This window comes from Amia ocellicauda, chromosome 7 (assembly GCF_036373705.1).
Source record: "Amia ocellicauda isolate fAmiCal2 chromosome 7, fAmiCal2.hap1, whole genome shotgun sequence".
Lineage (NCBI taxonomy): Eukaryota > Metazoa > Chordata > Actinopteri > Amiiformes > Amiidae > Amia > Amia ocellicauda.
The window spans coordinates 17,061,271-17,205,449 of record NC_089856.1 but is presented as its reverse complement, the minus strand read 5'-3'; the positions used below and the strand labels follow the sequence as shown (position 1 = coordinate 17,205,449).

General features: G+C 43.4%; 3 protein-coding genes and 1 pseudogene across 3 annotated transcripts; 1 reads left to right on the top strand and 3 right to left on the bottom strand.

Annotated features, from left to right (window-relative positions):
* Nucleotides 1–27,398: 27,398 nt before the first annotated feature.
* Nucleotides 27,399–60,089, bottom strand: LOC136753840 (SH3 and multiple ankyrin repeat domains protein 1). Its single transcript, XM_066710226.1, has 18 exons — nt 60,032–60,089; nt 59,480–59,646; nt 59,363–59,378; nt 55,296–55,482; nt 53,524–53,685; nt 50,648–50,826; nt 50,252–50,365; nt 49,757–49,832; nt 44,705–44,787; nt 44,405–44,529; nt 43,881–44,016; nt 40,511–40,591; nt 39,056–39,082; nt 38,788–38,844; nt 38,408–38,529; nt 35,442–35,565; nt 29,791–33,595; nt 27,399–28,440 (listed from the first exon to the last, which is right to left on the bottom strand). The coding sequence occupies exons 1-18, from the start codon at nt 60,087–60,089 to the stop codon at nt 27,399–27,401; spliced, it is 6,561 nt and encodes a 2,186-aa protein (XP_066566323.1).
* On the bottom strand, nt 59,256–108,390 carry LOC136753003 (SH3 and multiple ankyrin repeat domains protein 1). The gene is made up of 13 exons (XM_066708771.1): nt 107,656–108,390; nt 103,702–104,403; nt 101,403–101,606; nt 100,967–101,038; nt 100,585–100,693; nt 98,606–98,757; nt 97,968–98,135; nt 96,815–96,951; nt 61,660–61,776; nt 60,270–60,347; nt 60,032–60,098; nt 59,480–59,646; nt 59,256–59,378 (listed from the first exon to the last, which is right to left on the bottom strand). The coding sequence occupies exons 2-11, from the start codon at nt 104,338–104,340 to the stop codon at nt 60,089–60,091; spliced, it is 1,686 nt and encodes a 561-aa protein (XP_066564868.1). The 5' UTR covers nt 104,341–104,403; nt 107,656–108,390; the 3' UTR covers nt 59,256–59,378; nt 59,480–59,646; nt 60,032–60,088.
* Nucleotides 64,780–87,538, top strand: LOC136753225 (putative nuclease HARBI1; annotated as a pseudogene).
* A 5,320-nt stretch (nt 108,391–113,710) lies between the features above and the next one.
* On the bottom strand, nt 113,711–125,989 carry LOC136753839 (uncharacterized). Its single transcript, XM_066710225.1, has 9 exons — nt 125,865–125,989; nt 125,356–125,515; nt 124,948–125,057; nt 116,844–117,007; nt 116,644–116,663; nt 116,383–116,519; nt 116,084–116,265; nt 114,381–115,963; nt 113,711–113,908 (listed from the first exon to the last, which is right to left on the bottom strand). The coding sequence occupies exons 1-9, from the start codon at nt 125,957–125,959 to the stop codon at nt 113,711–113,713; spliced, it is 2,649 nt and encodes an 882-aa protein (XP_066566322.1). The 5' UTR covers nt 125,960–125,989.
* Nucleotides 125,990–144,179: the final 18,190 nt, after the last annotated feature.

Sequence of the window (144,179 nt, the reverse complement as noted above, 5' to 3'; positions counted from 1 at the left end):
ATGAACATTAACATTAACTGTCAGAGGGCCAGAATAATGGTGAACACTGTTACGATCACTGCGAGGGCATGGGTAGTAGTGTGGACAAAGAGGATATCACAGCACTAAAGGAGGGACTGGTTTGTCTGGGGTGTAGCAGCTGCTTTCACATTTATACTGATAATCAATATAGGCATGTGTTTCTGTTTAGGACAAGCATTTGAAAACTACACTTCATGGTTTACATGCACACATTTACTTATATTCTGTAGCTGCCAGCTCCCGGTTCCCTACTGAAGGGGTGAAAGAGATTGTTGTTATCTCCAAGGATAAGCAAAGGTGCCTTGCTCCTTCTGTAAGAGAGATCTAAATTTAGTAGGGGTTTAGATTTGTTTTGGCTCTTTCATTACTAAGAAGTGCCCAGAATTATTGTTTGAAATGTTACTAGGTGTTTGAGTATGCTCTGTGTATGTTCTGTATTTTTCATAGTGCTCCGGCAGTAATATTATCTGCCTTTCCTCTCTTTTCTTCCTTCCTCTATCTCACTGAGTTTGTTTTTGTACACAGGGTACTCTGCTAATTAGGCTTTGTGTCCTTCAGGACTTTCCAGTCTGCCATGTTTTTAATTTCTTTACTGATGTTTTTATTTCTTGAGATAACTAGCTTTGCTCGACCAAATGAAAACCCACTTAATTTCTTTTTAGGTTTTCGGAAACCAAATTAGGATTTGACTGTTGCATTACCATAGACACTTAGCACTCCGTTTTCTTATTTTGCAACTATGATGTTATTGAATGCTGTAATCAATTACGTGTTTGGAAAGACTGGCCTATGGCCTCTGTTGGAAGGGTCTGTTGGAGGGCTTCCTCAGTAACACTCTCCTGGGTGTGTTCACCTGAGGCCTCTTGATTATGGTTAATATGACATGCGAATATTTGTATGAGAACTCCTCCCTTCTTTATCTCTGCTGATGCTTCATTGCGTTTCCATTCCACTGATGATCATTTATGATTTCTCCCCAAACCTTTCCAATGCTTTAGGTGTAAACCCACAGGAGCAGTACACAATGGCTGTGTATTGCTTTGAAACTCCTAGCTACATTTTGTCATTTTCCAGACAGCCTTTATGACTACAACAACTGAGTGTTGCACTAAACTGTCTTTCATGTCTTTCCACTCTCCGAGGGCAACACACCCTTTTTCTTCATCACTGCCCTTTATCCACAGGATGTCAAGGAGGTTAAACAGGTGTCTACTACACAAATTATGATTCTGGACTTTATTGCTTGCATACAGGTTCGGCCCACTGATGTGCCCAACAAAACACAAACAGTGTGATTTCCGGTGAATGACACTCTGCTCATTGGAGACCCAGGAGCATCCTGGACGGTCTGGTGACCTCACCTCAGTGGCATGGGCCATTAGACCAACATTACACGTTGCCCTGGTGCATACACTGCTTGCTGACAAATTACAGACTCTTCCTGATTCCTTGCTTAACACCTGGATGGAAATATAGCATGGACAATACTAGGTCCAGCTGGGATCTACACAGGTCAAAGATCTTCAATCAGTTGGAGCACTGTTTTCATGTTCTTCTGCTCTTTGTCTCTTCTAGAGTTTCTGCTTTCTGTTAATATTGTTATTTCCAATGTCTAATTTTCTCTGTACCAAGAATCCGGACAGTTATACCAGACTGTCACAAATACAGATATGACCACACCCTATTATAACACTTAAACACACACATTTTCCATTATTATATGATGGCATTTAATCACCACCAATCAATCACCTGCTTACACTTTGCCGACCATATCAGGTAACTGCGTACACATAGCCTTACTGATATACACCCTATGGCTACAGGGATAGAGATAGACGATACACAGAATTGGGGGGACTTTTCGGTTTTCACTCATTGCTTTTGCTGTACCGACATGAGGGACTGATGAACTGCATTTCTTTCCTTGCGTGTCTGTGTAAACAAGGTCAGTGTCTCGCGGCCTTGGTGTGCTACGGTACTGTGCCATAGTGCATCACTGATACCCAGAGGAACAGAATCTGATAAGAACCAGTTTTCTCAAGCAATTTGGGCTTACATCGTACAAACCCCTCTTATATTAAACATTACGTATGCTTTACTTTTCCCTGGTTTAACCATATATGGGTTTTCCTAATGAGTTGTCAGGCAGAAACCAAACTTGCACTCATCACGGGGCAGACATGTAGGTCCTGTTATCTTTCTCTCCTGTCTGGTCTGCATAAAAGTGCCTGTAGTTTGTAACTTCTCTAAGACTGTTCTTGAGATTGCCTCTTGAACCTCTTCCTTGCAGCTGCTTATAATAAAAACCTTTTGATTGGAGGTACATCTCTCTCTGGATTTCTGCGATTCTTCATATGTAACAGGGGTACTACACTTAACAACCTTATTCAAATGGGGGGGAAATAAAACCAGAGTGTGATTGTAGCTGCCTACGCCACTAGAGGAGTTCCACCCCTAAAGATAGTTTTAGTGATTTAATCAATCAATTTATACTAAGCCACCAATTAACAAACAAGTTACTTTGTAATCAAGTTTGGAGAAGTATGTAGCGTGAGGACAAAACTGGGATAAAGCAGAAATAGTTTTATTAAACCAAGGTCAAGATTAAAAGTATTAAAACAAATTTACCAATATAAACTAAAACACTATCCAGACTAGCAAACCACAACTGTTCAGTTATAAAAGAGTTAAGACTCAATAAAAACTTCCAAGGAATTACCACACCTTCAAAATACCTTAATCAAATCACACCATAAAAAGATAAAAACATACCAAAGGGAGTAAAAATATCAAACTGATCTTCATAAAATTAGAAAACAAAAATAAACACTGCAACCCACACCAAAACAATTTAAACTTGTCAATATCCCCAAACAATCAAATCACAATTATATAGCTAGGTGCAGTATTACAACGTTAGTCAAAGAGACAATAGCATTTTGAAGCAATATGGTACATTACCACAATAAATACAGTCAATAAATTAAAAATCATGTCCTGTATTTAAAACATCACATTTTTAAATTGTGAAAGTTCTTTATACAGTTATATTAGGGCTGTCACGATTAATCGAGTAAATCGAGAAATTTGATTACAAAAAATCCTCGATTACAATTTAATGCCTCGAGGCTTCGTTCTATTAACCTTCAGAGCACTGAGTTCACAGCGACCGCTTACCCTTCAGGACTACAGCGCTGTCACACAAATCATAGCTCTTGGTATAGCACAGCAAATTACTTAATTTTACATAAATATCATCATATGATACCTACACTCACCTAAAGGATTATTAGGAACACCTGTTCAATTTCTCATTAATGCAATTATCTAACCAACCAATCACATGGCAGTTGCTTCAATGCATTTAGGGGTGTGGTCCTGGTCAAGACAATCTCCTGAACTCCAAACTGAATGTCTGAATGGGAAAGAAAGGTGATTTAAGCAATTTTGAGTGTGGCATGGTTGTTGGTGCCAGACGGGCCAGTCTGAGTATTTCACAATCTGCTCAGTTACTGGGATTTTCACGCACAACCATTTCTAGGGTTCACAAAGAATGGTGTGAAAAGGGAAAAACATCCAGTATGCGGCAGTCCTGTGGGCGAAAATGCCTTGTTGATGCTAGAGGTCAGAGGAGAATGGGCCGACTGATTCAAGCTGATAGAAGAGCAACTTTGACTGAAATAACCACTCGTTACAACCGAGGTATGCAGCAAAGCATTTGTGAAACCACAACATGTACAACCTTGAGGCGGATGGGCTACAACAGCAGAAGACCCCACCGGGTACCACTCATCTCCACTACAAATAGGAAAAAGAGGCTACAATTTGCACAAGCTCACCAAAATTGGACAGTTGAAGACTGGAAAAATGTTGCCTGGTCTCATGAGTCTCAATTTCTGTTGAGACATTCAGATGGTAGAGTCAGAATATGGCGTAAACAGAATGAGAACATGGATCCATCATGCCTTGTTACCACTGTGCAGGCTGGTGGTGGTGGTGTAATGGTGTGGGGGATGTTTTCTTGGCACACTTTAGGCCCCTTAGTGCCAATTGGGCATCGTTTAAATGCCACAGCCTACCTGAGCATTGTTTCTGACCATGTCCATCCCTTTATGACCACCATGTACACATCCTCTGATGGCTACTTCCAGCAGGATAATGCACCATGTCACAAAGGTCAAATCATTTCAAATTGGTTTCTTGAACATGACAATGAGTTCACTGTACTAAACTGGCCCCCACAGTCACCAGATCTCAACCCAATAGAGCATCTTTGGGATGTGGTGGAACGGGAGCTTCGTGCCCTGGATGTGCATCCCACAAATCTCCATCAACTGCAAGATGCTATCCTATCAATATGGGCCAACATTTCTAAAGAATGCTTTCAGCACCTTGTTGAATCAATGCCACGTAGAATTAAGGCAGTTCTGAAGGCGAAAGGGGGTCAAACACAGTATTAGTATGGTGTTCCTAATAATCCTTTAGGTGAGTGTATATATCACAAGAAACGCAAGACATTTAAGTTTTTCATTCTTTCTGTATTTCGTTTATTTTGGGAATTAATACAGAAATGCGCATTAGTATGAGGCGCCGTTAGGGACATAATTCACCCCGTGGAACATACACTATACTGAGATGCATACACTATATACAGAGAAGCGCATACATACACTACATACTGAGACGCATACACTACATACTGAAATGTATACACTACATACTGAGACGTATACACTACATACTGAAATGCATGCACTACATACTAAGATGCGCGTACACTACATACTGAGATGCGCATACACTGTATACTGAGATGCATACACTACATACTGAGATGCGCATACACTGTATACTGAGATGCATACACTATACTGAAATGCATACACTACATACTGAGACATATACACTACATACTGAAATACATACACTACATACTGAGATGCATACACTACATACTGAAATGTATACACTACATACTGAGACATATACACTACATACTGAAATACATACACTACATACTGAGACGCATACACTACATGGGTCATTCCTGTTATGCAGTGACTTTTCTGTCCCCATGAATTACTTCTTTATATTTTCTGTAAAATGTGTCAAATATTTATAACAATTGGTTTAAATTACAGATTTAGGTCTTCTTTATCACATAAACACAGAATAATGACAAAAAAAAGACTACAATTCCATTGAGACCATTTTCAGGAAGTGACATCATTATTTTGAAGAGAATTCAAAGGAGCAAAGTGAGGTGAGCATAAACTTTCACTCATATTTTTTATTTTCTACTTTTATGATGTTAACCTGCTTGTCATACTCATAATGTTACACCCTGTTAGGCTAAGTTATGAAGAAAGTTGGTCCGATATATATATTTTTTAAACATATTAGATATAGTTATTAAAGTTCTGTTAATGTGTAGAAGGTTAGCTAGCTAAATCTGGATCACTCACAGAGCTGTGGTCATTTTAGCACAAAAGTTTCCACCCTGTTAGGTTCCACCCTGTTAGGTCTATAAACATAACAGGGTGGAATATGAACCTAACAGGGTGGAAATTCTAATAGAAAATGTAGGAAATAAATTATTTACAATGAGATGCATTTATATTTTGATATATATTTATTTGTGATTTAAACTATCAATATAATTTCAGTAACATCTGGCTATGTGGTCACTATCACAAAATAAGCCCAGACCATTTGAAGACCCGTGAAGTGGAGGGGTCTTGTATCACTCTGAAGGGTTTAGCAAAGTTGAATTTGTAATGATTGATGCCTTGTACTTCTCTGTATTTTTGCACTTATGTTGTAAGTTGCCCTGGATAAGGGCGTCTGCCAAGAAATAAAAATAATAATAATAAAAAGGGCTTATTTCACGATAGTGACCGCATGGCCATACATTATCTCGCTTATTCCACGGCTACTTACCAACACCATGGAATAAGTACATTTATGCAAATTGTACTGATGAAAAATTAAATCATTATAGATATTTCTTAGGAAATGGCTCCACTAAGTGCTGCTGAGATGCAGCGTCGCTACAGGGCAAAGAGAGATGCAGACCCTGAGAGGAGAGCAAAATATCTGCAGAAAGAGAGAGAGAAATGGCAGCGAGACAGAGAGACAGGGAAAAAGAAAAGAATAGAAGACCTCTGTGAGTGTAGAAAGCATGCCCAACGAAAGCAATGGAGAGAAAGGAAAAGAGAGGTGAAAGCCAAAGAAAAGGCCAGGACAACTATACCCTCTCCCCCAGCAACCCCACCCTTACCCCCTGAACTGGAACCAGTGGCAGGGCCTTCAAGGTTAGGACAAGTCTATAGTAGGATTGAGTTATTTGGTAACAGTTTACAGTAAGTTGAATTGTTCCATGCATAACTGTGCAACTGGACCTCTCAACATGGAGATACATTGAAGAACAGATGTAGCCTAATCACTTGAGGAAATGCAGGACATGGATTTAGGCGGTTGGGGCAGGAGTGCTGCAGAGCTGTGTTTGTTGAGGGAAGGACATCACTGTGCATCACTGTTCAATGGTTTATGTTTATATGTTAATATTTGTGGTAACACTTTAGAACAGGGACCGTCTATTAGCTGCTAATATATAATTAATAATATCTAGTTCTATTCCTCCCATAGTGTAATTATAGTGGACATTTTTGTTACCTGCGTGTATTACCTTTCACTTGTCCACATTGAATTTCATCTGCCAGGTGTCGGCCCACAACTGAATATTATCTAAGTCCCTTTGAATACTGCTGAGCTACCTATTTTAGTATCATCGGCAAATTTGACAAGTTTGCTAACTATCCCAGAGTCCAGATCATTAATATAGATTAGAAAAAGCAAAGGCCCTAGTACTGATCCCTGTGGAACTCCACTAACAAACTCACTCCAGTTAGAAGCAACTCCTCTAATCGACACCCTCTGTTTCCTATACATCAACCAGTTCATAATCCATCTACTTACATTACCCTGAATGCCTACAGCTTCCAATTTGAGGACCAGTCTTTGGTGTGGAACCTTATCAAAAGCTTTCTGAAAATCTAAGTATATCATATCATATGCTTTCACATGATCTACAGCTGCAGTTGCATGTTCAAAAAATTCTAATAAATTAGTAAAACATGATCTGCCTTGTCTAAACCCATGTTGACTATCTCCAAGAATATGGTTTTCCTTAAGATGCTCCTCTATTTTCTGTCTAATCATTTTTTCCAACATTTTACAGGTCATTTAACAAGTCATTTGTTGGTGGTAGTTCCACCTTGTTATGCTCAATTCCACCCTGTTAGACAGGTCATTTTAAATAATAATATGACAACAATGTTAAATCTTTTCCATGTTTTTGTGTTAATTTGAAGAGATGGAGAGGATTAACAGCACACATATTTGTTTGTTCAAAATTCTGTTATTATTTACCATTTTGGGGGGGAAATGGGTGCAAAAAAGTGCCGGTTCTAAATAAACAAGATCTATAATAAGATCTATCTATAATCTATAATTGTTTTGTTATTATTTGAAGAATAAAAAAAAATATGATGGAATAAGGGACACATAATATCTAAGAAAATCTTAATATTGTTAAACATTTACATTATTAACATTCTGTGATAACTATGTACAGTGCATCCGGAAAGTATTCACAGCGCTTAACTTTTTCCACATTTTGTTATGTTACAGCTTTATGGTCTTAAATTAAACGTATCACACTCAGAGTATTCACAGAAAAAACTAACTTTTATATCGACTCTCTTGTATACATGTGTTCTCTCAATAACATTCAGGCAGGAACTGGGTACAAATGTAAGTCGCCCTGGATAAGAGCGTCTGCTAAATGACAAATAATGTAATGTAAAAATAATGCAAACTGCCATACACATCATACAGACAGGTGTATTAACCAATGACATTAAACCAAGCATTGACTCTGGGAGATGATTGGCTATCAGCATATTATTTCAGAATATTTTATCCCCTTTCTTTTGAAAACAAAGCACTGTTTATATATTCAGAGAAAACAAAAGTGTGTTTCAGACATTGCTACATAAACTTATATTTCAATGTACATATCTATATGCTGTGAGATATTGACATATACTTGAACTGAATACTCATTCAAATCTTAAGTAGCATGAAACATTGACACTGTGTTTACATTGTTTCGTTTTACTAATAAGGGCAGCGATACGCCTACACCCTTGTACATTTACAGGTCTAGAATCACTCTAGGTTTTATCTGATGACCATACCTGGATGTGTTTAATCAGTGTGATCATGTGTGTGTGTGATATTATTGTGTGTTGCATTAAGTGAGGCTGTGCAGGATTCTTCATCATCATGTCTCAGGACCTTGCTAGTACTGGTGCTGCTATGTTCGTTAGTGTCCAACAGATGGTGTCTGTTTCTCCGATATTCCTGTCCATCAGCAGTACGCAAATGATAAGATCTCTCTGTGTTTGCTGGTTGGATGACAACAGCAGGTTTCCAATAGCCTCGCTCCTGTATTCTAACTGTCTGTTCATCATGTAGCTGTGATAATGGCCTAGCCAACCTGTCATAATAACCCCTTTGATGATGTTGTTTTTGCAGCCTTTTTGCTTTGACATCTTGTGGCAGACAACTTTTGGCAAAAGCTGTTGGTTGGTGTTGGGTAGTACTGACCGTAAGCGGCGACTCATCAGCAGCTGTGCTGGAGATTTGAAATCATCGACAGGACTGTTGCGATACTCAAAGAGACTGAGGTACAGGTCTCTTTTATCAGCCTTGGCTTTTCCCAACAGTAACTTAGCAGTTTGCACAGATTTCTCTGCTAACTCATTGCTCTGTGGGTAGTGTGGACTTGAGGTGGTATGGGTAAATTCCCATGTGTTAGCAAATGTCTCAAACTTTGAGCTGTACTGAGCCCCGTTATCTGAAATAACTGTTTCTGGAATGCCATGTCTTGCAAAAATGGCTTTTAGCTTGTTTATTATGGCAGTGGATGTTGTGCTGTGCAACTTGTCCAGCTCAAAGTATCTGCTATAGTAGTCAACGGCTAGAAGATACTCTTCATTGTTCCAGGTGAACAAATCTGTAGCCACGACTTGCCATGGTCTATCTGAAACTTTGTGACAGATCATCCGTTCTTTGGTGTTAGAGGGACGATATGAGAGGCATGTAGTGCACTTGCTAACGATCTCTTCTATTTCTTTCCCCATCCCAGGCCAGAACATGATATCACGGGCTCTCTGTTTACATTTCTCAATGCTGAGGTGACTGGCATGTATGCGTAAGAGCATGTCTGCGCGAAGTCTGGTAGGAATGACAATTTTCTCACCTTTGAATATGATTCCATTTATGTGCGAGAGTTCATCACGGTGGTTCCAGAATTCTGACACGCTCAGTGGACATTTTCTTTTTTCTTCAGGCCAACCTCTTAAGATGACTCCTTTTAATGCTTGGAATTGCGGATCATTTTCATTTTGAGTTTTTATTTCCTCCAACTTTGAGTCACTGACAGGAGGCTGCTGTACATCATGTGCACTTGGATGTCCATACCTTCACTTATGCTCACATCCTGGTCCGATAGCGACTTTCTGGACAGCGTGTCTGCAACGGGGATGTCCTTGCCTGGATGATGTGTAATGGTGAAGTTATACTTCTGGAGCTGCAGTATCATTCGCTGTAGCCTTGGAGGAACTGCTGCCAGGGGTTATCTTATTATGGACTCCAGGGGCTTGTGGTCGCTTTCAATGATGACATGACATCCATAAATGTACTGATGGAAACGCTTGCAACCGAACACTATGGCAAAAAGCTCCTTCTCGATTTGCGCATAATTTATCTCACTTCCAGTGAGAGATTTGGATGCATATGCAATGGGTCTTTCATCCTGTAACAGTACTGCTCTTTGTGCGGATCAAAGTAGGCAAATACAGGACCTGGTTCACATGTGAGCAGTTATTTTATTTTCTTGAAAGCCTTGTCATGTTGGGCATCCCAGACAAACTCACTGGATTCCTTCAGGAGCTGACGTAGTGGTGCATTTATATCCGAGAGGCTGGGTGCAAATTTGGAGAGGTAATTTATCATACCTAACACTGTCTCGAGTTCTCCCTTGTCTTTGGGTGGCTCCATGTCTTTTACATCAGTGATTTTTGCAGGGTCTGTTTTTTCTCCTTCAGCAGTGAGGAGATGTCCAAAATAGCTCACTTCTGTTACACAGATGGTGTTCTTGTCTGGGTTGAGCTTGACTCCGCTCTCTCTCTGGAACGCTGTAGCATGGCAGTGAGGTTTTTATCATGCTCAGCTTTAGTTTTTCCATACACAAGAATGTCATCGACTATGGCTGTGACCCCATTCAGACCTTCATAAGTCTCATCGATTTTCCGCTGAAACTCGTCTTGGGCTGAAATCAGTCAGAAGTGGAGTCGTTTGAAACGATAGCGACCAAAAGCTGTGTTGAAGGTGGTCAGTCTTGACAAGTCTTCAGTGAGCTTAATGGCCCAATAACCTGATCTAGTGTCTAGAACACTGAAGTACTTACCTCCAGCTAGCTTAGATGTGATATCTTCAAGAGTAGGTCATGGGTAGTGAGGTCGCTTTATGGCTTTGTTAAGGTCTCTCGGGTCTAAATATACCCTTAACTTACCGGTGCGTGGTTTTTCAGCCACGACCATGGAGTTAACCCATTCGGTTGGCTCTGTGACCTTAACGATGACGTCTTGTCTTTCCATGTTTTCAAGCTCCTCTTTCAAACGACTGCATAGCGCGAGAGGGATGCGTCTTGGCGGGTGGACTACCGGGGTTGCATGTAGGTCTAGTTGTATGTTACACTCACCAGGAAACAGTCCAATCCCTTTGCAAGGTAATACATGCAGGTAACAAAAATGTCCACTATAATTACACTATGGGAGGTACAGATCTAGATGAAGTAATGCATGAGAAAGATCTAGGAGTCTATGTGGACTCCTCACTTTCTCCATCCAAGCAATGTGGGGAAGCAATAAAAAAGGCAAACAGAATGCTAGGGTATATTGTCAAAAGTGTAGAATTTAAAACAAGGGAAGTAATGTTAAGACTGTACAATGCGCTAGTTAGACCTCATCTGGAATACTGTGTGCAGTTCTGGGCACCACACTTCAAGAAGGATATTGCTGCTCTAGAGGCAGTTCAGAGGAGAGCAACCAGACTTATTTCAGGTATGAAGGGAATGTCCTACTCGGAGAGACTGAGGGAACTGAACCTTTTCATCCTGGAACAGAGGAGACTATGTGGGGACTTGATCCAAGTCTTCAAAATCATGAAAGGCATCGACCACATCAAACCAGAGGATCTTTTCCAGATCAACAAGGACACATGCACCCGGGGACACAAATGGAAATTGGGCTTCAAGGCAGGAGACACTTCTTTACACAGAGAGTAGTCACAATCTAGAACAAACTCCCCAGTGATGTGGTAGAAGCTGAAAGTTTGGGAACATTTAAAAATAGACTGGATAGGATCCTTGGATCACTTAGATATTAATGGACACCAAACGAGCACGATGGGTCGAATGGCCTCCTCTTGTTTGTAAACTTTCTTATGTTCTTATGTTCTTTGAAAACATCTGCGAACTCCTACATAGCTTGTACTTCTGTCTGTGTTTCTGTAATTGATAATACAAGTTTAATGAGGCCAAAGTCTATGCAGCCCTTTAGACTTATGACTGGTGGTGCATTTGTGTCGACTACATAAAATTTCATGACCATCTCAATGTCTTTGTGCTTGCATTGCAGGTTACATTTGCCTTTTACTGCCAGGCATTCACCACTGTAGCCAAACAGAGGATGATATGTTGGCTGTAAAGTGCCCTGAGTGCTCAGTTTAGTGTACTCGTACAGGGGAATGACGTTAGCTGAGGATCCTGTATCCAGCTTGAACCTTACTTCACTTTGTTTTGAGCCGACTTTAATATTGACAAAAGCTTGTTCTGTGTCTGAGTTCTGCCCATCCTGTGTCACTGAGTCAATAAACAGCTCCTCACATTCTTTCGTGTGGTCTGTGCTTTATCTGTGCCTGAGCCAGCTCATGAGATCTAGCCACGTCTATCACTTTTTCCAGCGTTAACTCAGAGCCCACATTTAAAGGTTTCTCCCTCACCATGAAATGTTTATAGTCTTAAATGAAACATATCACACTCCGAGTATTCACAGAAAAAACAAACTTTTATATCGACTCTTGTATACATGTGTTCTCTCAATAACAGTCAGGCAGGAACTGCCATACACGTCATACAGACAGGTGTATCAACCAATGACATTAATCCAAGCATTGACTCTGGGAGATGATTGGTTATCAACTAACAGCATATTATTTCAGAATATTACAACAGCCTTATTCCAAAATGGATTAAATTCATTATTTTCCTCAAAATTCTACAAACAATAACCCATAATGACAACGTGAAAGAAGTTTGTTTGAAATCTTTGTAAATTTATTAAAAATAAAAACAAAAAAAGCACATGTACATAAGTATTCACAGCCTTTGCCATGACACTCAAAATTGAGCTCAGGTGCATCCTGTTTCCACTGATCATGCTTGAGATGTTTCTACAACTTGATTGGAGTCCACCTGTGTTAAATTCAGTTGATTGGACATGATATGGAAAGGCACACACCTGTCTATATAAGGTCCCACAGTTAACAATGCATGTCAGAGCACAAACCAAGCCATGAAGTCCAAGGAATTGTCTGTAGACCTCCAAGACAGGATTGTATCGAGGCACAGATCTGGGGAAGGGTACAGAAAAATGTCTGCAGCATTGAAGGTCCCAATGAGCACAGTGGCCTCCATCATCCGTAAATGGAAGAAGTTTGGAACCACCAGGACTCATCCTAGAGCTGGCCGCCTGGCCAAACTGAGCGATCGGGGGAGAAGGGCCTTAGTCAGGGAGGTGACCAAGAACCTGATGGTCACTCTGACAGAGCTCCAGCGTGTCTCTGTGGAGAGGGGAGGAACCTTCCAGAAGAACAACCATCTCTGCAGCACTCCACCAATCAGGCCTGTATGGTAGAGTGGCCAGACGGAAGCCACTCCTCAGTAAAAGGCACATGACAGCCCGTCTGGAGTTTGCCAAAAGGCACCTGAAGGACTCTCAGACCATGAGAAACAAAATTGTCTGGTCTGATGAAAGAAAGATTGAACTCATGTCTGGAGGAAACCAGACACCGCTCATCACCTGGCCAATACCATCCCTACAGTGAAGCATGGTGGTGGCAGCATCATGCTGTAGGGATGTTTTTCAGCGGCAGGAACTGGGAGAGTAGTCAGGATCGAGGGAAAGATGAATGCAGTAATGTACAGAAACATCCTTGATGAAAACCTGCTCCAGAGCGCTCTGGACCTCAGACTGGGGCGAAGGTTCATCTTCGAACAGGACAACGACCCTAAGCACACAGCCAAGATAACAAAGGAGTGGCTACAGGACAACTCTGTGAATGTCCTTGAGTGGCCCAGCTAGAGCCCCGACTTGAACCCGATTGAAAATCTCTGGAGAGATCTGAAAATGGCTGTGCACCGACACCCCCCATCACCTGATGGAGCTTGAGAGGTCCTGCAAAGAAGAATGAGATAAACTGCCCAAAAATAGGTGTGCCAAGCTTGTAGCACCATACTCAAAAAGACTTGAGGCTGTAATTGGTGCCAAAGGTGCTTCAACAAAGTATTGAGCAAAGGCTGTGAATACTTATGTACATGATTTCAAACAAACTTCTTTCACGTTGTCATTGTTTGCAGAATTATTAGGAAAATAATTAATTTAATCCATTTTGGAGTAAGGCTGTAACATAACAAAATGTGGAAAAAGTGAAGCGCTGTGAATACTTTCTGCATGCACTGTATATGTCCCTAACAGGGTGGAATACCTTCACAGTCTATATCTGAAAAATCCAACCATAATTATTATTATTTGAGTGCCTGAGCTTGACCAATATCTTTTCCTGACAGTTAAACATGTCACTATTCTGATATAATACTAAAAACATGAAAAATCTTGCCGGATAACAGGAATGACCCACATACTGAAATGCATACACTACATACTGAGATGCATACACTACATACGGAGACGCATACAATATATACTGAAATGCATACACTACATACTGAAATGCATCCAGTGAGATACTTCCGTATACAGTGAGATTTCACATCCGTTTACACTGAGATTTGACTTCCGCATTTCGGTCATCAGTGACGTGTCCGCTCAGCTCCACCCTTTAGCCACACAAACGCCATTTTTAAGATATAGCGAGAGGTGTATTAGCCAGGTCAGGGGTTTATTTCTTTAACAATCCATTCTTTTCTGGCAATACGTCCCACTAGAATTAGCCCTGTCTGAATAAAACAGCTGTCTCCCGCAACGAGTGTATGCATAATTACGATAATATTTCGCTATATAAGTGTATTAGTGCAGTCCAATACAATATCATGTTTTTTATATTGATCGCCCCTATGTCCTTCCCCTGAGCTCTAACTGTGAGCTCACAAGGACGTACCTGGATTTACTGTATTTTTTCTTATGCACGTATGTCAGTTTGAACTTGTACTATGTTTTGATCTGTAATTGTATACTGTATTGCACTTTTATAATGCTCTTATGTTTTGCAAGTTGCCCTGGATAAGGGCATCTGCTAATACATAAATAATAGTAATATATAATAATAATGAAATGTAATCATGTTCCACTAGAACCCCCGAGATTTCTGGCTAAATACAGCTGTCACACCCGCAACATGTGCGGCTCGATCCTTCATAAAACACCTTTGAAACGAAAATCAAAAGCCATATTATCACACTTTGAAAGATCTCTAGCAAGGACTCGAACCAGGACCCCCTACACCGCATTGCGGTGACCTCACTACCTCACCTAACTGTTTAATACTGCTTAATGCGTAGTAATATAACCAATCTGTACTTTTACAGCTGACATTTTCTAGTGCTACAAATAAAATAATAATACACCGAAAACTCGAAAGTGTTACATTGTTTTTATCCAGCTGTTTTTAAATTTTCGTTTCATAGGTGTTTTATGTCCAGTAACTGACACCTAAAATAGGCAGTCAAAAAGTTTGGATTTTCAAAGCATCCAATAATGACATAGGCTACGTAAACAGCACATAACAGAAAATGTAATAGCATTCGTTGTGAAAGATCAGATGTGTGTCCAGTTTCAGTAATTCATGCACAGCAATTTCAGGATCTTATCAATTTTTTTGAACCCGAGTATACAATTCCATCCAGCGTTAGCGTCTGGAAACAAATTTTTAAGTTGCACTCCTGGCAAGGAAATCCATAATAATACATACAAAAATGTTTTACATGTATATTTCTTTCAAATCACACATTTAATGTAGATTCAAAACCAGTGTAAATGTAATATTGTACAAACAAAAGTAATGTATTTGATCTGTATGAGTATTTAACATTTAAGTGTCCCAACAATGAGGGTCGTAAAGCTACTTAATCTGATAAGAACTGATTTAATGGCCTGTAAAGTATGAAGCTGATGAAGCACGAAGGGAACTTCGATCGCATTAACTTCTTCTGTGACTAGGACTGCATTCTCTCAACACCGACTCCATGTTTGTTCTGGTCCAGACTACAGTTCCAATGCCAAAGCTGTCCACGCTCCGTCTTGCGCAGATCGTGACGTCACGCACAGACTCCCGTCTGCAATCAAGCCGGCAGAAAAGTGTTGTGAACGCAGCCAAGGACATGCAAGGCAGGCAACTGCCTGGGGCCCCCAATATTCTAGGGGGTCCCCGAGGAACAACCAAATCGAATCCGCAGCACTGACAGCAACGTCTAAATAAAAATTAATAGATTCGCCGCCCTCTCCTAACTATTGTTGCAAATGGAACGACCACATCTCGCAAACCTCCCTAAAGGGGCCCCATGATTGTGGCGCGAGTTTGTTTTGAAGCGAACACATGTATCCACAATGAAGAGGACGCATCTCTCCGGTAGCGAAAAAAAGAGGACGAAGAGAAAAGAAAACACGACCGTGGTAAGTGAGTGTGCACCGGACATTACTATCTGGGTAACGTTTAATGTGAAGAAGGAGAAACGATGACAGACCCCCCAACACACACATTGCACCACTCAGTCTATGGGTCAGTCAGTGGTGAAGTCAGATGTGTTGACTGTCAGACCAGTCCACCCTGCTCACTGATTGGGTTAGGAAGTACTGTCACTCAAACCTGCTGGACCAATGGAGACCCATGATCCACGCCTCCCTCACGGCCAAACAGTACCAAAACTCGTAAAGGAAATAAAATTAAAATAAAATCGAAAGCAAAGAAACTGGCGGCGAAAGCAAAAATTGCAGCATCGCAAGCAAAGACAGGGACTGCAGGCGAGCGCGTCAGAGTTTTGCTCTCAATTTAACATTTTTTGTTTTCAAGTTTTTTTTGTTTTTTTTTAACTGTTAACCAATGTGAAAATAAAACTGATTCTGTAAATGCTTTTTGACGTTTGATTATTTAATGGGGGTTTTGGGAATAATGGGTGTGATTTTCTGTCTAGGGCCCCTTAAACTCTAGAATTGCCTCTGCATATAATGTAACTGCACACTGTGGCACTGATGTTTTGTGTGTGGTTTATGACAATCCAGCAATATAATATTGTGTTTCTTATACAGGCTTTTTTTTTTACCCAAGCAAAAAATAACTTACCCTGGTATTGTTTGTAATGTATTTTATTTTCCGTGGCCAGCTATGCAATTGCACATGCACATTAGTTGTTTTATGTAAGGCATGAGCGGATTGTTTGCACTAATGACAATAATGACTTTTGTAAGGTAAATCAGTAACGTGAATATTAATAAATAATTATAACCATAGGCTAAATAATTCTAAAGACCAAGGTTTAACAGCAACGTTTGATTTTCTTTTTACGTATTGTATTTGTATTTGCTTTTCTCTACGTTCATGCGGTAGGCTAATTCAGCCGGTTGGTTATACTAAAGCAGAAATGTATTTGTTATCCGTTTTCTCCTCTTCATGATAACAATGGAAGTAATTGTTGTTGTTTCAAAGAAATACTTAATACAAAATAAAATGGTGAAATTATGTGTTTTATTTTTAATATCTTTTTGTGCTACAATCCGGACTAGTCGACTAGTTCAACTACTTTACCTTTAACTATTTGACTACATAAAGTTAGAAGTTGTTCCACCCTATTATAAAGATATTCCACCATGTGACAAGCTGCAAGAGTCACCGATTGGGTTTTTCCCTTCCTGGCACCCTTATGGCACAGTTACAACCAGAACAATGGAATTATGAACAAAAAAATATAATTAAAAACCTACAAAATCTTAAATCTGCAATTAAAAACAATCAAATACAAGTAACAGACCAATTACTCAGTGGGAGCTCACACAGAAACTTGAAACACTTAAACACCGTAATGCCTGTGGCCCTTACAGCATCAGAACAAAGATGTTTAAAAACCACAAACCTGACTTGCTTAAACGGTTTAAAGTGCTTATATTGATTAATTTAGTACTCCATTCCAGCTGTTTCCCTGACACCTGGAACCAAGGACTTATATCCCCAATGTATAAAAGTGGAGACAAATTGGACCACAATAACTCCTGTTTGTGTGAGCAGTAACCTGGGGAAGGTGTTCTGCAGTACCCTGAATGCTCAAATACTGGATTTTTTTACTGAGCACAGCGTACTGAAAGAGTCAAATTGGCTCCCTCATAAATAAACATGTCCACCAGACAAAAGAGGGAACACGTTGCTTGTTTTATAGACTTTAAAGAAGCAATTGATTCTATTTGGCACAAAGGACTATATTACAGACTACTCCAAAGTGGTATGGGAGTTATGGATATGGTATAATTAATCAACGTATTCAGAAAATAAATGCGGTATAAAAATTGGCAACAAACAAACTTAATTCTTCACTCTGGGGTGTGGCGTGAGACAGGGCTGCAGTCTGAGTCCAGCACTGTTCAATATTTAAATTAATGAACTAGCAGTGTTGTTGGAGCAGCCTCACTCTACACCATACTGAGATCAAGTTCCTGCTCTGTGCTGATAACCTGGTGCTGCTGTCGTGCACAGAGCAGGGGCTGCAGGAGAACTGTACTGGGCCCTGGCAGTAAACCAGAAAAATACCAAAATAATGATCTTTCAAAAAAAGCCCAGATCTCAGCAAAGCAGATCTCACTTTCACTCTAGAGTACAGCACACACTACATTTACCTGGGCCTGAGGGAGCATCAGGGAGATTTAACCTGGCAGTAAATGCATTAAAAGGAAATGCACAAAGAGCTTTTACACAATAAAAAGGAAGCTACATAGAATAAGTACACTTGTCAAAATCTGGCTAAAAATACTAGACTATTATCGAGCCCATCACACTTTATGGGTGTGAGGTATGGGGTCCAGTCAGTCAACAGGATTACAGAAAATGGGACAAACACCCAATAGAAACCCTGCATCCTGAATTCTACAAAAGAATATTACAACCCCGGACCAGGCCTGCAGGGCAGAATCAGGCCGCCCCACTGCTCATCCATAGACAGAGAAGAGCACTAAAATTCTGGAAACATCTGAAGAAGAGTGACCCAGACTTGCTCCGTTGCAAGGCCCTGCAAACTGTAAGATGATGTTTATTAGAATATGGTAATAAAATAATCTAGAGGAACAGGTGACAGAGACAAAGAGGATCCCTGGCTCCAAGCCCCAAAAATAGGTGCAATCATTTATAGGTCAAGATCTCAAGACGGAGCAAAGAAAAAGTCCATATATGGGAGTAATTTGAAGAATCAATGAATATTAATTCGACCACACTGTGCCAAGTTACCTTCAGACACTCGTCTCTCCATACATCCCCTCCAGACCACTGTGGTCTTCCAGTGCCAGAAGACTAACTCTGCCTCCTCTCCACTCTCCTTCCTCCAGAGCCTGGTCCTTCTCATCCCTGGCCCCTAAATGGTGGAACGACCTTCCCAATGAAGTCAAAACAGCAGAGTCCTTGACCTCCTTCCGGCGCTTACTCAAGACACATCTTTTCAGACAGTACTTGTAATATTAGTCCTTTTAATCCCCATTAGATAACACTTCATAGAGTTTTATCATGCTTCTTGCGTTTTTTATTGATTTCCTCCTTGCTTTTTCAAGTCTAACAGAATGTATTCTCTACTGAACAATCAAGAACGTAGCTAATGTGTAAATACCATGCCCTCTTTCAGGCCCTGTGGTACAACTCCACCTCACCACTGCTGTGACCCTGTGCACTACTCAAAGGTTTGTTGTGAATATAACTGTGTTTACCTCATCCCGTGAAAGTGTCAAGTATCAAGGCAGGGAAATCAATTGTTTTGAGAACAGTGTCTCTGTCTGCTACAGACATCTCAAGAGGTGGATACACACAGGCCGTGTATATGCCAAAATGAATTTAAAAAATGCACAAAAAGTGCTCAGTCCAGTAAAGAGTCTCTTCTGTCAGCTGGCCCTGAAGCTCATGACACTAACCCCTAACAATCAGACCAGCACTGCTCTCCAACCACAGTCAGAGTCAAATAAATTATAGAGCAAACCAAAACCCCAAAGTAAATTGGTAAATAAATAGTAAATAATATAAATTGGAATTGGTATCAGGCCTAACCAGAGAATTCACCTGGCAGGGTAACTCTTCACTTTCAGAGATACAAAGCAGGAACAGATACTGGCCAAGTATGCCTCCGTTCCACTGGCTTAAGCGTCCGTGCTGTGCCATGCCGTGTCAGACGCGTCCCAGAGCTTTTTTTGAAAAACCAGTCCGTTGTGAAGTCCGTCCCTCTTATGGGAGGAGCAGCGACTCTGGGTTTGGTTTGTGTTTGTGTTAAAAATAGAGACAGAGAACAACACTACAAGCGATATAGTCTGACGTGGAAAGGACTTGTGTGTCTATTTTATTCTTTGTGATTTACATGATTGTAAACAGCGTAATAAATACACGTTTCTGTTAAGAGATATTAGAAAGAGCTAAACGTGTAGACAACATTATATTCAGACAAGCACGTCCTCATAAGAATAAATTTCCATGTGCAACAATAAAATAAATAGCAAATATGTATGGTTATTATTATCGTCATCATTTGTGCTAGTATATATTAATTTTTAAACGGCACAGCGTGACTCCCTTAATTTATTACTCTTACTTCAGATTTGTTACCGCAAACAATACTTTTTGCAGTATTATTTATAATTTACTTGTCAGACGTCCTTAACCAGGGCAAGTTAAAGTTGAAACAAAATACACACGTTTCACGATGAATCATCCAGATACAATATAGTAGGTTATAATTGAACTAAAGTGTGCACGTCTCAGTCATGGAGTTTATGGACGCATTTATTAAACCAGTCCTTAATGTTTTAGAGTGAAACCCAGATCTGCTGTATTTATTTATTTATTTATTTATTTATTTAACTTGTAAATGGGCACACGTTAACTTAATGGTGTTCGCCTTCATACTGATTGTCTCTGCGGATTGTCCTGCACACCATTCACAGAACACAGCCTGAAACACGTCCAGCTGTTCAAAAGATATTAATAACATCGGCTGCTACCGATCTGATTATTATCTTTCAGTTTATTTTAACTAATCACGGCACTGCACCGGTCCTATTAAATCCAAGTTTTTAATACACTTGGATATTAACTGTACGCAGTCATTGTTTCTGTATGTGGATTTCACTCCACGCTGCTAATAAAACTGTAATTTCTTGTGATCACACACGGATCTTCCGACACAATGTATCTGATCTCTTCCCTGTGTCTACAAGTCAAACGCACACCTCCGCTTCTGAAAGCGAATCATGTCCTCAGTGGGCGGGACGGACACTAACGGACACGTCTAGCACCAGCAAGTTAACCGGCCACAAAACACACGCTTAGCCAGTGGAAACACCCGTTTAAGCGTCCGGGGCCGGACGCGTCCTGTGGAAACGGGGCAGTACAGACTCAGTGACCACAGCCTGGTCATAGAAACAGGCAGACCTTACTGTCCAGAAAGGACAGCCACTGTGGTCACTGTGAAACGGCAGAGGTGGAGACAGAGATGCACTCTCTTCTGCACTGCAATAAATATTCTCAAACTAGGGAAAGATTCTTTAATAAAACAATAAATGCCCATCAATTTGTTGTGAAAATGGAAAAAGCAGAAAAACTGGCAGTCCTCCTAGGGGAGGGACACACAGCCTCACTGGCTGCCCAATACGTAGCTGCCTGTCACAGCCTGTGAAACACACTGTGACACTCTTTACAAGAGCACAGCCTGAGAAACACACTGTGACACTCTGCACAAGAGAACAGCGCGAGGATGCACTGTGACAATTTGTGCAAGAGCACAGCCTGAGGGTGCATTGTGACAATCTGGGCAAGAGCACACAGCCTGGGAAACACACTGTGACACTCTGCACAAGAGCACAGCCTGGGAGGAAAGGAAATGTGCTGATTGTAGTACTGTGATGTGCTGTACTACTGATCTGATGTATTTTCTTTTCACTTCTGTGTTTGATATTGGAAAAAAATGTATGTTTATGTATATTATGGTTATTTTATTTTATTTTATTATATTGTATTTTTTTGTTATTTAATATATTTTATTTTATAATAGTTATAATGGTTATTTTGATAAGAGCATTTTAGCTCTGAGCTGAAGCACTGATCCAAAGAAGACCTCTCCCCCCAAAGTTATCAGATTTCCTTATAGCGTGGGACTGGTTTACATCAAAGTGACAGTCTGAGAGGATGGAACCGAGAATAGGCCAAATAGTTTGGAATCCTGCTGTGAGATGTCTGGGGAAGGGGGCCTGTAGGTAATAAAAGCTCTTTGAAATGGACGAGAGCCAAAATCCCGACACAGAGCTACGAACCCGGGCCAACCGGCATTTCCAAAAGATGGCATGGATTGACATCAGTCATAAATCAAGCCCCCCTCCAATAGGACACTGGGGGCTGAAACTGAAATCCAATCTCAAAAAATCAAGAACCAATCACCTATTGATATGACAGGCGTATAAAGAACAGCGCACGGTCTCTCTCTCTCTCTCTCTCTCTCACCTGAACCAGAAACTCGCTGCCACAGCTCAACCTGTAGCTCTGTTGCCTGAACCGGAACCAGAAACCAACCAAGTCTTTGCCAGCAACAGAAGAGTTAAACTGGGAGAAGGAGATTGAGCCGTACAAAGAATTCTTTTAAAGGACTTTATTAAATAAATAACTTTACAGACTGCGCATGCCCACCTGTGCCCACCTGATCAGTGGAGTTTTACAGCTGGACAATTGACTAAGTTGACTGAATACGAAAGTGTCAGTCATTTAAATAGCTATTGAGTCTTAAGAAACTCGACCCTTGGAACCAAACAGGGCCCTGCTTTCCTCAAAGACTTTGTCTTCAAATAAGTACGGTGAGAGACCCTGCTTGCCAAGAAGATTTTGTGCACAACCTTGGAGCCTTCAAACCAGTGGAAAATCTGTTTGGAAAAGACTCTACTTTCGCGAAACCCCAACTTCCAGGTGCATCGACTGAGTGGAAGTTCTTGGACAAAGCCGAACCGGACTGCCTTTGTTCCAAACCACACGGACCTCGTGCCGTGTGCTGTTATCTGAGCCCGAAGCCAGAGAGGCCTCTCTGCGACGAAGTTCAGATAAGTTTAACAGTTTGAAGTTTGTGATTCATAACATTTGAGAAATCAATTAGAAATGTTAATCTGTGATTCATAACTCTAGAATGTGTAATATCATTTAGTTTTCTTAAATATAAATGTGTGTTGCATTAAACTGTTTTGTTGATAATTTTAGAAATAAAATCTGTCAACGCCGAGAAATATCTTCTCATTCCTGTTTAACTGTTTCGTCTGAAATTGACACATGTTAATAGACACCAGATTATACGTGGCCCTGCCTATCCTTAATCATTGAATAATAATCAGTTAATGGAAATTGTGGTAACAAGTAATGATAGGATCTTTCTCGGCACCTAAACGTAAATGAGACTGATATATATATATAACGAGAAGTTACCTGACATAAATACTAACCTGCGTAGTTATTTAATGTCCGACTAACAATACTAATGAGAGACTCACCTTCGTCTTACTAACCGGTATTGTAGTCAATGTGTTTATAACCTTTTTTGTTTAACGATTTGTGTGTTATCATATGCGATCCCATGGTCTTTGATTTGGTCACGGAAGTGATTTGTCTTTGATTTGTTGATCTAGAGTTGAATTTTAATTAGTTTTTCCCTTTTGTATAATTAGTGTAGTGCTACATTTAGTCTTTGTTTTTGAATAAATTTGACAATTTATATCTTTGGAATTGGTGTCTGCGTCCAATTATTACAGAAATTGAGTTCTACAAGATTCCAGGATTCGTGATAAGGTGATACTATAAATTCACTTCTTTAATTGAAATTTATAAGTGTACCTTACGCTACATATGTATGTAATGTTTAAAAGCTTTGTCAACACTAAGAATTTGTTAGTCATGCCAATAAAACACCTTAAAATGAAATAGAAAAATTGAGAGAGAGAGAATAGACACTCACAGAGAGAATGAGAGTGACTCAGATAGAGAATGCTGCTGTCAGAGAGAGAGCGAGAGAGAGGGAGACACAGACACTAATCCAGAATATTACTGTTTATTTCTGAGAACATCAGCTAGAATTATGATGCAGTTTAAATCCCCATTCATGTACCTCAGCTGAAAACAGTTATCCTACAATATACATACATACATATACGTACATACCCTTCTATATATTGAAATTCAAATCATATGTGTAACATCTGAAATTATTTTTTTTTATCTCATTAAATATATTTGTTCAAAGTCTTCATGTATTATATCATAGTATATTTATTTATTCATTTTTAAAAGAAATAAATTATTGATTCTAACAATTATTCTGCATCTCTGTCTCTACTCTCACTCTTCTTTCTCTCCCCCTTCTCTCTTGCTCCCTGTTTCTCCCCCTACTTTCTCCCCCTATTCACTCTCTCTTCCCCTATTCTCTCTCCTGCCACACTGAGACAGAGAGATTGACAGAGAGAGGGAGAGAGAGGCAAAGACGCAGTGATACAGCACATCGTTTTAGAATCAAATTTGTTCATGAATTGTAATATTTTTTATCTTTTTGTAAATATTTTTTTAAATAACAAACATTAATATTTTATCATTATTATTTTAATTCTTTATAACATCATGTTTGGAAGACAAAGATTCTGCAGAACTTTGAAAATATTACACCTCTATCTTCACCATCATCTTTATCATCATCATCATCATCATTATTATGATTATTATTATTATGTAGCTCTATATACAAATACATTCATCAAAATTATAATCCAATAATCTTGTGTATGTGTCTGCCTGCGTGTGTGTGTGTGTGTGTCATTGTGTGTGAGAGTGTGAGTGTGTATGTCTGTCCCGTATGTATTATAGATAAAGTATACATTGACACTCAGGCAGACAGACAGATAAACTCACTTACTCCATTTCTTTGTTAAAGAGCGAGAGAGAGGGGGAAAGGGGGAGAGAGATTGAGTAGACCTTGTTATCAGCCAAAGAGGTAGATAGATCTATAGATAGATAGATAGATAGATAGATAGATAGATAGATAGATAGATAGATAGATAGATAGATAGATAGATATATAGATAGATTGACAGATATACAGATATAGAGAAAGCCCTTTATTATACAATTACTGCAAAAGAGACAGAGAGAGCAAAATAGAGGGAGAGGGAGATGGGGGGCAGTGTTGAGTTCCAGATACCGTTCTCTGTCTGTCTTTCTCTCTTTCTCCATCTATCTATCCCTCAGTTTCTCTGTCTCATTCTGTCTGTCATGATCATATTTGTAGCTGTGAACTACAGAATAAAGCTACATAATTAAACTCTCTCACTCTCACTCTCTCTCAGATCTGTATAGCATCTGTCTGTCTTGCATGCTCAGTTTATATTGCAATACATTGTTTCAAAGTGTAATTGCTATCTTGTTAAAGCCTGTCAGGTCTACCCTTTTGGGGTCCAAACATCACAGAAAATATCCCAAATTATGCATATATACACACACGCAGGCGCACACACATCAACTATATACATATATGTACACTACATTGACTTAAAATAAGAATCTGATTCATAGTAATGATGATTAAGTGAGAGAAACAGCGCCCACAGCTATATTCAGGCACACATGAGAACTGCAGCTCACTCAATAATAATAATAATAATAATAATAATAATAATAATAATAATACAGTGGTAAACAGCGCCCCTTATCTCTGTTCAGGCACACATAGGAACTGTAGCTCACTGTCACTAATAATAATATTGGTCATAATAATGATGATGATAATAATAATAATAATAATAATAATACAGTGGGAAACAGCGCCCCTCTCTCTGTTCAGGCACACAGGAGAACTGTAGCTCACAGTTGTAGTATTAATAATATTCTTCATCATTGTTAATAGCTGTAAGAGCATCACAGCCGACCCACTTCTGTCCAAGCTGAAAATCCAGTCTTAATGTTAATGAGCGTCCGCTAATAAGGAAGGGCAGTGTTAGTTAATTGTCTATCCATCCCTCCACTGCACTCCCTCTGCTTCCTCATTCCCCTCTTCCAGAAGCTTGGGGATGGAGTGATGATGAGGAGGAGAGTATGTCAGCTGGGATGTCGGGATGGGGGCGTGGGGGGGAGCATAAGGTTAATATCCCATTGTTCATCCTTGTGAGACAGTCCTCCTCTCTCTCCATCTCTCCCTTCCTCTCTTTTTTTCTCTGTTGGTAGAGTCTGTTGCAGGTGCAGTATTTTGCCAAGTTACAGTGTTGTACTGCTGCGCATAGGGGGCTTGCGTGTTAGGACGTCTCTCCAAACAACCCCCCCGCCACCAAAAGTTGGCCATCTTGGTAGAGTACTGTGTCCATCTTCCTCCTACCCCGAATTCTCTCTGCTGGAGTAAAGGGGGAGCTGGGGAAAGGGGCAGTGATATTATATGAATACTGATGAGTGGTTTCCATGCAGACGGGGGTCAGTTGCATGGGGGAAATTTCACTGTGGCGACGGGGTTCCACAACTCAACTGAGAGTTCTGTAGGTGTCTATCAAAATATTGTCCCTCCCTCCCTCTCTCCCTACCTCTCTCTCTCTCTGTCTCTCCCTATCTCTCAGTCAATCTGTCTGTAAAAGAGGAAGGGAGGTGTGCAGAAATTTGTCTGTCTAACTGTGTGTGTGTAAGTGTGTGTCTGTGTGAGTATGTCTTTGTGTGTGTGTGTGTGCGTGAGTATGTTTGTGTGAGAGTATGTGTCTCTCTCTCACTCCTCAGCTATGAGTGCCCTCATCCCTCCTTCTCTCCATCCGTCCCTCCCGAGGAGAAAGGGCAGACACTGGGAATGGAGTTGACAGCCTGAAAAAGAAGGGGGGGGTTAATCGAGACACACTGACTGACTGACTGGACACTACAGTACAGTAATCACTGAGAGAGAGAGAAATTCAGATCCCGCCCTGCTTTTCACTCTCCCTCTCTCCCTCCCTCCATTCCCAAGGGTCCCTCTTCCCTCGTTAGTCTCGTTTTTCTCATCCAGAAGAGTGGGATGGTGACAAAAAGTGGAGGAGGAAAGAAGAGATGCTTTGTATCGCTAAACAAAGTCCTTTCTCTCCCTCTCTCCCTCTCTCTATCTCTCTATTGTCCCTCCCTCCCTCAAAACCAATCCAGTCCTTCTGTATGGCAATTAAGTCTGGGGTCCCATTATGAACCACAACTATAAAAAGTGGGATGAATGACCAACTGAAAAATTCAATTTTGAGTTTTGCCAACACCTCCAACCTCCACCTCCAATAGCAACTGCAGGTCCGAATTGGTACGCTAGCCCTTACTCCACTCCATACAGAAGCTGCACTGAACTACTGGGTCCACCCACAGCAGGCTAATCTGCAGGCACACCACCACACAGCACTGCGCAGCTGCACACAGCCTGCAGGAGAGAGCCCTCTCAGTAGCATGATGCTGGAGCTCAGCCAATAGATCCAAATTAACACCAGTGAGCTTCAGAGCACCATCAGCAGAAAATCCCAGCAAACAAAATTAAAACCATTTGGCCCTAAAGAAAGAGTTCACCCTGGCAGAATATCTGCTAAGGGTCAGAAACACAAAACACAGGAGATCCTGAGTGTTAATACAATCAGGCTCAAATGCTGTCCTGGCATTACAATCTCCACAGAGAAGTACATTCCCCTGTACCTGGAACTAGCTGACCTCTGTGTGGACCTCTCTGTCTTACTTCCCTTCACTCATCTATTCATCACTCATTTCAGAGGCCTCCCTCTCTCTCACCTGTCCATCACTCGCCTGAGGGCCCTTTCTATGTTCATGCGATGGCCCACACGGGTCACTCCCAGGTCCAGGTAGTCCTCCTTGGTCAGGGAGGGCAGGTGAGTGCCGTCAATCTCATTGTCGAGGAAACGGTCACGGTGCTCGCCCAGGTTCAAGTAGCTCAGCCAATCAGCAACGTCAAATTTGGTCCAGTAGGGGAGGGGCTTGGAGGCAAAGGGCTTGGAAGGGGGTGGGGCCTGGGGCAAATGGGGGTAGCTGAGGCAGGAGGGGGGGGGCAGGGGTGGGGAAGAGGTGCCCGACAAGAAGTGAGTGGGAGAAAGCGAGCGGGAAGACATGAGGGACGGAGGGGCGGCACCAGAGGGAGCGAAGAGGGGGGGGGAGGGGGAGAAGTAGGGGTCACCCAGGGGGTTACCAGGGGAGGGGGGCGTGGGGCAGCTGCGCAGCTCAAAGAGGCTGCCATACAGGGCAGAGGCAGAGGAGGAGGGGAGGAGAGGTGCGGCTGGTGAGGGGGAGGGGTTGGGGGAGGAGGGGGAGGAGGAAGAGGGCAGGAGGGGCAGGGAGGAGGGCCGGGTGGGGGCGGTCAGCTTCGGGTGATCAGAGGGGCAGATGAGGGGGCTGGGGGCACGTCGGCGGTGCAGGATAATGCCTCCCCCTCCTCCTCTTTCTACCCCGCCCCCTCCCCTATCCCTCTGCAGGAAGGGGAACTCCAGTGCTTTCCTGTAGTGGTGGTGGGAGTGGTGGTGGTGGTGCCGCTTGGGGGAGGAGTGGGGGGGGTAGGAAGGGGAGAGGGGGGAGGTGTGCAGCTGGGCTGGGGGCAGTTGGGAGGGCTGGGAGGGGGAGGGGGAGGGTGAGGAGATCTGGGGCAGTTGGGGAGAAGGGGAGCGGGCCCAGCTGGGGTAGGGGGAGGAGGGGGATGGGGAAGAGGGAGGAGGGTGGTGGGGGAGGGGCAGGGGGAGGGCAGGGGGCTGCGGGGATGAGGGGGAGGGGGAGCGATGTAGGGGTGGGCTCAGGGCCGAGGGGGAGGTGTCATCCGAGAACCTGTGGGAGAGAGACGGTTGGGGGTGGGAGGGGGAGAGGACATTTTTAGATGTATCTTGTGACAGGAAATAATAACATTATAATATACACTCACCTAAAGGATTATTAGGAACACCTGTTCAATTTCTCATTAATGCAATTATCTAACCAACCAATCACATGGCAGTTGCTTCAATGCATTTAGGGGTGTGGTCCTGGTCAAGACAATCTCCTGAACTCCAAACTGAATGTCTGAATGGGAAAGAAAGGTGATTTAAGCAATTTTTAGCGTGGCATGGTTGTTGGTGCCAGACGGGCCGGTCTGAGTATTTCACAATCTGCTCAGTTACTGGGATTGTCACGCACAACCATTTCTAGGGTTTACAAAGAATGGTGTGAAAAGGGAAAAACATCCAGTATGCGGCAGTCCTGTGGGCGAAAATGCCTTGTTGATGCTAGAGGTCAGAGGAGAATGGGCCGACTGATTCAAGCTGATAGAAGAGCAACTTTGACTGAAATAACCACTCGTTACAACCGAGGTATGCAGCAAAGCATTTGTGAAGCCACAACACGTACAACCTTGAGGCGGATGGGCTACAACAGCAGAAGACCCCACCGGGTACCACTCATCTCCACTACAAATAGGAAAAAGAGGCTACAATTTGCACAAGCTCACCAAAATTGGACAGTTGAAGACTGGAAAAATGTTGCCTGGTCTGATGAGTCTCGATTTCTGTTGAGACATTCAGATGGTAGAGTCAGAATTTGGCGTAAACAGAATGAGAACATGGATCCATCATGCCTTGTTACCACTGTGCAGGCTGGTGGTGGTGGTGTAATGGTGTGGGGGATGTTTTCTTGGCACACTTTAGGCCCCTTAGTGCCAATTGGGCATCGTTTAAATGCCACGGCCTACCTGAGCATTGTTTCTGACCATGTCCATCCCTTTATGACCACCATGTACCCATCCTCTGATGGCTACTTCCAGCAGGATAATGCACCATGTCACTGTACTAAACTGGCCCCCACAGTCACCAGATCTCAACCCAATAGAGCATCTTTGGGATGTGGTGGAACGGGAGCTTCGTGCCCTGGATGTGCATCCTACAAATCTCCAACAACTGCAAGATGCTATCTTATCAATATGGGCCAACATTTCTAAAGAATGCTTTCAGCACCTTGTTGAATCAATGCCACGTAGAATTAAGGCAGTTCTGAAGGGCGAAAGGGGGTCAAACACAGTATTAGTATGGTGTTCCTAATAATCCTTTAGGTGAGTGTACACTAACACACTGACTCACTGACTGATTCTCCCCTCCCTCCTCTCTCTCTCTCTCTCTCTCTCTCTCTCTCTCTCTCTCTCTCTCTCACCTGTGCCGTGAGATGGACCTCTGGCTTCCCAAGTTCTCTCCTCCTCCTCCTCCTCCTCCTCCTCCTCCTCTCTCTCCTCCACCTCTCGCACTCATCTGCTGTAATTTGTTGCTCAGCTCATTGATGATGCTTGCCTTCATGCTGGACAAGGAGACAGGGGGCAGCTTTCGACCCTCCAGATACCCCCCCCCGGCTCCTGCCCCCTCACCAACACCAACCACTCCTCCCTCCAGCCCTCCTTCCCAGGCCTGCTTCAAATCTGGGGTGCGGGGGCGCTCAGAGAAGTACAGAGTAGTGGGACGGGCCAGTGACCCCCCCCCACTGCTGCCCCCACCTCTCTCCCCTTCCCTCCCCTGCCTCAGCAACTCCTCCTCTTCCTCCTCCTCTTCCTCCTCCTCCTCCTCCTCTTCCTCTTCATCCCTTGCACGGATGGGGAGGCGGCGGGGCAGGTAAGGGGAGCCATGCATTGGGGCCGGATTGGCTTGTCGCTGGATGCCCCTGTTGAACCGGGCCTGTTGCTGCTGTTGTGTAGTTGTCTGTTGTGTAGTCTTGGGGTACACCAGGGTGTTGTGCATCTCAAAGGTCTGCCCATCCAAGTAGGCAATGTACGAGTCCAGCAGGTCGACCCCTCTCTCCTCCTCCCTCTCTCCTCCTCCTCCTCCTCCTCCTCCTCCTCTCCCTACTCTCTCCCTCCATCCCCCTCCTGTTGTTATAATGTTGTCCAGGTGGTGGTCACTACTGCTCCGGCTGTCCAGCTCCTCGATCCCAGAGTCCACCACTGTCTCCTGCGATTCACCTGGGGTTTTTGACACTGAGGGATGCTGGGAAGGCAGGCCGGTTGCTGGGGCAGCGGTGGCAGAGGCGGAAGAGGTGGTGGTGGTGGTGGTGGTGGTGGTTGTGGTTGTCGTGGCGACAGGGGCAGTCTGGGAGATGGTCTTGGAGTGGGTTTTGTAGAGGGGGGGTGGGTGAGAGGAGAGGGGGAGGGGGAGGGGCGGAGGGGTGGGCGAGGAGGGGGAGAGGGGGAACTGGCTGCTGCTGTTGTACAGGAGGAAGGAAGATGAGGATAGAGGGGTGGCAGCGGCAGTGGTGGCAGAGGAGGAAGGGGGGGAGGGGGTGGAGGAGGGAGGAGGGGGCATGGGAAGGGAGGAGGAGGGCGAGGGGGAGGGAGCGGACTGGGTCAGCGTGGCTACCTCACTGTCGTAGGAAGTCAGGCTGGAGGCTGTGGAGTCGGCTGCTTGGGGGGAGGGCAGGGGGGTCTGGGGGTCACGGGGGGAACAGAGGGAAGGGGGAGGGGGAGGGGGAGGGGGAGGGGGTGGGGGCAGGAGGGACAGGGGCAGGTCATTCAGGTGGGGATGGGGGTGGGGCAGGGGGTGATGGAAGTGAGAGCTTGCATTATTCCCCCCTCCTCCTCCTCTCCCGCCACCTCTCCCCAGGCCACGGTCAAAGCTGTTAGCGAACTCCAGTGGAGGGGGCAGCGGCTCAGCGAAGACAAACTCATCATCAGCGTCCACGGAGGGCGCAGGGGGGGGCAGCACCATCAGCCCTAGGCCTCCCCCTCCCCCTGCAGTGGCAGAGGGAGCAGGAGCAGAGGAGGGCGGCATGGGCGGCAGATCGTCGCTCTGTGTCAGCAGGAAGGAAGGGCGACGGGGAGAGGAGGAGGAGGAGGAGGAGGAGGGGAGAGGAGGGGGAGGCAGCTGCTGTTCCACTCTCCTGTAGCCCTCCCCCCGCTCCCGCTCCCGCTCTCTGTACTGTGAGGCGTAGCTGTGAGCCTGGTAGTGCTGCTGGTGGGCGTGGACAGGCTGGTCCTCCGAAAAGCGGACTCTCAGCTCCCTCCCTCCTCCTCCTCCTGCCCCCTCCCTCCCGCCCTCCCTCTCCCGTGGCTCCTCCCAGCCCCCACCCCTTAAGACCCGTGGGGAGGGGGGGCGGCCCAGCGCGGCAGATGTGGGGGCCAGGGGTGCCGCGGCGACGAGCGAGGATGAGGTCACCAGGAAGGAAGATGGCGGTGGGGGCGGGGGAGGGGGTGGAGGTGGCGGTGGAGGGGGTGGTGGGGGTGGTGGGGGCTGGGGGAGAAGGGAGGAGGGGGCGGAGGGGAGAAGGGCTCCACTAGAGAACTGTCTGCTGAAGTAGTGTCCACCACCACCACCACCCCCTCCCCCTCCCCCTCCCCCACTCCTCCTCAATCTCCCATCATCCTTCAGAGCGCGCTCACGGGCAGCCAGTGCCAGCCCCAGGGGTGAGGAGGGGTCCAGCACTTTGCCTGTCAGGGGGTGGATGAAAGTTGTGATGCCACTTGACTGGCCCAGCCCGGCCCGTCCCCCACCTCCATAGAAATCCCCCGGCACTGATTTGGGCTGCTGGAGGTCACCCGGGGGGTCAGCGGCCCGGGTGGCAGAGTACTCAGGCAGCCCAAAGGCGGGGGGCATGCTACGCGTGTGGTGGACGAAGGTATCTCCCGAGAACATGCCCTCGTCAATGGACTTGGACGGACGCAGCCGGGGGGTGGGGGGTGAGCTGGAGGAGGAGGTGGGGTGGTGGAGGGGGAGGTAATGGTGGTGTTGGCTCCTCCCGCCCCCGCTTCCCCCCTCGAATTCCTCCTCAGCTGAGAGGAAGATGGAGGCTGAGCGTCGCCGAGCCTCCAGGAGCCTCTCGCGGTCTCGCCGGGCGGCCCCTACGATGGCCGCGCCAAACTGGCTGGTGTAGTCCAGGGCCAGGGAGGAGGAGGGTGGGTGAGTGGACTGGGTACCGGCAGAGGAGGCGGACGTGGCAGACGTGGCGGCAGCTGAGGGAACAGGCGCAGATGCTTGGGAGGAGGTGGAGGAGGAAGGGGCAGTGGAGGAGGGTGGCTGTCCGGTGCTGGATGTGGGTGGGGCCTCGGGGGGCGGCGCGGGGGGTGGCTCGGCCTCCACGCTGCTGCCCTGGCTACTGCGGCCGCTGCTGCTGGTCGACGGGGCCTTGACAATGATGGTAGGGATGGGAATTGAGCTCTTTTCTAGCTTGCTGGCTGGCTGCAGGGTGGACACCTGGCTGGCCCTTCCTGTGTCCTCCACTTTCGACTGCTTGACCAGCGGGCCCTTGCCTCTCCTCCCGGCCCCCTTCTGAGCTCCTCCTCCTCCTCCTCCTCCTCCTCCTCCTCCTCCTCCTCCTCCTCCTCCTCCCCCACTGCGGTTTCCTCTAGCTCCCCCTGCAGTGGAGTGCTGGTGCTGCAGAGCCTCCCTGTGCTGGGACTGGGCGGAGCTCCCACTGCCATAACCTGGCACCGCGCTGCTGTAGCCCCGCCTCAACACCGCCTTGGCCCCCCCGCCAGCCCCAGGCCCAGGCCCAGGCCCACCCATTCCCCCTTCTCTCCCTGCCCTCCCTGCCCGGGAGTGCGAGTGGGAGGTGTGGGCATGGGAGTGGGACTGAGAGGTAGGGGCCAGGGGCTCGGCCTGCAGAGAGGAGGAGGTGGAGGAGGAAGGTGGTGGAGCCTGGGGAGAAGCCTGTCCCCCTCCTCCCCCCTGTCCTCGTCCTGTTTGGTTATAGGGGAAGGAAAAGACTTGGTAAGAGCTTGACATCGAAGACAGACTATGCTGCTGCTGTTGGTGCTGCTGCTGCTGCTGCTGCTGCAATTGTTGGACAGACAGGGGGGTGTGTCTGCCTCCGCCTCCCCCCCAGCCCGGTCCAGAGCTGGGGGGTCCTGCGGAGAAGGGGGGCTCAGGGGGGGCGGTGGTGGGTGGTGGCGGGATGTCCTCGGGTCCTGGGACGGACAGACTGCGGGAGAACTTCATCGATGGGGGATGAAGGAAGTGCTTCTCCTCCTCTGGCACTCCTGAGAGAGAGGGAGAGAGAGGGAGAGGGGGGACCGAAGAGAGAGATGGAAGGCACATTTTATACTATACTGACTAGATTAAAACACTGACTGACTGGACAGTCCAGTACATTAATACTGACTGACTGGACACTACAGTACATTAACACTGACTGACTGACATGACATTGTCTTTGTGTGTGTGCGAGTGCGTGTGCGTGTGTGTGTCTGTGTGTACAGTGGGGGAAAAAAGTATTTGATCCCCTGCTGATTTTGTACGTTTGCCCACTGACAAAGAAATGATCAGTCTATAATTTTAATGGTAGGTGTATTTTAACAGTGAGAGACAGAATAACAACAAAAAAATCCAGAAAAACGCATTTCAAAAAAGTTATAAATTGATTTGCATGTTAATGAGGGAAATAAGTATTTGATCCCCTATCAATCAGCAAGATTTCTGGCTCCCAGGTGTCTTTTATACAGGTAACGAGCTGAGATTAGGAGCACTCCCTTTAAGAGAAACATCTGACCTCTGTGATTGCCAACAAGGGTTTTGCCACCAAGTACTAAGTCGAACTTTTTTGAAATGCGTTTTTCTGGATTTTTTTGTTGTTATTCTGTCTCTCACTGTTAAAATATACCTACCATTAAAATTATAGATTGATAATTTCTTTGTCAGTGGGCAAACGTACAAAATCAGCAGGGGATCAAATACTTTTTTCCCTCACTGTATTTGTTTCTGTGTATAAGTCGATCTATGTGTTGGGGAGTCTGTCTGTGCCTCCATCAGTATGTCTGTCTCTCTGTCTGTCTGTGTGTCTTTGTCTCTGTGTGCTGTGTCTGTCTGTCTGTCCAAATCTCCAAAATGTTTGTTTACCTACACTACCAGTCAAAAGTTTTAGAACTCCAGTTTTTATTGAAATGTACTTAATTCAATGTCTCAATGTACTCTAAAATTAAAGAATAGAACAAATAATAAAATGTAACCCCTTAAGATGACAAACCACTCTGGTACCCTTAAAAAGGCACCAAATCCATGTGCTTCTCTTTAATCCCATGTGTACTTATTGTTGTGTACTTGGTCTAAGTAGGAATACAAATCTCAGAAAATATTGTCAATTAAAACATATTCTGGAACCAGACAGTCTACTGATCAAAACAAGACCATCCACATTTTGGTAGAAGCAACACACACCCGTAGAGAGCTCAAAACGTCAAGATGGAAAACTCTGTTTACTTAAACTTCTCTGTGTTTGATAGAACATCACAAAATACATACCGGATTCATCGTTAGGTTGTACTGAACAAAACAAGCCAATTTGCAAAAAAATCTGATCAAAACAGAGTGATCTGTGACTGTCTGAATGAGACCCCCACTGGAGCAGACTGTGCGTTTAGCCCCCAAGTTCTGAATGACAGTGGGCGACTTTGAACCTATAAATCGGTTGTGTTTGAGAATGAAACGTGCTGGTAGCCAAGAGAATAAGCTTTCAAACAATGTGCTCATTGTAGGAATATAGTGTAACTTCTTTGCACAGGTGCTGTGCGTAACACTGACAAATAATGCTTAAGAGGGTGTAGTAACAGTATATAACTCAGAAATTTACATTCGTTTTCACTTTTTGGTAACCAAATCTTTAACCTCTGTCAGTTTACCATTTACCTTTGTATCATTTCAGGTTATTAACTGGACTTAATCTGCTTAAATGTCAATAAAAACTGGAAAATTCTTTGACTAGTAGTGTAATTAATTAATTAATCCCAGAAAGACAGACAGACAGACAGATTCATAGAAATACAGTACAGTACAGACACACACAGTACTGTATAGACACATAGTACAGTACAGATATACAGACAGACTCACCAATGGATTTCTGCCGCAAGATCATACCGTGAGGTGGGGGATGGCCAGAGAGAAATGATGGGCGTTCGTAGCCGACCCCTGACCCCGATGATGTCATCCCCATTCCCTGGTCATAACTTGGCTGCTGGAGAGTGTGGGAAAAGAGACAAGTAGGATGAGAGAGGATGTGTCGACCACACTGCACCAAGTTACCTTCAGACACTCGTCTCTCCATACATCCCCTCCAGACCACTGCGCTCCTCCAGTGCCAGAAGACTAACTAACTCCTCTCCGCTCCTTCTCATCCCTGGCCCCTAAATGGTGGAACGACCTGCCCACAGAAGTCAAAACAGCAGAGTCCTTGACCTGCTTCCGGCGCTTACTCAAGACGCATCTTTTTCAGCAGTACTTGTACTATTAGTCCTTTATCCCTGCTAGATAGCACTTCTCAGTTTTATTATGCTTCTTGTGTTTTCGATTTTGTTTTCCTCCTTGCTCCCTTTCCCGTAGCCCTTGACTGTGACCCTACATCTTGACAGGACTTAGCTTTTACCGTCCAGGATGTAGGACCTCACTTACTGTACTTGCTTGTTTAAATTGTAAATTGGAATATGTAAAATGTATTTTGAATTGCTATGTTTAGTTTAATTTAATTTGTAATGATTGATGCCTTTTACTTAACTGTATTTTTGCACTTTGTTTTACACTTATGTTGTAAGTCGCCCTGGATAAGAAATACAAATAATAATAATAATAATAATAATAATAATAATAATAATAATAATAATAATAATACAGTAAAGTAGAGGTCTTCACGGGTCCACAAATGTGGGCCTGAACCCGAAGAGACCCGGAAATGTGCCATCCGGAACCGACCCAGACCCGTCTATTATTTGAAAGGTTGGACCCGGACCCGGCCGGGACACACAAACCCGATTGAACCTGATTGGCACAGATCCCACAGCTAATTGCTATTAACAAGTTAATTTACAAGTTGTGAAAATAAAACGTTGTGTCTTACCTAATGTTAGTAGCCTTCTCTCATGTACCTGACCGTGACGCAATCCATTCTCCTTGCCAAGAAAGTTGGTAAAATAACACCCATGTTGTTTCTCTCATGCTGATTGAAAGAGCATGTATAATCCACTCATTATTTGAGCTTCAAAAGCCCACTTACTGTCATGGTGGCAGATGACAAACACGACTTTGCAGCTTCGGAGTTTTTTTGTATCTCGCATAATACGATAACTTCCACTGTTTGCCCTTTTGAACTATAATAACAACTGCTCGTTCAGTGCCACGGCCGCTGACGTTAGCATTACTAATCTGCTGTCCTCTGTGCTCTGAGACGCGTCTGCCATAGATTTTAGATTTACAAAGCGAACGAACTCCACCCACGATATCTCAAAAATCGCGCAGACGCCAATCATGCACTTCAGTTTACATCATCTGTCAAACACCGATACGGCGGAGTAAGTCCCGCCTTCTAAATAAAAGAGCCAATCGTCAATTGATAAAGTCATCGCGTCACTCGGGTAATACACACAATGTCAAACAAACCCGGGACCCAAAGTTCAAGAATGGGACCCGACCTGGACCCGGCTGACCGTTTAAAATATGGACCCGAACCCGTACGGGTCCCAGGTTGGGACCCGGATCCTCGGGTTCACTCACCTAAATTAAACTCACCTAAAGGATTATTAGGAACACCATACTAATACTGTGTTTGACCCCCTTTCGCCTTCAGAACTGCCTTAATTCTATGTGGCATTGATTCAACAAGGTGCTGAAAGCATTCTTTAGAAATGTTGGCCCATATTGATAGGATAGCATCTTGCAGTTGTTGGAGATTTGTGGGATGCACATCCAGGGCACGAAGCTCCCGTTCCACCACATTCCAAAGATGCTCTATTGGGTTGAGATCTGGTGATTGTGGGGGCCAGTTTAGTACAGTGAACTCATTGTCATGTTCAAGAAACCAATTTGAAATGATTCAACCTTTGTGACATGGTGCATTATCCTGCTGGAAGTAGCCATCAGAGGATGGGTACATGGTGGTCATAAAGGGATGGACATGGTCAGAAACAATTCTCAGGTAGGCCGTGACATTTAAACGATGCCCAATTGGCACTAAAGTGTGCCAAGAAAACATCCCCCACACCATTACACCACCACCACCAGCCTGCACAGTGGTAACAAGGCATGATGGATCCATGTTCTCATTCTGTTTACGCCAAATTCTGACTCTACCATCTGAATGTCTCAACAGAAATCGAGACTCATCAGACCAGGCAACATTTTTCCAGTCTTCAACTGTCCAATTTTGGTGAGCTTGTGCAAATTGTAGCCTCTTTTTCCTATTTGTAGTGGAGATGAGTGGTACCCGGTGGGGTCTTCTGCTGTTGTAGCCCATCCGCCTCAAGGTTGTACGTGTTGTGGCTTCACAAATGCTTTGCTGCATACCTCGGTTGTAACGAGTGGTTATTTCAGTCAAAGTTGCTCTTCTATCAGCTTGAATCAGTCGGCCCATTCTCCTCTGACCTCTAGCATCAACAAGGCATTTTCGCCCACAGGACTGCCGCATACTGGATGTTTTTCCCTTTTCACACCATTCTTTGTAAACCCTAGAAATGGTTGTGCGTGACAATCCCAGTAACTGAGCAGATTGTGAAATACTCAGACCGGCCCGTCTGGCACCAACAACCATGCCACGCTAAAAATTGCTTAAATCACCTTTCTTTCCCATTCAGACATTCAGTTTGGAGTTCAGGAGATTGTCTTGACCAGGACCACACCCCTAAATGCATTGAAGCAACTGCCATGTGATTGGTTGGTTAGATAATTGCATTAATGAGAAATTGAACAGGTGTTCCTAATAATCCTTTAGGTGAGTGTATAGTACAATACAATATAGTACAGTGTAATATAGTATAGTACACTACTGTACAGTGCACTCTAATGCAGAAGATTGCAGTACAGTGTAGTACCTCGTTAGTGTAGAAACCACGGGTGCGGTCTCGTTTGCCCCCCCCTCCATGACCCCGTGACCCCGGACCCTCATTAGTACTAATTGTCTGCTGAGCAGCGGCCAGAATCTCGTCCAGCTTGTCTGAAAGACAGAGAGAATAATATTAACACTGACTGACTGGACACTGCAATACATTAACACCGACTGCCTGACTGGACACTACAGTACTTTAACACTGACTACCTGGACACTATAGTACATTAACACTGACTGACTACCTGAACACTACAGTACATTAACACTGACTGCCTGGACACTACAGTACATTAACACTGACTGACTGGACACTATAGCACATTAAAACTGAGAGAGTAAGAAAAAGAGAGAGAGAATTCTCACTCAGGGCCATTTGATATACTGTCCTCTTCTTCTCTGTCACCTGGGACGAGTCGTACTCTGAAAATGACAAAGACAAAATAAATATGTAAACACACACTGATGTACTGTATATCTACACCTGAAGTACACACACTGACTGTACTGTATCTATGCACCCGGAGTACACACACAGACTGTACTGTACTGTATGTATACACTTGTTTCAACTTGTATTAGTACAAAAGTAATTAATGCCATATTTTTATGCAAGATTAAGATATATACGTACCTGTCTTTTTCTTCCATGGGGAGGATGCTGAAATAAATAATATTACTTTAATAATAATAATAATAATAATAATAATAATAATAATAATAATAATAATAATAATAATAATAATAATAATAGACACTGTAGACAGACAGACACTGAAGAGCCACCGTAGACAGACACTGTAGAGACACTGTTGACAGACAGACAGACACTGTAGAGACACTAGACAGACACAGAGACACACAGCTCGCCCACCTTTCTCCACTGTGTATACATCATTCCAGGCAGCAGAAAGAGAGAAAGAAAGAGGGAGAGGAGGGGAGAGAGGGAGAGGTGGGGAGAGAGCAAAAGACAGGAAAAGAGGAGGGGAGAGAAGGAGAGAGGGAGAGACAGGAAGAGAAGAGGGGAGAGAGGGAGAGACAGGAAGAGAGGAGGAGAGAGAGGTAGAGATGGAGAAAGGAGGGGAGAGAGAGAGAGACAGAGAGAGTAGGGGAGAGAGGGAGAGAGGAGGGAGGGGACAGAGTGGGGGGGAGTCAGTCAAGTTCAGTGGAGGAACACAGACTGACAGGAGGTGGGTGGTGAACGGAGACAGGAGGGGCTTTACAGCACTGTATATACATGTACAGGAGAAACTGGTCTATAGGCGCTACGGGAGTCTATAGGGGACTGTAGGTGTGAATATAGGGTGTGCACTATTCTATAGGTGTACAGGGGGTCTATTGGTAGACTACGACAGTCTACTGGGGACTGTAGGCTGAACATAGGGTGTGTACTGTTCTATAGGGGTATAGGAGTGTATAGTGGACTGGAAGGGTGTATACACTGTACAATGCACTGTACTTGTAGGGGATTGTAGAGTGGATATAGGGTGTGTTCTATAGGGCTACAGGGGGTCTATACTACAGAAGTCTATAGGAGGTTGAAGGGTGGATATAGGGTGTGAACTGCCCTATAGGGGTATAGGAGTCTGTCTCTCGTTGTTTCTCTCTCTCCATCTCTCTGTATAGATACAACTACATACATCAGTAACACAGTGAGAGGGAGTGAGAGGGAGGGGGGGAGCTGTGTGGCTGGGGTGGTAGTGGGGGGGTTGGGGGTGGGGGGACAGTGTCTGGGGGGGGTTACCTGCAGTGAGAGCAGTGCTGGAGGGGTCTGTGACTGGACACCTCTGACCAGAGAGACAACACCAGGGAGAGAAATCAGACAGCAGCCATTTACTACACACACCTATGCTGTGCCAACACTGCCCCAACGCTGTGCCCATACTGCCTGCCCGACCGACTGTACATCTGTCTGTGTGTGTCTTAGTCTGTGTGCGTAAGTGTGTCTGTGTGTGTGTCACTGTCTGTATGTCTGTCTCTCACTCTCTGTCTCCCCACCTTCCTTCCTCTCACCCTTCCCTCTGAAACCCTCCCCCTCTTGTCTCTCTCTCTCTCTCTCTCTCTCTCTCTCTCTCTCTCTCACTCTTACCCATCTCCTCCAGCTCTGATGTCATGGATTTGGAGCGCATGGCGATGGCAGGTGGGGTCAGCCTCTTGCTCTGCTGGGGGACTGAGAGACAGAGCGCAGGAGTGAGAAGAGAGGAAGAAAGACAAGGACAAGACAGAAGAAGCATAGAAAACCATATGAGGGGCAGTCGAGACAGTAATGTCTCTCTGTACTCTCTCCCCTCCCACTGCCTCCCCATCCTCTCCCTCTCTCTCTCTTTCTCTGACAATTCAATTCATTTCGATTTACTTTATTGGCATGACAACAGTGTACTGGTATTGCCAAAGCAATACAGAAATTATACAAGAAACAATATTTCAATAATAAACAATATCTAAGACATAGAAAATACATACATACAGTGAGGGAAAAAAGTATTTGATTTGATTTGATATTTTGATGGTAGGTGTATTTTAACAGTGAGAGACAGAATAACAACAAAAAAATCCAGAAAAACGCATTTCAAAAAAGTTATAAATTGATTTGCATGTTAATGAGGGAAATAAGTATTTGATCCCCTTTCAATCACCAAGGTTTCTGGCTCCCAGGTGTCTTTTATACAGGTAACGAGCTGAGATTAGGAGCACTCTCTTAAAGGGAGTGCTCCTAATCTCAGCTCGTTACCTGTATAAAAGACACCTGTCCACAGAATCAATCAATCAATCAGATTCCAAACTCTTCACCATGGCCAAGACCAAAGAGCTGTCCAAGGATGTCAGGGACAAGATTGTAGACCTTCACAAGGCTGGAATGGGCTACAAGACCATCGCCAAGCAGCTTGGTGAGAAGGTGACAACAGTTGGTGCGATTATTCGCAATTGGAAGAAACACAAAATAACTGTCAGTCTCCCTCGGTCTGGGGCTCCATGCAAGATCTCACCTCATGTAGTTTCAATGATCATGAGAACAGTGAGGAATCAGCCCAGAACTACACGGGAGGATCTTGTTAATGATCTCAAGGCAGCTGGGAGCATAGTCACCAAGAAAACAATTGGTAACATACTATGCAGTGAAGGACTGAAATCCTGCAGCACCCGCAAGGTCCCCCTGCTCAAGAAAGCACATGTACAGGCCTGTCTGAAGTTTGCCAACATCTGAATGATTCAGAGGAGAACTGGGTGAAAGTGTTGTGGCCAGATGAGACCAAAATTGAGCTCTTTGGCATCAACTCAACTCGCTGTGTTTGGAGGAGGAGGAATGACCCCAAGAACACCATCCCCACCGTCAAACATGGAGGTGGAAACATTATGCTTTGGGGGTGTTTTTCTGCTAAGGGGACAGGACAACTGCACCGCATCAAAGGGACGATGGACGGGGCCATGTACCGTCAAATCTTGGGTGATAACCTCCTTCCCTCAGCCAGGGCATTGAAAATGGGTCGTGGATGGGTATTCCAGCATGACAATGACCCAAAACACACACCCAAGGCAACAAAGGAGTGCCTCAAGAAGAAGTACATTAAGGTCCTGGAGTGGCCTAGCCAGTCTCCAGACCTTAATCCCATAGAAAATCTGTGGAGGGAGCTGAAGGTTCGAGTTGCCAAACGTCAGCCTCGAAACCTTAATGACTTGGAGAGGATCTGCAAAGAGGAGTGGGACAAAATCCCTCCTGAGATGTGTGCAAACCTGGTGGCCAACTACAAGAAACGTCTGACCTCTGTGATTGCCAACAAGGGTTTTGCCACCAAGTACTAAGTCGAAGGGGTCAAATACTTATTTCCCTCATTAACATGCAAATCAATGTATAACTTTTTTGAAATGCGTTTTTCTGGATTTTTTTGTTGTTATTCTGTCTCTCACTGTTAAAATACACCTACCATTAAAATTATAGATTGATCATTTCTTTGTCAGTGGGCAAACGTACAAAATCAGCAGGGGATCAAATACTTTTTTCCCTCACTGTACACATATATACCCTGCCTACCCTCCCACAACCCAAATATAAAGAGAACAGGTCCCTTTCCTCTCTCCCTCCAGCAGACATGGTGTCACACGTTGCCCCTCAGGCTGTGACAGGCGGGCACATATTGGGCAGCCAGTGGGGCTGTGTATCCCTCTCCCAGCATGACTGACAGTTTTTCTGTCTCTGTCATTTCTGGAAATTGTGGGATGGAGATTGTCCCATTACAATTGTCATCTTCTGTCTCACAGTGATCACAGAGCATGCTTTCCCTGGCCAGCCAGGTTTGCCTTGTAGGCCTGTTTCAATGGCCAGGCTGTGGTCTCTGAGCTGGTATCTGGTCAGGATCTGCCTCTGCTTTGTGTTTCTGACAGTTACCAGGTGTTCTGCTAGGGTGTAATCTCTTTTTAGGGCCCGATAGCAGGCAAGATACAATATATAATATAGATATATTCAATAATTGGTTGACTCTGATTGGAGGCTGGTTAGCAGTGCTGACCTGAAGCTTATTAGTGTTAGTGAGGGTGAATGCAGTGAGATTCAGGACCAGCTGCATGAGGGGACTTTTTTTCTAGACCGAGCTCTTGGGTTTGCAGGGTCTGGGTTACTGTTCTTCAGTTGTTTCCAGAATATGAGTGCTCTTCTCTGTTTGTGGATTAGCAGTGGGGCGGCCTGATTCTGCCCTATAGATCTGGTTTGGGGTTTTCCGTTGTACTTGTAATATTCTTTTGTACAGTTCAGGATGTAGGGTTTCTATTGGGTGTTTATCCCATTTTCTGTAGTCCTGTTGACTGACTGGACCCCATACCTCACTCACATACAGTGTGATGGGCTGGGTAATGCTGTCTATTATTTTTAACCAGATTTTGACAGGTATATTTATTCTATATAGCTTAATTTGTATTGTGTAAAAAGCTCTTTGTGCTTTTCCTTTCAATGCATTCACTGCCAGGTTAAGCTCCTTGACGTGCTGATGGTCAGGCCCAGGTGTGTGTAGTGTGTGGTTTGTTCTAGGGTGATGTTTCCAACATTGAAGTGATATCTGCTTTCCAGAGATCTGGGCTTTTTTGGCAGATCATTATTTTGGTCTTTTCTAGGTTCACTGCTAGGGCCCAGGTATGAAGCCCCTGTTCAGTAGGCGACAGCAGGACCAGGTCATCTGCATAGAGCAGGAATTTGATCTCCTGATCGTAGAGGGTGAGGCCTGGGGACTCAGACAGCTCCAACACTCTCTCTCTATTTCTCTCTTATTCTTCCCACCCCCTCCGTCTTCTCTGAATCCCTGACTTCCTTACCTCCTCCTGACCCCTGATCCTTGACCTCTGACCTCTATCACTAACCTTCTTCCAAACTTCTCCCTGACCTCCGTCTCTCTGTCCCTGACCTCTGACCCCTAACCTCCATCTCCCTCTCTCTTGACTCCTTGACCCCTTGACCCCTCTGTCTGACTGACCTTTCTTCCTGGCAAGGTCCTCCATCTCCGGGTTCCGTGTTACCATGACGACCTTGACCATCAAGCTGTTGCCACCCTGTCTGATCATGTTAACCACCTGCCTGTGTCCCACCTTCACCACGTTCTGCCCATTCACCTGTGAGAGAGGGAGTGAGAGAGGGGGGGTGGGGTTAATATAGTACAGTGCAGTACAGCAAGGACTGACTGATTGACTGATACACCGACACGCTGACTGACTGACTGACAGACTGACTGACTGATACATTGACTTACTGAAAACAACACAAAAACTAACCACATAAAATAAACCAAATAAAAACACTACAAAATAATTCTACAACTTCAACTTCCATCATGCAATTTGCCATGCAACAGGATCTGATTTCCGAAGGTTTCAAATATATTTTTTATTTTCTTACAATTTAACAGACAATCGCAAGGAGAAATATAGAAAACAAATAGTGCACTGTGTAGGTTATTTAATGAATTGGACATTGGACAGCTACACACACACACACACACACCTCAATAAGGAAGTCTCCCATTCGCAGGCCAGCCCTCCAGGCCACACCCCCTTCGTCCACTGACTCCAGGTACTGCAGAGCAGGGAAGGCAGGAGTGGGAGTGAACTCCTCTATTGGGGTCTGAGCTACAGAGAGGGAAAGAGCTAGGAGTTAAGTCAGTGTATCAACCTGTTAGTCAGTCAATGTGTCAGTCAATCAGTCAGTGTGTCGGTCACTCAGTCAGTCAGTGTGTCAGATATTCCGTCAGTCATTTAGTCAGTGTATCAGTCAGTCAGTCAGTGTGTCTTGGTGACCTCTGACCTTTGGCCCCTCTCAGGACGAACCCGAACCCCTCGTTATCTTTCTTCTGCAGCAGCACTGTCTTCTCCTTGATGATGTAATCACTGTGAGACAGAAGCACACACAGAGTCAGGCCCCCGGTCACAGACTGTCCTGGACACTGCCTGTCTTTCTATCTACAGTATCTCTACAGTCTCTGTCTCTACAGTGTCTACAGTGTCTGTACACACATCTCTTTCAGAAGCACATATGAACATAACTACAATACAAATCAGTACACACACTCACACACAAACACACACATATATCTCTCTGGAAATATAGCAGCAATCAAGACATACAACACCGCTCTCCCTCTCAGCATTGAGTAGCAGTGTAGCATAAACAAAGATACACACACACACAGTCAACCCTCTCTCTCTCTCTGTCACACACACACTCACACACAGTCACACACTCACTCGCACACACACAAACACAGCCCCCACCTACCTGTTTTCAAAACCACACACTCTCTCTCTCTCTCTTTTACACAAACACACACACACACACGCACACACACAGTCATTACACACACACACACACACAGGCCCCCACACCCTCCCTCTCCCTCTCTCTCTCTCGCACTCCCAAATCTGACCGAACCTGGCGTACACAACATTTTGAGCCCCCACCTCTGCCCCCCCACCTCATCCCTCCCTCCCTCCCTCCCTCATTCCTCTTCCTCTCTGACATTCCGTCCCTCCCTCTTTCGCTGTTTACCTGTATATGAACCAAATACTTTTTGCCTTGGGTCCCAGAGAGGGCCAGCTGGAAGACAGAGCCACAGACTCGCCATCCGTGTAGGATCCTATCGCCGTAGCAACCCCCTCCATCTCTTGGCAACCTCCCTCCCACCCCCTCCCTCCTCCTCCTCCTCCTCCTCCTCCTCCTCCTCCTCCCCCCCCCCCCCCAGCCCTCGCTCGGAGAGAGAGAAGAAGGGAGACAGAGAAAAAGCACGGCAGCGGCAGCGGCAGTGGCAGCAGGAAGAGAAGATGCCGGAGAGAACAACAGAGCTAAGAGGAGAGGAGGAGGTGAAGAAGAAGAAGAAGGAGAAGATGAAGAAGAAGGAGGAGGAGGAGGAGGAGAGGGGAGAGGGGAGAGGGGAGAGGAGGGATGGGAGGGAAGATAGAGTCGGTGGCTGCAGCGCAAGAGGGAGATCGTGATAGAGAGAGAGGGAGAGGGAGAGAGAGAGAGAGAGACAGGGCCTGGACATGCTACTGTGCAGGGGGATAATAAATAAATAAATAAATAAAAACAGAGAGAGAGAGCGAGTGAGAGAGAGAGAGGGAGGGGGGAGGGAAAGAGCGAGTAAGAACGCGCGCGAGAGAGAGACTAGGTTTGTGAGACTGCGACAGGCTGTCAGAGAGAGAGAGGGAGGGAGGAGGAGGAGGAGGAGGAGGAGGGGGGGAGGGGTAGAGCAAGAGAGAGAGAGAGAGAGAGAAGGAAGACAAGGATTAGTGTGAGAAGGAAGAGGAAGAATTAGATAATTTGCAGAGAGAGAGCGATGGAGAAAGAGAAACAGAAACAAAGAGGGAAGAGTTCAAACATTTTTGCCTGCTGAGATATGCAGAAATAACATTGTCTCTCTCTCTCACTCTCTCCTCCCAGTGCATCTGATTCTATTTCTCTCTCTCAGTGTATGTTTTTGATATAAATATGAGACACACATTGTACTGTAAAACACACACACACACACACTATTTTCTTACACACCCAAACACACTATACTGTATAAGACACACTAACACACTGTACTGTATACACACACACACACACACACACTGTAATGTATAACATACACACACTGTACTGTACAACATAAACACACACTGTACTATATACAACACACACACACAGTACTATATAACACACACAAACACACTTCACTGTATAATACACACACAAACACACGGCACTGTATAACACACACTATACTGCATAACACAAACACACAAACTATACTGTATAACACACACAAACACACTTCACTATATAATACACTCACAAACACACGGCACTGTATAACACATGCACACTACACTGTATAACACAAACACACAAACTATACTGTATAACACAAACAAACACACTGTACTGTATAACACACAGTATTTTCTTACACACAAACACACTATACTGTATAACACATACTCATATACTGTACTGTATAACACACACTAACACACTGTACGGTACAACACACACAGTATTGTGTAACATACACATACATTACTGTACAACATACACACACACACTGTACTGGATAACGCACAGACACACAATGTACTGTATAACACACACACACAGTACTGTATAACACACACAAACACACTACTGTATAACAAAAAACATACACACTGTACTGTATAACACACAGACACACACACAGTACTGTATATCATACACACACATTGTACTGTAAAACACACAAACGCATGTACATGCATACACAGATACTGTACTGTATAATACACACACTACTGTATAACACACATACAAACACAGTGCACTGCATAACACACACTACTGTATAACACAGGGGCTTTCTAACCGGTCCTGGAGTACCCCCTCCCCTGCTCGCTTTTGTTCCAACCTAGGTCTTAATGCCTTAATTGAATGGTATATTGCTTTGTTAGGTCAATTAAGGATTCAATTAAGCAATTAAGACCTCAGTTGGAAAAAAAACAGCAGGGCAGGGGGTACTCCAGGACCAGTTAGAAAACCCCTGTTGCATAGTAGTATGTGTTATGCAGTTTGAAAACCACTGGTATAACACACACACACACTACCCTATAACACACACACTGTACTGTATGGTATCCTACAGAATAACAGAACAGTCATCTTCCAAAAAAGAGAGGGGGAGTTAAAAAATATCCGTCACCGAGGTTAGGAGAACTAAAGATCCCATGGTGCACTAGGACAGAGAATTAAGTTAATGCTATTGTGGTAAAACTGTAAATTCCCATTGGAAATGTAGTTGTTGCTTTTGTAGTTATATGAAAATATCTACAGTGTCTGTTAATAGTGTGTTATTAAGGTGTATACATACAGTACAGTCAGTGTGTGTACTCCAGGTGTAGATATACAATACAGTCAGTGTGTATACTCCAGGTGTATACAGTATAGTTAAGTGGCTCAGAATTGAAAGTAGCAGTATCTGTCTCCGTCATTCTCCTCCCTCCGTTCTCTACGTATGTCACCTAATGTCAAGCCCTGCACCTATCTCTCTCTTTAATTCTCTCGTTCCATCCATATCACTCCCCTCTCCCCAACTCCCCCTCCACCTCTCTCTCTCTCTCTACATCTGCACTGTGATAAGCTATCTACCCCTTGTCCTCTCTCTCTCCCTCATCCGCTATCTCTCTCCATCCCCTATCCTCTCTTCCTCTCAATTCATCACCATCTCCCCATCTCTTTCTTTCTCTCTCTCTCCCCCTCAGTAATTCCCCCCATTTTCTCCTCTCTCACACAGAAAAACACATTCTCTCTCTTCCCCCTCCCCCTTATCGCTTTCCTCCCTCCCTCCCTCTTTCCCTTTCTCGCACTCACATGCATTGTCTGTGTACAAAGATATGTTCTGAATGAAAACGCACTCACAAAGAGAGAGAGAGAGAGAGGCGAGGGAGAGAGATGGGGAGAGGGAGACACAGAGAGGCAGAAAGAGAGAGCGGGAGAGAGAGAAAGGAGATATAACTTACATCATTTCCGATAGGTAGTGCTCTCCCTCTCTCCCTCTCTCTCCCTCTCTCTCCCTCTCTCCCTCTCCCTCTCTCTCAGTGCGGCTATCCGTCTCCAAATCCTACAGTCGCTCTTGCAGTCTCTCTCTCCCCCTCGCTTGCGCTCTCTCTCCCTCTCTCTCTCACACACTCTCTCTCGCTCTCTTTTTCCGTTGGACTACACTGACTGCCGTGATGTCCTACTGTGAGAGAGAGAGAGGGATGGCAGAGGGGATGTGTGTGAGAGAGAGGAATAGATAGATGGATGGATAGATGGATAGATAGATAGATAGATAGATAGATAGATAGATAGATAGATAGATAGATAGATAGAGACACAAAGAGAGAGAGTTATTGTTTTTATTCTATTCTCTTTACTGTGTCTGTAAATGCTTTTGAAAAACTTGTGTAAACTTGTCATGCCAATAAAGCTGATTTTGAATTTTAATTTTAATCTGAAAGAGGGTATAGACAGAGAAGGGGGATATGTAAGCAGGGAAAGAAAAGAAAAGAAAAAGAAAGAGGGACCAATAGAGAGACAGAGAGAGGGGACAGATAGATAGACAGAGAGACAGAGAGGCGGGACAGATAGAACGATAGATAGAGATGATAGAGAGAGAGTTGTGGAAGATAAAGACAGAGAGAGAGAGACAGACAGACAGAGAGAAATACATTCAGTCTAATATCTAATTTAAGAAACAGAAATCTCCCTCTTCTCTCTACATCCATCTCTCTCTGTCTCTCTCTGTCTGTCTCTCTCTCTCCTCTCTATACATAAATGTCTGTCTCTCTTTCTCCTCTCTATACATAAATCTCTCTCTGATTGACCTTCAGTATATGACCTCAACACAGTGGAAACAGATGGAAAATCCATAGGAGAGAGAGGGAGAGGGGGAGGGAGGGAGAGGGGGATGGAGAGGGAGAAAGAGGAGAGAGGCAGACAGAGAGAGAAGGACAGAAAGACTATATAAATAACAACTATAGCCCAGTCTAAACCAGTCTAACTCACTGTAGTCTGCACACTGTACAAATCTAAGCAGTCTAACCCAGAGCACTACACTTGGTGATACAGTACACTGTACAAGTGCTTCACATCCAATCACAATCCAAAGCAATCGATTGATTGACCTACCAGCCATTGGATCATTAAAATCAATTGGTCAACAAACCAAACCACCACCGAGCACATAATCAAATAGATGAACACAGGATTTGTACCACAGATAAAGAATCAAGGACTGTGTCAGCCTAACTGACACACTGACTGTCTGACTAATCAGCAGCTACAGCAGCAGTAACATCCCTCTCTTACCTGGGGGCATCGATGCTGTCATAGGATCCCACAGTATAGTGTCGGAACAGTCGCTTAGCTTTCTCACTGCGGCTCTCTGAAACACACACAGAGACACAAACACACAGGCACACACAGACACACACAGAAACAGAGACACATACAGAGATACAGACACACAGACACACATACACACAAGGACAAGGAGAATATGAGCAGATTGGCACTGAGAAGCACAACACAGACAAGCACCGAGATCACACTGACCATGAACTGACTGTGGTTCAACAGAAACAGTAATTGTATTAATAGTAGAACTACATTGATGATAATAATAATAATAATAATAATAATAATAATAATAATAATAATAATAATAATAATAATAATAATAATAATAATAATAATTGTTGTTGTTGTTGTTTATGACTTAGTTGCAGTTATATGCACAAGCCACTAGAGGGGGGTGCTGCACAGCTATTGACAAAGCACCTTTACCATCTGTTTGTCTCTCACCTGTCCGTGAGTCTTGACTCTTCAGGGCCACCTCCTCCACACAGTCTGAGGGGAACCAGCCAGTGCGCCCTCTCACTGTGCCCTCCCAGAATCCCCCTTCACCCACACTGAGCACTGACAGAGAGGGGCGGGGAGAGGGAGAGGGGGGGAGAAAAGGAGAGAGAGAGGGTGAGGGATGGAGGAAGAGAGTTAATATAGAGCAGTACAGACACTAGAGTGCATTAACAGGGACTGAGCTGTCCTTCTCCTCCACCCACTCTCCCTCTCTCCCCTTTCCTCTCTCCTTTTCCTTCTCCATCTGCCTCTCTCTCTCTCCCTTCTCTTCCCTCTCCCTCTCCTCCTACCCCTCTCCTTCTATCCCTCTCTCTCCTCTCTCTATCTCTCTCTCTCTCTCACCTTTCACCTTGTCTCCCTTGTTCAGGCTGACCTCCCTCTCTCCCTGTGCCTGATGTGAGCGAACAGCAATGAAGAGACGACCTGGGACTGCAGAGTACAACCGCCTCCTGCCACCCCCACCCCCCCCAGCTCCTCCTCCTCCTCCTCCTCCTCCACCTCCTCCTCCTCCAGATACCGCCCTTAGAGAGAGATAGAGAGAGAGAGCAGAGGTTAACACATTAGTACAGACCCACTGACTGGACACTACAGTACATTAACACTGACTGACTGGACACTACAGTACATTAACACTGTTCTGAGAGAAAGAGCAAAAGAGAGAGAGGGAGAGAGAGGGAGACGGAGAGGGGGAATGGTGCAAGGAGCAAAAGTAGAAACTGTAATTACAGTAATGATATAAATAATGAAAATTATTTAAATTATGACAGTTTCTCTCGGCAATGCTGTAATTTAATACAATGTGATTATTGTAATTTTAATACAATGTAGTAAATTTATAGTATTTTATAGTACAGGTATGCCAGCATTGAGACAAACAGATTAATAACTCACTGACATTAATATTATTATTATTACTATTTTATGTGTCAGTGAGCTGCAGTTCCCTCATGTGCCTGAACAAAGTAGGGGTGCTGTGTCCTACTATTATATATACTGTACTATTATACAACTACTACAACAACTATTATTATTATTATTATTATTATTATAGACCTGGCTATACAGCGCACTGTCACAGTGTCGATATGGACACAGCCGCCGACGGTGGCCATTTTAGGTCTCCAAAGCACATCCACAGCGACCACTTTGGATCCTGGGTTGCTTGCTTCAGGATCCATTTTCATGCCACTGTTGTCCCCCTTGGACGCCATTTTGGATCTGTCAGCATTTCTGACAGCCTCCAACTGCATGTATTCTGCCACCTGGCCCTGAGATGCTGGCCCTGCCTGTATTTACTATTCTATCTCTCTGCAGTGCCCCACAATTTCCTTTTTGGCAGGTCCAAGGGTTGTGTTCGACCAACATTTGGGATGCCTGTGTCTCCTTCCTGGGTGCCATTTTGGTAATGGGCGGCAGTGGTGGCGGAAGCAGCCTCCCAGGCAACGTTTCTGTTATGAGGATATTCTGGGCAGTAGCCATTTTGGCTCCGCCCCCTCCAGTTTCCCACAAGAGTGGGGTTGTAACTGCAGGAGGACAGTCCAGGAGGGAGGTCTCAGTGATGTGGACTGAGGCAGTGAACAAAGGAGGTTCCCACACTAGGCCAACCAAGAGCCAACAGATTGATGCCACACAGCTCAGTAAAGAAACAACTTTTGCCCAGATCAGTAGGTTCAGAACCCAGTTTTGTGCTCCCAAACCACTCTGAGTCTTTCTCTCCCTCCTTTTCTCCATCTCTCTCTCTCCCTCCACCTCTGCCTCTTCCACTCTCTCTCCCTTTCTATCTCCCTCTTGCTCTTCTCCTCCCTCTACATCTCTCTCCTCTTCTCCCTCTGGCTCTCTCTGTTTCTCTTCACCCTTCCTCTCTCTCTCTCTCCATCCTGCTCCAGGTGTTGGTCGGAACTGGTCTGCAGAGGGCAGTATTGATGCCTGTACTAATCAGTGTATTGAGCCCAGTGTCTGTCTGCTTTGTGCTGTTGTAACTCTGAGCCCTTCCCAGTCTAGTACTGATCCACGTCGATTGGTGGGCCCCTGTCCCTATCAGTTGTATTGATTTGCCTTGTCCCTGCCCCTTTGCTCTGCCCCTCTCTTTTCCAGCACATCTCAGGCACCCCCAGACTCTGATTGGCACAGGGAGACACAGGGATGTAATTGGCCAGTGGAGGAGGCATGCAAGCCCCCTCATTGGTCAACTTAGGGAGCCTCAAAGCATGCAGACAACTCCCTTGGGCTCCAGATCCTAGGCTGTGGTTTGTCAGTCGAGGATCAGGTAATCCTAGCTTGTCCCACTGGTCCACCGGTCCTGTCTCCTGTGATTCAAATCCAAGTATAAATCCTGGGACTGCTGGGAGGACTCTATTGTGAGTCTATTTGGAGGGAGAACAGTGTCCATATCCCATTGCCTTCCTGGGTGCCTGTGAGGCAGCTGGGCAGAGACACTGGCAGACATTTTGGCTCTATGGAGACACCTTCCGTGCTCCATGTTGGTTCCAAGGAGAGGGCAGGAAGTCTGGGACGGGGGACTATAGTTTCCTGATGGGATCCAAACTGGGCAGGCTTCCACACTGAACCCAGGATGGGACCAGACAACTGTAGCCATTTTGACTCCATGGGGGCAGACGGAGGCAGCCATTTTGGCTCTGGATGCTGTTGATGAGACTTCAGTGAAGTGAGCCTGGGGAGTGGCCATTTTGACACTGTCAAGGAAGAAAGGGTTGTCTGCTATGGAACCTGCAACTGGAACCCTCTCTTGCATTTTGGCTCATTCACTCTTCCAGGGGTCACCCTCTTTTGGGAAGAGCTACAGGCAGACATTCCAACTCCTATGAGAGCCCTGGTAGTGGCCATCTTGGCTCCTGAGTTTATCCCTGGAGCCTGGTGGCCTCCAAGGCCTCCCAGTTCAGAATCCATGTAGGCAGTCATCTTAGCTCCTGGGGTATCCCCACTGGTCATCATCTTGGCTCCCCAGGTTACCCATTGACTATGGAAGTCATCCATTTTGCATTCCTTGCAGGCAGATTTCTTGGTAGCTGGAGGATCCCAAGCAGTGGCCATCTTGGTTCCTGAGTTTCCCAGTTGCCCTTTGTGGCTTCCCAGTTCACAATCCTCACAGTTAACCACATTGGCTCCTAGGTGATTCCTGGCAACTTCCAACTTGGCTCCAGAGTTTCTCAATTGCCCTTTCTGGCCTCTTGATTTCTGGCCCTTGCATTTTTCCTTACCAGGTTTCTCTCTTCCCACTCCCCTGCTCTCCTGTTGAGTCACTGTCAGAGTTGAAGACTTTCTGTCCAGCCGACAGGATGGAGAGGTGCCTCTCAAGGAGATGGTGAGTGGGGGCTGCTGGGAAGTGGAGGAGGGGGTGGTACTGAGCCTGCAAGCTGCCTCTGCAATGGAGGAGCGGATCTGTCAGGAAACACAGCTGCAGAAACAGGAAGTAGGCTTGAGGTTGAGGAAGCCATATTTGCTCTGTGGCCTGGCCAGGTTGTGGCCATCTTGGCTCCCCAGTCACTCACTTCCCCAAAGAGTTCCTGACCACTGGGAGGCAGGGAGCTGAGCATGTGTGTTTCTGTGTCGCACTGTTGTATGTGGGTGTTAGCATCACAAGAAAAGTTCCTACCCAAGACGGGGACACTGTGGGGATCCAGCAGCGTGCGATGGCACCCACGGTTCTTTGTGTCCAAACAGATGCCTCCCACAGCACCAGAACTCTGTGCTCTACTGGTGGCAGACTGGATCCCAGTATATATTGTATATTGGTGAGATTCTGTCCAAGTATAATCCAGGCTGGGTCTGTACTGATCCATTGAAGGTGCCATACTGGTTGTACACTGCTGCTCATTGTGTGCTGTAGTGGGGCAAGGTCCTTTCCCAGTAAAATAGCAACTCATTGGCTCCCAGTTGTGGCTGCAGCTCCCTGGACAGCCCCTGAGCTGCTCATCCTCACAGAAGTACCTGTCTCTGTCTGTCTGTATGACTCTATCTCTCCCTTTTCTGTCTCTCTCTCCATCCCTCCCTTTATCTCTACCTTCTCTGTCTGTCTCTCCATCTCTCCCTTTATCTCTCCTATCTCTATCCGTCTCTCCTTCCCACCCTCTAACTCTCGCTCCGTCCCTCACTATATATTTCCCTTCTCTGTCTCTCTCTGTCCCTCCCTCTATCTCACCCTTCTCTGTCTGTCTCTCCATCACTCCCTCTATCTCTCCTTTCTCTCTCTCTCTCCGTCTCTCCCTTCTCTGTTTGTCTCTCCTTCCCACCCTCTATCTCTCGCTCCGTCCCTCCCTCTATGTTTCCCTTCTCTGTCTCTCTCTCTATCTCTCTGTATTTCGCCATCTCTTTCCCTGTACCCCTCTCTCTCCCTGTCTTGCTGTGTGCTTCTGTCTTCATCTCTAGCTCTCCCCATTTCTGTTTCCATGAGTGTCTCTGTCTATATCTCTTTCTGCATCACTTTGTCTGCCAGTCTCTGTCTTTCTCTGTGTTGTCTCCCTCTATCCCCCTCTCCATTCTTCACTTCCTTCCTCTCCTTGACTATGTCTGTCTTTCTCTGTGACTTTGTGTCTCCCTCTGTCCCTCTCTCCCTCCCTCTCCCTCTTCCTCTCCCTGTCCCTGTCTCCATCCCTCTCCTTGTGTTTGTCTCTCTCCCTATCTCTGTCTCTCTCCTCTTCCCTCTCGATACCCGTCTCTCTCACTCTCTCCCTTGCTCTCTCTTCCCCCCTCCCCTCCTGTCCCCAGAGTACTCAGTGGGACAGTGATCTTCCCACTCCTCAATCTGCAGCACTGTCTCCACCCCCAGGAGTTTGATGGATCGGTGACTCCCACTCCTCCTTTCCCCCCCAGGGCAGCCCAGTCTGTCAGGCCCAGCAGAATCTGACTTGTGGCTCCTCCTGGCCCCCCTGGCACCTGACCCACTGGGAGAAGCAGAACTGGGATGCCCCTCTGGAACCAGCCTTCCAACCTTCCCCTGCTCTGGGAAGAACTGGCCAAGCCCGAGACAGACCTCCTGCAGAACCGCGTGGAGATGCTCGGTCTGCTCCCCTGGCCTGAAACCGCACCCAGCTGCCCCCACACCAAGCTGGCAGTGAGATCCCCTGTCCTGCGCTCCCTGGTCAGCCTGGCCCTGGGGGGGTGGGGAGATGCAGGCAGGGTCCGGATCTCAGTGTAAACTATATTGGACAGACCAGATCCTGCAGGCACAGAGGGGGACCCAGAGGGGGACACAGACCCAGAGGGAGACAAATACACAGAGGGGGACCCAGAGGGGAACACAGACCCAGAGGGAGACAGATACACAGAGGGCAGTGGAGACGGTAAACCATTGATTCCATGCTGGTCTTCCTTTGGCCCCCAGTGGCCCCTCTGTGTGGACTAGACGGAGGCTGCTGGCCAGCTGTTCCAGGCTGGGTGGCAGTGAGAGCTGTAATGCTGGCAGACTGGATCCCAGTATATACTGTAATGGGCTGAGAGTCTCTCCCAACATTAACCAGCATGGGTCTGTATTGGTGAGTTGTTGCAGCTGGACATGCTGCATATTGGTTCCCAGTAGATATTGTGCCTGGACAGGGAGGCAGGGGTGTGCATTGGTGACAATCTCCAGTCTCCCTGTCAACAGTCTCCGAAGCGTCGGGCAGAGGGGAGGGACTCTGTGGGCAGTGAGGCGGCAGAGGTTGTGGGGGGGGTCATTGCCATGGGTAACCACTGCAGAGAGTGGGGGGGGGGGTTATGGCGAATCATGGGGGTTGCCATGGAAACCGACATCTGGCAGTTCCAAGTGGGCATGGCCATGGCGACACAATTAACCAATAAGTCAATCAGAAGTACAGTGAGGGAAAAAAGTATTTGATCCCCTGCTGATTTTGTACGTTTGCCCACTGACAAAGAAATGATCAGTCTATAATTTTAATGGTAGGTGTATTTTAAGAGTGAGAGACAGAATAACAACAAAAAAATCCATAAAAATGCATTTCAAAAAAGTTATAAATTGATTTGCATGTTAATGAGGGAAATAAGTATTTGATCCCCTATCAGTCAGCAAGATTTCTGGCTCCCAGGTGTCTTTTATACAGGTAACGAGCTGAGATTAGGAGCTCTCTCTTAAAGGGAGTGCTCCTAATCTCAGCTCGTTACCTGTATAAAAGACACCTGTCCACAGAATCAATCAATCAATCAATCAGATTCCAAACTCTCCACCATGGCCAAGACCAAAGAGCTGTCCAAGGATGTCAGGGACAAGATTGTAGACCTACACAAGGCTGGAATGGGCTACAAGACTATCACCAAGCAGTTTGGTGAGAAAGTGACAACAGTTGGTGCGATTATTCACAAATGGAAGAAACACAAAATAACTGTCAGTCTCCCTCGGTCTGGGGCTCCATGCAAGATCTCACCTCGTGGAGTTTCAATGATCATGAGAACGGTGAGGAATCAGCCCAGAACTACACAGGAGGATCTTGTTAATGATCTCAAGGCAGCTGGGACCATAGTCACCAAGAAAACAATTGGTAACACACTACACCATGAAGGACTGAAATCCTGCAGCACCCGCAAGGTCCCCCTGCTCAAGAAAGCACATGTACAGGCCCGTCTGAAGTTTGCCAATGAACATCTGAATGATTCAGAGGAGAACTGGGTGAAAGTGTTGTGGTCAGATGAGACCAAAATCGAGCTCTTTGGCATCAACTCAACTCGCCATGTTTGGAGGAGGAGGAATGACCCCAAGAACACCATCCCCACCGTCAAACATGGAGGTGGAAACATTATGCTTTGGGGGATGTTTTTCTGATAAGGGGAAAGGACAACTGCACCGCATCAAAGGGACGATGGACGGGGCCATGTACCGTCAAATCTTGGGTGAGAACCTCCTTCCCTCAGCCAGGGCATTGAAAATGGGTCGTGGATGGGTATTCCAGCATGACAATGACCCAAAACACACAGCCAAGGCAACAAAGGAGTGCCTCAAGAAGAAGCACATTAAGGTCCTGGAGTGGCCTAGCCAGTCTCCAGACCTTAATCCCATAGAAAATCTGTGGAGGGAGCTGAAGGTTTGAGTTGCCAAACGTCAGCCTTGAAACCTTAATGACTTGGAGAGGATCTGCAAAGAGGAGTGGGACAAAATCCCTCCTGAGATGTGTGCAAACCTGGTGGCCAACTACAAGAAACGTCTGACCTCTGTGATTGCCAACAAGGGTTTTGCCACCAAGTACTAAGTCGAAGGGGTCAAATACTTATTTCACTCATTAACATGCAAATCAATTGATAACTTTTTTGAAATGCGTTTTTCTGGATTTTTTTGTTGTTATTCTGTCTCTCACTGTTAAAATACACCTACCATTAAAATTATAGACTGATCATTTCTTTGTCAGTGGGCAAACGTACAAAATCAGCAGGGGATCAAATACTTTTTTCCCTCACTGTAGTTACTCAGTTAAAGATGAGCTAGTGGAAGTCCATCGAGCACTTTCATTTAACTGATTTTCCTTTAATTGAATTGGCTCATACACTACTCACAGCATACTCACACCCTACTCAGACACATGCTACTCACAAATTACTCACAGCTTACTCAGACACATGCTACTCACACCCTACTTGCATACACACCAAACAGAAACATTTTGTAAACTACTCACACTATGCACAGACTACACATAGCCTACTCACACACACAATTAACATACTCACACTACTCACACACTCAGCTCACACTCAGTATTGTAGCTGTAGAGCACAGTGAAACGTTCTCTCTCTCTCGCATCTCCATTTGCTCAACGAGTCCAGACTCCAGTCACTCCATCTCGCAGATGAAGCAAAATAGAGAGATAAAGCTGAAAGCGGAGAGGTAAAAAGTGCAAATGTGTCTCTGTCTCTCTCTCTCTCCTGTACCCCCCTTTCTGCTCCCCCTCTCATCATTAAGCAAAGAAAACAAAGCAGAATACAACCCTTGTCTCTCTGTCTCCTTGTATCCATGTGTCTCTCTCTGTCCTTCTCCATGTCCTTCTCATTCTCTCTCTCTATACCGCTGCGTCTCTGGGGTTCTCTTCCACTCTGTATCCGGCCTGTGTCGGTTCACAATATCTCTCTCTCCCTCAATCTCTCTCTCTCTTTGTATCTGTCTGAACCTCTCCAATTACACTATATAACAAAACCTCCCCCTCTCAAAACCCTGACGTCAATCCATTCATGGGAAGGAAACTTAAAAACAAAAATTGATCACTTTCTCTCTGTGCCCCTCCCTCCCTACCTCTGTCACTCCACCCCGCTCTCTCTCAGTGCAGCACAGAAAAGTACACCACAGTACATTATAATACACTACATTACACAACACTTCACTACACTACAGTAAACTATAAAACACTATAGTACACCGCACTACAGTACAGTACACTACACTTCACCGAAGTACACTAACGTTACACTATAATACACTACACTTCACCACAGAACCCTATTATACAATACAGTTCATTACACTACAATAATGCACCAGCCCACAGTTCAGTAAAGTATGCTACAGTACACTAAACTACAGTATAGTACAATAAACTATAGTACAATACAATACTGTATCATACAACTAAAATACTGTGCTAGGATGGGGGTGGGGGGATGGGAGGGAGCGATGAAGGGATGTGGGCATAGTGAGATATATTTAGGAAGAGAGAGAAATATGGAGGGAGAGAGGAAGAGAGAGAGAGGGAGAGAGAAAGAGAGAGAGAGAGAGATAATGAGAGCGAGGAATGGATAGTGATAATTAAAGTGAAATGCAACACACAGACACACCCCAAGGGCACAGAGAGGGGGAGGGATGTGGAGCAGGATGGGGAAAGAGCGACAAAGAGACAGGGAGATGGCCGAAACTTGTTTAATAGTAATTACTGTTTTAATTTCAGTGTCAGTGTGCGTGACAACATCAACATGCAGCAAAGTGTGAGTGTCTGTACTGTAGCGTGTGTCTCACTCACCCCTGTCGTCCTCTCGTTTGTTTCCTCCCCTCTTCTGGGACCCCCCTCCCTCGGGACGGGGACCGGTTGCGTGCCCCCCGGGGACTGCTGGAGCTGCGCATCGTACCTGAGGGCTTATAACCCTTGAGAGAGAGAGAAGGACAGAAAGACTGTGTCAGTCCTGGGTTTACAGGACTGACACACACAGTACAGCACAGGCACACACAGTAAGGTCCAGTGTTACCTGCACAGAGACGATATTGAGTCCAGTCTGTGGTCCAGTCACTGCCATCCAGTCCGGCACCACCATGCTGTTGTCGCTGTTGGCCCGCAGGAGGGGGTGGGGCAGGGTCAGGGTTCGAGCGCTCTCTCTGCGCTGGGGAACGTACTTTGGAGACTCCAGAAATGGCACTGAGAGAGAGAAGGAGAGGGAAAGAGTGATGGGGAGAGGGAAAGAATGAGAAAGAGGGAAGGAGAGGGAGATAGAGGGAAGGAGAGATGTGTGGAGGGTAAGTACAGTACAGTACACTGGCTGACACTGCAGAACATTAACACTGCACTGAGAGAGAGAGAGGGGGTTAATACTGATACACTGACTGACTGACATGACAGGACATAATAATAAGTGTAGTGACAGAGAGATGGAGAGAGGGAGAGAGGAAGCGGGAGAGATAGGACAAACCAAACTACAAAACAGACACACACAATACAGTACAAACACACAGTTCAGTAGAGTACAGTACAGACACACGCAGTACAGTACAGACACACACAGTACAGTACAGGGAGAACTTACCTACATCTGAATCTCTGTGGTTCTTAATGATCTCTCCCAGTTCAAAGTGTCCTGACATCACAGCCACCTGCAATACACACACTGTAATATAATATACATCATAATACACATAGTGTAATATAATACAGACAAGAATACACACTGTAATACATTATACTCAGTAACACATACAAGGTAGTATAATACACACACACTCACACACACACACGCACACATACACACACACAGTGACAGTTACCTGAAAGGGGGTCTGTCCATTGTTATTCTTTGTTTCCTTATTAGCTCCCCGGTACAGCAGAATCCGGGCACAGTTCTCCTGATTGGATGAGAGGTGTGTCAGTCAACAGCAGCAGATAATGGGCACTTAAGAACATAAATGCTTTGGCAAAGGGGGCGTGGTCTCTGCTGTTCAAAAGGAATGTAACTGGTAAATTTGTAAATGTACTCCCTGCCTGGTTGAACAGAATTAGTGTTTAATTAAATTGTTCTCAGATATTTCACAGTGACGGCAAGTTTAAGATGTTGAGCATGACCAAAGGAGGGAGGGAGGGAGGAATAGAGAGAGAGATGCACTTTCTCCTGCACTGCAACAAATATGCACCAATAAGGAAGACTTTAACCTAAACAATCACCCATTCTCTCCCCCATTACCCACAATTGATGGACACAAAGAAACTAAAAATTGTCCTGGGAGAAGGACACATAGCCCCACTAGTGGCAAAAATATGTAGTGGCCTGTCCCAGGCTGAGGGGCCCACAGCAAGCGATCAACATCTTGCTATGCCAGGCAGACCCTGCAGGGCACCTAGACCTTCAGCTGATTACTTTTGTTCTGCTATTACTGTTATCTTTAATAATAAGTTATCTTGTCACTGTTTCTTTGTGCTGTTGTTTTTGTTGTTTAGTTTTATTGTATGCAGTGGCGTGGTTTCCCAACACTACAATACACTACACCGAGCTGGAAGGGGGCCCCCCAAAGATGGCTGACACCCCCCGGCTCTCATTGGATAAAACTCTGTTAGCACCCCCACCCGGGAGGCCCCCGATCAATGGTTGTGCCTGGGGCCCCCAGAGACTCTAGCACCACCTCTGATTGTATGCTCTGCATAAAACTGCTTTCGCAGCACTGTCCTTGTTAGTCATGCCAATTAAGCAACCTTTGAATTTGTGAGTGAGAAATTTAAATGAAAGAGTTCAGACGCACAAAGCCTCTGGTGGTGGGATCTGCAAGGTGTTTAGTTCTGCACACAGTCTTTCTATTGAGGACCAAAAATAAATCAAGGTTTTGAAAAATATATTATTATTTTTTATTTATTTGGTTGTGTGTTTGTTTATTAGCAGATGCCAATATGCAAGGTGACTTACAGTTTACACAATACATATTACAAAAGTGCATAAGCAGAAATTCCAGTACAATTAATTAAAAAGTGGAGTGGAGGATGGAGTGAGTGACAGTGGGTGGACTACTACTACTACTACTACTACTACTACTACTACTACTACTAATAATAATAATAATAATAATAATAATAATAATAATAATAATAATAATAATAATAATAATTTCCTTTGGCTGCAGTACCTCCTCCCAGGCCCCAGTATGACAGTAAGTGTGCAGTGGCTGTTACCTTGTTGTACAGGGCACAGATGTGCAGGGCAGTATTTCCTGATGCATTCTGGGAACTGGAATCTGCCCCATAGAAAAGCAGGTGCTCCAGGTGCTGGGCATGGCCATTCTGACAAGCCTAAGAGAAAGAAGGTGGTTAAAAGAGTTACCATCCATTGACTGACTCTGCAGCATGTTAACACTGCACTGAGAGAGGGTGGGAGGGGGCTATACAAATTGAAAACTAACACTCAGACCAGTAAGCTGTACAACTGAAATCAAAATGACAGGGGCTGCAAACAGCACAGAGGAATTCATTAAAGCAATGAACTCAAAATAAAATAAATCAATAACCTTGCTAATACTTACAGTCACACACAGCACCAACAGAACACAGCTGGTGTAAATTTGGCAGTGAAAGACATAAACTATCTATTTCAGAACCGAATACATACGACAAACCTAAAACAAACAAACAAATCAACAAACTAAAAAATCTGAAACTAAAACATACAGAGAAATGGCTTGATGATGAATGCAGAGACAAAAGAAAATAAATCAGACAATCCATCTTCAAAACCACTTATCCTGGTGAGGGTTGTGGGGAAGCCGGAGCCAATCCAAGCAGACATAGGGCACAAAGGCAGGAATACACCCAGGACAGGACATCAGTCCATTGCTGGGCAACACACACAGCAACTTAGTGAGACCAATCAACCTACACTGTGTCGCTTTGGATGGTGGGAGGAAACCGTAGTGCCCAGAGAAATCCCATGCAGACACGGGGAGAACATGCAAACTTCACACAGACAGGCCCCCAGAGCTGTGAGGCAGCAGCGCTAACCGCCATGCCACTGTGCCACCCAACTCAGACAATCATGAAATCAAAAACATCATCAACCAGAAAACCCAGATTTACGCCATCGATACTGACATCCTCAAACACTATAAACACTCCGAAGCAGAAGAAACAAACACACACAACACTGGAAGATGATGTAGAGTATCTCCACCAAAATATATTCCGGGAAAAGTGGAACAATTTTAGCACAACATCAACTGAGGAATAAGCAATACAGAATGAGGATATTTGGATATAAGGACATTCCAACAGAAGAATGGAAAAATATAATTGAAAACCTACAATATCTTAAATCTGCAATTTAAAAAAATCAAACCGAATTCACAAACCAATTACTCAGCAGGAGCCCACAGAGAAACTCAAACTCAAATTTCAAGCAGACTGTTGCCCTTACATCATCACAATGGGGATGCTCAGAAAGAGCAGCCCTGAGCTGCATGAAGCAGTGCTTAAAAGTGTTCAACTTAATACTCCATTCCAGCTGCTTCCCTGACACCTGGAACCAAGGACTTACATGCCAAATTTATAAAAGTTAAGACAAATTGGACCCCAATAACTGTGTGAGCAGTAACCCGGGGAAGGTGTTCTGCATTATCCTCAATTCCCAGATACTGGCCTTCCTTACCAAGCACAGTGTCCTGTAGCCTCGGTTCGACTGGCTTAAGCGTCGGTGCCGTGCCATGCCATACCGTGCCGGACACGTCCCAGATATTTTTTTGTAAAACCAGGCCATTGTGAAGTCCATCCCCTCTTATGGGAGAAGCAGAGTGATTGTGGGTTTGGTTTGTGTTTTGTTTTAAAAACAAAGACTTTTGTGCCTATTTTATTAGACTTCCATGCAGGAAGTGCTGGAACCCTATTGTTATTGTTAGGATTATTAGGGGGGCAAGCAATGAAGTTTGCTTCGTTACCTTTTGTAATTGGTCGGACTATTATTATTACTCCGCCAAGTAACTTGCATATATTTCAAATGGCCATAAAATGAAAACTACAGTACAGAATCTCACCAAATTTGGTATGCTGGTAGATGCCTATATGACCTTGTCCCTCAAGAAATTGGAGGTCATATGCCTTATCATTTGGTGCCAATATTGGATTAATGATTCTTCTCCAGAATCACTAATGTGATGTGAAATTCAACAAGCTTTCAGCAGGATTTGATCACAAGAACTCAGATACATGCAGGTGTTGACATACTCAAGATACAAGAACATCTCTTACTTAATCTTGTATGTCATACCTTGACCCACTGTGCCACTGTAGAGCTTGCTATTAAAGCTTGGATTTATAATAGAGTACATTTATGAAGCGATACATGTTATATATTCATGTGGACCTGAAAAAGAGAGGGAGCTGTACTACCAATACAAATGTAACTAATAGTAATTTTTACAAATATTGAAATAGTTAACAATAGGTTATATTGTCTATGTATTCATTGTAAGAATGAAAAAGACTTTAGTTAATGTACTATACTGCAGAGTACAAAAAATATCTTGTAATATATATGAATAACATATCACACTCATAAATGGTGACTCATATTAGAAAAGATAAAGTTATGATCTAAGTACTCCCTTCTCACAGGCATAGGATAGTTTTGAGATACATCACTTAAGTTGGATATGGCTCAGACATTAAGGTCACTGCACTATAGCACAGGAGATCCAGGTTTGAGTCCCACCATGGCCAGAACTGAAAAGTATGTTAAACATGATATACTCCTACAGATGTGTTTGGCTGCTTATAGCTTTATTAGTTTCAATATTCATATACTAGTATTATCATATTATAGCAGTTCTGAAAACATATTCTGCAGTCTGGACTATTTGGTGTTGTGGTTAGATCACTGCACTGTGGTGTGTGAGACCTGTGTTCAAATCTCATCATAGCTGAAACCCTAAAGTCTGTTAAATATGCCATATCCCTCCACATATGCTTGGCCCCCTACATTGTTGCTTGCAGCCATATTTATTAGACTTCCAGGTCCAGGATGCCTGGAAGCCTATTATAGTTGTAAGGATTTTTATTATTATTAGGCTTCCAGGTCCAGGGTCCTGTTTCAGAAAGCGGGTTTAGTGAAAACTCAGTTAGTTGACTCAGAGTTGAAGGAAACTCTGGGTTTTCGGTTTCACAAAGCCAGTTCAGCTCAACTCTGAGTCACTTACTATGGCAACATAATCTGTGAAGCTAACCTGCTCGCTGGCATGTTTTCTTCAACTAACCCGGAGTTTCTCCTCCTCTCTAGCTGCAGCCTGCAGAGTGAAGGAGGTGTCAGACATGGCATGTCCTTTTCTTGACGAGCCAGTTGATATTGAAGCACAAGTACTCCGCAGAAATCTCCGTCGGGAGAGGGTGATCAGACCCAGCTTGGATGTTTTATCATTCCCTGATGATTATCTGTTTGAGCGTTACCGTTTTTCTGCACAATTGATCATTCATCTGAACAACATCCTCAGCCCTCATATTGTTCACATGACACATCATGGACATGCTCTCAGTTCGGAACAAATTCTTTGTGTTGCACTTTTGCGTTTTTTTGCCAACGGGAGTTTTCTATATAACATTGGCAATGCTGAGCATATTTCCAAGGCCACCGTCTGTCAGGCTGTCAGAAATGTGACTCTTGCACTGAAATGTTTACTGTACACTTTTGTTCCCAAGTCACAGACCCACAAGACTCATCAAAGAAGAATTCCACAGAATTGTAGGTATCAGTCTAAGCAATAATTAATGTATTAAGTATGAAGCTTTGAGACTTGAAGCACTAATCAGTTAATGTTATATATTTTAGGGTTTCCAGGTGTGATTGGCTGCATAGATGGCACTCATATTCCTGTCACAGCTCCTTCAGTAAATGAAGGAGATTATGTGAATAGGAAGTCACAGCATTAATGTGCAGGTAAGCCTAATAATAGCCTTTAGCTTTCCAGATGAAAGATACTTCACAATACAGCTACTGCAACTAATTACTTAATGCACTGTGAAGATCATATGTGATACAGCTCACATCATCAGCAACATGGAAGCAAAGTGGCCTGGGTCTGTGCATGACTCGTGAATATTTCGTGAGTGTACACTGAGCGCTAAATTTGACTGTGGTGAGATTATATACATAGCTATATCCTATTATAATCAATATTTTGTTTCCTCCTATTGCAACTGAAAATTTAAACTGTATCCTTGTATTATCATAAGAGAGTTCGATGGTTACCAGCTTGGTGACAGAGGGTACCCCTGCCAGCCCTATTTGCTGACCCTTTACCCTGATCCTGAGCCCGGCCCGCAGCAATGTTATAACTTGGATGAATGCGGGACACGAGCCAGGGTAGAGATGATCATTGGGATGCACAAGGCCCGGTTCCAATGCCTTCGTAGGCTCGGGGTCACCCCAGAAAGGGCATGTGACATTATTGTGGCATGTGTGATTCTCCACAACATTGCCACAATTAGAGGAGAACAATGTCCGACTCAACCACTGAACGATCCTGATAACGATCCTGACCACCCCGCTGAAGCATGAGATGGAAGAGCAGTCAGAGACACAATATGCTACCATCATTTCTGATTGACCCATCACCTCCCCAGTGTCAAATAAAGACAATATGCCTTTCTGTTTATGAAGCCTTCTTTATTTCCTGCAAGTACAAATGCAGTATAGTAGTTCATTTTTTTATGTTGTTCAAACAAGTAAAATCATCCACCTGTGTGCAGCTCACCCACCTTTAACTGATGTTCCAGTAGTTGTATTTCTATTTTTCTATTTTACACACACACACACACACATATATATATATATATATATATATATGTTGAATAAGTGGAACATTCGAGATAAAACTTAACGATTAATTATCACACACGTCAGCTCACGTCCTTTTGCTGCTGCTACTGTATTGATTTTTTTTCTTAAATATATACTCATATTCTGCATACGCAGTAATTAATATGTCTATCTCCACTTGTGAGACGTAGGAGGTTCGAGCCCTTTTTCTCCTGTTGCCATGGTGAATCGTGTTATCTGCGTTCTATTGATGAGGGCTTTTAATCTCCTCATGCACGCGCTATACTCAGGGTTACCTTAACTCAGAGTTGATTGAACTACTTGTTATCATGTGTCCTGAAACCGAAAACTCTTGAGTTTGACAGCTCAGAGTTAGTCAACACAGAGTTAAGGTTCCAACTCAGAGTTTGTTAAGCCTGCTTTCTGAAACAGGTTATTAGACTTCCATGCACGAAGTGTAAATGTAAATTCATAAAAAAAAGATTTATAAAACTAAATTTGTCTGTACTTTCACAAACTTCATCTAATCCACTTAAATAGCACATCTCTCAATCACAGATAATGCCACCACTTGTAGGGACTTCCAGTGGAGACCACATACTCTGTAACTCAACTATCATGCCAAGCTTGCAAGGATTTCTAGTACAGTCTACATACTCTGAAACTCAACCATCAAGCCAAGCCTTCAGCAGGATTCAGTCACAAGAACTCGGACACATGCAGGTGTTGACATATACAAGATACAAGAACATCTCATACTCTTGCATGTCATGCCTTTACCCACTGCGCCACTGGGGCGCTTGTTATTAAGGCTTGGATTTATACATTTACATTTACAGTACATTCATGAAGTGATATATGTTATACATTTATGTGGACCTGAAAAAGAGAGGGAGCTGTACTACCAATACAAATTTAACTAATAATAATCTTTACAAATATTGAAATAGTTAACAAATAGTTAATATTGTCTATGTTTTCATTGTAAGAATGAAAAAGACTTTAGTTAATGTAGTATATTGCAGAGTACAAACAATATATTGTAATATATATGGATAACATATCACACTCATATTATAAATATTAATATTACACACTATTCCACCACAATATTACACATATTATATCACATACATCACATACTATATCACACTCATATTATAAACAATGAAGTTATGATCGAAGTACTCCCTTCTCACAGGCATAGGATAGTTTTGTGATTTATTGGTTGAGTTAGATATGGCTCAGACAGTAAGGTCACTGCACTGTGGCACAGAAGACCTGAGTTTGTATATAAACTGAAAAGTATGTTAAACATGATATAATCCTACAGATGTGTTTGGCTGCTTATAGCTTTATTAGTTTCAATATTCATGTACTAGCATTATCATATTGTAGCAGTTCTGAAGACATATTATGAAGCCTGAGCCATTTGGCGTTGTGATTAGATCACTGCACTGTGTTGTGTTAGACCTGGGTTTGAATCTCATCATGCCTGAAACACTACAGTCTGTTAAATATGCCAAATCTATCCACATGTGCTTGGTCCCCTACATCGCTGCTTGCAGCTATATTTAATATTAGGCTTCCATGCACGAAGTGCTGGAAGCCTATTGTTTTTGTTAGGATTTGTATTATTATTATTATTATTATATATTTTTTCTTCCTCCAAAACTTCTAATGCCCCTAAAACACTCATACACGCATGAAAACTCACGAAACTAGCAAGTGTTGTAGACACATCTTATACCTACAAATGCAGTGAAAACTACACGTGTCGGTCACATGGTGCCGCCGCCATGTTGCGATGAGTGTCGAAATTGTGAAATGATACAAAAATCTTCTTCACCAAAACCAACGGACACAATGCATATGCCACTTCATACGCATGCATACCTTATGGCCTACTGTTACACTTGTTCATCAGAAGTTCCTCGGTCTCACGCTTTGTCCACCAGGCTGCGTTTTCTGATTCAAGCTTTGGTGCCTTCTACTCCAAGACACTTATTCCCACTGTGCCACAAATTGGTATGCATGACAGTACTACAGAGTACTACCAAGGTTGTTAAAGGTGAGTTGCCCCAGTAAAAAACATGGGTGCTGTGGGCCAATGAAAAAAAACGTACGCGTCGCTTCAGACAAGTTACACATTTCCTGGACACTGGAATGCAGTACACACATGAAACTCTGCAAATGCGTGTATGCCTCTGCCATGAAGAGAAAACCAGAGAATGAAGTTTGTGGGGTACACGGTTTAGTCATAATGTTGGATTTAACATAAATCCGCGTGCAAATATGAAAATGGCTACTACTCCAGAATGATAAAGCCCAGTGCCCTGAAACTGTGCATGTATTACATAGATACTGCAATCTATCAAATGTGCAAAAGGCAAGTGACTGCATGCAAAAACAAGGCAGCCACAAGCAAATGACTGAGCACGTATGCAAAATACGCGTATTTATAAAAGCATGAACTTTGACCCCAGAAAAAACCCATGAGCCATATTCAAAAACTCACCAAACTTGGTACAATAATCAATTACAATGTTTTGCTTGATTGTGGTGAGTTTTGTCCCAAAGGTGACACGGTGCACTGGTACCGATACTGAAGGCCATGTCACATGCAGCATTGAATATCTACAGCATAGTTAAGCCTACAGTGCTTACATTTTCAGTGATTAACACTAGTACAAACATCTGTCAAAGTTGAAAAAGCCAAGTTGATTGGACAAAAAACATGGCTGCTATACACCAATGAAAAAGACAGCCTCAACCATATACTGACATTCGTTATGTAGACCTCTACCTCCATCATGAGGACAAACTTGGAAATTGCTTCCTGTATCTTCAATGCAGAAAACTTGAAACTTTCAAATGTCCATAAAACACTTATACATGCATGAAAACTCATGAAACTCGCAAGTGTTGTAGAAACGACTTATACCTACAAATGCAGTGAAAACTTCACATGCTGGTGTCATGGTGTTGCTAAATATTGTGATAGGAATCTAAATTGTGAAATGAAACAAAAATCTTCTTCTCGAAAACCTAATGGCACATGCATATGCCACTTCATACACATGCAAACCTTATGCCACACTATTACGCTTGTTCATCAGAAGTTCCCCAGGTGCACGCTTTGTCAGCCATGTAACATTCTCTGATTCCAGCTTTGGTGCCTTCTAATCCATGCCACTTATACCCACTGTGACACAAATTGGCATGCATGACACTAGTACAGAGTCCTACCAGGAGTGTTAAAGGCTAGTTGTCGCAGTGAAAACCATGGGTGCTGTGGGCCAATGAAATAAAACGTATGCGTCGCTTCAGACAAGTATCACATTACCTCTACACTGGAATACAGTATGCACATGAAACTCAGCACCTATGTCTATGTCTGTGCATTGAACATAAAACCTGATAATTAAGTTTGTGAGGTATACGGTTAAGCTGAAAATTAAGACAGCTACTACTCCGGAACCCTAAAGCCCAGTGCCCTGAAACTTTGCATGTATAACATAGACACTGCATTCTATCACATCTGCAAGAGACAAGTGACTGTGTTCAACAATATGGCAGCCAAAAGAAAATGACTGTGCACAAATGCAAAATACATATATTTATAGAAGCATGAAATTGACCCCAGAAAAACCTATCAGCAAAATTCATAAACTCTCCAAATTATGTTACAATATGTCACTTATGACAGCAAATATCTTCAGAACTATACCCTAATGAACTTAAATTGTCAGTGATTAAACTAGTAGAAAGATCTGTCAAAGTTGATGAAGCCAAGTTGATAGGACACAAAATCTGGCTGCTGTACACTAACCAACATGAAAGCTTCACATGTCAGTGATATCATGACATTCCTTATGTAGACCTCTACCTCTATCATGTGGCCAAACTTGAGACTTGCATTAAACATTTTAAATGATGCAATAATGAAAACATCACATATATGCTAGAATTAAGAGAAAAATACAATGGTACCTTACATAATTGATGCATGCAATCAAGAAATGAATATTATGCTTCACTGACATTGAAATACACACTTCAAGTGACAAAAGATTTATAACCACAAATGTATACTACATTGGATTGAAATTGAAAATTACACATTTAATAACACATGCATTTAAACTACAAATGCCTGCTAAAATCTGAAACCTACTGATACAACATGGAAGCCTTAAACGTTGCATGCAACTTCTAGTTATTATTATTTTATTTTGTTTCCTTCCGCCAAAACTTCAATGGCCCTAAGACGCTCATACATGCATTAAAACTCACGAAACTCGAAAGTGTTGTAGACACAACTAATACCTACAAATGCAGTGAAAACTACACGTGTCGGTCACATGGTGCCGCCGCCATGTTGTGATTAGAGGCAAAATTGTGAAATGCTACAAAAAATTTCTTCTCCAAAACCAACGGACACATGCATATGCCACTTCATACACATGCATACCTTATGGCCTACTGTTACACTTGTTCATCAGAAGTTGCTCGGTCTCACGCTTTGTCCGCCAGGCTGAATTTTCTGATTCAAGTTTTGGTGCCTTCTACTCCATGCCACTTATACCCACTGTGCCACAAACTGGTATGCATGACTCTACTACAGAGTACTACCAAGGTTGTTAAAGGCGAGTTGCCCCAGTGAAAAACATGGGTGCTGTGGGCCAATGAAAAAAAACTTACACGCCGCTTCAGACAAGTTACACATTTCCTGCACACTAGAATGCAGTACACACATGAAACTCTGCACATGCGTGTATGCCTCTGCCTTGAAGAGAAAACCAGAGAATGAAGTTGGTGAGGTACACGGTTTAGCCGTAATGTTGGATTTAACATGAATCCGCGTGCGAATATGAAAATGGCTACTACTCCGGAACGATAAATCCCAGTGCCCTGAAACTGTGCATGTGTTTTATAGATAGTGCAATCTATCAAATGTGCAAGAGGCAAGTGACTGCATACAAAAACATGGCAGCCACAAGCAAATGACTGAGCACATATGCAAAATACGCGTATTTATAAAAGCATGAATTTTGACCCCAGAAAAAAACCATGAGCCATATTCAAAAACTCACCAAACTTGGTACAATAATCAATTACAATGTTATGCTTGATTGTGGTGAGTTCTGTCACCAATGGTGACACGGCGCGCTTGTTCAGATGATGAAGACTATGTCACATGCAATAGTGAATATCTACAGAACAGTGAATCCTAAGGTGCTTACATTTTCAGTGATTAACACTAGTACAAACATCTGTCAAAGTTGAAAAAGCCAAGTTGATTGGACAAAAAACATGGCTGCTATACACCTATGAAAATGACAGCCTCAACCATATACTGACGTTCGTTATGTAGACCTCTACCTCCACCATGAGGACAAACTTGGAAATTGCATTCTGTATCTTCAATGCAGAAAACTTGAAACTTTCAAATGTCCATAAAACGCTTATACATGCATGAAAACTGATGAAACTCACAAGTGTTGTAGAAACCACTTATACCTACAAATGCAGTGAAAACTGCACATACTAGTGTCATAGTGTTGCTAAACATTGTGATAGGAATCTAAATTGTGAAATGCAACAGAAATCTTCTTCTCCAAAACCTATTGACACTTCATACACATGCATACCTCATGCTCCACTATCACGCTTGTTCATCAGAAGTTCCCTGGGAGCATGCATTGTCCACCATGTAGCATTCTCTGATTCCAGCTTTGGTGTCTTCTTATACATGCCACTTATACCCACTGTGACACAAATTGGCATGCATGATACTAGTACAGAGTCCTACCAAGGGTGTTAAAGGCTAGTTGCCCCAGTGAAAAACATGGGTGCTGTGGGCCAATTAAAAAAAGTGTATGTTTCGCTTCAGACAAGTATCACATTACCTCTACACTGGAATGCAGTACACAGATGATACTCAGCACATGTGTGTATGCCTCTGCCTTGAAGAGAAAACCAGAGAATTAAGTTTGTGGGGTACACGGTTTAGCCATAATGTTGGATTTAACATGAATCTGGCTACTATTACAGAATGATAAAGCCCAGTGCCCTGAAATTGTGCATGTGTTACATAGACACTGCAATCTATCAAATGTGCAAGAGGCAAGTGACTGCGTGCAAAAACATGGCAACCACAAGCAAATGACTGAGCACATATGCAAAATACACGTATTTATAAAAGCATGAACTTTGACCCCAGAAAAAACCCATGAGCCATATTCAAAAACTCACCAAATTGTGTTACATTATGTCACTTATAACAGCAAATATATTCAGAATTATAGCCTAATGAACTTAAATTTTTAGTGATTAAACTAGTAGAAAGATATGTCAAAGTTGATGAAGAGAAGTTGATAGGACACAGAACCTGGCTGCTGTACACCAACCAAAATGAAAGCTTCACATGTCAGCCATGTCATGACATTCCTTATGTAGACCTCTACCTCCATCATTTGGCCAAACTTGGGAATTGCATTCTGCATCTTTAATTAAACAATGAAAACTTCACATATATGCTAGAATTAAATGAAAAATACAATGCTACCTTACAAAACTGATGCATGCAATCAAGAAATTAATATATTATACTTCACTGACAATGAAATACACACTTCAAGTGACAAAAGATTGAAAACCTCAAATCTATACTACATTGGATTAGAATAGAAAATGTAATAAAACATGCATTTAAACTACAAATGCCTGCTCAAATCTGAAACCTACTGATGCAACATGGAAGCCTTAAAAGTTGCATGCAACTTCTAGTTAATATTATTATACTGATTTTGTTTTCTCTTTCATCAGAATATGTTCAAATGCTTATAACTTTTGAACCGATGTCTAAAAAGTCACCAAATTTGGCATGGGTGTAGGAGTCTATGGCATGGTCACTCGATCACAAAATGGCGGCATAATGTAACATGGTTTGGTAGCCATCTTCATTGTAGTCATAACAGAAAAATACAGTTTTCAAACATAGTTTTCTCAGGAACAGTAAAGAGTTGAGCTATGAGACTTATTGTACATACTGCACTTATGTTAATACTTGATTTGGCAATTTCCAAAAATGTATAAATCACACGATGTGCAACCATCTTGCCACGAGTGAAAACACTTAAGCCTCGATTTATAATAAACCCTTAAACTGGTTGATGTGTGCTTTGGTATACAATATCTTTGCAAAGATATTGTATACCAAAGCACACATCAGCCAGTTTAAGGGTTTATGCTATTGTTTACCATAGTACGTACACAGTCCATAGAACACAGTCCATGGACTGTAATGTAATTGTATACTAAAGCACACATCAGCCAGTTTAAGGGTTTATGCCATTGTTTACCATATACCATATTATGTACGATCAGTCACTTCAACACGAAAAGAATGTAAAGTATTAGTTTAAACACACAGACATTTCTGCATGCAGATACAAATACTGCCAACTGAGATTTGTTTATAGTGAGGGATTGTTTAAGCTGTAGAGAAACCGGGAAGACAAGTGAGAAACCGAATGTGAAACTAAAAATATAATGTGATTTACAACACAGAAATACATGTTATTAAAATAATATATTAAGATGAACAGTGGTAAAATGTCAATGAAACTGCTCAATCTGTAGAGCTAGGTTGTTGCTTTCAATTGAAAGTCATTTCAAACTGAGATCACAATGAGTGTATGACTTCCTGTTAATATAATGTTAACGATGCAACACGGGGGGAACGACTTGAAATCGTAACTTATGGTGACATGTTATATACTCAACTGTGCAGAAACGCTGGCTCTATGCAGTGGATTTGAAAGGGTGAACATAAGACCTGTACTATGTGAGCTACACCCCAGAAAAAGGGACATACTCGGTCAGGCACAATAGTAAAAACGAATTGCTGCTATTTGATCCTTAGTGATATACTTTGCTTTTCCAGCTCTAAATATATATAACGCACACATCAGAAATCAATGTGATAACTAAATGAAACACCAGGTATGCAACTAAATAAGCTTAAGAAGGTAACTGCAAATTGAAGAGCAGCAGCAATCTTAAGCTACTTAAATGGTTAGATTGTGTTTTAAAGTAAACAAAATGAAACTTAGAGAATCAAGTGTTTACTAATATATTATGATATTAGAGGTATTAGAACATAAGAAGAACATAAGAAAGTTTACAAACGGGAGGAGGCCATTCGACTCATTATGCTCGTTTGGTTTCCATTAATAACTAAATGATCCAAGGATCCTATCCAGTCTATTTTAAAATGTTCCCATTTTTCAGCATCTACCACATTGCTGGGGAGTTTGTTCCAGATTGTGACTACTCTCTGTGTAAATAAGCATCTCCTGTTTTTTGTCTTAAATGCCTTGAAGCCCAATTTCCATTTGTGTCCCTGGGTGCGTGTGACCCTGCTGATCTGGAAAAGCTCCTCTGGTTTGATGTGGTCGATGCCCTTCATGATTTTGAAGACTTGGATCAAGTCCCCACGTAGTCTCCTCTGTTCCAGGGTGAAAAGGTTCAGTTCCCTCAGTCTCTCCGAGTAGGACATTCCCTTCAGACCTGGAATAAGTCTGGTTGCTCGACACTTTCTGTTTCCTATACATCAACCAGTTCATAATCCATTTACTTACATTACCCTGAATGCCTACAGCTTCCAGTTTGAGGATCAGTCTTTGGTGTGGAACCTTATCAAAAGCTTTCTGAAAATCTAAGTATATCATATCATATGCTTTCACATGATCTACAGCTGCAGTTGCGTGTTCAATTCTAATAAAGTAGGAAGATATGATCTGCCTCGTCTAAACCCATGTTGACTATCTCCAAGAATATGGTTTTCATTAAGATGCTCCTCTATTTTCTGTCTAATCATTTTCTCCAACATTTTACAGGTGATGCAGGTGAGACTGATTGGCCTGTCATTTCTTGGCTCAGTTTTGTCCCCTTTGTGGATTGGTATGACATTTGCTGTCTTCCAGTCAGTTGGCACATCCCCTGTTCTAAGTGTCATTTGGAATATTTGACTTGGCGGCCTATACATAATTTCCCTCATTTCTTTAAGTACTGTTGGAAATATACCATCTGGCCCAGGTGATTTGTTTGTTTTTAATTCTGCTAGTGCCTTTAGTAACTCCTCCTCATTTATCCTGATCTCTCTCAGGATTTGCCTGGACTGATTGTTAACCTGTGGCATGTTATCTGTCTTTTCTTTTGTAAAAACCTCAGTGAAATACTCATTTCATACACTATACAACATTTTCTTCCTCTTGATATTTTTTTGCATACCTCTATTAAACCATTTTGGCCGCTGTTTTCTGGTCCTCAATTTGCTAAGTTTTGGTACAAATTTCTCCTCAGCCTCAAGTATATTCTTAAAATATAACCATCCATTTTCAACTGAATCTGTATCCAGGGTGCTCCAGTCTATCTCTTCTAAGTGTCGCCTTATACGATTGAGCGATCGAGTGAGACAGCGGACGTGCGGACGTGACAGGGAGTCTCTGCGCCTCTGAAGCGCAGCAAGAGCAACAACAACAGCGACCCACACAGGAGCGCCTGCACCGCGGATCTGCCTCCGAGAAGAGAAGCAAAAACAACAGCGGCACACAAAAGGGGAGTACTGCTAATATGTCTTTTTCTAACGCCATTTACTGTTTGTCGTGCAGCATGTTTACCATGGTTAGATCCGCCGACCAAAATGATAATTTTACTTGCACAAAATGCGTAGTTAATAAGGAGTTGGCGGAACGAGTACGCGTGTTGGAGGAGCACGTAGATACTCTTAGAAAAATAAAAGAGGCCGAGAATTGGCTTGACTCCGTTTGTAGAAACACGGATTCGTCCTCTGTAGTCAGCGATAGGCCCACGCCGGCGGCTGCGCAGTCACAGCAGGATCGCTGGGTCTCGGTAAAGAGAGGCTCTAGAAGCACGAAATCAAGAGCTAGAGCTCCGGCGCGCCAGTCTCCCATTCGGACCGTGAACAGATTTGAACCCCTCGGCGGCGCGTCTGCTGAGAAGGTGCTCATTATTGGAGACTCCATAGTTAGAAATATAAAGATTGTGTCACAAGCAGAAGAAGTAAAATGCCTCCCGAGAGCCAGAGTCTCTGACATCGAAGCTAAATTGGACGAATTGCCAGGCGGCAAAGTTTCTACTCTGGTTATTCACGCTGGCAGTAACTATATTAGACGTAGACAATCATAGATTTAAAAAAGAAATTTTACATCGTTATGCAAAACAGCGAAAAAACGATGTCAGAATATAATTGTCTCTGGCCCACTACCAACATTACACAGAGGGGATGAGGCCTTCAGCAGGCTGTCCTCTCTAAATAGCTGGTTGAAAAGCTGGTGTGCATCAAATAATTTCGTTTTTGTGAACAATTGGGATTGTTTTTGGGAAAGGCCTGGCTTATACAGAAGAGATGGGCTCCATCCGAGCTGGAGAGGAGCACTAATGTTATCTGATAATATAGCTAGTTGTTTAAAAACGTGACTCCTCAGAGCACCTTGTCAGGCTGCAGGCTCACAGTCCTACACTGCAGTCTGCCTGTAACTCCCAGCATAGCCTGACCCCTAGATCCTAGATCCCTGCCTGGGGGCATCCAATAAAGTACATAGTCCTGAGATTAAATCTTATACAAACAAAATTAATAGTTATCCTATTAAAACAGTAATTTGTCATAGGCTTGGATGTATTCCTTCCTCTCGGGGATCTAATAAAAGTTAAAACTACAAGACAGAAATTACCTGCTCACATTACTCCTCCCATGTATAAGCTTGCAGTCTTAAACATCCGCTCACTACCTAGCAAAGCAGCCTTAATAAATGACACCATAACTGACACACACACAGATGTGCTCACCTTGACTGAGACCTGGTTAAGACCAGACGACACTATTCCATTAGTAGAAGCCTCCCCTAATGACTACTCTTACTGCCAGAAGGCCCGTGCAAGGGGCTGGCCACCATCTACCATACAGACCTGCGCCTGTCTACTAAGCCATTAGACAGCTTCACATCTTTTGAAATTCACCAGGTAGAATTTAGGCTTAATCCACCTCTTCAGTTTATAGCTATTTATAGGCCACCAGGCCCCTATTCATTTTTTATGACCAAATTTAGCAATCTCTTATCTGACTTAGCCATACATTATGATAAACTCATTATTTTGGGGGACTTTAACATACATATTGACATTAAAGATGACCCCCTCACTGTTAATTTCTTGTCCCTATTGGAGTCTGTAGGCTTCACTCAGCATGTTTCTGGACCCACACATCGTCACAATCACACACTAGATCTAGTTATTACTCGTGGGGTACAGATTCACAACCTAATAATATCACCCCAAAACCAGACGATTTCCGACCACTGCCTTATTACATTTGAGCTGCCTGGAGTAGAATTAAACACACAGGAGAGGAATATAGAAACTTGCTGCCTAAATCCCACTGCTATTCATAAATTCACTACCCTGTTGCCAAATGCTAGCTTTATCAAAACAGGATCTGCAGATGAATTATTAAATAATTTCAACAATACACTAAGCACTGCTTTAGGTACAGTAGCCCCATTAAGGACACGACAAATTAAACCAACGAAACACTCACCATGGTTTGACGAACACACTCACTCACTCACTCACTCACTCACTCACTCACAGAATGCCGTAGATGTGAGCGTAAATGGAGAGAAACAAAACTAGAGGTCTTCCACATGGCATGGAATGACAGTATAATAAGATACAAGCAGGCCCTGTCCTCTGATAGGTCTGCCTACTACTCCAATTTAATAGAGACACATAAGAATAACCCGCGTTTTCTTTTTAATACAATAGCGACACTTAATAACCAGCAGGTAAAGCCTTCAGAGGTTATCCCCCCCAATTTCACCTGTAGTGACTTCATGGATCATTTCAATAGCAAAGTTAACAGCATTAGAAAACAGATAGAACAGGAAACATACACAGATACTATAGCCGACACATGCAGTCCTTCACAGCCGCTGCCTACCTTGGACTCGTTTAACGTAGTAAATCACCAGGAATTGGTCTCCTTAATTACTAAAATGAAAACAACAACCTCCGCACTAGACACTATACCCACTAAACTGCTAAAACAATCTCTTCCATTAATTATTCACAGAATACACAATATTATTAATGTCTCTTTATCCTCAGGATCTGTTCCTGATTCATTTAAAATAACTGTAATTAAACCACTTCTTAAGAAACCCAGTGCCGACCCTAACCAACTTAAACACTATCGACCTATCTCAAACCTTCCCTTCCTTTCTAAGGTTCTAGAGAAAGTAGTTGCAAACCAACTGCAAGCTTTTTTTAACCGATAATCATCTTCATGAAGAATTCCAATCAGGCTTCCGTTCCGGCCATAGTACAGAAACGGCCCTGTTGAAAGTATTGAATGATGTGTTTCAGTCCTCCGATGTAGGGCACGCCAGTGTTATTATTTTATTAGACTTAAGTGCGGCTTTTGACACAATCGACCACAAAATCTTGTTACACCGCTTAGAAAACCGTATTGGCCTATCTCGCAATGTGCTTTCATGTTTTAAATCATATCTGTCAAACAGACTCCAATATGTACAGATTAACAAGAACCACTCACGAGGTTAAGTACGGAGTACCACAGGGCTCAGTCCTCGGACCTATACTTTTTTCATTATACATGCTCCCTTTAGGTGATATCATTCGACGACACACAATTATATGTCAGTAAATCCTAACAACACCATAGACCTAGAAAAACTAATGTGCTGTCTGTCTGAGATTAAAACAAAAACAATTCTTATGCTTAATTCTGACAAAACAGAAGTCATAATTTTAGGAGACAAAAAACAAACTGTTCATCATGCACTAACAAAACTGAGTAATGATAACTTTAATTTCTCCCCTAAGGAGATGGCACAAAACCTGGGTGTCGTCTGTTGAATCACACATTCAGAATGTGTCGAGATCTTCCTTCCTCCAGCTTAGAAACATTGCTAGACTAAGACAATTCCTCTCGTTACAGGACACTGAGAAATTGATATACGCATTTGTTACATCTAGATTGGATTACTGCAATGCCATTCTGTCAGGCAGCACAAACAGAGCTATTTCTGCACTTCAGTTGCTGCAAGAATCCTAACAAAAACAAAAAAACATGAACACATCACTCCAGTATTGGCTTCTCTTCACTGGCTACCCGTGCACTACAGGATAGACTTTAAAGTGCTCTTATTAACATTTAAAGCACTAAAGGGACTGGCAACTCCCTACCTAAAGGATCTCCTTATTGAATACACTCCAGGTCAGCCATTGAGATCACAGGAAGCCGGTTACTTAGCGCTCCCTAAAATACACAAGAAAAGCGCAGGTGGTAGAGCATTCAGTTATAGGGCCCCGAAGCTGTGGAACGATCTTCCAGCCAATGTAAGAGATGCCCCCTCTGTCTTAGCCTTTAAATCACGGCTGAAGACTCATCTGTTTAGTCTCCGTTTTTCTAGCCCATACTGCCGCCGATGTGCCATGGACATGCAATTGCACAACTGTCTTTGGAAATGTCCTGCACTGCATGACCAGTATCTGAGCACGACTGCCCTCTTGTCTTCCAGCAACAGCCTCCTCTGAGGGTCCAACAAGGCACCTCGTCCCCCACCATGGAAGTCTGATGAGGCACAACCCATCCCAGAAGCACCTCACCACGGAGGGTCAACGGGGCATTCACACCCAAGGTTTGACGAGCCATCGCAACCCAAAGCCTGTTGATGGTCCAAACCCTCCACCCCCGATGGCCAGCGAGAGGCCTCCTCCAGAGGGAAGAGCACAGCCAGCAACACCGATCAAGAACTTTCTGATCTCCTTGCTGCTGTAATAACTATACTGCCTGGAGGGGAGGCAACCATTAGGCCTAGGCCCTAAGCCGTGGACCCCCAGAGATTCATTTTCTCCTACATGCCATCCATAGGAGTTTTTTCCGTGCCTAAATGGTTTATTTACTTAAATGTTCACTAACTTTATTCAAGATCATGTAAAATATTTACAGGTCTATATTTGATTTCATTGTATTTATGTTTTTTATTTTTCTATACGTTTGTTGTATGTTTACCAGTCTGTAAAGCACTCTGTGGCTACCCTGCGAAGGGCGCTATACAAATAAAAATTGATTGATTGATTGATTGATACCTTCAAGGTTTGCTTTTCTGAAATTGTAGACCATTGTTTTAGACTTGGGCCTTGTTTTTTGAAAGAATGCCTCAAAGCTAACCATGTTGTGATCACAATTTGCCATTGTTCTCTAACTAGTGTCCCTCTGACTCTTATCTTGGTCATTTGAAAAGATCAAGTCAATGCATGCACTCTCCCTGGTTGGTTCCCTGACAAATTTAGTTAGAAAGCAGTCATTTACCATCTCAACCATCTCTATTTCTGCCTCTGTAGTCTCAACCGGGCTTTCCCAGTCTATGTTTGGGAAATTGAAATCCCCCATTATAACAGCCACATCCTTGCTACATGCAGTCCTGATTACACTGTACAATGCAACATCTTGCTGAATATCTGAGTTGGGTGGTCTGTAACACACTCCTACCACTAATCCTCCACATCTCTTGTCCAAAAGTTTCACCCACAAAGAGTCTGTTCCGTTACTGGGATTTAATTTTAGTTCTTCTGCCTCAATGTCATTTTTCACATATAATGATACCCCACCTCCTCTTCGATTTTGTCTATCTCTCCTAAACTGTGTGTATCCTTCTAACCTGTATTCATCCCCATTGTTTTCTGTAAGCCATGTTTCCATCACACCTACAACATCATAGTCACATGCCAGCACTGTGGCTTCTAAGTCCAACATCTTGTTCCTTATACTCCTGGCATTGAGGTACAAACATTTCAGGACTTTCCTACTAGTGGGTTCCCTTTGTTTTCTTTCCTTAGAGGAACATCTCCCATTGTCAGAGCTCCCTGCCTCCCTGTATTGATGGTATTACTAATGTAATTAAATTGATATATTTAAATCAAATACGTGTAGTTGGTTTCTTGAGATTGTAACTGCCTTCTACGTTAAAATATTTGACCACAAGAGGGGGAACTTGACCATGAATACTCTGCTTACCAAAACCAACTAAAAACTGTTGTCAACATGTGTCTTCATCTGATTCATATTTTTATGAGTCTGAAACCATACATTTCTTGACTGCAAGCACCTGGAAGCCTCAAAAGTTGCCTGCAACTTCTAGTTAGGCTTCCATGTCCAGGATGCCTGGAAGCCTATTGTTGTTGTAAGGATTTTTATTATTATTATTATTAGGCTTCCAGGTCCATGATGCCTGGAAGCCTATTGTTGTTGTAAGGATTTGTATTATTATTATTATTATTATTATTATTATTATTATTATTATTATTACTATTATTATTATTATTATTATTATTATTATTATTAGGCTTCCAGGTCCAGGTTGTTGTAAGGATTTTTATTATTATTATGATTATATTTCTTTTCTTCCACCAGAATATTTTCAAATGCCTATAACTTTTGAACCGCTTGGTGAAAACTCACCAAACTTGGTATGAGTGTAGGGGTCTATGGTATTGTCCCTCGAGTGCAATATGTTGGCCTAAAGTTACATGGTTTGGCAGCCATCTTGAATATAGTCCAAAAAAATTGACTGTTTTCAATCATCTTTTTATCAGCAATGGTAAAGAGTTGAGTTATGAAACTTTTTCTACTTAGTGCGCTTATGTTAATACTTGATTTGGATATAACAGAAAATTGATAAGTCACATGGTGTGCCCACAATGTTCAATTATGCTGAAAACACTTCAGCCTCAACTCCTCATAGACCATTTGACTGGCTGATGTGTGCTTTGGTATATGAAGAGACGTTATTAATGTTTTATATAAACTGTATTATGTTTTATATTAATAATAATAATATGCAGACCAAGCAAAGTAAATGTATTATGGTAGCAACAACCATTTTGCAAGTTGTTCAGGGCATACCCTCTAGACATTCCTGTCAATAATAGAAAGGAACAAACTGCAGAGAGAGAGAGAGGGCCCACAGCTGTTTGTTAAAAGTCTGTTTGTGGACTTAATCTTTTCTCCAGATAGGCAGGAACTGTTTTTGTTAATGAGCGATTGACAGTTGTTAAATAAGATCTGTGGGATCGGACCTTTCCTAGTATATCAAAGGAAGACATCTGTTCTTTGGATCCCACACCTCTTCCGAGGAAGACTACCATGAACATTACAAGGGTCAGAAATCTGACCTCAAGATAACACTCTGGCAAACCCCCAGTGACAGACCCTGGCCACAGACCCACATGCCCTGCAATGTATATAAGGCTGTCCACTTCTGCTGTTCAATAAGTCTCTGCTGAGGTAGAGTTCTTCCATGTCGGGCACCTTCCAGGCCTGGCATGTTAAATAAATACATTTATCATCTATGGATCCAGACTGGGTTCTTCACTTGGTGTCACAAACGAGGATCTGAACTTGCCTCCACTCCTGGGACCAAAATGGGTGAGTATTTTTAATTGTACCACCCTGAATATTTAGATTTGGTCTCGGGATTTTTCGAGGCTCTCACAGTGTAATTTAAAATTGAAGGAGATGCACAGATGATAAATGGCAAATGTGTGATTGTACAGTGAGGGAAAAAAGTATTTGATCCCCTGCTGATTTTGTACGTTTGCCCACTGACAAAGAAATGATCAGTCTATAATTTTAATGGTAGGTGTATTTTAACAGTGAGAGACAGAATAACAACAAAAAAATCCAGAAAAACGCATTTCAAAAAAGTTATCAATTGATTTGCATGTTAATGAGTGAAATAAGTATTTGACCCCTTCGACTTAGTACTTGGTGGCAAAACCCTTGTTGGCAATCACAGAGGTCAGACGTTTCTTGTAGTTGGCCACCAGGTTTGCACACATCTCAGGAGGGATTTTGTCCCACTCCTCTTTGCAGATCCTCTCCAAGTCATTAAGGTTTCAAGACTGATGTTTGGCAACTCGAACCTTCAGCTCCCTCCACCGATTTTCAATGGTTTTAAGGTCTGGAGACTGGCTAGGCCACTCCAGGACCTTAATGTGCTTCTTCTTGAGCCACTCCTTTGTTGCATTGGCTGTGTGTTTTGGGTCACTGTCATGCTGGAATACCCATCCACGACCCATTTTCAATGCCCTGGCTGAGGGAAGGAGGTTCTCACCCAAGATTTGACGGTACATGGCCCCGTCCATCGTCCCTTTGATGCGGTGCAGTTGTCCTTTCCCCTTAGCAGAAAAACACCCCCAAAGCATAATGTTTCCACCTCCATGTTTGACGGTGGGGATGGTGTTCTTGGGGTCATTCCTCCTCCTCCAAACACGGCGAGTTGAGTTGATGCCAAAGAGCTCGATTTTGGTCTCATCTGACCACAACACTTTCACCCAGTTCTCCTCTGAATCATTCAATGTTCATTGGCAATCTTCAGACGGGCCTGTACATGTGCTTTCTTGAGCAGGGGGACCTTGCGGGAGCTGCAGGATTTCAGTCCTTCACGGTGTAGTGTGTTACCAATTGTTTTCTTGGTGACTATGGTCCCAGCTGCCTTGAGATCATTAACAAGATCCTCCCGTGTAGTTCTGGGCTGATTCCTCACCGTTCTCATGATCATTGAAACTCCACGAGGTGAGATCTTACATGGAGCCCCAGACCGAGGGAGACTGACAGTTATTTTGTGTTACTTCCATTTGCGAATAATCGCACCAACTGTTGTCACCTTCTCACCAAGCTGCTTGGCGATGGTCTTGTCTACAATCTTGTCCCTGACAGCCTTGGACAGCTCTTTGGTCTTGGCCATGGTGGAGAGTTTGGAATCTAATTGATTGATTGCTTCTGTGGACAGGTGTCTTTTATACGGGTAACGAGCTGAGATTAGGAGCACTCCCTTTAAGAGAGTGCTCCTAATCTCAGCTCGTTACCTGTATAAAAGACACCTGGGAGTCAGAAATCTTGCTGATTGATAGGGGATCAAATACTTATTTCCCATGCAAATAAATTTATAACTTTTTTGAAATGCGTTTTTCTGGATTTTTTTGTTGTTATTCTGTCTCTCACTGTTAAAATACACCTACCATTACAATTATAGACTGATCATTTATTTGTCAGTGGGCAAACATACAAAATCAGCAGGGGATCAAATACTTTTTTCCCCTCACTGTACAGTGTGTTTGTTATGTATGTTTTGTGTTATTGACTGCGCAGCGGAGGTTCTCAGTGAGGAGAACTCCAGGTTAGACAGATCTGCGGGGAGAGATGCCAAGGGAACTGAGCGGCATTGCAATGCCTACTAAATCCTATGTTATGCAAGGAAATCCTTGTACGCTAAGGCAGTTAGTGGCAGTCAAAGCCAGACGGAACCTGAGGTACAATAAAGTCCAACGATATAGCCCCATCGTTGGCAAAGATAGGATTGGCATAATGGCATTACAATACATGTCTGTATGTGAATTCCTACAAGTTTAAAAATGTTCAACTTAAAATGGTAAAGACTGGTAAAGATTAAAAGATTATTTTAAATAATAATAAGCTTAATAAATAAATAAATAAATAAATGCTCAGGGCTGTTTGAGACACTACAGGGTCATCAAAACACGACACTAATCTAATATATGAATTATCTTTTGAATATCAATGTGTATGTGCTTTGTGTGTTTATGTATATATATAGTCTGAAGGTTATGTAAGGTAAATGTCTGTTTTGTATGCATTGTATTTTTAATATTGTGCAAAGTCCAGAATAAGACTGAGAAGGGAACTAACCAATAATTTCAGAATTATATTTAAAATGATGCAGTTATTGATGTTTTAATAACAGATTAATGAGGATCTAAACATTTAACTGTATACAGAGTGCATAAGGCATCAGAAATAAGAAATTAATAATATATTCTATTAAAAGAATAATGTTAAAGTAATACAAAATATACACTAAATAAATAGATTAATAATAATAATAATAATAATAATAATAATAATAATAATAATAATATTAAATAAATAGTCATGGTGTCCTCTAAGACTCAGAAGGACAAGAATATGTTTGTTAATATATATATATATATATATATATATATATTATGGACAAATTCTGTAAAGTCAAATTAAAGGAAAATGAAAGGCTGAAATCCACAGCAGGAGAATGTAAACAGTATACTGACATATTATAGTCTAATTTTCAGAAAATGTTTCATTATTGGTACATAGCATAAAATACCTGAAATAAAAGTTAAGATTAGACCTTGGATTTAAAATGAGTGACTTAGTTAAAGGGTAAGAATTTTAAAGGATACTGTAGAAATATAAAATTACAAGCATTGAATAAGTCAGCTAAATTAATATTGAATAATTTAAAGGAGACAATTAAAAATAAAAATATTATTAGAATGAGGTTTACAAACCAGAAATAATTTTAAAAAATGTTGAAAATTGAATTAGAGCAAATTTTTGAAATGGGAATCATTATTGAAATCAATTTAAAGGCTTATTTTCTGAAGATATTTTTTTAGGTAAATATCTTAATTCATTAACTCAAATAATGGAGTGACGTGTATAAATAGTAATAATACAAATTGATAAAATATAACAAATTGTCTAGTAAGAAATTAGGAAAAGGAGAAAGAACAGCTGTTAGGATACAGAGCGATGTTTTAAGAGGGTCTGAGCGTTATTGATGAAGGTTTGAGGACGTTGACGAGGGGTTTAAGAATTGATAAGGCTTGGGAAGCTGGAAAATGGGAGTTTGGTATGTGTGAAAGAAATGTGCTGCCACTTTCAGCACGAGAGTTTTTGATGGTGATTGAATGGAATATGAGGGAAAATAAGGAAGTTACTGAAGGTATAACTTAATGTAAAATAAATAAATAATTGACTGAGATATAGTTTAAAGCCTGAAGTCATGAAATTGTATGAAAATAGTCCTTACACTAACAGAAATACCCTATAAATTAGGAAGGGATTCACCCCCCCAGGATAAGAGAGCTGCCTTGTAACTAAATACAAGTGTACTACTACAAACCTAGCAACATTGGCAACAAATAGTAATGTCCTGGGAAATCAAGAATAGCTACATTACTAATGCTAATAATACTGATGTTGATACAGATGAATAGAAGAATAACTACTATTATCTGTGTGAAGGAGAAACGCGTTCCCCTTCCCTAATTACAAACTTGAGTATGCAAATGCATTATAGTCTCTGGTGTTTGTTTGTATATGTATGGGGCTGCACAGAAACAAGTGTAGTTTCTTATTGATATCAGGGTGTATTGTGTATCTATACCTTGAAGAAGCATGTTCAGGAAGATCAGGGATGTGCTTAAAATATGTAAAAACTGTGTGTATTTATTTTTATCTGGCGTTGTACTGGCTGGTTTTAACAACTCTTTCAATGATTAAAGCAAAACGAGCGTATGTTGTCTTGATTACTGGGTGCACACAGGCATTAAGATAACATCGCTTATAACTTGCTATGGGTTACAATGAAAAGGGTTGAGAACTTACTTTGTGTACCTGAGAGCCTGGATGCGCAGTCAGTCAGCTGATGTGGCTACGTGTCGTGGGAGTAAAGGGCAAGCAGGAAGCTCGCATGACCAGAGGAATAGAGGGGTGAACCTATCTTAAAGCATGGTGTGTACATGCATATATATATATATATATATATATATATATATATATATATATATATATATATATATATGTGCTTCAAAGGATATGGTGTGGTCCGAAACTTTTTATCTAGATGTCCCTAACTGTGAATACTCATATAGCTGCTATAAGGCAATGAAAATGGCTATGACTTATTTAACCAGCTATGACGTGATAGTGGTACCGCTCAATGGGAGGAGCTACATACCTATGATGGATATAAGCTCGGCACAGAGCTCATTCAAGGAGAGAGGGAGAGGGGATAGGACAAGATCCTCAGTGTGATAGGAAGTTCCATTTAGCCTGATTATGGATTATCTAAAGTTTTGTGCGATTTGATTTGATTTTTGCCATTCTTCACGAAGTGTTGTTGGAGATACTCTACACTGACCACCCAGACATCCTTACAATCTGTCTTCACAGGAACCAGCAACAATCAATTTCCCTCACATTTATTCCACAGGTTCTCTACCCACATGCCATGACACATCAAAGTGCATATTCTCCCCTCTCACATTGTCCTTCGCTCTTAGTGCTGTGGCCCATAATCCGTCCTCATGGCCACTGATGCCAGTGTGTGTGGACGGACAGGAGGGAGGGGGATGGTGGAAGCATATGCTTACCACACTCTGGTAAAAGTAATAAATTAACTAACTCTGCTGATTCCAATTGACAACAGGAGGGTGGCGATGTCCAGGAATAGACGGACAGATTATTAACAATTCATTTCTGATTGATTTCAGGAGTTGAAAATAACATAATTTTGTCTTTCAGGAAAAGTTGGAGAAAGGCCTGAAGAAACAATATGGAAACAGATTGAAAAGAAACATGAATAATCATACAACTCCAACCTCTTTTAAATCTAAGCGCAATTGAAGGATACAGAGTCTGGTGGGACTCTGGGCATTTCATTAACTATCCTTTCCATAGTTTAATAGAGTGACTACTGGATTGAAAGAATTGTGCTGTTTGGCTGTGTGACTGAAATGTGAAATGATATGTGATGTTTCAATGTGATGTAAGTGGATACACACTGAATAATGCTACTATGATATATTGTATTATAGTATATGGGAATTGAGTAAAAATTGTATGTGATAACAAAGCCAATGCTTTGTAATGAACGAATAATACATATTTGCTCTAGTTAAAAAAGGTTTTATAGCATAATAAGTCTATTTGGTGATAGAATTGGCTTTAGAGCAGTGCCAATTCGGTTATAACTTTTGGGAAATTATAGATGATAATGTTTATGCAAAGATTTGTACAACAGTCATCACAAGGTTTAGTTTTGTATAATAAGGATGGAATGATGTAATCTATTATTAAAGATGAAGGTTTATTCAAAGTAAATGTATGTATTGAGACAATGAATGTCCATTAATGGGTAAAATACAAATCAAGACAATGGCAATGTTGGAAGGACATATTAGAGAAATAAATAATAATAATCAAAACAGGAATAATTTCCTAATGAAACTATGGAAATAATTTCAAATGATGGTTTATTGGTAAGAAATGAATTGAGAAACAAGGATTAAATAACTGCCATCATTTACCTAAATACTATTAACTATGTTGTTGAAAGAGCTGCTGTAATAATGATTAAAATGAGATAAGCACATTGTTTTGAAAGTTTGACAGCTCCACACAAAAGAGTATTTACACTAGGAAGTAAAGTTGATTCAGTGAACACAGGAGATATGATGCTGCTGACGACAGCTGAGTGCTGTACTGAAATAATTTGTGATGAATTGGAATCAAGATTATTATTATTTTAGAATTGTCCTTATACTGGAAACCTTATAGATTGTGCGAATGTCAATTACTGTCCATGTGATAGAGATGTCTTTTATAAGGAGGATCTCTGATGTTGTGATAACCACACATTGTGTCTTCAGATGACCGATTTACTCCACATGGCAGATATGCATGTTATGAATCGTGTCCTGAAGGAACCGATGTTTGATCAGTGGTGGCAAAGGTGCATATGGAGAAGACGCTGGTGTTCTCGTTGAGACACAGTAGGCCGAGGGCGCAGCTTTAAAGACAGCCACACGGCATCTAGAACAGACCGATGTTGAGGTCCACAACGCCGAGGTGATGGTTGACTTAATGGAGAAATACTATGAATCAAGGTTTTCCAGATTATAGGAATCTGCAATACATTGTGAAACAGCTCGAATTACATCCACAGTAGCATATATTCTTGTATTAATAGTTTAATTTGTACTTTGTACTTTTGGTAGAGATGTCAAATTATTCAAATGAATAGTATAAGAGTCATGAAGTAAGAATAAGTCCATTGCCCTTCTCTTGAGATTTATGGAATGTACAATGTTTATAAATTAAAATGCAACAGAAATATATGTGAATTACTGAATTTGTAAAAATAACATTTTTCTGACTTTCCATAAGAGAGCTCAATATTCGATAAGGTGTAGTTATGACATAATGGTTTGCCTGACCAGGCAAAGAAAAAGACATTCATATCCCCTGATTATTTGAATACCTCGCCGTACACACCTCGTAGGTGGCAGGTTTAGATGGATGGGAGCTGAAAACGCAGCACTATACCACTTGCCCCTCAGGAGGAAGAAATTATTGTAACTGACAAACACGATTCTTTTGGCTTCTTTTTGCTTCGCTCTATTGCCAATAGGTGGGGCTGAAGAGACGTTATTAATGTTTTATATAAACTGTATTATGTTTTATATTAATAATAATATGCAGACCAAGCAAAGTAAATGTATTATGGTAGCAACAACCATTTTGCAAGTTGTTCAGGGCATACCCTCTAGACATTCCTGTCAATAATAGAAAGGATCAAACTGCAGAGAGAGAGAGAGGGCCCACAGCTGTTTGTTAAAAGTCTGTTTGTGGACTTAATCTTTTCTCCAGATAGGCAGGAACTGTTTTTGTTAATGAGCGATTGACAGTTGTTAAATAAGATCTGTGGGATCGGACCTTTCCTAGTATATCAAAGGAAGACATCTGTTCTTTGGATCCCACACCTCTTCCGAGGAAGACTACCATGAACATTACAAGGGTCAGAAATCTGACCTCAAGATAACATTCTGGCAAACCCCCAGTGACAGACCCTGGCCACAGACCCACATGCCCTGCAATGTATATAAGGCTGTCCACTTCTGCTGTTCAATAAGTCTCTGCTGAGGTAGAGTTCTTCCATGTCGGACCACTTCCAGGCCTGGCATGTTAAATAAATAAATTTATCATCTATGCATCCAGACTGGGTTCTTCAGTATACAGCATCTGTGGACTGTTCTCTACAAATATTCTATAAGAAAAGTTCCTACATGAAGAAATATGGGAGCAATGAACACATGTTTGAGACAAAAAGTCAATTTTTTCCAATTTTCTGACTGTCATGACGCCCTGTCACAACTTGTGGCAGCATATATAATATTTTTCACTGAGAAAACAAGATTACAATGGAAAGTATCTGTTTAAACACACAGACATTTCTGCAAGCAAATACAAATAGTGTAAACTGAGATTTGTTATAGTGAGGGATCGTTTCAGCTGTACAGAAACCAGGAAGACAAGCGAGAGAGAAATGGAAAGTGAAACTAAAAATATAATTAAATGTGATTAACAACTCGAATACATGTTATTAAAATAAATATATTAAGATGAACAGTGGTAAAACGTCAGTTAAACTGCTCAATCTGTAGAGCTGGGTTGTTGCTTTCAATTGAAAGTCATTTCAAACTGAGATCGAGTGCCACCACGAGTGCATGATGTCCTGTTAACGATGCAACATGGGGGAATGACTTTGTCCTCTTCTCTCTCAGTGAAATCGTAACTTATGCTAACATATTATATACTCAACTGTGTAGAATCGCTGGCTGTATAAAGCAGAATTGAAAGGGTGAACATAAGACGTTTACTGTGCGAGCTACACCCGAAAAAACGGACCTACTCACTGAGGCGCTTAATATTAATAATTGGAGATATTTGCCCCTTAATGAAAAACATTGCATTTACAAGCTATAATTATATATAACGTGCACATCGGTAATCAATGTCACAGTACAATGAAACAAAGTAAGCAACTAAATGAAGTTTAGTGATGGTAACTGTGAATTGAAAAACTGCAGCAGTTCTAAGCTATACAAGTTTTTAGATTGATGTACACAAATGAGACTTGTAGAATAAAGTGTTTACTCATTTATTATGATACTAGAGCTATTGATAGTATTACTAATTTAATTAAAAATGATACATTGAAATCAAATCAGGGAAATTTGATTTCTTGAGATTAATACTGGCTTGTACTTTAACATATTTGACCACAATAGGGGGAACTTGACCATGAAAACGCTGCCAATTTTGTCACAATTTGCCTTAATCTGATTAATATTATTAGGAGTCTGAAACCATACATTTATTGACTGGAATCACCCGGAAGCCTCAATAATTGTCTGCAACGAATACATTTTATTAGTATTATTATGATATTTTTTCTGCCGTTATTTTCAAATGCGTATACAAACAATACACTTGATACAGTGATATACAGCTGTGTAGAGCGATGCCATATGTAATATGGAAGCCATATGTCACATGGGCTGGTGGCCAGATTGGTTTAAGTGACACATTTTGGACAATTTTCAAATGTCTTCTCGTCTGAAACCGCAGGTATGATTGATGTGGAATTTTGTACACATGCCCTTGGCTAGATCCTCCATCAGATTTGTTAAAGGCAATATGATTGATGAAACGAGATGGTTGCCATGAGCCAATCAAATTTCAGCAATGTTTATATTGCATAAGGTGTCAAGAAAAGCAGTTTTGAAGTACATTACAATCTGTTAGAATGAATGGTACTGTGTAAATGTGTACTTGGCCCCTTGCATTGCTGCTTGCAGCTATATTTAGGCTTCCATGCACGAAGTGCTGGAAGCCTATGGTTTCTGTTAGGATTATTAGGCTTCCATGCACGAAGTGCTGGAAGCCTATTGTTTCTATTAGGATTTTTATTATTATTATTAATAGTCTTCCATGCACGAAGTGCTGGAAACCTATTGTTTTGTTAGGATTATTATTATTATTATTACTATTTTAATTTTTTTTTCCTTCCACCAAAACTTCTAATGCCCCTAAAACACTCATACATGCATGAAAACTCACGAAACTCACAAGTGTTGTAGACACATCTTATACCTACAAATTCAGAAAACTGCATATACTGGTGTCATGGTGTTGCTAAATATTGTGATAGGAGTCTAAATTGTGAAATGCAACAGAAATCTTCTTCTCCAAAAACAACGGACACATGCATATGCCACTTCACACACATGCATATCTTATGCCACAATTGCGCTTGTTCTTCAGAAGTTCCCCGGGCGCACGCTTTGTCCGCCATGTAGCATACTCTGATTCCAGCTTTGGTACCCTGTAATCCATGCCACTTATACCTACTGTGACACAAATTGGCATACATGACACTAGTACAGAGTCCTACCAGGGGTGTCAAAGGCTAGTTGCCCCAGTGAAAAACATGGGTGCTGTGGGCCAATGAAAAAAAACATGCGTCACTTCAGACAAGTTACACATTACCTCTACACTGGAATGCAGTATGCACATGAAACTCAGCATTGTCTGTGCATTGAGCATAAACCTGATAATTAAGTTTGTGAGGTACACAGTTAAGCTGCAATGTTGGATTTAACATGTGTCCGCGTGTGAAAATGAAAACAGCTACTACTCCAGAAGTCTAAAGCTCAGTGCCTTGAAACTTTGCATGTATTAGGTAGACACTGCTGTCTATCACATCTACAAGAGGCAAGTAACTGCATTAAACAATATGGCAGCTACAAGAAAATGACTGTGCCCGAACGCAAAATACATGTATTTATAAAAGCATGAAATTGACCCCAGAAAAACCTATAAGCAAAATTCAAATACTAACCAAACTGTGTTACAATATGTCACTTTTAACAGCAAATATATTCAGAACTATAGCCAAATGAACTTAAATTGTCAGTGATTAAACTAGTAGAAAGATCTGTCAAAGTTGATGAAGCCAAGCTGATAGGACACAAAACCTGGCTGCTGCACACCAACCAAAATGACAGCTTCACATGTCAGCCAAATCATGACATTCCTTATGTAGACCTCTACCTCCATCATGTGGCCAGACATGTAAATTGCATTCTGCATCTTGAATGACACAATAATGAAATCTGCACTTATATGTTAGAATTAAGTGAAAAATACAATGGTACCTTACATAATTGAAGCCAGCAATCAAGAAATTGATATTAAAGTCCACTGACTTTGAATACATGCTTCAAATGACAAAAAATGAAACCAGCATGGAAGCCTTAAAAGTTGCATGCAACTTCTAGTTCTTTCTGCTTTACATGATTGTAAACAGCATAATAAATACAAGTTTCTGTTAAGAGATATTAGGAAGAGCTAAACGTGTATAGACATTATATTTAGACAAGCACGTTCCCCTAAGAATACATGTCCATGTGCAACAATAACAATACATATTTGCTATTTAATATTATCATAATCATTTGTGCTAGTATATATGTATTTTAAATGGCACAACACGACTCTCTTAACTTATTACTGTTTCTGCAGATTCGTAGCTGCAAACAATACTTTCTGACATATTATTTATAATTTACTTAGCAGACATCCTTAACCAGGGTAAGTTACAGTTGAAACAAAATACACATTTCACGCTTAATCATCCAGCTACAAATTAGCAGGTTATAATTTAACTGAAGTGTGCACGTTTCAGTCATGGCGTTTATGGACTTATGGATGCATTTATTAAATCAATCCTTAATGTTTTGGGGGAAACCCAGATCTGCTGTATTTATTTATTCATTCATTCAACTTGTAAATGGGCACATGTTAACTAAATCGTGTTCACTTTCCTACTGATTGTCTCTGCGGATTGTCCCTGCACACCATTCACAAAACGACAGCCTGAAACACCGTCCAGTTGGTCATAAAATATTAATAAAATTGGCTGCTACCGATCCCATTATTATCCTTCACTTTATTTTTAACTAGTCACGGCACTGCACCGGGGTCCTGTGAAATCCAAGTTTTTAATACATTCAGATATTAACTGTAAGCAGTCATTGTTTCTGTATGTGGATTTCACTCCATGCTGCTAATAAAACTGTAAAAAAAAAAATTGTGATATCACTTGGCATTTGAGATTATATCTTCCGACATAATGTAGTTGATCTATTCCCTGTCCGTCCGGACGCGTCCGCCAGTGGAAACGGGGCATTAACACTAAAAGCGCCGAGCCGGTCAATTTGACCGATTTGGTTATTAAAATTTGAATGACTCTGTGTTCCTAAATACACTGCGCATACCCGTTCGTGACTTTTCCTAAATATATGTATTAAACATGCATACAGCGTCTTAGCTGCATAAACACAAAAATAAATAAGTTATAAACAGATTTACCAAGAATAGCCAAAATCTGGTTATTTTGTCTGGTCATTTAAATACATAATAAATCAAACATAACGCATAATCCTGCCTTCCCATTACAATAGAGTCAGTCTGGCGCTCCAGTGGCGATCTCTACCTGTCTACAGTCTTTCATGTGCTTGAAAAACACACGCATTGTACAGCATTACAGGTGTTTTCTTACAGCTGATACAGTGATTACCCGCAAATAAACATGGATTGGAAACGGAGACTGAAGAGAGCTCGTTTTGGAAATGCCATGCATGTGAACATGACTGATTCAGGGGCATCAGTGATACTGGGAATGACAGATCATTCGTGGGTTTGTCCCTGTGAAAACACTGCGAGTCAAACGCCAGGTCCAAATGGCACCGAGTGCTTTTAATCTATTGATCAATACGCGATCGCTACTGCACATAGTACAGAGAGCATTAGCGCAGCACATCCACCAAAATAATGATTCAGGACATTATCAGCGGAGGAGCATTTATTGCGATGCTGTATTTTCGTGCAGTAAAAGTGTCACCTGGAGAGGCTGTCACAATGCAGTGTGAGGTACGAGCTCATGCAGGGAAAGTGCAGAAACGTGTCCTGTGTGGACTGTACGAGCTGTCAGGTATGCAGGATAAATATATAGTAAATAGTTTATTGAAATACAAAACTACAGTGAATAAAAGCCGTGTATGTTGAAAACAAAGTTTACACGATGTTGAAAATGTTTACTTTAGTGTACAATTATGTTTTGATAAATGCAATAGTTATTTTTGAACTAAAAAATATTGCTTTTGAGCATTATTCCAATATTTACATTTACACTTGTTTCATTCTCTTATTGTATGCCGTTTATGAGCTTTCTGCTCATTGTAGGCTATATAGTTATTCATGTTTTGACTGGAGTGTGTGCATTTAGAAAAAAGTGCGTTGTTATTTATAGCAATAATATTAATGTTTTATGATCATATTTCAATTTAAATACTACATTTGTGCTATGTAAATGTTGGATTTGATGTTCATGAATAAAATGTATGAGTTTTATACGATGGTTTGCCTTTGATTGTCATATCACAGCTGTTAAAGAGCTATCGGTTACAATGACCGGCTATGGCACTTGTAGGTAGTTTGAAATGCCGGCACTTCTAGTGTTAAGAGTTAGATTGGCTTCCTCCCAGATCATCACACTTACGATCATATTTACACCCTATGCACCCACATAGACAAACATGTCCACCAGACAAAAGAGGGATATCATGTTGCTTGTTTAATAAACTTAATAAAGCATTTGATTCAATTTGGCACAAAGGGCTATATTACAGACTACTCAAAAGTGGTATAGGGGGTTAAGGAAATGATATAATGAATCAATGTATTCGGGAAATAAATGCGGTATAAAAACTGGCAACAAACAAACTGAATTCTTCACTCTGGGGTGTGGCATGAGACAGGGCTGCATTGTTCGATATTTACATGAATTAATTAGCAGTGTTGTTGGAGCAGTCTGCAGCCCCTAGCCTCACTCTCCACCATACTGAGATGAAGTTCCTGCTCTGTACTGTTGACCTGCTACTGCATGGAGCACAGTACACACTACACACACCTGGGCCTGGAGCACAGCACACACTACACACACCTGGGCGTGGAGCACAGCACACACTACACACACCTGGGCCTGAGCATCAGTGCGTCAGGGAGCTTGAATTGTTATGTGGGTCAAAGATACAAAATCCCCAAACAAACTCAATTGCTATCATGCCCTAAACAGAGAATCCACCCTGACAGAGTATCTCTTCACTGTCAGAGATACGAAGCAAAGATGGATCCTGACCCAGTACAGGCTCAGTGACCACAGCCTGGCCAAAGAGACAGGCCAACACCAGCAGACCTGTCTGCCCAGAGAGGAGCGGCGCTGTAGTCTCTTTGAGACAAGAGAGGTGGAGACAGAGATGAAAGAAATACTCCCTAGCATGGGAAACACACTTCAATTAAATCAGCAAGAGGAGATATAATATACATTTTTATGTTGTATTTATTAATTTTTCATTACTGTTTTTCTACTGTTCTGAAAATAATATGATATATACAAGGATGTTATATATACTGTACACCTTTATTATTATTCCTGTTTCTATCTATGATTTGTATCATCTGTAAATGCTTTGGCAATACTTTGTATATGGCATTACAATACAGCACCTTTAATTGAATTGGATTGAGAAAGCGAGGAGGGGGTAAATACTGATACAATGACTGCCTGACTGACAGACTGACTGACTGACTGACAGATACACTGAACGACTAACGGACACCCTGACTGACTGACTGATACAAATTAGCATTTGTCTCTTTCTCTGTACCTGCTGATTGGCGGGAGAGAGAGAGGCTGAGATGGCTTGATGGTGAGGATATAGGGATGTAGAAATGGAGGATGGAGGGATGGAGGGATGAGTACCTCGTGGATCTCCAGCATTCCACACTCCTCTTCACCCCTGATCTATGGAAACAGAGAGAGAGGAAGAGAGAAAGTGTGGAGAGAGACAGACAGAGGGGGTGGAGAGTAATGAATGGAGAGATGAGTGAAGGAATGCAGACAGGTGAATAAGAGTGTAAGAGAGAAAGACTGGCAGTCAAACACTACCTTGGTGCCAACAGTGGCTACAAAAAAACCACAACAAAAAAGAAAGAAACTTAAAAAACCTAAAAAATTGAACAATTCATTAAATTAAATTAAAATTAAACAAAAATAATTTAAAAATGTGAATGTTATCAGGCCCTAAATAGAGATTTTACACTGGCTGAGTATTTCATCAGAGTAAAACATCCCAAAGAAAGGCAAACCCTGACAAAGTACTTCCTGCTGTCCTGCTGAGAATACATTAACACAAGGGATGAGTATTTCCCTCAGTTCTCAATCCCAGTTCCCACACCTGCCTAACTGTAGGAATCTGCCAATCCTTTTAAGAGAGGAGGCTCTGACAGCAGAGTTGGCAGCCCAGTATGTGTGTAGACACTACACAGCAACTCCACTGCTAGCATCCAATTACAAGAGGAGGGCGGGGGGTGTTATAAAGTTTATATTAAGACAGGGGGTGGGTGCGTATTATACTGTCTGTATTAAGAGGGAGGGGGGTGTTATATTGTCTGTATTAAGAGGTAGGGATTATTTGAGGTTATGTGTAATTGTATTGATGTTGCCTGTAAAGGCACTCCTTTTTAAATTTTAATTTGAGAGGAGAGAGGCACACACAGACTCACAAACACACAGACACACGCATACACACTTACAGATACACATACACACACACATACCCACACAGACACACATACATACACACACACACACAAACACTATTGCAAACACACACAGAGACACAGAGATACAAAGAGAAACACAGACACACAGAGACACTCATAAAGACAACTGTGATGAATAAACAATGAGAGGATGAATGGAGAAGGGGGAGGGGGGGAGGGAGGAGAGAGGTAAGGGGCAGAACCATAGAGGGTCACCTGATGCGTTTCCTCCCAGCCATTCTCGTCCGTCACGCCCAGAGCAGCCCTGTGGAACAGCAGGCTCTCACAGCATGAGGTGTCGCCCCCTAGCATCACGGAGTGGTACAGCGGGGTCAGGCCACGCCGATCCTTATAGTTAGGAGAGGCACCCAGCTCCAGCAGAGCCTGAGGGGGGGGGGATAGCGAAAGGCGGAGGAGAGGACAAGAGAGAGGGAGGGAGGAAGGGAGGGAGAGGAAGGGGGAGAGAGATAGCAATATGTGGAGGGGAGGAAGAGATGGAAGGAGGGACGGAGAGGAGGATGGATGGGGAGAGAGGAGGAGGCAAGGAGGGAGATAACAAGGGGAGGAGGGGAGGAAGGGAGGGAAAGAGAGGGGGTTAATATAGACTTAAGCTTAAAGTGGCGTAATTGTGTTTCTGTGTAGTGGCAGTCTAGTAATTGTAGTGGAGCTGCAGTAGCAGTGTAGTAGTTACCAGCAGCGTGGTGTGCTTGTGTGTGTGTAGTAACAGTGTAGTAGTTACCAGAATCGTGGAGTGGTTGTGTGTATAGTAGCAGTGTTGCAGTTACCACCAGCACAGGGTGGCTGTGTGTGTATAGTACAAGTGAAGTGGAGCAATAGTGGTGCTGAATAGATACCAGCAGCGCAGGGTGGTTGTGGGCACGCACGGCCTTGTGCAAGGGGGTCAGGCCATCACGGGAGCGGAAGTCGATGTGCGCACCTCCCAGACACAGCACTCGCAGCCCCCCCACACCACTGTCACACTGCACTGCCAGAGACAGAGGGGTCTCTGAGAGAGGAGGACAGAGGGAAAGAGAGAGGGGTTAAAACACTGAATGACTGGACACTACAGTACATTAACACTGACTGACTGGACATTATAGTAGATTAACACTGACTGACTGGACACTATAGTAGATTAACACTGACTGACTGGACACTAAATTACATTAACACTGACTGACTGGACACTACAGAACATTAACACTGACTTACTGGACACTACAGTACACTAACACTGACTTACTGGACACTGCAATACATTAACGCTGACTGACTGACTGGACAATACAGTACAGTAACATTGACTGACTGGACACACCAGTACATTAATACTGATTGGACAATATAGTACAGTAACATTGACTGACTGTACACTACAGTACATTAACACTGATTTACTGGACACTACAGTATATTAACACTGACTGACTGGACACTACAGTACATTATCATTGACTGGCTAACTGGACACAAGAGTACATGAACACTGACTGGACACTATAGTACTTGAACACTGAATGACTGGACACTGCAGTACACTAACACTGACTGACTGAATACAACAGTACATTAACACTGACTGACTGACTAGACAATACAGTACAGTAACATTGACTGACTGGATAATAGAGTACATGAACACTGAATGACTGGACACTGCAGTACATTGACATTGACTGACTGAACACTATAGTACTTGAACACTGAATGACTGGACACTGCAATATATTAACACTGATTGACTGGACGCTACAGTATATTAACACTGACTGACTAAACACTATAGCAGATTAGCACTGACTGACTGGACACTACAGTACATTAACACTGACTTACTGGACACTGCAGTACATTGACATTGACTGACTAGACACTACAGGACATTAACACTGACTGACTGACTGGACACTGCAGTACATTGACATTAACTGACTGGACACTACAGTACAGTAACATTGACTGACTGGACACTGCAGTACACTAACACTGACTGACTGACTGGACAATACAGTACAGTAACATTGAATGACTGGACACTACAGCATATTAAAAACTGACTGACTGGACACTACAGTACACAAACACTTACTGACTGAACACTACAGTACATTATCATTGACTGACTGACTGGACACTACAGTACAGTAACATTGACTGACTGGACACACCAGTACATTAATACTGACTGACTGACTGACTGGACAATACAGTGCATTAACAATGACTTACTGGACACTACAGTTTATTAACACTGACTGACTGGACACTACAGAACACTAACAATTACTGGCTGAACACTATAGTACATGAACACTGAATGACTGAACACTACAGTACATTAACACTGACTGGACACTACAGTACAGTAACACGGACTGACTGATGACACTGCAGTGCATTAACACTGACTGCCTGGACACTACAGTACAGTAACATTGACTGACTGGACACTATAATACATGAACACTGAATGACTGGACACTACTGTACATTAACACTGACTGACTGGACACCACAGTACATTAGCACTGACTAACTGAACACTACAGTACATTAACACTGACTGGACACTACAGTACAGTAACACAGACTGACTGAACACTAGTCTGTCAGTGTTCATGTACTGACTAAATTGACACTACAGTAAATGAACAACTAATGACTGACTGGACACCACAGTACATTAGCACTGACTAACTGAACACTGCAGTGCATTAACACTGACTGAAAACTACAGTACAGTTACACTGACTGACTGACTGAGAGAGACGCAGCCACACAGCAGACACAACAATTACATATCATTTACATTTTCAATACATCACTCGCTCACCCCCGGAGTCATTGTCATGGAAATTGGGGTCGAGGCCCTTGTCCAGAAACTTGGCCATTTTCTCCACAGATCCACTATGGACATAGTCAATAAACTTCTTCAGACTGGCCTGAGAGAGAGAGAGAGAGAGAGAGAGAGAGCGGAGAGGGACTTGTGTAGTTGCGTAGCTATGTAGTTTTGTAGGTGTGTAGCTGTATAGTTTTGTAGCTGTGAAGTTGTGTAGTTGTGTAGTTGTGTAGGTGTGCATCTGTGTAAATGTGTAGTTGTGTAGGTTTGGCAACTGGGTAGCTGTGAAGCTGTTGAGCCGTGTAGTTGTGTAGGTTTGTAGCTGTGTAGGTGTGTAGTTGTGTAGATGTTTAGCTGTGTAGGTGTGTAGTTGTACCTTGGTGTGCAGTTTGGCCAGCTGCTTCTCATCCAGGTTGGTCTGTTTGTAAACTCGTGTCTTATAGCGGAACTGAGGGAGACAAAACACAACATCAAAATACAACACCACACAACATAACACAGCACTGCACAACATCACAACACTGCACAACATCCCAACACTGCACAAAACACAACACAGCATAGCTCCTCACACAACTACACAATAACACAGCTTCAATTAGTCAGTCAATGTATCAGTCTGTTAGTCAACCAGTCAGTGACTACCAGTCAGTCAGTCAGTGCGTCAGGGTGTCAGTGTATCAATCTGTAAATCAGTCAGTGTACCAGTCAGTCAGTCAGTCAGTTTTCAACTTTCCCAACAGGTCTCCCAAGTAACCTAGTTGTCCCACAAGAGAGAGAGAGCCAGTGTGCAGATCCTAGACCCACTGTACCTCCAGGTATGGCACCCCTCGCTCGAAGGACTGTGGGTAGTCCCTGAGCAGCCGCTCCTCCTGCAGGAACATGGCATGCCGCCCATCGCTGGCAGGCTGGAACAGACCATAGTTGAGGACATCCTGCAGGCTCTCAGTTAGCGAGCACAGCACTTGCCGCTTTGCACACCACACTGAGGCATCTGGGTTAAACCGCAGACACTTCTGCACAGAGAGGGGGAGAGGGAGGGGTGTTAATACAGTATAGACACAATACAGGGAGAGGGGTAGAGGCGGAGGGGGAGATGGGGTGGGTGTTAATACAGTATAAACAATATAGTAAAGGGGGGGCAGAGAGGGAGAGAGGGCAGAGAGGGAGATAAGGGCAGATGGGGAGAGGGGGAGGGGGAGGGAGAGGGAGGGGGTGTTAATACAGTATAGACAGTACAGAGAGGGAAAAACAGAGAGGGAAGGAGCGACGGGGGTTTTAACGCAGTATAGACAGTACAAAGAGAAAGAGAGGAATGGAGAGAGGTAGAGAGAAGGTTAGTACTGACAATAACTGACTGACACTACATTACATTAAATCTGCATTGACAGAGAGTACACTGTAGCATTAGCAATGCTCTGTATTAACCCCCTCTCCTCTATCTCTCTCCCTTTTAGTGTATGTATGTATGTGTATGTGTGTGTGTGTGTGTGCTTAGCCTGACCGTTGCCATGGTAACTCAATCATTAGTGGAGCAAACTGCTGGTTGCTGCAGTAACGGCTCAGGGGTCCCTGGGCGGTAACAGCAAGAGCATATTATGGGATGCCTGTGTGTGTCCGTGAGAGAGAGAGAGAAGGAGAAAGGGGGAGACAGAGGCAGAGAGCATTCATAGAGCATCAATTAATTTTCTTATTGCTCATGTTATATTGCATTACAATTGTAATTATGTATCTGTTGAATGGTATATTGTTTGATCGCCTCAATCAGTTTTTTTTGTAAACAATTGTTTATATGTACATATTCATCTACTTTTATTTATATAAATTGACCTGTTTATTATTAATTGTTTTCCGTAAATATATGTATGCTTATATATCTGTGTCTTTACATGTGAAACTATTTTACATTTATCACTACTGCTTTGGTAATATTTGTACTCGTCATGCCAATAAAGCACTTGAATTTGAATTTGAATTGAATTTAAGAGAGAGAGAGAGAGAGAGAGAGAGAGAGAGAGAGAGAGAGATCAGTGTAGACAGGTAAAAGGTGTTAGAATTGCTGTAAATTATATTATCTGATTCTACCTTAAATGCTCTAATGTAATAGTGGATGATAATTCTATATCATAGCACTTAGAATGTAATAGTACAGTACAGAACACAGTGACACACTGACAGACACACCAACACACTATTATACCGATAGACTGTCAGACTGACACATTGACACACTGACAGACTGATGTACTGACACAGTATTACACCAACAGACTGACAGGGTGGCACATAGACACACTGGCAGACAGACACACTGACACACTTACATTGATACATTAAATGACTTTCTCAAACATGACTGTAGGTGGCAGTAGTGAGACACTCATTAGTCTGTCAGTCAGTCTCCTCTCTGTCCCTCTCTCTCTTCCCCCCCTTCCCCCTCTCTCCCTCTGGTAAATCTCTTCAGGGTAAATATGGTATAAGGAGCATTTAATTAGGTCTACAGGGACATATCCCCCCCTTCCATCCTTCCCACCCTCCCTCTCTGTCCATCTGTCCCTCTCTCCCTCTGACACTCTTTCTGTGTAAAATTAATACCAACAAATATATATAGAGAGTTCTATACTGTGTGTGTCTGTACTGTACTGCACTGTACTATGTGTGTCTGTTCACTAAAGGGTATCTCAGTCTGTGTCTATGTGCTGATTCACAGTGTGGGCAGGACTGTGATTCCCTGATCTCATTAAGGAACAATTAAAATCCAATTAGTGATTATTGAGGATGACCCAGATGACACAGTGTATGGGGATTACACACAGTGAGACAGAGAGAAAGGGAGAGAGGGAGAGGGAGAGTGGGAGAGAGGGAGAGAGAGGAGAATTGAAAGAGAGGGAGAGAGGGAGAAAGTGTGGCAGACAGAAAGAGAGAGAGAAATATGGACAGGGGGAGTGAAGGAGGGAGAGGGAGAGAGGGCAAGTTAATACAGTACAGACACAACCTGACTGACTGACTGACACACGGCCTGCCTCCCAGAAACTCCCCCAAACTAACAACAAGAACCACAACCCAATTAACAAATTAACCAGAAGCCAATTAAACTATTAAGGCACTGACCGTTTGCTTGATGTCTGGAATGCCGATGCGGAATACCATCATGTTAATTTGTGCATCAGCAGGGGGAGGGGCAGAGCTGTGGCTCCTCTCCCTCAGCCGGCCCCTCCCTGCCATGGAGGAAGATGAGGAGTTGGGGCCACTTCCTTGTCCAGCAGGGTTGGTGTTGGTGTTGTGCCCGTGGCTAGGGTTGTGTTTGCTGTAGTGTCCTGGGTTGCTGGGCACCCGATTGCCCCCAGCTACTGTTGGAGCAAGCCGTCCAATCATGCCTGGCCCCTCCCTCCTCCTGCCACCTGGTTGGCTGCCGTGTAGCCCCTCCCCCTCTCTGCCTTGGTCTCCGTCCACTTCCTCGTCCCCTCCCTCCTCCTCTTCTTCCTCTTCCTCTTCTTCCCCCTCCTCTTCCTCCTCCTCTTCTGATCCTTCGCTTCCTGTCTCTGCTCCCCCTCCCCCTCCCCCTCCTCCTCTCGCTCTTCTTCTCCCAAGATTATCCCCTTCCTCTCCCTCTCCTTGTCCTCTTTCTCTTCCTCCTTCACTTTCTTCTTCTATTTCTTCTTCTTCGTCTTCTACCTCTTCCTCCCGGTACCTTCCCAGCATGCTCTGCTGCTCCTCGTCACTGGAGAGGGGGCTCAGAGGCATTGTCATGGCGACCGGGGGCACGTGCACGGCAACGACCCCCGTGACCTCATACCAGGAGAGAGAGTGACACTGAGAGAAAGACAGAGAGAGAGAGAGAGAGAGAGAGAGCGTTAGTACAGTACAATAATCTGTGAAATATTACAGTACAGTATAGACATACAGATCTGTACAGACACACATTGTTCAGTACAAACACACACAGTACTGTACAGACACACTGTACAGTACACACACCCACAGTACAGCACAGACACACAGTACAGACACACAGTAGAAAGAGAGAGAGAGGTATTCCATTCTGACAGACTGGACATAGTGACCCTGAGATCAAGAGGTCATAGCCTTGATAGACAGGAGCAAAGAAGTGCTGCCAGAGAAAATGACACAGTGCTGACTGAGAGACAGAGGGAGAGGAGGGGGGAGAAGGAGAGAGAGAGAGGGAGAGGGAGAGAAGGAGAATGGAAAGAGAGGGAGAGACATAAGATTCTCTTTATCTCTCCCTATTATTGTGTCTCTTTTTTCAATAATTCAATGTAATCCTTTATACAGAGAGGTGGGGGAAGGAAAAAGCAAGTAATGGAATACAGGGAGGGAAGAGATAGTTAGAAAGTGTGAGGGTTAATACAGACTCACTGACTAGCACACTGGCTGACTGACTGACTGACTGACTGATTGACACACTGACTGGATCTCTCCCTGACAGAGAGGATGACAGACAGAGAGAGAGAATTTGAATTGATAAGAGGGTGAGAGAAGGCAAAGAAGAGAGAGGGGAGAGACATGGACAAGGAGAAGGAGAAGAAGAGAGGGAAGGAGTGGTTAATACAGATACTATTTTACATATTTGTTACAGTACTATCTCGAGCCCTCCCCCCTCCTTCACCCTCTCTCTCTCTCTGTATATAGGACACTGTTGTATTTCCAGGGCTCTGAGTCCCCAGGACACTGTGCTGGTAGAGATCCAGGGAACACAACGTCCCACTTTCTCAGTGAATCTGGAGCGGACTCCTCCACCCATCCCTATCTCACTCTCTCAATGTGTGTGTGTGTTTGTGTCAGTGCTTGTGCATGTGTATGTGTTGGTGTGTGAGTGAGAGTGTGCGTCAGTGTTTGTGTATACGTCTGTGTGTCAGTGCTTGAGTGAGTGTCGGTGTGTGTGTGTGAGAGGGTTCGTCAATGTGTGTGTGTGTGTCTGTGTGTGTGCTTGTGTGAGTCTGAGTAAATTCTTCATTATATGGGTCAATCAATAATATACTTGAACTTCAAAAATCTTCTCCCTCTCTGTATCTCTTTCTCTCTCTCTGTAACTCTCCCATCTTTCTTCTCCTCCCTTTCTTTCCCTGCTTCCACATTGAACATACATGACAGACAGAGAGTGAGAATGCTGTACAAATACACATAAATTTAAATTGTTACATCACAATGAAAATAAAAACAAATCTTACTGACTGGACACTACAATACATTAACACTGACTGACTGGACACTATAGTAAAATCACACTGACTGATTGGACATTACAATGCATTAACACTGACTGATTGACTGACTGGACACTACAGTACATTAACCCTGACTGACTGAACACTACCAGACATTAACACTGACTGACTAACTGGACACTAAAGAACATTAACACTGACTGACTGCACACTACAGTACATTAATACTGATGGTGTGAGAAAGAAAGAGAGAGAGAGAGAGAGAGATAGAGGGAGAGTAGGGCGGATGCTGAATTAGGCCACAGCATGAGGGAGGATGAGTGTCCCAGATCAGTCGTTTACCATGATCCCTCTCTCCGAGAGAGAGAGAGAGAGAGAGAGAGAGAGAGAGAGAGAGAGAGAGAGAGAGAGAGAGAGAGCACTACCTGCCTGACTGACTGACACAAAGACTCTCTCAGTTTATCTGTGTTAAGCTCTCCCTTCCCCCCCCCCCTCTTTCTCAGTTATCATACAGTTAGTGAAGCTCTGGGTATTAAAATTTCATAACTGAAGCTTTTCAACTACAAAGAGGAGTCTGCAGTAGAGAGAGGGAGAGAGACAGAGAGAGAGAGGGAGGGGGGGAAGTACAGTACATACAATCAGTGTGTATACTCCAGGTGTATATATACAATACAGTCAATGTGTATCCTCCAGATATATATATATACAGCACATTCAGTGTGTGTACTCTAGGTGTATATGCACAGTACAGTACAGTCAGTGTGTGTACTCCAGGAGTATATATACAGTACAGTCAGTGTGTGTACTCCAGGAGTATATATATACAGTACAGTCAGTGGGTGTACTCCAGGTGTATATATAATTCTAGTTTGTAACCCATTAGTTTAAAATGTTTCTCTCTCCTTCTGTTGCTAATTTTAGCACTCTCCTTTTTCCTCCATCAATACATATCTTCTATCTGTCTCTCTTTCTGTTGTGTTAATGTTCTGTGTTAAGTCAGTCAGTCAGTGTGTCAGTAAGCCAGAAAGTGTGTCAGGCAGTCAGTCAGTCAGGCAGTCAGTCAGCCCGTGTGTCAGTCAGTGAGTCAGTGTGTCAGTCAGTCAGTCACCGTATCAGTGTCTCTAAATGAACCTGCCCTTCTCACCCCTCCAACTGCTCATCTCTATCTCCCATCTGTTTCCTTTCTCCATTCCTCTCCTCCCTCTCTCTCCATCCCCATCTCCCTCTTCCTCTCTCTCTCCCTCTCAACCACTTCAAAATGCAATTATTCCTCTAAAACACTGCCTACATACACTCTATACATTGAGAGAGAGAGGGGGGGGGGGGGTCGAGAGAGTGAGGGAGAGGAGGGGGAGGGGAGAGAGAAAGTTAAAACATAGAATTGAAAGACAGTAGATACTGTAGATAGTGTATATCCAAACTCTTTCATTCTCTATCTCATCCCCTTTCTCCCCTTTCCGTTTCAGTACCAGTTTAACAGTTCCCTCCCTCCTTCCCTCCATTCATCTCTCTCTTTGCATTATAAGTGTGACACACCCCTCTGTTCTCTCCTTCTCCCTCTCTACCTCTCCTCTAATCGCCCTCCCCTCCACTCAGTCCCTCTTCTCTCATTAAACAAAATGTGGTGTCTCTCCTTATGTCCATAGTAACACCAGCAGAGACCAATCTCTCCCTCTCTCCCCTTCTCTCTTTCCCTCTCTCTTTCTCTCCACCCCTCTATCTCCTGGTCTCTCTCGGGCTCTCCCTCTCACCCTCTCTCTCTCTCTCTCTCTCTCCCCCAGCCTCTCTCATTCTCTCTCCCCATCTCTCTCATGCCCCCGTCTCCCTCTCTCTCACTCACTCACTCTCTCTCAGTGATAGAGGGATGAAGCTTTCTTACTGTGCTGGGGAATGTGTGTGTCTGTCAGAGTGTGGACTGTACGTCTCAGTCTCTTCCTCCTCTTCCTCCTCTTCCTGTCCTCCTCTCCTCCCGTCCTCCGGAGCGAGGGAAGCAAGTGACACGGGTGGCCGAAAGAATAAAACAAAAAGACGAGTGAACGAGGAAGCGAGGGAGAGAGGTGTAGTGTAGAGAGAGGAGGAAGTGGAGGAGGAGGAGGAGGAGGGGGAGAAGGGAACTGGGGAGGATAGAGTGAGAGAGAGAGAGAGAGAGAGAGAAATGATGGGCAACCAGAAATAATTAATTAATGACTGAATACAGGAGAGAGGGATGGGCTATGAACGACAAATGTCAGAGACCCAGCGTGAGGTGATCAAAGAGCTGCCGGCACTCCTCCATTCATCCCCGTTTTCTTCTCCTCCATCTTGCAATATCCCTTCGTTCTGCAAGATATCCCTCTGCTGTGGTAGAGTATTTCTGTCCCTCCCTCTATCTCGCTCTCTCTCCCTGTCTCTGTCTCCCTGTGCAAGTGTGTGTGTGTGTGTGCGTGGCAAATTCTCACACCCTCTCTTGCTCTCTCATTCTCTCCTCCCCTCCCCCGGCTCCTCCCTTGCTGTCTCCCCCTCTCTCTCCCCGTCACTAGCCGTGCCCCTCCCCCTATTCTCTCTCGTTCTTGATCTCTCTCATTCTTGATGTCTCAGAAGTTCCCTGACAACCCAGATACAAAATTGTAGACTCTTTATCCCCCCCCCCCCCCAAATCTCCCTCTCCCTCTTTGATGATTGAAAAAGCAGTTCTGGGGATGGAGATATGCAGATAGATAGATTAATACAGACATTCAGTACAGTACTCTACAGTATATATACACCTGGAGTACACACACTGACTACTGTATATCTACACCTGGAGTACATAAATTGAATGTACTGTACAGTATATATACACCCGGAGCACACACACTGACTGTACTGTATATATAAATTGTAATTATATTATGTATTATAAAATAGTAAATTGTATATTATTTCCATTACTATGTCTCTCCCTTTTCCCTTCGATCTTCCTCTCTCTCTCTCTCTCTCTCTCTCTCTCTCTCTGTCCTCATTACAGTTGCCTTTTGGACTTTACTCTTTGAGCACCAGACAAAGAGAGTAAGAGAGAGAGAGGGAGGGAGAGGGGTGGGGAGAGAGGGAAAGAGAAAGAGAAAGGAAGAACGGGAGAAAAGGGGAGAGAAGAAAAGTGGGTCAGGGACACGGAGAGGTGGGGGAGAGAGGGAGAGATGGAGAGAAGGATGGCGAGGAAAGAGGGAGGGAGGGAGGGAGAGGAAGATGGAAGGGTGCAGGAAGAAGAGGAAGAGGAGAGAGAAAGGGGAAGGAGAGAGAAGGAGGCGGGGGAGAGTGAGAAGTGGGAAGATCTTGAAAAGGAGGGAGGGACAGAGACGGGGGACGTGAGAGAGAACCGGAGGGGGAGGCAGAGAGATATAGAAGGGAGAGGGAGAGAGACAGACAAAGAGACAGAAAGATAGACAGAGAAAAACATCTACACTTAATTTCATTACAATTGAGCCAAATGCTTAACTAATCATACTAATTAACCAACCAGGCTGTGAACTCTTTATAACAGCCTGAGAGCCTTTAAAGAGACAGTGACAGACAGTCGCCCCAGACCCACTTAGAAAGAACAAAACAGTAAAAATGTAAAATGCTTGTTTTTTATTATGTAACATTGACATGGTATGTAGATGTTTCTCAACAAATAGTTGTACATTGGGATCATTATATAAAGTTAAAAAGCACCAGTTGTTATCTTAAAAAATGTACAGGTAAAAATTACACACCAAGAGATACATGCAGAAAGACACAGAGAGACAGAAAGAGACAGAGACACTAAGATACTGAGACAGTGACAGAGAGAGAAAGAGACAGAGGGGTCAAACAATTGGTAATTTAAACATGTACAACATCCGACAAACCTTTTTGAAAAAGGAAAAGCATTCTCCAACAGTCTCCAAAGGAACTAATGAACTTTGACCTTTAAACTACAGATTCCCAATTCACTTCCTGGGTGACACAAAACTCATTAACGCACCCCTCACCAACCCCTGAGGTAATGAACCAACCCCATTTGTTGCTTTGGGGTTTGAAGAATAAAAAAGTGGAAAAGTCAGTCAGTCATTGTGTCAGTCAGTTACTGTCTGCTCCACTGCTGTACTGTAGATCCAGGTCTATGGAGCCCTCAGTCACCACCAGTCTCAGTCTCTTGGGTCTGCGCTCCAAGGGTGGGGGGCAGTGGGGGCGGGGGGCAGCAGAGAGGGAGAGGGAGAGGGAGGGGAGAGAAGAGGAGCAGGAGGAGGAGGCGGGGGGGAGGGAAGAGGAGGAAGAAAGAGGGGGCAGGGTATCAGTCCAGACCCGCTGTCTCCTCCTCTGGTTCTTCACTCCTTCCTCTCCTCCTACCTCCCTCTCTCCCTCCCTCCACTGCACCCCCCAGCCCCCCCCCAGCCTCTCCCCTGCCTCCATCCACCCCTCCCCCTCTCTCCCCTTCTCTCCGTCCTCAACTGTTCCGAAGCGACAAATACGAGGCCCGTGGGGCCCTGCCACCCCCTCACCTTTCCTTCTCCTCTCTTCCTCATCCTCCTCCTCCCTCGCCCCCTCCCTCCACGAGACAAAGGAGGGCTGCAGGAGGGAGGGGGCGACAGAGGAGTGGGAGGGAGGAGGGCAGTAAGCGAGAGAGTGCGATTCCACACGGGAGACCGAAGGAGGGTGAGAGAGGGAGGGAGGGGGGGCAAAAGAGTGAGAGAGGGAGTAAGAGTAACAGGCAGGGTGAGGCAGCGACTGAGAGAGAGAGGGAGAGGGAGAGCAGGAAGAGGAGGAGGAGGAGGAAGAGGAGGAGGATGAGAAATGGGAGTCCAGCAAGATGTTGCCTTGAGTCTGCTCCCCAGTCTGCTGGAAAACACAGGGAAAACGCTCATTTCCCGAGGAGGTGGTGGGGGTGGTGGGTGGGGGAGGAGGCGTGTGGAACCTGGAGCCAGCAAAACCCTGCTCACAGAGGGATGGGGAAAAGGTCTGGGAGTGGGGGAGGAGGAGAGAGTGCGGCTGCTGCCCCAGGGAAGGGAGCTCTGAGCTGGGGGTACCCTGGTACTGAAGGCCAGATTTGGCTGGGCGCGCCTTCTGCCGCTGGGAGGGAAAGAGAAAGGCATTAGAAGGGGGGAGAGAGGGAGGAGGAGGAGGAGGAGGAGAAGGAGACGGGGAGAGCGGGAGAGGAGCTGGAGGGGGTGGGGGAGGGGGTGGGAGGTCCCAGAAGTGGTGGGTGGCAGGAGAAGCAAGGGGCTGAGAGGTGGAGGAAGAGGAGGAGGAGGAGGAGGAGGAGGAGGAAGAGAGGGGGAAGGAGAGAGGGAGAGAAAGAGTCCCCCAGCTGCTGCCATAGCAGTCAGATTGGTCAGAGTGGAACCCTCCACAGGCACTGCTGGGGATGGCAGAGAGGGCAGAGCTGGCATACAGGCCACTTCCATCACTATTGAGAGGGACGCACTCTCTCTCACCCAGAGAGAAGGGGAGGGAGGGGAGAGGTGGAGGGGGAGGGGGTGGGAGCAGGGAAGCCGCACCGGGGCAGGGGAGGGAGAGAGGGGCCGGAGGATCAGTGGAAAGAGAGAGGTGGGCGCAGGGTGAGAGGTCAGCTGTGGCACAGAAAGAGAGAGGGGAGAGAGGGGGAAGAGGGGAGAGGGCGGGGGGCGGTCTCTCATCCTTCAGTCTGCCCCGCCCCCTCACCCTCTTCCCATCCTTCCTCCTCCTCCTCCGTCTCCTCCTGCGACTCATTACTCCCTCCATCCCCTCCCTTTCTCCCCCCCTCCTCTCTCTCCTGTGATTCTTCAACCTCTCCCTCTGGCTCCAGTCTGAGCTCAGGACCCTTCTCCTCCGTCTAGAACACCATTCCAGGAGCGCCCCCACATCGTGCCCCTCTCGCTTCACCTCTCTGCACCTGTAACCTGGTCTCCCTCTCTCTCTCTCCTTCCTCTCCTCCCTCAGCTTTCCTTCCTCCTCCCCTTCTCTCTCCTCCTTCTCCTCCTGCTTTCCCAACCAACACCCTTGTATCCTACTCTCTCTCTTCCCCTCTCCCTCCTCTCGCCATCCCTGCTGCACCCTCTCCCACCCCCCCTCTCTCTTCCTCCTCAGCCTGATTCGCAGAAAGGACAGATCCTCCACTTCCTCTCTCTCACTCCCTTGCTCCCCTCCCCTCTCAAACCTGCAGTAGTCCTCTGTCTCTTCGCCCTCTCCCTCCGTCTCTCCCTCGGTCTCCCCCTCCCCCTGGCTCCCTCTCTCCCTGTCCTCCTCTCCCTGACCCTCCACCTCTTCCTCTCCTCTCTCCCACTCCCCCTCTCTCTCCACCTCCACCTCTCCTCTCTTCCACTCCCCCTCTCTCTCCACCTCTCCCTCTCCTCTTTTGCACTCCTCCTCTCCCCTGCCTCCTTCCAGTTCTCCGTGTCCCTCACCTGCTTCCCCCAGTCTCTCTCCATGCCCTTCACCTCTCTTCCCCTCCCCTTCACCTCTCTCCCACTTGCCCTCCCCCTCTTCCTCTTCCTCCTCCTCCCTTTCCCTCTCTCTGTTTCTTCTCAGTTTAATACGGAGGAGTGGAGAGAGACAAGAGATCACACACCCTCCATCTCTCCTCCCTCCCTCTCTATCTCCCTCCCCCTCTTGCTCTGTCTTGTTCCCCCTCTCCCCCGCCCTCCCTCCCTTGCTTCCTTCATCTCCTCCTAGCCCTCCCTCTCCCTCTTGCTCTCTCCCTCTCCCCACAATCCAATCAAGGAACGCCTCTCTCTCCCTCTCCTCCCCTCTCTTTTCCTCACTCTCCTCATCGTCCTCCTCCTCCTCTTCCCCTTCCTCCTTCCTCCTCCTCTCTTCTCCCTCTCTCTCCATTTCCCCTTCAATCTGTAAACATTCATTCACTTTCTCCCTTCCCCCCTCCCTTTCCTCTCCTTCTCCTTCTGCACCTCCTCCTCCTCTTCCTTCCCTTCTCTGCCTCAGACTCCACCTCCATCTCCCTCCACCTCTCCTTCTGACTTCCTTCTCCCCCTCTCCTTCTCTCCCCGTCTCAGCCCGCTGAAGAACATCAGAGACGGGCCCTACAATGGTTCTAGAATCTGGATGATCCGACTCCAGATTCCAGGTGGCCAGCACCTCTGCCGTCCCTTCCTCCTCCCTCTCTCCCTCCATCTTCCTCCTCTGTTCCCTCCCTACCTCTCTCTCTCTCTCCCACTGCCCACCACCCTCTCTACTGCGCTTGAGTCGGATGGTCAGTCTTCCACACTCCTCCTCCTCCTCCTCCTCCTCCCCTTCTCTTACCTTCTCCCTCTCCTCCCCCTGTTGCATCCCCCCTCCTCCCTCCTCCCCCTCTCTCTCCCTCCCTCGGTCCCTCAGCATCATGTGGCCTCTCCTTCCCCTCCTTCCTCTTCCTTTCCCCCGGACACTCCACCCTTTCTGCTCTAGAGCTCCTTCCCTCTCCCTCTCTTCCCCCTTTTGTCCTCCTACCCCTGCCTCTCTCTCCATTACTCTCTCTCTTTCTGCCTCTTTCTCCCCCTCCATTTTGCCCTCCTCCTCTTGCTCCAGACTGCACTGTAGAATGTGTTCTAGTTCCTCTCTCCTCTCCTGCCTGGTTTTAACTAGAACTTGCCCTAGAAGCTGTTCTAGAACCCCATGACTCCGACCTCCTTGGGTTCTAGAAGGCCTGGGCCTTCTGTGTGTGGGGGGTGCAGTTAAGGGCACCTGCTCCCCCCCACCTCCCTCCCTATCCTTCGCTCCCACTCCCTCATTCCCCCTCTCTTGTTCCCCCTTCCACTTCTCCACTCCCCCTCTTCCTCTATCCCTCTCTCTTGCCCATACTCTCTTTCTCTTCCCTCCTCCCTTCTTTCTCTCCATCCCTACTCCTGCCAACCCCACCTCTGCCCGCACGCTGGGTTCTGCACTCTCCGCGGGTCTCTGGGTCAAACCAGTTCCAAGCCTCCCAATCTGACCGGCACAGCACTGAAAGCTGGGCTCTGGTCCCGCCCCCAGTCCACTCTGTTTTACACTCTCTGTGCCCCCATGGTCCTGATCCACAGTCTCTCGGGGAACACAGTCCTGGGTGAGAGACCTGCCAGGCCCTGGTACTGACCCGGGGGGGGGCATGTGGGCTCTGCAATTTCTGGTCCTGGGTCCCGGGTGTCGTGGCTGAATGTTGGGCTGTGGTTGGGCCTGAGGATCTGTGGATTTTGGTGGCTCCACTTGCGGGGGAAAAGGCAGAGTGGTGAGCTGTGGATTATTTTCTTCTCTCTCTCCCTCCTGCTCCTCCCATCTGCAATCTCCTTGCTTCCTCTTGCTCAGCTTCCCCTCCCCTCTCCATCTCCCCCTCCCCCTCCCTCTCCTCACTCCCTCCATCTCTCTCTCCCTCCTCCTCTCTCCTTCTCCTGCCATTTCTTTCTCCTTCCTCCTCTCTCCCTCTCCCTCAATCTCTCTCTCCCTCCTCCTCCTCACTCCCTCCCTCTCTCTCTCCCTCCTCCTCTGCCTCTCTCCCTCCATCTCCCTCTCACTCCTAATCTCTCCCTCCATCTCTCTCTCACTCTTCTTCTGAAAGATGTCTTCCAGAACCACCCTCACCTCCCTCACACCCTCCCACATCCGCCCCACTCCCCCTGTCACTCCTTCCATCACTCTCCCTCTCCCTCCCATCTCCTCCCTCTCTCTTTGCTCACATACCCCTTTCCCTCCCCTGGCACACCTCCTACCCCTCTTCCCCCTCAATCCCTTTTTTTCACCCTTCCCCAAATTCTCACAGCTTCTAGAAATTTTGGAATGTTCCCTTTCTTCTAGAACTGCCCCTGGGTCCCACCTTTCCCTCTCAACTCTTTGCTCCTGCCCCCCTCCTCCCACCTCTCGTCTAGAACAGTCCTTGCTTATCCCCACCCCAGTTCTAGAAAATTCCTCCTTCTCTCTCCTGGTACTTTCTGGATTTTTCCCACCCTCCTCCACCTCCTCTCCTGACTTTCCCTCTTTCTCCGGCAATCTCTCACTCCCACCTCCCAGCCCCATCCCCTTCCCAACCATGCCCCCATCTAGAATCCCACCCAAGCAGAGGCGTTCTAGAACTGGGAGGCGCAGCAGGTTGACAGCGAGGACACGGTGGCCCAGGGCACAGTAGTGGGAGGGGGAGGGGGAGGGAGGCAGACAGCAGGGGCTATTGAGGTCAAGGCAAGGGCAGTTAGATGGCAGGGAACAACTGTCACCTGTCCTCCCACTGCCAGGGACTGCAAAACTGCGGAGTGTGTTAATATCGACATACTGAGCAGTGGACCTTGCATGCACAATGTCACTGGGACCTGAGGGAGTGCCACACCGACTGGTATAGGTACTCTTACTTGTATCACCCTGACTGTGCTCATCGAGTCCTGGTCTGGTACTGGTACTAATACTTCTGTCAACCTGATTAACCTTATTAGTGTCAGTGGGAACCTGGCAACCCGCAACTGTATTGCTACTTCTGTCAGTGTTCCGGTTTCTGTCGACTCCAGTAGAGCTCCTGAAACTCGTACTGGTTCTGCTGCTCCCAGTTCTTCTAGAGGACTGAACTGGTCTGGGAAATAGTCCCTGTCTAGTGCGTCTCCTCATACTGCTATTGGTAGTGTTATTAACAGTTGAATGACCCACGCTTCTCTCTCTCTCTCCCTCTGGCTGCAGTCTTCTGGATGGCCCCACCCGGGTTCGGGAGCTCACAGCGCCTCTGCAGGGGGGTCGAAGGAGGATGGAGGAGAGGTCCTCTCCATCGCCTCCCTTCTTCTCCTTCCCCATCTCCTCCTCCTGCTGCCACATTCTTTGCATCACTCCCTCTTCCTGCTTCTCACATGTCTCCTCCTCCCTCTTCTCCCCTTTCTCCATCTCTCTCTTCCCCTTCTCTCCTCCCTGTTTTTCAGACAGGCACACAGCACACGTCCCTATCCCAGGGCTGGGGTCCTCAGGTACTGGCCTCTGGGGGATTGGGCACCGTCGTAGACACACCCTGAGGTCCTTCAGACAGAGCCCAGCGAGGACAGAGGTGGAGAGAGAGAAGGAGAGAGTGGGGGGGCTGTCGTCGCTCCTGTAACCGCCTTCCCCCTCCCTCCTCCGGGTGTCGGCTTCTTCTCTTCCTCCTTCTCGGGCCCCTGTCATCTCTCTGCATCTCCGCTCCCTCCTCCTCTGCCACCTCCTCTTCTCTCTCACTTTCTCTCTCCTCCTCCTCCTGGGGGACAGAGAGAGGCTGCCTGCGATCCTCAATCGGTTGGAGAAAGAGACACGGGAGAAGGGATCTGTTTAGAGAAGAGGGGGAGAAAGCTTAAAATACTTCAGTACACCGATACACTGACACAGTGATACACTGATTGATACACTGACTGACTGGTACTGTCTAGACACACAGGGAGAGAGACCTGCAGCAGTGGACGAGGTGGGGGGCGGAGAGCAGGGTCCCCCCCTCTCTCTCTCCCTCTCCCTCTCGCGGCTCAGGCGGTGGTCGGTTTCTCTGAGGCTGTACTTGGTGTGCGAGGACCCCGGGGGCTGGGGACGGGGCTGCCCCTGCTCCTGCTCCTGCTGGAAGGAGCCCTCACCACGTCTGAAGAAAAACATCAGAGAGAGGAAGAGAGGTAGAGTTATGGTAATTGCATTAACTACTCCGAACTGTGTTAATACTGTCAGTTGCATTAACTGATAACGAGCCTTGACCTCTGACCTTTCGCAGGTGCGGCACTCGCATAGCTCGTTGTTCTCGCCGAAGAAACTGTCGCCGTAGTAACAGGTGATCTCGTCACCGGGGGCGATGGGCCGCACAACCTTCACACAGGCATCGTTTCGATCACCAGGAACAAACTGAGAGAGAGAAAGAGAATACAGACTGATATTAGCACAGAAAATCAGAGAGAGAAAGAGATACAAAGACAGAGAACAGAGAAAAGAGACAGATACAGACAAAGAGAAAATGCAGTATAATTACCTTACAGTTGGGTCTACAGTCTGCAGAGAGAAATAGAAAGATGTGTGATTCAATAGATTATGTCACTGTGTTATTGTGTGTGTTAGTGTGAAAGTGTCTGTGTTTGTGTGTGTGTGAGCGTATGTGAGTGTGTGTATCTGTGTGTGGGTGTGAGAGAGTGTGAGTAACTGTGTGTATGCTAGAGTGTGAGTGTCTCTTACCGTGATTGATGAAGGCGGCAGGCCCAAGCCATAACTGCGCACAGCGCTTGCGTGTCGAGTACATCACACTGAAGTCATTGACCCCCGACCTCAGCAGCTGAAGGTCTGAGGATGTGAGCTCAGCGATGCAGCCCTGCAGCAGTTCCACCCGCTCACTCACCGCCCTGCCAATCACACAGAAATGCTTGTTATCCAAATTGGACAGTTAAAATAATAAACTATAATATAATAATAATATAATATAAACTCAGCAACACTGTCTGATTGGACACTACAATAACACTAACAAACTGACTGGACACTACAGCACATTAACACTGACTGACTGACTGACTGGACACTCTCTCCCTCGCCAGTAAGGTTGCCACAAGATCAACATTTCTGTTTTCAATTATAGCTTTTTTTTTCCTATGATATCTACCATATGATATTTAAATTAGTTCACAATGCATAAACATTTAATCCTACTGTAAAATGAAGCATACTTTTTGTAAAAATGTATTTCTGCAATAGGGCATAACATGCATACATTAACTATAAAGTAATATTAAAATAACTTTCTTTAATAAACACTTATTATGTATTCAATTAGAAATATCTTGTCCAACTGTTTATCATTTTCAATGTATCAATGAAAGAGTAAAAAATCTAACTGCTGGATCTCCAGAACATTAAACTGAGATTTTAAAAAAGTGAAACTTTCAATACTTTTTCCAACAGTTTAGTTCATTTAAATATATATTATATAAAAAAAGCACATTTAAGTACATGAACTTTATCAGATATTACTCAAAATACATACCGCTTTACAGTTGCAGTGTAATCACTGGGGTGAAAGGATAGTGATATATTTTTACATGCTACATGTTTAGTTTTTTTTAATAAAAGACAAAATGATTAATTATACTACCTTAGTAAATATTCTCATATTTTACCCTTATTTCTCTAATTAAAAAAATAAATGTGTACATATATATTTTTATGTATGTAATGCATTTCAAAATAGTAATGATTATAATAATGGAGACAATGCAAATTAAATATATTTGTTGTAATATAAAGTTGTCATCATCATCATCATTATTAGGATTTATTGTTTCTGTAAGGAATTTTATTATTATTAGGCTTCCTGGAACCCTATTGTTATTGTTAGGATTATTAGGGGGCCAAGCAATGAAGTTGCTAGAACCCTATTGTAATTGTTAGGATTATTATTAGGGGGCCAAGCAACGAAGTTGCTTCAACCCTATTGTTGTTGTTAGGATTATTAGGAGGCCAAGCAACGAAGTTGCTGGAACCCTATTGTTATTGTTAGGATTAGTAGGGGGCCAAGCAACAAAGTTGCTGGAACCATATTGTTATTGTTAGGATTATTCTTATTATTAGGGGGCCAAGCAACGAAGTTGCTGGAACCCTATTGTTATTGTTAAGATTATTATTCTTATTCTTATTATTAGGGGGCCAAGCAACAAAGTTGCTGGAACCCTATTGTTATTGTTAAGATTATTCTTATTATTATTATTCGGGGGCCAAGCAACGAAGTTGCTGGAACCCTATTGTTATTGTTAGGATTATTATTATTATTATTATTATTAGGGGGGCAAGGCACCAAGTGCTGGAAGCCTATTGTTTCTGTTAGGATTTTTATTATTAGAGGGCAAAGCAACGAAGTTGCTGGAACCCTATTGTAATTATTAGGATTATTATTATTTTACCGCCATTTTTTTTCAAATTCCTATAAAAACCAAACCGCTCAACGAAAACTCATGAAACTTAATACAGTGATAGATGGCTATGTAGTGCTATGCCATATGCCATATGCCATATGTCACATGGTCTGGTGGCCATAGTGGCTTAAGTGACACATTTGGAAAAATCTTCTTCTCCGAAACCGCAGACGGGACAGATGTGAAACTTGGTGTGTGATGTTATGTTATACCCTATATTCAGATTTGTTCAAGACAAGTCGATAAGTCACATGGTTTGGCAGCCATATTGGATTGGCCAAGAAAAATTTCAGAGATGGTCAAGTTGGAAATAAATGCATATAGTGCAGTATGGAACTATTTTAGAATGTATTGGACTGTTTAATGTTTGATCCCATGAGCAATATGGTGGTCAATGGTCATTATTATTATTATTATTATACTTATTTTTTCTTCTCTTCCACCAGAATATGTTCAAATGCCTATAACTTTTGAACCGATGTCTAAAAAGTCACCAAACTTGGCATGGATGTAGGAGTCTATGGCATGGTCAGTCGACCACAAAATGGCAGCATCATGTAACACGGTTTGGCAGCCATCTTGATTGTAGTCCAAACAATAAATGTCAGTTTTCAAACATCGTTTTCGCAGGAACGGTAAAGAGTTGAGATATGAGACTTATGGTACATACTGCGCTTATGTAAGTAATTGATTTAGCTATTTCCGAAAATGTATCAGTCACACGGTATGGCAACCATCTTGGATTATGCTGAAAACACTTCAGCCTCGATTTCTCCTAAACCCTTAAACCCTAAACCCTTAAGCTGATGTGTGCTTTGGTATACAGTATCTTTGGACTGTGTTCTATACATATTATTAATGAAAAGTTCCTACATAAAAAAACATGGCAGTAATGAACAAAAGATTTTGACTTACTGTAAATTTTGTTCAATTTTAAGCCTGCAATGACACACTGTCAAAACTGGTAGCAGCATATACCACAAAGAGCACTGAGAAAAAAAAACGAAGCGGCCATCTTGGTCATGTACATCGTAGCAACAAAGCAGTATCAGTCACTTGCAACAGTATTAGAGTGGAAACTATTGTTTTAAACACAGAGACACTTCTGCCTGCAAATACAAATAGTGTAAACTGAGATGTGTTTGTAGTGAGGGTTGTTTCAGCTGTAGAGACCGTGAAGGAAAACGAGGGAGAAACCGAAAGTGAAAGTAAAAAATATTCTTAAGTGATTCTCAACACACTAATGCAAGGTATTAACATAAATCCATGAACATGAACAGTGGTACAACAGCAATGACGTTGCTGAATCTGTAGTGGTGGGTTATTGCTTTCAAATTAAAGTAATTTCAAACTGAGATCACAACGAGTGCGTGAATTCCTGTTTATATCATGTTACCGATGCAACACGGGGGGCATAACTTCGTGCTCTTCTCTCAGTGAAATCGTAACTTATGGTGACATATTATATACTGATCTGTGCATAATCGCTTGGTCTTTGCTGTAGGGTTGAAAGGGTGAACATGAGACGTGTACTGTGCGAGCTACACCCGAAAAAACGGACCTACTCACTGAGGCGTTTAATATTAATAATTGGGAGATATTTGTCCCTCAATGAAAAACATTGCTTTTACAAGATGTAATTATATGTAACGTGCACATCAGTAATCAATGTGACAACAAAATGAAACACAGTAAGCAACTAAATGAGGTTTGGAAGTTAACTATGAGCTGCATCAGTTCTAAGCTATACAAGTTTTAGATTGATGTACACAAACGAGACTTGTAGATTAAAGTGTTTACTCATTTATTATGATAACAGAGCTATTAATATTATAACTAATTTAATAAAAAATGATACATTTAAATCAGATCCGGGTAGTTGATTTTTTGAGATTAATACTGGCTAATACCATATTTGACCACAAGAGGGGGAACTTGACCATGAAAACTCTGCCGATTTTGTCAAAATTTGCCTTCATCTGATTTATATTATTAGGAGCCTGCTGCCATATATTTCTTGACTGGAATCACCTGGAAGCCTCAATAGTTGCCTGCAACGAGTAGATTTTATTAGTATTATTATGTTAATTTTTCTGCCGTTATTTTCAAAAGCTTATACAAACAATATTCTTCATACAGTGATTCACAGCTGTATAGAGTGATGCCATATGTAATATGGAAGCCATATGTCAGATGGGCTGGTGGCCAGTTTAGTTTAAGTGACACATTTGGGACAATTTTCAATCGTCTTCTTTTCTGAAACCACAGGTATGATTGATGTGGAATTTTATACACATGCCCGTGGCTAGATCCTCCATCAGATTTCTTAAAGGCAATATGAATGATGAAACGAGATGGTTGCCATGAGCCAATCAAATTTCAGCAATGTTTAAATTGCATAAGGTGTATAAATGAATAAATGGTACTTTGTAGATGTGTACTTGGCCCCCTGCATTGCTGCTTGCAGTGATTAAACTAGTTGATGAAGCCAAGTTGATAGGACACAAAACCTGGCTGCTGTACACCAACCAAAATGACAGCTTCACGTCAGCCACATCATGACATTCCTTATGTAGACCTCTACCTCCATCATGTGGTCAAACTTGGGAATTGCAGCCTGCATCTTGAATGACTCAATGCAAACTTTACATATATCCTAGAATTAAGTGAAAAACACAATGGTACCTCACAAAATTGATGAATGCAATCAATAAATTAATATTATACCTCACTGACATTGAAATACACACTTCAAGTGACAAGAGATTGAAAACCTCAAATGTATACTACAGTGGATTAGAATTGAAAATTACACATTTAACAACACATGCATTTAAACTACAAATGCCTGCTCAAATCTGAAACCTACTGAGACAACATGGAAGCCTTAAAAGTTGCATGCAACTTCTAGTTATTATTATTATTATTATTTTTTTTTTTTTTTTTTTTTTTTTTTTTTATTTCCGCCAAAACTTCTAATGCCCCTAAAACGCTCATACATGCATGAAAACTCACGAAACCCCAAGTGTTGTAGACACAACTTATACCTACAAATGCAGTGAAAACTACACGTGTCAGTCACATAGTGCCACCGCCATGTTGCGATTAGAGGCAAAATTGTGAAATGCTACAAAAATCTTCTTCTCCAAAACCAACGGACACATGCATATGCCACTTCATACACATGCATACCTTATGGCCTACTGTTACGCTTGTTCATCAGAAGTTGCTCGGTCTCACGCTTTGTCCGCCAGGCTCCATTTTCTGATTCAAGCTTTGGTGCCTTCTACTCCATGCCACTTATGCCCACTGTGCCACAAATTGGTATGCATGACACTAGTACAGAGTACTACCGTGGGTTGTTAAAGGCAAGTTGCCCCAGTGAAAAACATGGGTGCTGTGGGCCAATGAAAAAAAATGTACGCGCCGCTTCAGACAAGTTACACATTTCCTGGACACTGGAATGCAGTACACACATAAAACTCTGAACATATGTTTAAGTCTATACCTTGAACATACAAGTAGAAAATGATGTTTCAGGGGTATACGGTTAAGCCGTAATGTTGGATGTAACATGAATCTGCATGCGAATATGAAAATAGCTACTACTCCGGAATGATAAAGCCCAGTGCCCTGAAGTTTTGCATATCTTACATAGACACTGCTATCTATGAAATGTGCAAGAGGCAAGAGACTGCATGCAAAAACATGGCAGCCACAAGCAAATGACTGTGCACGTATGCAAAATGTGTATTTATTAACACATGAACTTTGACCCCAGAAATAACCCATGAGCCATGTTGAAAAACTCACCAAACTTGGTACAATAATAAATGCTATGCTTGATTGTGGTGAGGTTTGTCACCAACGGGGACACGGCACGGTGGCCAACGAGGCTTAAGGCCATGTCACATGCAGCAGTGAATATCTACAGCATAGTTAAGCCCACGGTGCTTAAAATATCAGTGATTAACACTAGTACAAACATCTGTCAAAGTTGAGAAAGCCAAGTTGATTGGACACAAAACATTGCTGCTGTGCACCAATGAAAATGACAGCTTCAACCTTATACAACCTTATACTGACATTCGTTATGTAGACCTCTACCTCCATCATGAGGACAAACTTGGAAATTGCACTCTTCATCTTCAATGCAGAAAACTTGAAACTTTTAAATGTCTCTAAAACGCTCATACATGCATGAAAACTCACGAAATTCACAAGTGTTGTAGAAGTGAAAACTGCACATGCTGGTGTCAAGGTGCTGCCGCCATTTTGTGATTAGAGGCGAAATTGTGAAATGCTACAGAAATCTTTTTCTCCAAAACCTAATGGCACATGCATATGCCATTTCATACACATGCATACCTTATGCCCCACTATTACGCTTGTTCATCAGAAGTTCCTCGGGCGCACGCTTTGTCCACCATATAGCATTCTCTGATTCAAGTTTTGCTGTCTTCTAATCCATGCCACTTATACCCACCGTGACACAAATTGGCTTGCATGACACTAGTACAGAGTCCTACCATGGCTGTTAAAGGCTAGTTGCCCCAGTGAAAAACATGGGTGCCGTGGGCCATTGAAAAAAAACGTATGCGCCTCTTCAGACAAGTTACACATTTCCAGCACACTGGAATGCACTACACACATGAAACTCAGCACCTATTTGTATGCATGTGCATTGAACATAAAACCTGATAATTAAGTTGGTGAGGTAAACGGTTAAGCCGCAATGTTGGATTTAACATGTGTCCGCGTGCGAAAATGAAAACAGCTACTACTCTGGAACTCTAAAGCCCAGTGCTCTGAAACTTTGTATGTATTACATAGACACCGCTATTCTGCATCTTGAATGACACAAACATGAAAACACCACATATATGCTAGAATTAAGTGAAAAATACAATGGTACCTCACAAAATTGATGCATGCAAGCAAGAAATTAATATTATAGTCCAGTGACATTGAACTATGCACTACAAATGACAAAATATTGAAAACCTCAAATGTATACTACATTGGATTAGAATTGAAAATTACACATTTAACAACACATGCATTTAAACTACAAATGCCTGCTCAAATCTGAAACCTACTGAGACAACATGGAAGCCTTAAATTAAAGTTATTATTATTATTATATTTTTTTATTTTTTTATTTCCGACAAAATTCTAATGCCCCTAAAACGCTCATACATGCATGAAAACTCATGAAACCCCAAGTGTTGTAGACACAACTTATACCTACAAATGCAGTGAAAACTACACGTGTCAGTCACATAGTGCCGCCGCCATGTGCGATTAGAGGCAAAATTGTGAAATTTTCTTGCTGCTGTACACCAACCAAAATGAAAGCTTCACATTTCAGCCACTTCATCACATTCCTTATGTAGACCTCTACCTCCATCATTTGGCTAAACTTGGGAATTGCATTATGCATCTTGAATGACACAAGAAAGAAAATTTCACATATATGCTAGAATTAAATGAAAAATACAATGGTACTTTACATCAGTAAAGCAAGCAATGAGGAAATTGAAATTGAAGTCCACTGACTTAGAATACATACTTCAAATGAAAAGAATGAAAACCACAAATATATACTACAGTGGATTGAAATTGATAATTACACATTTAATAACACATGCATTTAAACTGCAAATGCCTGCTCAAATCTGAAACCTACTGATACAACATGGAAGCCTTAAAAGTTGCATGCAACTTCTAGTTAATAATAATAATAATAATAATAATAATAATATTATTATTATAATTTTACCTTGGCCCCAAGATTAATAGGCATTTTAGTTTTCTTGCTGGATACTCACTGTGCTTCTTTTGCAGCTGCAAAACTTTCTGGGTGATAATTTTGAAAATCACTGAATACGTTTTTCCAGTTTTTGATGGAATTTTCTGTTTACAAGCCAGACAAATCAGTTCGCCATCTTCAATTGGTTCTCCTTTTAATTTACTTTTACTTTTTAACCAAAATAATCCCAGACTCAGGAGTGTCATCTTTTTAATGTAGTTTAGTTGCAATTCTTCTATTACTTGTGCAGCTGCAGGGTGTGGGGATTCTACAGACATACTGTGACTCTCTCCTTTGTATTCTTTGATTGACTATGAAAAGAAGGCCGGGGGCATGACCAACATACCTCTTTCTCTGTTTACAACTGAAATCACAAAAGGTCAATTAAAATCTCACAAGATTTAAAATAAAACCCCAAATAAGAAGGAATGGTTCTCTAGATTTTTTTTAAATATGGAACCATATGATATGTTTGAAAATACTATAGGTTGTATTGTAGTAACTAAATATTATATATATTATATATATATTATATTATAATGTGGCTTGTGACAACCCTACTCACCAGTGGCGTGTGCTGGTGATCTTGGCTCCATTTGTCTCGCAGGAGTAGCGGCTACAGGATTCGATCTGGAATCCAGAGTCCATCAGGAACGCACTGAGATACCGGAACATCTGAGAGAGAGACAGGGTTCAATACAGACACACACAGTACAGTGCAAACACACACACAGTACAGTACAGCCACACACACAAACAAGTAGACACACACACACACAGTACAGTGAAGACACACAAAAATGTAGACACTCACAGTACAGACACACACAAAGTGCAGTACAGTACAGACGCACAATATAGTAGACATACAGTACAGATACAAATACATTGCAGTACAGACATACACAATACAGTGCAGTATAATACAAACACACACAGTACAGTACAGACACACACAGTACAGTAGACTGACGTGCTGTTTCAGTAGCTCCTCTCTGTGTTGCCCCAGGGAGCTGAGGGTGCCCCAGGAACCCACTGTCAGGCCCTCGTAGGCATCCTGCAGATTGCCTGTCCTGGAGAAGCGCAGCAGCACCTCCCTCAAGTACTGAGGACGACGCAGCACTGGGGTTGGACTGAGATGGCGCAAGGGTAGAGAGGAGAGGGTGTGAGGGGAGTTAATACAGTAGATTAGCACTGACTGACTGACACTTTAGTAAGTGTACAGTAGTGCTGTAGTAGTGTAGAAGCAGTGCAGTTTTACCTGAAGCTCAGCTTGTGCAGTAGTAAGTGTGTAACAGCACAGTTGTGTGCAACAGATGTGTAACAGTTCAGAAGTACATGTGTAGTAGATGTGTAAAAGTAATACGTGTGTAGTAGATGTGTAACAGTAAGTGTGCAACAGACGTGTAACTGTGCAGTAGTAACTGTGTAGGACCCCATTTCATCCTGTGTGTGCTGAAGTAAGTCTTTAGTAGTGCTTACCTGATGTTCATCTTGTGGGTGCTGAAGCCCAGCAGAGGGTCGAGCACCAGGCTGGTGGCTAGATCGTCCATCTCACAGAGCTCCCGTGCAGTCATCCTGCGCCCGCCCTCATCACCCCCCCCCCACATACTGAGAGAGAGACGGGGGTTTATACACACTGACAGTGCCACTGTACACTCACCTAAAGGATTATTAGGAACACCATACTAATACTGTGTTTGACCCCCTTTCGCCTTCAGAACTGCCTTAATTCTACGTGGCATTGATTCAACAAGGTGCTGAAAGCATTCTTTAGAAATGTTGGCCCATATTGATAGGATAGCATCTTGCAGTTGATGGAGATTTGTGGGATGCACATCCAGGGCACGAAGCTCCCGTTCCACCACATCCCAAAGATGCTCTATTGGGTTGAGATCTGGTGACTGTGGGGGCCAGTTTAGTACAGTGAACTCATTGTCATGTTCAAGAAACCAATTTGAAATGATTCGACCTTTGTGACATGGTGCATTATCCTGCTGGAAGTAGCCATCAGAGGATGTGTACATGGTGGTCATAAAGGGATGGACATGGTCAGAAACAATGCTCAGGTAGGCCGTGGCATTTAAACAATGCCCAATTGGCACTAAGGGGCCTAAAGTGTGCCAAGAAAACATCCCCCACACCATTACACCACCACCACCAGCCTGCACAGTGGTAACAAGGCATGATGGATCCATGTTCTCATTCTGTTTACGCCAAATTCTGACTCTACCATCTGAATGTCTCAACAGAAATCGAGACTCATCAGACCAGGCAACATTTTTCTAGTCTTCAACTGTCCAATTTTGGTGAGCTTGTGCAAATTGTAGCCTCTTTTTCCTATTTGTAGTGGAGATGAGTGGTACCCGGTGGGGTCTTCTGCTGTTGTAGCCCATCCGCCTCAAGGTTGTACGTGTTGTGGCTTCACAAATGCTTTGCTGCATATCTCGGTTGTAACGAGTGGTTATTTCAGTCAAAGTTGCTCTTCTATCAGCTTGAATCAGTCGGCCCATTCTCCTCTGACCTCTAACATCAACAAGGCATTTTTGCCCACAGGACTGCCACATACTGGATGTTTTTCCCTTTTCACACCATTCTTTGTAAACCCTAGAAATGGTTTTGCGTGAAAATCCCAGTAACTGAGCAGACTGTGAAATACTCAGACCGGCCCGTCTGGCACCAACAACCATGCCACACTCAAAATTGCTTAAATCACCTTTCTTTCCCATTCAGACATTCAGTTTGGAGTTCAGGAGATTGTCTTGACCAGGACCACACCCCTAAATGCATTGAAGCAACTGCCATGTGATTGGTTGGTTAGATAATTGCATTAATGAGAAATTGAACAGGTGTTCCTAATAATCCTTTAGGTGACTGTATATAAACCTGGAGTACACACACTGACTATACTGTACTGTACACATACACCTGGAGTACAGACACTGACTGTACTGTATAGCTACATCTAGAGTACACAAACTGACTGTGCTGTAGTGTATACATACACCTGGAGTATACACACTGTCTGTACTGTACTGTATACATACACCTGGAGTACACATCCTGACTGTACTGTACTGTACTGTACTGTACTAAACTGTATACACCTGAAGTACACACACTGACTATATTGGATATATACAACTGGAGTAAACACCCAGACTGTACTGTATATATATATATATATATATATATATATATATATATATATATATATATATACACCCGGAGTACACAAACTGCAGTCTTACGCAGGTAAACACATTTAAATTGGACGAGGAAGACAGAGAGAAAGATCTTTTTCCGCTGATTTATTCGTCATAAAAATAAACAGATGTGCTGTACCTACTGGATACAAGTGTCGCCGCTCCGTGGTCTAATTATCCGCTGTTCACCGAGAAACTGAAATGCAATAATATTCTCAATCGAATTGTATACACGCGCCGCACAAAAGTTGCCGAAATTTTAAAATATTTTAAATAAATAAACAAATCGTCTACCTTTAATTCGGGGGGTTAAAACAGAGAAGTTGGTCACCGAGGCGCTCCTCAATCGAACGCGTCCTCAACTCGGGCTCCCATTGGCCTGTCATCTGGCCCGATGCCGCCCCTATCTCGTAGTCCTAGCCTGTCAATGGTGCATGTAAATCTTGAGCTTCGACCTCTCGCTGCGATTGGCTGACACAACTTACCTCGCACTCACCAGCAGGGTTGGTTGTGTCTGTGGTTACTAGGTAACGATTGGAAATCTTTAATGACAAATGGTATGTCTGCCGGGAAGCAAATGGATCTAAAACAGGACATCCGGCTGCTGAAGCAGTAGCAACCACAGATAAACTATAAGTTATTACAGTAATCTTTATCTGGCAACCAACAATAAAGATTATTATTACGTATACGTCATGGGCGTAATTTACGTATGCAACGGGGGGTCACGTCCCTCCCAAGATTTTAAGGAGCTCAATCGGTCGCCCCAATAATGTATGTGACGGTTGGATTAAGGTCGTGTTTGTGTAGCGCAGATTCTTTTACGCATTTCTGCGCGGATCTGCAAGGCTACACCAATGGGATCGGAGGAATTCTGCAGATCTGTGCAGAACTGCGGAAGACGACAAGTATGTAGAGCTGCAGACACGGAAACATTGGAATGTGGGAGGAGTACCTGTCAATATTTTTTTAATGTAGCCAATCACTTTGTAAGAAATGCTTGTCAATACTTTTTGCCAATCAGCTGCAGAAGACACCAAGTCATTTTTTATGAGGCCAATCGGATTCTTCGTTTATATAAGTAAGGTGGGGGATCGAGACGAAAGTGAGCAAATGTGACTTGGTGGTGATTTCTTCCTTCAGAAAAGTTATTAAGTCAGACATGGGGCCGGTTGCATAAAACTATATTAGACTGATCTAAACCATTGGACTGGTCTTAATTTGACAGTTAGACTAGTCTATGCAAGTTAGTCAGTTGCATAAAAATTAAGACCGACTAAGACTGAGCCTGAAAAGTTAGCCTCCTCACCCCCAGACTGAAGTCTATCTTTCCATTGAACGTGCTGCCCGAGTCCACTGCGACACTGACGCTGACAGGCAGAGCCTCCCGCCGGCTCACACACACACCCTGTCCCGCCCACTGCAATCCCTACAAATATCGACATCCCTCTCGATACACTTCAATAACCAACTGGATATTTTACCTGCACTTTTGTAATTTCGAAACTTTAATTTGTATTATGAACGATTAGTAATTGTGTGATGTATTTAGCACTTTAGTTTTGCTATTTGCTATACTAATTCGCCATGGATAAGGGCGCAAGGCAAATGAATACATATTATTATTATTATTATTATTATTATTATTATTATTATTATTAATAATAATAATAATAATAATAATAATAATAATAATAATAATAATAAACTCTGCGCTGCTTTGCGTTAAGTACGCGGATGTTTCCTCTTAAATTAGCTTATTATTTAATCGTTTCTCTAGTTTTCAGACCTCACAGCGCACACACAACGGTTTGACGATGTTAACTTTTTCTTCTGTATCCCACACCTTGTGATTGAATGCGTTAGTGAAAGTTTCCCCAAAATGGCGCACAATTGATACATTTCTCTACATTATATTTCAATAACTAGCATAGATTATCTGTTAACTGGGATCATCGCTGTTTTAGAGAAACGTCCGCCATGTTTTTTTTAATCTTCTGGTGTCTTAAAATTCACAGAGTGCAACTGCGATGCGATTGACTAAGTAAGACCAGTCTTAGACCAGTGAAAGACTGTTTTATGCAACGGTATTAACAGAGTGTGTATCGTTAGTAGGACTTATTATCATACAAAGACAAAGACTTTGTCTATGTTTATGCAACCGGCCCCCAGGTCTTAAACGATTATCAAAACATGACACTATTGCCTGTAAACACTTTGAACACGAAACTGCTAAATTCCGCCGTCTAGTTACCGTTAGCTAAAGTTTCCATGCAATGCGGTTGCGTTCGATTTCGTTGGATTCCGTGAAATACAATTGCGTGCAATCGCTCTGATGTAAGTGGTGTTTGGGATCGAGAACTAGGGTTTAATATTGAACGTGTACTTTGATACATTTGATACATATATTTATTTTACCATGATTAATCTTTGTTGTGTTATGTTTGTATTAATGTAATACAGCACCCGTACTTTAATATATACAGCTCTGGAATAAATTAAGAGACCACTCCAAGTTCAGAAATCAATGCTAAGTGGTCTCTTAATACAGTGAGGGAAAAAAGTATTTGATCCCCTGCTGATTTTGTACGTTTGCCCACTGACAAAGAAATGATCAGTCTATAATTGTAATGGTAGGTGTATTTTAACAGTGAGAGGCAGAATAACAACAACAAAAATCCAGAAAAACGCATTTCAAAAAAGTTATAAATTGATTTGCATGTTAATGAGTGAAATAAGTATTTGATCCCCTATCAATCAGCAAGATTTCTGGCGTCCAGCTGTCTTTTATACAGGTAACGAGCTGAGATTAGGAGCACTCTCTTAAAGGGAGTGCTCCTAATCTCAGCTCGTTACCTGTATAAAAGACACCTGTCCACAGAAGCAATCAATCAATCAGATTCCAAACGCTCCACCATGGCCAAGACCAAAGAGCTGTCCAAGGATGTCAGGGACAAGATTGTAGACCTACACAAGGCTGGAATGGGCTACAAGACCATCGCCAAGCAGCTTGGTGAGAAGGTGACAACAGTTGGTGCAATTATTCGCAAATGGAAGAAACACAAAATAACTGTCAGTCTCCCGCGGTCTGGGGCTCAATACAAGATCTCACCTCGTGGAGTTTCAATGATCATGAGAACGGTGAGGAATCAGCCCAGAACTACACAGGAGGATCTTGTTAATGATCTCAAGGCAGCTGGGACCATAGTCACCAAGAAAACAATTGGTAACACACTACGCCGTGAAGGACTGAAATCCTGCAGCGCCCGCAAGGTCCCCCTGCTCAAGAAAGCACATGTACAGGCCCGTCTGAAGATTGCCAATGAACATCTGAATGATTCAGAGGAGAACTGGGTGAAAGTGTTGTGGTCAGATGAGACCAAAATCGAGCTCTTTGGCATCAATTCAACTCGCCATGTTTGGAGGAGGAGGAATGCTGCCTATGACCCCAAGAACACCACCCTCACCGTCAAACATGGAGGTGGAAACATTATACTTTGGGGGTGTTTTTCTGCTAAGGGGACAGGACAACTGAACCGCATCAAAGGGACAATGGACGGGGCCACGAACCTTCAAATCTTGGGTGAGAACCTCCTTCCCTCAGCCAGGGTATTGAAAATGGGTCGTGGATGGGTATTCCAGCATGACAGTGACCCAAAACACACAGCCAATGCAACAAAGGAGTGGCTCAAGAAGAAGCGTAGAAGGTCCTGGAGTGGCCTAGCCAGTCTCCAGACCTTAATCCCATAGAAAATCTGTGGAGGGAGCTGAAGGTTCGAGTTGCCAAACATCAGTCTTGAAACCTTAATGACTTGGAGAGGATCTGCAAAGAGGAGTGGGACAAAATCCCTCCTGAGATGTGTGCAAACCTGGTGGCCAACTACAAGAAATGTCTGACCTCTGTGATTGCCAACAAGGGTTTTGCCACCAAGTACTAAGTCGAAGGGGTCAAATACTTATTTCCCTCATTAACATGCAAATCAATTTATAACTTTTTTGAAATGCGTTTTTCTGGATTTTGTTGTTGTTATTCTGTCTCTCACTGTTAAAATACACCTACCATTAAAATTATAGACTGATCATTTCTTTGTCAGTGGGCAAACGTACAAAATCACCAGGGGATCAAATACTTTTTTCCCTCACTGTATATATAAACTCACCATGGGCAAATCTAGCACTTAGTATACACTCATGAAATATTTGCGAGTCATGCACAGACCCAGGCCACTTTGCTTCCACGTTGCTGATGATGTGGGCTGCATCACATATGATCTTCACCGCGCAGAACAGTAATTAGCTGCAGTAGCTGTATTGTGAAGTATCTTTCATTTGGAATGCTAAAAGCTACTATTTAGGCCTACCTGCACATTAATGCTGTGGAAAGACTTCCTATTCACATAATCTCCTTCATTTACTGAAGGAGCTGTGATAGGAATATGAGTGCCATCTATGCAGCCATTCACACCTGGAAACCCTAAAATATATAAAATGTAGTGATTTGTGCTTCAAGTCTCAAAGCGTCATACTAAATAAAACAAATATTGCTTAGACTGATACCTGCAATTCTGTGGAATTCTTCTTTGAAAAGTCTTGTGGGTCTGTGACTTGGAACACCACAAAAGTGTAGTGTACAGTAAACATTTCAGTGCATTTCTGACAGCCCGACAGACTGTGGCCTTGGAAATATGCTCAGCGTCGCCGATGTTGTATAGAAAACTTCCGTTGGCAAAAGTGCAAAAGTGCAACACAAAGAATTTGTTCCGAACTGAGAGCATGTCCACGATTTGTCATATGAACGATATGAGGGCTGAGGATATCGTTCAGATAAATGATCGATTGTGCAGAAAAACGATAATGCTCAAACAGATAATCATCAGGGAATGTAAAAACATCCAAGCGGGGTCTGATCACCCTCTCCCGACGGAGAATTCTGTGGAGTATTTGTGCTTCAATATCAACTGGCTCTTCGAGAAAAGGACACGCCATGTCTGACACCTCCTTCAGTCTGCAGGCTTCAGCTAGAGAGGAGGAGAAACTCAGGGTTAGTTGAAGAAAACCTGCCAGCGAGCAGGTTAGCTTCACGGAGTATGTTGCCATAGTAAGTGACTCAGAGTTGAGCTGAACTGGCTTTGTGAAACCCAGAGTTTCCTTCAACTCCATCATCACTAAACTGACTTACTGAAACAGGGCCAAGAGCTATAGCATAGTGGCCGTTTTTGGCCACGGGGGGCAACAGAGCTGTTTTTCTTTTTGATTTGTTTTTTTTTTCTTTACTGAAGTGTTTTGGTATTTCATATTGAAAGTGTTTCTGCAGTATTGGAGTTTTTATCACTCCCGAAAATTGACAGCATTCTCTTTTTGTTTGCTATTATGAATTTATATTTGATATAATTAAGGGGCGGTTTATCTGAGTTTATGTAGTTGTATTAATGTAGAATATTATTATTATTATATAGGAATATAATAGTGTATATTTAGCATCTTTATTCACTGATCTATATTATTTAGGTAATTCTACATTGTGAATATGGAAGGTTATGGGAGAGGTAGAGGTTTCTTGGGATTGAACATGTCACCATCTGTGGGTAAGGCTTCAGACATGAGTCCAGTGACTTCAATGTGCATGTGGAGGGGGCAAGTGTTGGGCTTGTTATTGAGTCCCCATCTGTAGAAGATGTTGATTTGCAGTCCATTTATGACAGTGTTTGTGCAACCATTGAAACAGAAAATAGTTATAATGCAGAATACACAGAGACTATTCCCTTATGATAACTTATTTTATGCAGATGTGTTAATTGGAGGCAGAGTGGGAGTGAGAGCTATGCTTGACAGTGGGTCAGTAGCTTGTACCCTGAGATCTAATGTCTTACCTGAGCTGTTGCACACCGGAGTGCTAAAGAGTGCTTCTAATTGGTTTTAATTGGTTGTGGTGGGTTGAAAACAAGTCCTTTGGGTGTATGTGAGCTAGAGATGGAGGTGTATGGCAGTAATGTCACCGTGCCCACACTGGTGGTTGAGGGCCAGACTGATGACCTCATCTTAGACAGTAATCTCCTTAAGCACTTAATTTGTCAACTGAAGACAGCTGGAGACTTCTGGGAAACAATATCCTCTACTAAGTGTGACAATGGTGAAGAGAGCAAGCTAATTTGCATGATGGCTAACGTGGAGAGATGGAGAGAAGGTACTATATGTGACAAAGTTGGGACTGTGAGATTGAAGAGGGCTGTTACTCTAGGAACACTTGGTCTGGGGCAGACTACTAGACACTCAGAACTTATCTGCTGGTATTGCTGTCATTATAGAGCCTAGCTGTTCAAGGTCTACACCAAGGTCAGTCCTAGTTGGGAAGACTATAGCTCTGTTACGGGGGGATGGGTAGCTTCCAGTTAGACTTATAAACCCTCCTCTAAAGTCAGTGACATTGAGAATAAATGCCACACTATCTGAAGTCTTCCCCTGCATGGCTTTAGAGGACTTCAATGTTGACTGTGTCCATGTATCTGACGATTCACCGGCAGTTTTGCAGCAGCACATACTGAGAATGACTGATATACTTACTGACAGCCAGGATGACCCGAGTTTGACAAATAATGGTTCCTGCCAATTTGAAACGACTGATAGGTCTGACAGTTCAAGCAGTCCTGACAAAGTATCTAGTGGTGTATTACATGACTTAGGGTTGGCTGATATTGACATTGACTCTTGTCAAGCCACCCCTGAGTGTAAAGCAAAGTTTGTCCACCTCATTGCTGAGTATCAGGCCATCTTTTCCAGACAAGTTAGATTGGGGAAAAGCAATTGGCTGTGTTCATCGTATCAGACTCAGTGATGAGAAGCCCTTTCAGTTGCCCTACAGACGCCTTCACCTAACCAGTATGAGACACTCAAGCAAGCACTGAATGAGATGGAAGAGGGTGAAATCATAAGGAAGTCCAGTAGTGAGTTTGCCTCACTGCTTGTGCTCGTGTGGAAAAAGTCTGGGGACCTGAGACTGTGTACGGACTATCGTTGGCTCAATGCTCGCACCATCAAAGACGCTCACCCTCAGCCTCATCAGGCAGATGCACTAGCTGCTTTAAGAGGAAATGACTTACTACTTCAATGTGGAGGTTCATGAGGATGACTGAAGGTTCACAGCCTTTACATCACCATTTGGATCGTATGAATACAATTGGATGCCTCAAGGCTTGTGTAATAGTCCGGCAACCTTCATGCGCATGATGCTGAACATCTTCGGGGATCAGAACTTTCTTAGCCTTTGGTGCTACCTTGATGACATCTTGGTCTACGCACCTACTGAAGTCCTGGCTCAGTGTCACGAGGTGATGAATGTGTGTGTGGTGTGTAGCGTAAGGTACACTTATAAATTTCAGTTAAAGAAGTGAATTTAAATATCACCTTATCAAGAATCCTTCACTAGCCTTGAGCTTGCAAGTGCTAAGCTAGACATAACTTTCACCACCTCTATCGACTCCTCCTTTTCGAGTTGCGTCGTAGTGTCATTGAACAACTGAGTTTGACGCGACTCTACTTCAAAGTCCAAACCGCTTAGGCTTTCAAGGAATTCAGGAATCTCTGTTCCTGGTACCTTTACAATCAATGCTTCACATTTGGGACATTTGGGTAATCATTGTCTTGGCTATTCAGTAACAACCCAACAGAACAGTACTAGATTAATCACCTAATGGCTCTAATGCCAACGCTTAGAATATCAACAATATACTATAAGTAACTAAAACAGACTTAACCTTTTGTCATCCTCTAGCATCCTCTAGAGTACAAACAGTGTATTGCACCTACAAAAGTTTGATTTCAAATCTTTGGAATCTGGATTTCTGGACACAAATATCCAATAATTATTGCAGAAATTAGTTCTTTTCAGTCTAAGACTCCTCACATGATGCACCAATTATGTAGCGTAAGGTACACTTATACATTTCAGTTAAAGAAGTTAATTTAAGTATCACCTTATCAAGAATCGTAGAATCTTGTAGAACTCAATTTCTGCAATAATTGGACGCAGACACCAATTCCAAAGATATAAATTCTCAAATGTATTAAAAACAAAGATAAAATGTAGCACTACACTAGTTATACAAAAAGGGAAAAACTAATTAAAATTCACTCGGGATCAACAAATCAAAGACAAATCACGAGGACGAGGACAAGTAGGCACAAGATACTCACCTGTTGTGTTGAGTGATGCTTATGTGTGACCTCAATATATGCAATATAGGATTATCGAACTAATTTTCAATCAGAATCAGCAGTTAGCTTTGAAATCAACATAACATACTATGAAAGCAGATAACTAGCCAACCAAATGTTAAGGAGCAATGATAAAATGAATGACCTGCTGACTAATTCTAAATGCTGTTGCGATATGATCATTTTTATTGCTGCACAAATTAAAAGAAAATATGTGACGTTGCACCACAAAACAATGTGGAAACACACCAAGTGCAAACACTACTGTCTGAGATAATCGTATATATCCTGAAATGGTCACATTTTAAAAGTGCAAGATAACTGGTCTGTTTATTGTGGGTTTCAAGTTAAAGTAAGTTGCTGATAGGTGCTTCATGGTGGCAAGGTGCGCCTCTTTCCTGGATTAACTTTCTTCTCTCCTCCCTGCCCTCGCTGTCCTCACCTACCATCCTCCTGGGAGACTTCAAATTCCACCTCTCCAATCCCTCCCACTGTGCGAGATTTCTTCCTCTCCTTCACTCCTTTAATTTCTCTCTCTCCCCATCTCCCCCCACTCACAGGGCACCCATGGACATCTCAGACCACCACTTCATCTCCTTCTCCCTTTCCCTCCCCTCCCCTCCCCACTCCACCCATGTGTCATCTTCCGCCGAAATCTCCGCTCCGTCTCCCCCTCCACCCTTGCTTCCACTGCTCTCACTCTCTTGCCTTCCATTGACTGTTTTTCCCATCTATCTGTCAACTGTGCTACCTCCTCTTTAGTCTCCTCCCTCACCTCCTCCCTTGACTCTCTCTGTCCTCTCATGTCTCGTCCTGCCCATCCCTCCCCTCCTCAGCCTTGGATCTCTGCTGTTCTCTGCTCAACCCGAACTACTCTGCGTGCTGCTGAACAGAAGTGGAAAAGGACCAAACTCCCAGCTGCCCTCGAACTCTACCGCTCTCTACTGTCTACATTCTCCTCCTCACTCACCTCAGCCAAGAAATCTTACTTCCAATCACTCTTTGAATCCACTGTCAACAACCCCCACAAACTCTACTCCACATTATCCTCCCTCCTTGCCCCCTCCTCCCCCTCCTCCCCCCTCATCTCTCACTGCTGATTTTGCCTCCTCCTTCTCCTCCAAGATTGCAGACATCCACATGTTCTTCAACCGTCACGTCTCCTCTCCCATTACACCCAAACCTCCCACTGACCAAGCTTCCTTTTCTTCATTCTCACCTCTCTCGGACTCTGAAGTTTCCGCTCTCCTCCTACATCTCAAACCTACAATGTGCACCCTGGACCCTCTCCCGTCTCGCCTCCTCCAAGCAACCGCTCCTGATCTACTCCCCTTCATCTCCTCTCTCCTCAACATCCTCACTCCTCTCTGGCTGTTCCCCCTCTGCATTTAAACAAGCTGCTGTCATCCCACTCCTCAAGAAACCAACCCTTGATGCCACCTCTCCTCAGAACTACCACCCTGTCTCCCTACTCCCCTTCCTCTTAAAGACTCTCAAGCAGGCGGTCCACCGTCAGCTCTATGCCTTTCTGTCCCAACACTCACTCCTTGATCCTCTGTAATCTGGCTTCCGCACAGCTCACTCCACTGAGACTGCTCTCCTGGCAGTCACTGACTCCCTCAGCTGTGCTCGAGCAGCCTCTCTCTCCTCAGTCCTCATCCTCCTTGATCTCTCCGCAGCATTTGACACTGTCGATCACTCCATCCTCCTCTCCTGCCTTGCTGACCTTGGAATCTCTGGGACTGCTCTCACCTGGTTCTCCTCCTACCTCAGCGACCAGACCTACCACGTGACATGGTGAGGTTCCTCATCCACCCCCCAAAACCTCCTCACAGGCGTTCCCCAAGGCTCCGTCCTGGGCCCCCTCCTGTTCTCTCTCTACACTCGCTCCCTGGGCCTCCTCATCGCAGCCCATGGTTTCTCTTACCATTTTTATGCAGATGATGCCCAGATCTTCCTGTCTTTTCCCTCATCTGACACTCTCATCCCTTCTCGCATTACCTTCTCTTGGAAACTACGACACTCTCCCTCTTCTTCCACTAAGAACCTAGGAGTCACCCTTGATCCTGCGATCTCTTACACTCAGCACATCACCACACTGACACGCACCTGCGGATTCTTCCTGAGCAACATACTCCAAATCTGACCCTTCCTCATCAACTACTAGGACTCAGCTGCTCGTCCAGTCCCTGGTCCTCTCCCACCTGGACTACTGCAACTCCCTCCTGGCCAGCCTGCCTGCAACTACTACATGCCCACTCCAGCTCATCGCTCTGCGGCTCATCTGGTATTATCTCTGCCCCAATTTGCACATGCTACTCCACTGTTCCGCTCCCTTCACTGGCTCCTGATCCCGGCACACATTCAGTTCCAGACACTGAACCTCACTTACTGGTGTCTTGATCAGACTGCACCAAGTTACCTGCAGACCCTCATCTCTCCATACATCCGCTCCAGACCGTTTCAGTCTTCCAGTGCCAGAAGACTAACCCTGCATCCTCTCTACTCCCTTTCCTCTAGAGCCGGCTCCTTTTCATCCCTGGACCCTAAGTGGTGGAACGACCTTCCCATTGAAATCAAAACAGCAGAGTACCTGACCTCCTTCCGGCGATTACTCAAGACATATCTTTTCAGACTCTACTTGTAATTTACTCATTTATTCTCCTGTAAGATTGAACTTATACAATGTTTTGCCATACTCTTGCCTTTGCATTACTAGCACTTAGCCCCTATGCTCCCTTGCCCTTAGCTCTTAACTTTGACTTAACATTGTCTCTGCACTTATCAGCTTTTACAATCTAAGATTTAAGACCTTTTATGCTGTTTACTGTATATCTCGTATACACTTATGCAAATTCTGAATTTGTAAAATGTATTATGCCTTGAATTGCACTGCATTATTGCACTTTGTATTGCTCTTATATTTTGTAAGTCACCCTGGACAAGGGCATCTGCCAATAAATAAATAAATAAATAACAATAGTGTCAATGTCCAGTAGTGTCCAGTCAGTCAGTGCCAATGTACTGTAGTGTCCAATCAGTCATTAAGTGTTAATGCACTGCAGTGTCCAGTCAGTCAGTGTGAATGTATTGTAGTGTCCATTCAGTCAGTGTTAATCTATTGTAGTGTCCAGTTGTGATGTCTTCACCCAACACTTCCCCAGTTCACCATCAGAGGTTGTTATCCCCCGCATTTTAAACCCCTGTCTCTGACATTCCACAGCTACATGTGCAGTCAGTTCACCTTACCCTCGTCTCCCATTCATTCAGCTCACCAATCCAAATGTTTCTACACTGCTGGGGCTGACTCTACCACATTATCTATCTATCGCTAATTCTATGTCTCTATAACTATCTCTGAATCTATCTCTATCACTGACTATCTAATTCGCTATCTATACGAGTGTTTCCAGCCGGGAAACCCGGACAATTTCTCAACCCCGCAAGCCCGGGTTTGGAATAGGTATAAAACTGGGGGTTGACGAAAAACAAAAAACAAAACAAAAACATACTTGCGTGCACAGCGCAACAGCAAACTCTTGTATTCTTTCATGTATTTTTTCATTCAGTGAGAAAATTGATGTTCATTCAGTAACCTGTCGGCAAAACCTACAATATAATTGAGCACTGTTGCAAAATACGAGGAGTTCAAGAAAAATGTTCCAATCCAAGCTCGGTTTGGTTATGTTTCATGTCAGAAGCACTGCATAAGGGGGAGGGGTTTCTGCGCACTTACGTGCACTCAGAACAGGTCCCTTCCTACTTTCTGTTCTATAAAATGTGATGTCAGCACAGGTTCGTCCTCTCTTGTCATTTCGCTTGGACTTGAGAACATGAGCTCTCTGTGTCTGTGTTTGTAATAAACATTCAAACTGTGTATTTCAGCTGGCTGGCTTTGTTCACCACCGTTTCACTACACATCGTCTGTGTTTTGTTTGTGTTTAGATATTTTGATAGCTAAAACCCGATTCTGTTCTGTCCATGCACCTGAGGTCCGGCTACACTTTCAGTTTGAGTTTTGTTCACAAGAAGAGCCTTTTAAAAATAATAGTCATGTTTATATAGTGCCATATATATTCCAACTGCTTCCTGTGTTGTTTTTTTGTTCACAGGGTTTTTCCTCCACAGCAGGAACGCTATCAGCGGCAGTAAAATCCAAGGCCCAGCTGCCTGGCCTGAGCCTTGGTGTGCCGAGCCACCTCCGCCAGCTTGCGCCCGCACTACAGCCTGCACCTGCGGCTGTAGCAGATCTCGCTCTCTCAGTTCGCTGAAAACGAGCTTTGCTTAGCCTCCTTGTCCATGTGTGCAGGCCTCAGTTTTAGATCCTGATAGGCTGGTGGTCTACTACCCTCGGCCCCCTCGGACCCTGGACTCCACATCACCTGGTGTCCCCAGAAACCCCAGCACACACGGTGTGGTTAAGCCTATGGGCCTACATGGCACTGGTGCTCGGCATACACAGTGTTCTGTCAGGCAACAGCAAGGTTGCGTTTGGTTGTTGTTACAGTGCCCCCATATACATAAACTTACAGCAGCGAGCCCACTAGGCGCTCCACTTGTCGCAGTGGCGTTTCAGTTGTTGTGTGCCCCCTGGTGCAAACACTGACCGTCACCACTGCTGCACGTTTCCCTGTTCACTCGCTTGTGCGCTCAGCGATGAGCTCCTGCTGTGTCGGTTGCGGCCAACGCACCTTGCCCACCTGGAGTGGGGAGGTCCTATGCACCGTCTGTCTGGGCACCGACAGCAGGCGCAATTTGGCTGCAACTTCCAGGTCTGCCATTCCACCAGGCGCCATCGCACCCGACAATCTCCCACGCGAGTGATAGGGGGGTATTGGGGGCGCTGGATCTCCGCCTCTCCCCAAGACCCTCCGTCTCCTCCTCCAGGGTTCGGCCTCCTCGCACCCCTTCAGTGCCCGCATGACACCTTGATAAAGTGCTGGACGCTCCTTTCCAAGCCCCATTTGAGCCACTGATAATGCGCGGTGGCTGCACAAGTTGCTGGATTGCCCGCTCTAAATATTATTAGATTTGGGCCATGCTCCTAGCTGCACTAGTAGAGCAGCCGGCCTTGTTATTGTAAGCAGAGGGCGTAAGAGTTAATCTCTGTAGCCCCGCTTTGTATATACCAGTTCCTGGTAGAGCGTGACTGCGGTCCTCGCTCCTGGGCAGATCAGGTGCGGCCCCGCTGAGATTACTGTCTGGAGTTGTGTTGCCGAGGTCCCCTAGCTCGCTGCCACCTCCCTTGCAACGGTTTTATTATACAGTAACCCCTCCCCCTTGGGCAGTGCTTACGACTTGAAAGATAACGATAGGTTGCGAATGCAATCCCGGTTATCTGAAAAAGGAAGCACTGCCCAAGGGTTGCAAGGTTGCACGGGAGTCCAGCTCCCGGCAAAAGAGGACGAACCTGTGCTGACGTCACGTTTTATAGAACAGGAACTGAAAAGGGACCTGTTCTGAGTGATGGGCGCAGGGGCCAATGGCAGCTTTGATAGAGTGACGTTTCGATCAGGTTCTTATGGAAGTGCGCAGAAACCCCACCCTCTTGGGCAGTGCTTCCTTTGTCAGATAACCATGCAAACAACACTCTTAGAAAAGGGTGTTCTTAAAGTGTTCTTTGCAACATTCAATGCTTTCATATAGAACTGTTTTCATTCTCAAGTGAAGAAAGGGTTCTTTATACAACAAACAGTTCTTTATGGATCCCTTTCCATAAACCCAGCAACATAGGGAGCCACCTCAACCAATCAGCTGCCAGGGCACCCTAAACGGCTTGAGACAGGTGCTTCACCTTGTTGAGACAGAAGACCTTCATCACAATGAGAAGAGTCCCAACTGAGGTGGGTCAACATTATTTCTTCATAACTTTATTAAAATAGATTGGTAATATATTAATAATCTTCAGTTATATTTGAGTTTGTTTTACAATTGTTAACGAAGATAATGCTTAATATGGCTCATCAGACAACTCTACAAGAAACTATACAATATTCAAAAGTGAAATAGATACCGTGATTAAAACAAAACTAATTAAATGGAGTAATGCCGGTAAATAAGTGTTGTTATATTATTATCATTATAATCAATACTATTTACAGTTATTAAGTTCAAAGACAGTCGGTGAAATGGCTTCAGATGTCAAGTTTAATTAAGCAACTAAAGTTGGATATTATTTATGTCGTATTATAGGGCATTATTTAAGCATATTTTTCGTGTTAAATTTGTATTTTAAACTTAACTTTTCTATTGATATGGTAATTTAGGTTACTTTTCTTATTAAACTATAACTGTATATACTGTAGCCTATTACACACGCTCACATATTTTTTAAATTTCCCTTTTTAGTGAAGAAACTCTATATACACTGTATTTTCTTCCTCAACTCTGGATTCCTAAATCGATATTGATGTTAAAAACACAAGCTCTCGCTTTACCTCGAGAGACTCTTTTTCCCACCAGAAGGACTGTGTCCGTGTTGCGTTTCACTGGGCGTAATTATGCAAATGAGTTACACGACGCAGTGGAGTGTGGGTATTGTCATCGTTCAAATTAAGCAGGCACTTAAAAGTAGTGTATTCACTGATACAATTATGTTAATACGGGCTCTTAGGAGTGTAAAATGCCATGCAAACTCACAATTTAAAGTTTTCTCTGTATTTTTATTTTATTTTAAATGTTTACAGATGTGTAATGTGTTCTTTTAAAAAATATATATCCTGTCCTTTCCTGTCATTTGAAGTGATTTATAATGAACCCTTTGGATTTAATGCAATCAATAAAAGTATTACGCATTACGCACCCGGGGGCACAAAGGGATATTGGGCTTCAAGGCATTCAAAACGGAAAACAGGAGACACTTCTTTACACAGAGAGCTGTCATAATCTGGAATAAACTACCCAGCGATGTGGTAGAAGCTGAAAGTTTGGGAACATTTAAAAATAGACTGGATAGGATCCTTAGTTCACTTAGATATTAATGGATGATTGGATGGATAAATGAGCAAGATGGGTCAAATGACCTCCTCTCGTTTGTAAACTTTATGTTCTATGTTCTTATTATAACCATTTGCTAATTTTATTAAAGTCCTGAGCAGTGTCTGCTTAAATACCCTCTGTATTATAGGTCTTATTTAAAGCATATAGATAATAATAATAATAATAATAATAATAATAATAATAATAATAATAATAATAATAATAATAAAAAAATGTTCCTATGCCAAATATCTCACTCATTTACAAGTGTACTAGGAAAATGAACCCAATTTCAATGCAGCTTGTGGACTCTATTGCATAGGTATATCCTTTAAACCAAGAGATGAAGCAGACTATCACACACTGGACTGCTACCATGATGCAGACTAGACTCTTCATCACCCTTCACCACCATCCTGCTAAAAGGTAATTACACCCCTTTAGTCCTCTAATAAAATTGAGTATGAATTATGTTTGTGTATTTTTATAATCACTAACCGTTAGTCTGTGAAATGACCATTTCCTTGAATACAATTACTTGCATTGGTGACACTTGCCTTTAGCACAGTTAAAATAATAAATACATACAAATTAATGTCTGTATGCAACCACTAGACACAATGTATTACAGTTTAAAACCACACCAGGCCACCAAAAAGAGGTCATTTTATAAATAAGGACAATTTAACAAACAATTTTAATAAGCCTTGGTCTTTATGCAGAGCATGAAATAGAAGGGCTTACATTAGGAATCATGACAGAGAGGCTGACCGGCTCACATCTGAAATCGGAAATCATCCAGCCACGAGCCAGTAACCCTCAAGCGAACTGGCAGGCTAGCTGTAAGTCTGCTACATGGCACGATTAATTTGTTATTAACTGAAATGTAGAATGGAATGTGCATGTGGAAGCTGAACTTTGAAACGATACATTTTTATTAATTTTTATTATTATTATCATTATCATTTGTCTTAATCTATAATTTGCTTTTCGAAAACTGCAGGATTGAACATTTTGAAAATTGTGTGAAGTTGTGAATTAAATTGTTTATTACAGTTTAGAGGAGAGGCCAGGGACTTGGGAGAGGATGAGAGGAGTGTTGCAGACCATATCAGAGCAATGGTAGCTGAGGTCCAATCTAGAATTAGTCCAGGACAAGACTAGGAGCAGCCAGAGACATCGCCGGGACTTCATAGCCAGTGGCACCACCACTGAAGTCCTTGAGAAATTCCCTAGCCTAAGAATTCCAAAATTGGTAATTGCTGGCATTTTATTCCATGTATGGAATGTTGTACAACGTGTACAATATTGTGTGTATTGTAAGAACATTGTCCTTATTTATTATTAATATTGAGGTGGTAAAGACATATGGTGAATTCCAGAAAATGTTTTTTCTTGACTT

Coding starts and splice junctions, on each gene's coding strand:
- LOC136753839 (XM_066710225.1), bottom strand. CDS start 125,959: ATGACTGCACGGGAGCTCTGTGAGATGGACGATCTAGCCACCAGCCTG. Junction 117,008..124,947: donor ATCACCAGCACACGCCACTG/GTGAGTAGGGTT, acceptor TGTGATTGGCAG/GGCGGTGAGTGAGCGGGTGG. Junction 116,520..116,643: donor ACTGTAGACCCAACTGTAAG/GTAATTATACTG, acceptor TCTCTCTCTCAG/TTTGTTCCTGGTGATCGAAA.
- LOC136753840 (XM_066710226.1), bottom strand. CDS start 60,089: ATGTCAGGACACTTTGAACTGGGAGAGATCATTAAGAACCACAGAGAT. Junction 40,592..43,880: donor GGACCTTGCCAGGAAGAAAG/GTCAGTCAGACA, acceptor TCTGTCTCTCAG/TCCCCCAGCAGAGCAAGAGG. Junction 35,566..38,407: donor GTGGTTTCTACACTAACGAG/GTACTACACTGT, acceptor CACACTCTCCAG/CAGCCAAGTTATGACCAGGG.
- LOC136753003 (XM_066708771.1), bottom strand. CDS start 104,340: ATGACAATGCCTCTGAGCCCCCTCTCCAGTGACGAGGAGCAGCAGAGC. Junction 98,758..100,584: donor CCATGACAATGACTCCGGGG/GTGAGCGAGTGA, acceptor CTCCTCTCTCAG/AGACCCCTCTGTCTCTGGCA. Junction 98,136..98,605: donor ACAACCACCCTGCGCTGCTG/GTATCTATTCAG, acceptor CCCCCCCCTCAG/GCTCTGCTGGAGCTGGGTGC.